Raw genomic sequence first — 144,179 nt, 5'->3', positions numbered from 1 at the left:
AATAGGTAAGATACTTATTTTTCTCTGCCTACTAATATATATGAGGTATGTCCAAAAAAAGTCCAGCCATTGTTATATAACAAGAATAGTTTGCATGACATCAATATAACCTGGCAGCCAAGGAGAGTGGCCTGGGATGCACATGTGTGAACAATAACAATTTCACTGTACTAGTCAGTGGGGGCAGTAGATGCCATTGAATGAGCATGTGTACTGTGTGGTTGTCACATTCAAAATTACTGAGCTAGTACAGCAACAAATCTGCATCCAGTTTTGTATTGTGTTTGAACATTCCTCCATGAAAACTATTCAGATCACTCAGAAGAGTGTTGCAGATGATGCAAATGAGTATAGCAGAAATAAAAGTGTGGTACAAACACTTCAAGAATGGTTAAGAATCTGTTGTAAGTGATCCACATTCTAGAAGGCCTGCAACAAACAGAACACCTGAGAATATTGAATGTGTATACTGCAATCAACAAAGATTAGAGAACTGTGTGAGGTCCCAAGGTGCCCACTTTGAAGGGGACTGAGGTGTCATTGTCCTATGGACAATGTTTCTTGTATCTTGTATCTTCTTCAATAAATGCCTCTATTTTTCATGTTACATGCCTGGATATTTTCTGGGCGGACTGTGGCATGAATCTATTTGCTTTGTTTAGGTTTTACACAATTGAATATGATATCCCTAGGTGTAGGTTTTTATTTTTTTTTATATTTATCCGGTGTAGCATTTTTTGAGATGCTTGTAACTTTGGTTTGGTGTCTGTAATTTTCTTACATTTTCCACCATTAATATATCAAATATGTTTTTTGTTTTCTCCTTTATTCTAATTATTTGTATTTTTGTGTTCTGAAAATTTTCCCCATTTTGAATACTCATTGTTTTTTTTTTTTTCATTCATTTTATCTTTGCATTTCAGTTTGGGAACTTTCCACTGACCTGCGTTCAAACTCACTGATTATATGTCCTTGGTGCCATTTATTGTTGAGCCCATCACAAACGTTCTTTATTTCTATTACAGTGCTTTTCACCTCTAGCTTTTTTAAAAAGTACTTTCCTAGAGTTTTCTACTCTTTGATATAATACAAATCTGGTTTTACATGCTGTCTATTTTTTTTGTCATCAAATCTTCCATATATTAAATATAGCTATTTTAAATATCTTTATAAATGCTTGTTCTGTATTTATTAATAAGATGATATTATGTTTTTCCTTTAATTTATTAATGTAGTATATTACAATTGATCAATTTGCATATATTTTAATCATTCTTGAGTTCCTGTGGTGAACCTCACTTGATTGTGATCTATTTTTTTAATGTATTATTATATTCAATTTGTTAGTATTTTGTTTAGGAAATTTGCATTTGTATTCATCAGAGGTACTGGTCTGTAGTTATCTTTTTTGTGTTATCCTTGCCAGATTTTGTATCAGGGTTATATTGACCTTATAAAAGATGTTAGGAAATATTGCCTCTTTTTCAGTGTTTTGGAAAAGTTTGAAAAGGATAAGTATCAAATCTTTGAATGTTTAGAATTCACTAGTGAAGCCATCTGGTCCTGGGCTTTTACTTTTTAGGAGGTTTTTGATGGTTGTTTCAATTTCCTCAGTGTTGATCAGTCTATTTAACTTTTCCAGTTCTTTATAATTCAGTGTAGAAAGGTCATATATTTCTAGGAACTTACCCATTTCTTCTAGATTATTGAATTTGGTGGCATATAGTCATTCATAGTACTCCAGTTTATCTGTGGTGTCTGTGGAAACTTCCCTGTCATCTCTGATTTTGTTTAATTGAGTCTTTTCTCTTTTTTCCTTAGTAACTCTGGCCAGGGATTTATCAATTGTATTAATATTTTCAAAGAACCAGCTCTTTGATGCATTACATTTTGGTATAGTCTTTTTAGTTTCTATTTCATTCAATTTTGATCTACTTCTTATTTTTTCCTCTCTTCAGCTGACTTAGGATGCTTTGGTGCTTTTTCTAGTTCTTTAATATGTGATGTTAGGTTGTTTATTTGATATTTTTCTTATTTCTTGAGATAGGCCTATAATGATACAAACCTCCATCTAATTACTGCTTTTGCTGCATACCAAAAATTTTGACATGTCATATTGTCATTCTCATTTGTCTTTATATATCTTTTGATCTCACTTTTTATTTCTTCTTTGACCCAATCATTTTGTAGCAGCATGTTGTTTAATCTCTACATATTTGTAGGTTTTTTTACTTCTTTTTTGTAGTTGATTTCTAATTTCAAAGCTCCCATGTGATTATTCCAACATCTGTCTCATGTCTGAGTTTGGTTCATGTCTGATGCTTGATTTGTCTCTTCAGATTGTTTCCTTACCATTAGAATACCCTGTAATATTTTTTTGAATACCTGATATGATGTATTGGGTAGTAGGAACTGAGACAACTAGCCTTTACTGTGAAGTTTCTTATTTTTCTGTCTGAGAATTGAGCTAGCTTTAATGCTTCCTGTAGTTAGAGTTTCCAGAGTCTTCCAATTGCTTGGGTTCTTTGTTTTTGTATTCTCCTTTCTATTTTCAACTTCCCAGTGTATTCCTCCTCAGACATAATGTGTGTTTGCATTTCTTTCCATTGTAATCCATTGCTTTTCCAAAGTACTGTTGTAGTATTGGTAAGATGTTAGAGAGAAGCATTCTATAACCTCCCTATTATATCTCAATAGTTTAGTTGAGCTTTGTCTCTAGACTGTGATCTTCACAAATGCTTCTCTATTGGAAGAGCTTGTTATTTTCCCTCATGGGTAATAGGATGGGATGGTGTATTTGGGTTGTTGATAGAGAGAGAATTGCCCTTCTCCAACTAGAATGAGGCTCTAGTAAAACTTTTTCACCTAGGACATAGGTCTTTGTTATGGAGAATGCTCTGGATATATTTCACATTGATTATCATTTCTTTCTCCCTACAAGAGCTAGAAGGACATCTTTCTTATTCATGAGACCATGATGGGGTCTATGGGGGTAAAATTCATGAATTTGAGCTCCTCTGAGACTACAGCCTCCAGGAGTTCTCACTCTCAAGCCAGTTCACACTTAGCCTGTAGATATTCATCAAAATTATCATTTATAGCCCTGTCTGGCATAGCTCAGTGGATTGAGTGCAGGCTGCGAACCAAAGTGTTGCGGGTTTGATTCCCAGTCAGGGTACATACCTGGGTTGCAGGCCATGACCCCCAGCAACCGCACATTGATGTTTCTCTCTCTTCCTCTATCTCCCTCCCTTCCCTCTCTAAAAATAAATAAGTAAAATAAAAATATATATACCATTTATGTTGTTCAAAAGGCCCAAAGAATGTTAATATTCAGTATATCCAGTTTTTTTTTCTTATTGTAAGTAGGGGAGTAAGGGTTTCCAAGCTTTTTGTGTGTCAGAGATAAAGCCAAACATTCACTAAAGTTCTTTTAAGAAAAATAATAAATGACATCCAATTTATATAGTATATACTGATTTAATAAGATTGCCTTCTTCATCTAACTAGATTCAATTTTTAAATTTGCTACATATTTAAGGGACCTCTGAGAGTTTGGAGTGTATTTTTTTTTATTTTCCTTTTTTTTTAATGAAACATAAGACTGAGTTTTAGATCTGTTAATTCATCCCTGGGGGAATCGACACATAACACATGTTAAAAGAACTATAATTAAAACAAATCATATGGAATCAGATGTCCAGAGCAAAAGACAGCACAAATATAATCCAATTACCAATAATTTGCAGAAATCTTGGTAAATACTTACATACCCTTAAGAATATAATGAAAGTTTGAGACGATTTTATCAAGGTCCCAAGGAATCCTCATTATTTCAGTTGCCACGAAACACCAGGATATACTCTATTTTTCTGCTTCTGATATTAATAATTAATAATCTTTGCAAGGATAAAATTAACTCCAGGCTCTGGTGGTAAAAAGACAATCATCTCATATTCTAGAACTCAAAAAAATTATAATTTTATAGAGAAGAGGCTTTGAAGGAAATATAAGCAAAACAGTGATATATTTTTGTTTTCTAAAGTTCTTTTTAGTAAACTTTTTAATGAAGTAAAGCTTACTTAAAAAATGAGATTCAGGAAAATATGAGAGGGCAGCTGAAGGCTATTGGGAGAACTGTGTGAGGTCCTAAGGTGCCTATTTTGAAGGACACTGAGGCATCACTGTCCTATGTATAATGTTTTTTGTATCTTGTGTGTTCTTCAAAATGTTTGTATTTTTTCATAAAAAAGAAAATATACAAATTTTAGCTGTACAGATTGATACATGTTCAGTGAACAAGCTTTTAAACAGCATTAATGAATTCTCACAAATTATACAGTGTGTAAATAAGACCCAGATTATGAAACAAACCATTGCCAGCACTCACAAACACCCTTTCATGATCTTCCCCACCCCAGAGCAATGTAAGTTTTTAGGATAGTAACCATAGAGCATGTTGGAAGATACCAAAGGAAAGCTCAGTTTACTTTTAGGAATAACCACTAGACAAATCACTATGTTTACTTTTCAAGAATGGAAAAGTAGAACAAAACTCTCCTAGAAAAGGCTTTCCTTAGTTAGAGTAGGCTAGAATATGCTACCATGAAAACAAACATACAAAACTCACCAAAACCTCTGTGGTGAAAAAAAAAAACACTTTTATTTCTCATACAAAGTATATTTGAAGTCTAGGTGACTCTCCAGAGAAATTACCTTTCATGTTACTATTCAGTGACTCAGACTATGCCATCTTGTTCTTCTGTCTCAACAAAGGGTTGATGTGGTTGCTCTGGTATGGGAAAAGATCAGAGCAAGCTCATACAGGTTAATTCCCTTCTTACAAACCAGGTTAGAATCAGCCAATGGCTCTACCTAATTCAGAAGAGGAACTATACTGTGTCCATGTGCCCAGTAGAAAAAGAAAGCTGGATAGGGGTAAAGAGTAGAAACCGCTTCTATACAAGGTGGTTGGGGTTCTATTGCCTATGTGCTCAATCATTCTGCTTAACAAACATACTTGTTTATAATGGGATGGGTAGAATTATATTTCCTATGCAGAACTGCTTATTTTTCTCAATTTTGATTTAGGCTGCTTTAGTCCAGTATATTATTGGGGTATTTTCTTACATTTATTTTTAATTAGAGTTGACATATAATAGTATATTAGTTTTGGGTTTACAACACAGTGATTAGTTTAGACATACCCTATGAGATGATCTAGTACCCATCTGACACCATACACAGTTATTACAACATTATAGATTATATTCCCTGTGCTGTACTTCACATTCCTGTGTCTATTTTTATAACTGGCAATTTGTACTTCTTAATCCCTTCATCTTTTTCACCTACTCCCCAGACCCACTCCCATCTGGCAACCATTCATTTATTCTCTGTATCTATGGGTTTGTTTTGTTTGTTTGTTTATTTATTGTTCTTTTAGATTTCATATATAAATGAAATCATATGGTATTTGTCTTTCACTGTCTGAGCTTTCACGTAGCATATCTTCTAGGTCCATCCATGCTGCTGCCATGACAAGATTATTAGTTCTTATTATGTGTTTACTTTCCTTTCAAAAAATGGCTCTTGAAGATTAACTGGAGATTTAGATCTAGTTTTCATCTTGACCTAAAGGAAAATTTACAAAAAGTAACTAAACTGAATTCCTTGATTTGCTTTTAATAGCTTAGATGCCAGGTGGTTGTATCCTGGTTTGGGGGGAGAAGAAAACAAACAGTGCCCACACATTTGAGGGCATTTGTGTAACTTTCCATAAAGACAAAGAATAATATCACTGCAAATCTCCCTGTGAGAAAGTCATTCCTTAGACATGGGATGCCACTGTCTGCAGGGCTTCATCGTGGGTTGGGAAAAATATCAGCTGCTTGCTAAGCTAGGCCTTCATTCAGGGACATTCCTAAAATGTTTCTAATAGTATAGATCTTAACACTCATTTGTTCCTTAACCTTGAAAAGACTGCAACTAAAAATATGAACCTATGGACCAAGATGATTGCTAAAGTAGCAGGCATAAAGAGAGTAAAATTCCAACCAAGATCAGCAGACTGGAACTTAACATTGATTCATATTCAAAGAATTAAAGGATTTTCTGACTCTTCAGCTAGGTATATACAAACACACCCCATACATAAACACATAATACACACACAATCAAAAACTTAGAAATGTATTATCTACCTACAAAATGAATAATTTTATAATTGATTTATAATAATGTCATAGAATTGTATGGTCCTATACCAGTACTCAATATATTAAGCTCTTGCTATTCTATACATAGCATCAAAACATGAAATAATGTGGAGAAACAAGTGTAGGCCTCAAATTTTCAAAGATGTTAGTTTTAAACTCAGCCTTGCATTAAGCAACTCTGATGCCTCATATATAGTATTAAACCTGTCTAGACACATGTTCTTATTTCTACATGATTTCTTCACTGCTTCTTTGCTGATCCCAAGGGATCAAAATCACTTATGAAAGTATATTTTAATATAACATACATTTCCAGGTCCCACTCTTATCACCTCAGTGTTGAAGAGACCATGGGGAGATGGGACATTTGAACAACTCAGCTTCAACTATGCTCACAGTAAAATTCTGTCATTGAAAAACCCTAAGTGAGACTAGAGGGGACAAAAACTCCTATCCAAACCTCAGCCAACCAATGCAATTGTTTGATGTAATAATTTGAAGTTATTTAAAGCCTCTGAATTTGAAGATGGCTTTTATGCAACAATACCAGGTAACAGAAAATGTAGATCTACATCATGCCCTCAGGATCTCTAAAAAAATTTCTCTAAGTGATTCCCATATTCAGCCAAACTTGGAAGTGGCAGAATTAGATGATAAGTGATATATCTCCCAGTTTCAACATTTCAGGAATTTAGGGTCATAGTCGCCCAGAAATAAATTAGTCTTAAGATGAACAAAATTGAATAAAATTCTCCACGCCACTTCCTTCCAATGACCTAACATTTAGGTAGTCTTAATAGGCACTGGCACAGAGTCAGACTTACTACATGATATGACACTGCTAAGTAATAGAAATACCACAAATACCGAACAGTTTGCAACCCTCATCTTATGTTCAAATTAGCAGCTTAGTGGTTGATTCTCAAGTGTCATGGGAAAAAATGCTTATCAGAATGCATCTCAGAAAACTTATAGAATTCCAGTTTTCACACTAATCTATGTCTGTACACTGACTTCATCATTCAAAACTAAACAAAACAAAACATCAGTGCAAAATTATTTTACCACACCCAGCACTGAATACAAGCCATTGTGGCTAGTGTGTGAATGTCATCCGAGCCAGAGGCTGTGGACTGTGAGAGACTTTCACAGCTGGCCCAGGGGTAAAGGACCAGGCCAAAGCAAGTAAGCTTATGACCGCCAAGTAAAAGCATTGGGAAGAAAAACTCTGGCCTCAAAGAAATAAGGGTTCAATTTTACTGTTTTTTGAAAGTCAATGGTAGAACTTTGGCAACAATCAGTACTATGAACAATATTACTTAAGGAAGTAAGGAACCAGCTTTTTAATATCTTTATAAACTACCTCATAAAACTTAAGCAAAGAAACGTACTTCCTTGCTTCCTTCTACCAAGAAATTTTCATGTACCAAGCCAAACCCTGATAAGAAAGGAGTTCTCTTTGTTGTAATGGCTTCCATAATAAATTTTATATCCGGCTCATTTTTACTATTTATTCCTCTGGCCAAACTGGCTTTTTGGATGAGAATTGTATCCACCTTTAACCTATGTTTATACAGCAGTTCAAGATACAGTTCTATGCAAGAGACTCTATTCCTTCCCTTTCATATATATGTTAAAATTTGAAACAAAAAATAAATTGTGTCATAAATTATTTCAATTATTTGTCGAGTCTTCATGAAAACTCTGAATAACCCACATGAACTTACCTCATGTGCTCTGAAATTGTGAGTTATGGGCCTATTTCCCACCATTTCACAAAATGTTCTGCTCTAACTTCTGTTTGTAATTAGTTATTTTGGAAAGAACTAAGCATATGTGTTACAGTTTCTTTGAATTATCAGCATATATTTAAGATAAACTGCATCTTCTGAAGAAATTGTGTCCTCAAGGGAGTTATTTGTCTTGTGCTAACAGACTTTTATTTGAGATGTGAAGTTAGTTTTAGGTTTCAGGTGTGCTGGCCTGAAATTAATGGAGCTAACAGACATAGCATAAATTTTTGAACATACAAGATCATCGCATTTGGTTCTGAGCCTTTGATTTCTTTTTTAAAAACATGTATTCCTAGGCATTAATAGCTGGAATCATATCTTTACAAGACTTTGCAGCAATTAGGATTGATGTAATAGAGCAAAAAATAAAGAAAGGTGGAAGGAAATTTTAAAATAGTTATAAAGTCTTCCTCACAGAGCATTATAGGCAAATTCTATTACAAATGTTGGTTTCTATAGGGAAAAATATGTTCAGTATAGAGACATATGTATCCCATCAAAAGAAACAAACAATTCTCAACATGTAGTTTTCACAGTAATAGCACTTTTCAATTGTTTTAAAGAAAAGGAAATAATACTGGGAAAAGTAAGTGGTTTAATCACATCATGTCATATAGACACAATAAATTAATATTAAAAAATTCAAGCAAAATTAGTTGCTGTTATTATTTGACTATATATCCAATTATCTATCAGAAAATAGTTATTCTTTCTATATTGCCCATTTATCATTCTTCTATTTACTTATTTATTTAACAGCTTTAAAATCTTATCAACTTCTCAATACCTTTAGTTCTTTTGGTTAAAGTAGTCCCTCAGAAATAATGTTATCCAATTTTGTTTACAAATGACTTTGTTCCTCACCATTAATCAAGCAGCGTATCTTTTATTTGACAGAAGTGCATTGCATGCATTATAAGGCTACATGCATGTTGGCAGGATGTAGAAAGCATTTTATGTTTTGTTTTATCTAAACGTTTTTCTCCATGTTTTTATGCTACAGTTTGTATATTTTAAAGTAATGATCTAAAGTAAATACTATCAGAGTTAAAAAAATAATTAATAGTTTTCATTATTATTTTATTTAAAAAATAAAATATCATGTGTCAATATGCCATACCTTAAGTATACTCAAGCCCTTTGCTTTTATAATTAATAAGATTTTAATATTTGAAAATTTTTCTGGCTTTTCTCTATATTTAACCATCTTGTTTATGACAAAGATAATGACACTCTTAAAAAATAAACTACATTTTGTCAAATGTAGTTTAAAAACTACATTTGACAAAAACACTTGGAATAATTTATGCTAGCTAAATAATTTGATGTCTTTAAAATTTGTAATATACTTTCACTCAGTAAAATATATGAATTTAATTCAGTTTTATAGTTAATGCTTTAAATATTCTAAATAAAATGCTTGCTGCAATAAGGCTACTCACTTCATTTACAATAACCTCAGAAAATAAAACCAATAATGTATGTTATCTAAGAAATAGCCTTGCACAGGTATTCTCCTCAGAAGAATAGGATCAGTCTTCAGATGTCGCACACTGTCTCACCATGGTGTATCAAAAAACCGAATGTGGGTTTAAGCTATGAAGAGACAAGACAGGCCTGTCATCTCACTTCTAACCTGTACACAGTAGAAAAAGATATCTTATTATTCTATTTTGTTTTAAAAATAAGACCTCGATCTAATTTGAGAGACCAGTAAAACTGTGAAAATGAATTACAACATTGATTTAGCATCAATTTGCAACCAGTACAATCACATAACTCCCACTGAAACTATTTTTTTCATCAGTTTATGTTAGCAGGTGTTGGGCATGTACAGGCTTCAATTAAATTATCCATATCGAAGTCAATGGGAGTTTATTGAAAATTGATAGGGGTTACATATATGAAAAATACATAAAATAGGGGTTAAAAATTGTTCAGGTTATATCCTTGGACAAAGAAACATGTTTCTTAAATTAAATATTTACTTCTCTTCTAAATTAAGGTTTCAATTTTATGTATGGTAAATTGTCAGATTTTAAAAAATTGACTTAAAAATACATATTTAAATGAGATGTATAAATATATCTGAATTCCTCAAATGTAAATTCCCTAAATGTATCATGTAAAATTTATTTCTCCTCTTGGTGATAAACTTTTCTTCTGATTTCCCATTAATGCAATACTGCATTTGTAATTGACTGACATTTATTTTAAAATGTTAGGAGAGACTGTTTCATGCACAGTCTATCAGTCTGCACTCAGCTATGTAACAATGGGCTTTGGGCCTGAAACACTGTCTCATGAAAACATAAAGCATTAATATAGCCTGTTCTGGACTTGCCACCTTGTGTGGGAGTATTTCTTTCTGTTTCATGTTCAGTGGGAGTTCCTTTGTGTTACTTAAGCGTAAATGTCAATGGACCTTAGGCAAGCTCCCAGCTTTCAGTGTTTGAGACTCCACAGAGGATTGGTTGGTTTCCTTCTGCTGGGGCAAGGGAGGGGTGCACATAAGCCAGTTGCCCTGCATCACTGGCCAAGGACACCTGCTAGCCATGAGGTACTTATACCCATTATTGGAAGTGGTCTTACTCTGCCTCCTCAGTGTATGAGTAAAAGCATTTTTCTATCCAGTGCATAATTGTGTTGTGTCATTTTTGGTGACCTGGCTACCAAGATACAATGGACAGAAAGAATTTGGAATTCAATTCCTGGTGGCTAGCATTGTGATAATCTTTGCTATTCTCCATATAGTTGGAATCCTCTGGCATTGGTACCCAGTGCATGGTGTTCTGTCCAATATAAAACTTTGTTGCAAAGATATTTAAAAGGCAGGAGGAAGTGAGTGCTATGAATAACCACACAGCCAGTCAATTTATACATTGTAATTTGGCTGGCTATGCCATCTATCTCAGGATCATATAGAACTGTCAATGTAAGAAGCTATGAAAACCTTATTATGATACATCATAATAGGTAGGTAGATAGATGATAGATGATACATAGAAATAATGAGAAGATTGCTGGGTATATCAAGTTTTAACCCACAAAATTTTTATGGTGTATTGTTTCATTCAAAGAGAACTTCATTTATGCTTTCCTGTACAAGGCATCATGTATTATTTTAATGTGTTTTACTTACTATACTAAACACAGAGAACAATTTTGTGTACTACAAATCAATGAAATAACAAACTTAGAGAATTAAAAAGCAGAGTCTAGATTTCAAGTCTTATTTTGTGACTTTAATTTCAATTTTTTTTACATTATACCATACCAGTTCATGAATCATTTTCAAAATTATTATACAAATGTAAATCCACTGATATATAATTTGATGAACATATCATTCCTCATCTTATTGGACTTCAATACATTCTAAATAGCTTAAATGCTTCCATTCTTTAAATCCCAACTCCCACTTGAAATGTTATAAAAAAGTTAGTAAAGGGATATAACTCATAAATCTACAAAGAATTCATAAACTTTTTATACCAATGTTTTGCTGTGATGTATGTGAGTAATTGTGACCATATGTTTTCAATTTTATCTAATAAGATAAAGCAATGAGAAATGTTGCTTGAAACAATATTTTGCTTAGACCAAGACACTCAAAATAATTTAAGTTGTTCTGTCAAATCACCCCCAAATTCATTCAGCTATGTTTTTTCCAGGTTTATTATTGTCACTTTCTTTTCCTTGTCTAAAAGCAGTAGTGAGAGTTGAGTACATTACAGCATCTGCTCCCTACACAGTGATGGTTAACTGAGGGGAAACCCTATTGTCTACAGAATAAACTTCTTCAGCATACAGAGGAACTCAAAATACCATTGCATGATATAAATATATATAAAATTAAGTGTAAATAATATAATTGTAATAAATAAACATAACATTGAAATCACTTTAAGTACAAATAGGATGATATCTAGTCTTTCAACTCTAAATACATTTCTACAAAATTAGCAAATGTTATTTTGAAGATCTTCCTCTTTCTTTATCCCTTTTTTTGCTTTTTATGAGGTGCCATATAGGTTCTATGCTTACTGAAACTTAATAGTTATGTCATTATTATAGTTAATAGTCATAATGCTCTGTGCATCACACTAGCTAATAATCATAGGTGATAGATATACATACACCCTGATCTCAGATGTATACACTCATCTTTCTGTTCTCCTCTGCCTTATGTTCTGCTCCCTCAACTTGTTCTGTTTTACTGCTCCCTTCTTCAAGTAAACCAGTTAGATAGCTCCCTCTCTTTTTTTCAGCTTTTACATAATTCTTTAACAGAATACTTAATCACATTCCTCCAAAATTTTGCTTGGAATTATGGATAGCACCAAATCTCATTTATCTTTGGACTCTGTATCCAACACAATGTACTCCACTTAATAACAACTAAAGAACTGCTTTTAGGGTTTGGGGTTGGGGTTGCGTTGAACAAGGGGGAAAAAGGCAGGATGACTGTAACTGAACAACAATAAATTTTTTTAAAAAAGAATTGCTTCTAGAATTAAACTGTTCAATTTACCACCCTGCATTCCAAAATAATCTACACTATGACTCTTGGATTCACTATAATTCCTTCAGGAGTGTTCAATGAATTTTATTCATTATAATAATGATAAATAATAGTAATTGTCATTTTGGTATCTACCATATGTTATCATATTGCAACATATAAACTATGTGCCATGTACTTTCAAATGTTGTCATATTTAACTTTTATAATCATTTTACAAGACAGTGAAGTACCAACATATTATTCAGAGATGGGAACTGATATTTGAAAGGTAGAATAGATTTCTTAAAGACACACACACAGCTAAGTAAAGGCATAAGCATTTAAATTCATATGTTTTTCTCCCTAGAGCCCAAATTTTTCAATATTTTACTAAGCTATACTTTAACAACCATATGTTAACTCTAAATTCCTTGATTGTTATTTTGGAATAGCCATTTTATTTTCTTTAGTAGTAGTAGTAGAAGACACTGGTGCTGTTCCTTTTATGTATACAAAAGAATTACACATACCAGTCCCTTTGAAGTTAAGTGTGGCTAAAAGACCATTTTGATAAAAAATATTAGTGATATGACATGCCTTATATGAATGCACAATTGTCCATCTGGCATGACATTTGACAATGACCCAGAAGTGAATTCCTGATTCCTGAGCAGGCAATGTGGGACTCTCACTATCCACAAGTCAGAATCTTTGCTTTTTAAGCCACTGAGATTTGGGGCATTCTTTCCTACCTCAGTCATTATCTATCTACCTGACAAGTTCAAACCATTGAAACAAAAATTCAATTCTACACATTTTAGCTTTTGTTAATGATGATTCCAATGGAATACTCATATATCAGCCAAGAAAATCTAGGGAATAAATGTACAATTCTTTTTTAACCACTTATTGATGTATAATTGATATACAAAGAACTGCACATATTAATGTGTACAATTTGAATAGTTTGGAAATATGCAAACACCTGTGAAACCATCCCTACAGTCAAGGTAACAAACATATCTAACACCTCCCAAAGTTCCTTGGTTCCTTTCTTTCATTTGGTTCCTTTCTTTCATTGGTTCCTTTCTTTCATTTTTGCTTTTGTGTGTATGTGTGTGGTAAACACATTTAACTTGAGATCTATCATTTTTACAAATTTGAAGTGCATGAGTCCCTGTTAACTAAAGGGAATATGTTGAATAGTAGTTTAACATATTCTGTGGAACTTATTCATCTAGCTTAATCAACTTTATACCTATTGAGTGACAAAGGAAAAAATAAATTATAAGTTCATTGTACAGCAATTATAATCTGGACAATTTTGACACTGGTATACAAGATAAATAAAACATGGCTAGAAAATTAAAAATAAAAATATATAAAACACAATGAATAAAGTCCTACTAAAAGCATCTATTTTTGACTAGATGCTTTTGTGTGTGTGTGTGTGTGTGTGTGTGTGAGAGAGAGAGAGAGAGGAAAGAGAGAGAGAGAGAGAGAGAGAGAGAGGGAGAGACTTATAGCATTAGAGCTTTGGAGGTCATTCCTGTGTTTTTTAACATTATAACAGCATAATGATATAAAGGCAGCACAGAACAATTCATTTGTTGATGAGAGATTTGTGGCTTTATTTCATGTCATACTCATATGTCATATGACAAAATATTACTTTGAATATGATTTGTTCACCAATCCCCTAGTGATTCAAATTAAATAGATTTAGAAATTGCAAAAGAAAGCCACAAAGTAATTCAGTTTATAAATTAATGACTGAAGTCTGAGAAGGTCAAGTTCATAGGAAGTAAGCTTAACTCGATGTAAAATTATACATACATCTAAATAATCATAAAAATGAAATTCTTGAATATTTCAAGGACTAAGTACTATTGTAATTGATTTAAGAAGTCATGTCTAGCCTCTATCCATGTACATTAAAAGAAAGCCAACTATCATATTACATCTGTAAATAACACCAAAACACTTGACTGAAAATCTAGTGATTTTAATGTGTTAATGCAAAATTAATGCCCAATTTTTAGTTTTCTGATTGTTTTATTTTTCTGTAAAGAAATTGTCTAGTCATATTATATGTAATAATCTCTTCACATTTGAATTGCTAGTATGTTTTATGAAAAAAATGAAATATATCCCTCCTTAGATTTATACATTTTTCAATCAATATTGTGCTTAACTATGTTTGCTTTGTCTTAAATAATTTCATTTCTATTTAGTGTATTATTTTACAATGAGTTATCTGAAGCTATCTCTAAACTAAAAATTGAAAGGAGGTATACTATTGACAAAAAACTTTAATTAAGCAGCCTTGCTTACCAGATTATTAAAACAAAGATAGAATTCAATCTTGCATAAGACCAGGTATATAAATAAAAATGACAAACTGTAATCCAGTTCATTCGCTTAAATGGCATTGACTAGTTTTTTTCTTTATTACATTTCTGTACTTACAAAGATAATTTAATGTACAAAACAAGTAACATTAATGAAGGAAAAATATTTAATTTAAGCAAGAGATATATACTTATGCTAAAGGAAATAGAAAAGAGTATAGAAGCATTTCTTAGTATGTAATGAACTTGGAATTATGTGTTTATACAATAAGCTGAGATTGTATCAAAATTTATTTTTGACTATAACAGGGATGCACACAGAATTTTTAGGCAACTTTATGGCATATTTCATTAAGTTTTGCTATGGGTGTTTGGTTGGTTGTTTATTAAAGTGACAAAAATATGATTTTTAGTAAAAAAGATGAATATGTGACTCAAGTTTATAACTGTGGTAAACTGCAAAGATTATTAGACAAAGTATACCATATTTTTGGATAAACCACTAAGAATATGGGCTCAACTGTCTTTATTTGTAAAATGGGATTTGAGGTTAGATGAGTTCCAAAGATTTCTTTCCACTCAAAATTAGTTTATGAAATGTTAAAATTATAGGACATGTATTAAAGTAACTCTTATTATGTGTTCTGGAATGATATGTTTGTTAAATACAAATAAGCATTAGTCATTCTAATCATTAATAATATTGGAAAGGCATTTTTTAAGCTTTAAAAAATATGAACTCTTTATTCTCAATCTTTGCTTACACTTGCCAGGTAAGAGAAATAGAAACTGTCAGCAGACCTAAAATTCTTTAATGTTTGACACTTCCAGTATCTGTTGGCAACATCCCCAAGATGATGTCAGCTTCTTGTACAGTACAGAGCATTTAATACTCCCCCAGGACATCTCACTTACAGAGTTGGTGCACTTTCAAATATCAAGTGCACTAATGGTTTTTCTCCAAATGATGACTGAAATCTTTAGAAGTTATTCTCTGCTCTCAACAGCAAATGATATTATAATATGGGGAAATAATTTGAAGGACACATAAAATACATATAAAATGTCTGAAAAATTTATGAAATGATGAGATGTCTTTAAAAATCCTAGAAACAGCTATAATAAATGGCATAATTAAAACTGAACTCAAAATAATATTTTAAATAAAAAATTTCCTCTAAATAAAATCATTTTTACAGTGCTTATGAAAAACTTTCTTTTAGAACATGACTATTCATCTTATTTCTTAATACCATACTTCAAAAAGGTTTTATTGTGATTAATGTAGCAACACCATTTGCTTAGCACTCATAGGTAAATAAGTTGTTGCATGTCAATTTTATTTATTAATAAATATTCTAATTACTAATCTGTTCTCTTTTTAGGTTGAAAGCCTTGATTTTTATTTTTTTATTTTTTTATTGTTCAAGTACAGTTGCCTCCATTTTCCCCCACCATTGCCACCCACCTCCCATCCCCACCTTCCACCCTCTATCCTACCCACTTTGACTTTGTCTATGTGTCCTTTATAGATGTTCCTTGATGACCTTCCCTTATTTTCCCCCATTATACACTAACTTGTCTTTTTTAATTAAAAAGCACATTTTAAATAAAAGATCACATTTTCATGCTCTCTCAAAAAGAAAATAACCTAAAAAAGCCTAACCTGAAGCTTCTTTTTTAGAGACTGCAGTGCTTTTATTATATTCAACTACTGCAATAGATTCACACACTTTTAGTAATTCTCACTTACATGTGACAAGCTAAATATTTCAACATTGACTAACACCTATAACATTATACATCATTTGTTTTGCAGCACAGAATATAACATACTTTTTATTGTTGTTCAAGTACAGTTCCCCCCACTATTCCCCCCACTCCACCCATCCTTACCTCCCACTCTCCATCCCATCCCCCTTTGCCATATAACACACATTTAAACAAGACACTGGGAATCATGGGAATGCAAGAAGCTGAAAAAAAAGTCACCATTAATTCCACTATCTACAATCATATTTCATTTCTGATATTTTTCTACATGATTTTCTATGGTTAGAGTAATATTTCAAAAATTAGGCATCCTGTATTTTCCCATGCAATATATGATAAGCACTTCACCATTAAAAGTCTAAACACCATCTTAATAAAATAATACATTCTATTATTTTAAGGCACCTATTACTGGGGAATTAGGTGATCTCTGATTTTTTCTACTCATTATAATGTGTGTTATATACCTAATACAATAAATATGAAAATATTTAAGTATCTCATGTAAAAAGTGGACTAAAAGGCAGTTTACTAACTAGTAGGTATTAAGTCTCTGTGTCATTTTCTCAGAAATTCCCTTAAACTCTCCCTGATGGCTGATGACAGCTACAGAATCTCCAGACTTCTTATCCTTACACAATTCTATTCAAGGAAATTATCGTTTCCTTTTGACCAGATACTTCCTAATATACCTCTTATTATAATACACCATTTCCCTTTGGTCATGGAAGGAATAATATTTCCAAGAGACACTACAAAATTCTCACAATTCATTGTCTGAAATTAAATCACACAAGAACATTTCATAGCAGGAAGGCAAGAGAATATGAGTGATAAATGATTAGAATTGGACTAGGTGAATTGTGCTTCATTCCTTAGGTCTGTTGCATTGATGTGAAAAGAATTGCTTTTTAACTATCAAAGTAGAAGAACCGTGGGCCAAGGAAAACCAGCTATTAAAGAGCTCACACACAAACTCTCTCAACTGGGAAAACAGCACAAAAACACCAAACGGAAAAGTGCATATGCTATAGGTGATGGAGGCCCACTTACTAAACTTGGAACACATATTGGAAAGGTGGGAGGTAGCTGAAACTTTACCTGAAAACTGAGACACTGGTGGCAGCCATTGTTGTTTCTTGTTCTGCTGGTCTGACACCAGTCCTAGCAGGTTTTATTAGGTAATGCCTCCTCTAGCTTGTTGATGCCAGCAGGCATACCATGCTAGAGAGCCCCAAACAACCCTACCTTTTTCCTGGAGTAGCTGTACAATGATCCTGCCCACCAGTGCTTGTGCCTCAGTCGCAGCCCCACCACCACAGAAAGGCACATGCAGCCCACACAAGGGGCACCCACTGAACTCCTGGCTCTAGTGGCCAGAGGAGATTGAACTGCTTGGTCCCATAGAATATCTCCTACGTAAGGCCACTTTTTCAAGACTGGGAGACATAGCTGATGTACCCAATATATAGCAACAAGTAGAGAGAATTATGGGAAATGAGCAGATAAAGGAATGTGTCCCAAACAATAGCAACAACAACAAAAAGACAAAAAATCTGAGAAAAAAAGTAAATGAAAGAAAGCTAAACAATCTACTTCATAAAGAGTTCAAAGTAATGTGGTCATAAAAGTACTCACCAAATTCAAGAGAAAAATGGATGAACACAATGAGAACTTTAATAAGATAGAACATATAAATACCAATTATAACTAGAGTACAATAACTAAAAAAAATATACTGAAAGAAATCAGAAGCAAATTAGATGATACTGAAGAACAGATCAGAGATCTGGAAGACAGAATAGTAGAAATCACCCAAGATAAATAGTAACAAACAGACAAAAAAACTTAAGTGAAAATAGTTTAAGGGACCTCTGGGACAACAACATTCATACAAGCATTTGCATTATAGAGATCTGAGGAGGAGGAGAGAAAGAGAAAGGCCAGAAAACTTTTGAAAAACAGTACTAAAACTGTTCCTAACCTAGGGAAGGAAACAGATATCCAGGTCCGGGAAGAATAGAGGGCCCGAACAAGATGAACATGAAGAGGTCCACACCCAAAAATATTATAATTAAAATGTCAAAAATTAAGAGAGAATCTGAAAAGCAGCAATGTAATTTCAATTAATTGCATGCCAGGGAACCCCATAAAACAAGGAGTTGATTTTTCAGTAGAAACTTTGAAGGCCAGAAGGAAATGGGATGATATTTCAAAGTGGTAAAAGAAAAATAAAACTTAACTCTAAGGCCCTATCAGTAAGCCTTAAGACAGTAAGGCACTGGAAACTGAAAAAATTAGTCCCCACACACTTACTTCTTTGGATTAAGATTTGAATTATATGAAAATATTTCCTTTCACTGGAAAAGACATAAGCTAAACGTGTCATATGATACAAAATGCAACCATGAGCTAAAAACCATGTCCCCAGACTACTTTGAAATACAGAGAGAAATTTGTGCCCCTAATAGACATGCATCCATTCTCTTTGAAACAAAAATACAATATGTTACTTTAATTTTTCTCATGTTATTAATATAAATAAGCATAACAAAATAACAAATCTTGAAAGATATCCCCCTTCCCAAACTGTTGTCCAGTTTTAACTAAGTATCTGTACTGACAAATTTGATTCTACATGTGCAGGAGGTGACCATTAAATTTTTCAGTTTTTGGTGTCAAAATCATAATAGCAACTGAAATTATATATCACAAACAGAATTATTCAAAATAGAAATGTAATGTAGTTTACAGTGGTTACTTTAAGTAACTCTTCAAAAGTATCCCAAAAGTATACATTTGACCTAAATCTTTATTCCTACTCCTTACATTTTTGCCATTTCCTCAGTTTCTGCAAATCACTTCAGTATCAGTATCTCCCCATGACCTCAGTGTCTACTCTTTCTGTATTTGCTATCTTTTCTAGATATTTGTTTTATAAAATCCAGTTCTTACATTGGCTTCCGCTAGAACACTCTTAATTAAACATTTTTGTTACAATTTTTATACTTTACTGAAGAAGTGGGCACTCAGAGAGAGTCACATAACAAGTGTAGTCTTCTTTTTTTTACCTCCATTCTCTCTCTCTCTACACACACACACACACACACACACACACACACACTATGTTCCTCATGTTGTCCCACAGAGAGAAATTACAATTGTTTAACTTGAGAATCTTAGGTCCTACTACATACAGTTTGTCAAGGAATTCATTCTTATAAATGCACTGACATGCTTCAAGGACACATTGGTTTATGTATAATATTGCTCATTTTGTTATGGAAATACTGTATAGAACTTTGTGAGACTGTCATATTTTTCTCTAAGGGCTCTGTAGAGAATTGCCCTCACAAAAGATTCTACTAGTGCTTTCATGCTGGATCGTGCCTCATTGGCAGTTGTGCTCATTTTTTACATGGTGCTTTATAAAGGAATGGAAGCTGTTAGTCATTAAAATGGAAGGCATTCAGCTTTCTGCCTGTCTGAAGATAAAATTGGGGTGCTCTTTCTAGGTTCTGTTGGTTCATTTTTATTCCACAAAGCAAATTGCTTTTTCAAGGCATCTCTATTAACAGAAAAAGCCTCTGCTAAGACTGGTAGTACTAAAAGCTTAATAGGAGCAAGGCTTTATGTTCTTTGCTATAAAACCACGGACTGGTTTTAAAACCACGTGGTGACTATAAAACCACGGAGCAGAGATTTACAAAATACAAAACTCATTTTCAAAGTTTGTGCAATATGTGTTTTACAATTTTTTTCTCTTTCATTCTCATACTATTCTCATCTTGTTTGTGTCAACACATCACAATTATTACATTTATTGACAGTGTAAGATTTTATTTTGGAAGCAAGACACAGTTTAGCAAATTTGTGATAAAAAATAAGATAAAAATTTTAGAATCAAAAATAAGATATATTTTATAGCCTTTGTTTAAAAGTTGAAGATGCTGTTTTAAGTCTGCTAATATTTTCTTTTTGTAAAATTGATTGTCTTAAGAGCAAGTCATCAGTAATGTTCTATGGAAATATATATATATATACATATAATGTACTAAAATGTTTATTCAAACAAGGGAAATTTATAATGCAGAACATATGATTAATATATTTATAATTAAATCAAATTTGACTTAGAAATTTGGGTGCATATTATGTAATTTGATATCATCATTATTTATGTTCACTAGCAGAACAGTAATTACAAACGTTTTGAGGTAAACACAGTAATCATGTTGAAAGCAAGGTACTTGGAAAATTTTTCAATTATTTTAATTTGTTTGCAATAATATTTACAGACAAATAATGATTTATCATTGGGGTGAGTGGGAATCAAAGTTTACTATGTTACTAATGATTACATAAATATATATCTCAACAAAAGTAATTCATAGTTTTTTATTATCTCTGCTGTGTGTCTGATTGGAGGTAATTGTGTAGAAGGAGAAATTTGGTCAGCCAATTAAATTTTTAAGCTTTGTAACCCTTGAATTTTATTTGCAATATTATTTATAGATAAGAAATCACATGCCCTTTTTGATGAATAGAAATATTTCATTTATAAGCATAAAAGTCTCATTGTTAAAATAATGTTTAAAGCTATTTTAAATATAATACTGATTTAGTAAAAATTTATAAACTTTTCTCAAAATTTCTTTGTAACATCATTTGAAAATGTTAGTGATATGTTAAATAAACAAAATAAATGTCTCAATTAAAGTTAGGATTTTCATAATAACTGGTACAAAATACACATGCTAAAAATAATTTACAGATGATTGAATCTCTAGAACTCAATGTTCTACTTACTACAGAATCAAATCTTGACATTATTCATACAACATTCAAGTTAATTAAGCAATTGGCTACTTCATGCTCATCACTTTGCCTGAAAACTTCTTGTCTTCCTTTCACACACAAACATACACAGCCAACTTACAAACTCTACACCATAATTATTAAAGCTAAATTGAAACCGTTAAAAATATCCTATGATACTTATGGAAAGAGTTCCTCATTTGCAAGCATTTGCATCCCGTGATACTTTCATTATAAAATTTATGGCCATCATCATATGTATCATTCTATACATTTTCTATAGATTAAATATAGAATTATGTAAACCAACTATACAATTATGGATTTGTTTTAACTAAAACTGGAGTTACTAGGCTTTAAGATTATATACCTGAATAAAATCCATGTTGTATCTATAGCAAAATTTTAAAAAGTATCCATAATTTTATATCAATTATGATTAATTAGAGGTAAATATTTTGGTTACATTTAGTTTTCTAATATTGATGGAATTATGACACCTGTACAAATCTATGGCATTGAATTATTACCTTCCATTTCCTGTTAATGGATGCTAAATGAACACATCACCTTTTTCCCCCTTTTTGTTTAATATAACTCATGATTTTGTCACTGACACTTTCTACTGGGAGTTTTATTATTATGTAAATGATTTGCCTATTGAAACTGTTGAATTGCTTACCTGATTTTTATTTTCTTTATTTTTTATTTTTTTATTTTATTTTTTTTAATTCCCATAAGTGAGACAAAAATACCTGAAACTGTGAAAAGACCAGAGTTGGACCCAAAGAGGGGGCATCCCAACAGCTGAAATAGCAAGACAAATTTCACTTTGCTGCTACAGAGAACCTGCAAGTTATTGCATATTCGTATTATTATGTTTTTCATTATTCTTATATCTTTTATTTTATTAGTATTTTTGTATTCCTCTTTTTTCTGTTTAGTCTTCTTTGCTTGGCTGGTTAAATTGCATTGTTTGACAGGTTTCCTTTGTTCTCTCTGTCATAGTGTATTGTTAGTTTACTGTCCTTCTCTTCACTTGTGTTCCATTAGCACACAACTGTAGGTCCTATACTTCTTATTCTGGTTATCCAGATCATATGAATTCTGTCATATGATTGTTGCTCCATTGTTACTGTAAATAATAGCCATTCCATACATTGTAAATACTACTTACCTGATTTTTATGAGAGGAACTTTCAGTATCTAAAGTCCTAGTTTTAAAATGGTCCTGTATAATTTTATTTTTATGTTTTTTATCTTTTAATAAGGAATATAAATTGATGTAAACATCACTGATGGTTTTGGTTAATATATTAAGTAATGCAGATATTAAGATCTGAGATGTAAGAATAGAGAGGCAAATGATAAATGATAAAACAATGAAAGTTCAGTAAAAAGAATGAAAGAATTTAGAAGTTATTTCCAGCAAGATTGGCTTTAGAGTTATAGTTACTCAATTTTCTCTGTAAATTGCAAAAGACCAATAAAATTATGGCTTAAACAATTCAGACACTATCACATAAATTAACAAGGAGGTTGAACTTGGGCTATTTCACAGTTAGTACAGTGACTTTTTAATTTATTTTTATTTTTTATTTTTTCCCATTACCATGTAGTCCCCTTATACAGTGTTTTAGTAATGTCATTAAGGGTCCAAGTTTTTCTTATCATTTTGTTCTGTCATCTTCGGCGTAAGAAAAATATTCACATGATAGTTGCAGTGAATCTAAGCATCAATTAACATGGGATATTCTCACAGTGAGAAAGGAAAATTCCTTTAAAAATCTGTGTCCTTATACTCTCTTTTCTATAAGGGAATGCATTTTTCTCCCCAAAACACCTAGCAAACATATTGAAGATGAATGATCAGAACACAACCATTGTCCTTCAAGAGACAAATCAATGACAATGTGGACAGTTTTGATGGTTGTCTTACATCCATTGACTGTGGGTTTCAAGAGTATCCCACAGTAAGAAGGTCATTTTTACATCAAATATATTATGCATAATTTATATTTACAGTAAAATATACATTTTATTAAATTATACTTAGCATACACTGGGAAAAAGCACTTTGACATTTTCTCTACAGTTTAAATTGAGTTTGACCTATTAAATTAATTTTATAACTCAGAATCAGATCATATACATAGCTTCATAAATAGTGATTTCTGTATGTCATAATTTACTTCTTGGAGGTAGAAGATTGATAGGTAAGGTTTCTGTGAGCTGATAGGGTTTAGAAATGGTTATTAGGCTTGTATTCAACAAAACCCACTATTAGAGTAGAAGTGTAGTGAAGTGGCTGTCTTTAGCCTCTCTCTGCTTTCCGTTTGGCAGCTCTTTCAGAATGCTGCCTCTCCTATGTCCCTGCTATTATAAGACCCCCAATGTGGGTGTTATTCAGAGTCTGCTCTACCATGAAGCTCAAATATGCTCTGAAGTTATGATTCTCTAGATCTTGACAAGGGGAAGTCACATGTATTAGCTCAGTGTAAGTAAGAAAGTAAATTTTTATTAATCCATATTGTGTGAAGAATCATTAGGCCACCACACAGAGCATTTAAAAATTAAGATGATTTCAGCCCTGGCTGGCATAGCTCAGTGGATTGAGAACAGGCTGCGAACCAAAGTGTCACAGATTCGATTCCCAGTCAGGGTACATGCCTGGGTTGCAGGCCATGACCCCCAGCAACCACACATTGATGTTTCTCTCTCTCTCTCTCTGTCTCCCTCCCTTCCCTCTCTATAAATAAATAAATAAATAAATAAAATCTTTTAAAAAAATAAGATGATTCTAGCCAAGCACATAACCATTTGGTGTCTTGCAATACAAATCACTCAAGCAAAAACAAAAATCAAGCATGTAAGGAAAATGCTTCATTACAGAAATAACTACCACTACACAAATGAGCTTTTTCTGAGAGTCTCAACTTAGGTCAGCCTTCTAGGCCAATCTTCATTTCAAAAGTGTAATTCTTTCTTTCTCTGAACATACTAGAGGTATTTTACTTGAAATTTGTGGAACATTAAAAAAAAACAGAATGAGAAATAATTACTTGGACCTACTTGTTAACTTGAAAAGCAATGTGACCTTATAAAGGTTAAGCATTGCAGGTAGCCTGGTATAAGGCATTAACATTTTAACATCAGGATCAAAGGTTTGCCCCTATATAAGCTATCTATTCAATCCCATTTCTTTTTTCTTGATGCTATATTTTGTAGGTACAGATAGGCAAATTTTGTAATCCCTGGTTTGGAGTAATGGAGAGGAAACAAAACAAAACAAACACATAAAATCAGCAAACTAAGATTCAAAGTCCAGTCTATTTTTAATTCAAGACAGAATTACTTCTGGATTTTATAAACCTTACAAAGTAGTAGGACCTTGTAACAAATTAAACAAACAAAAAAGAATTACTTCTCAGAAAATATCTGTGTATATAACCATTGCATTATAATTTTCTGAGCTATTTCACATAAAGATAATGTTTCTGATGGTTGTTGCTTAGATTTATAAGTATATGTTTTCGTATCTTTGTAAAATGTTTAAGAGGAATAATGAGTAAATTTTAAAATGTCAATTGCCATTTCATTTTAAAATTAATATTATGTAATCCTATACATATTAAGAGATTTTGTAGAAATATTTTGGTTTCTGATATGTTGTTTTCTGACATTTCTTATGTAGGTATGTTCTTGTTTGTTTAATGTTTTTTCTTTTTTATTTAACTTTGTACTTTTCTGAAAAACTGAAGTCTGAATACTTTAAGGAACAAACTTTTTGCTTCAATTTTTGTAATAAGCCAAAAATAGTGAAATGATGCAATTTTCAACATTAAAATAAGAAAGCATGCACATATTTTAAAATTACTTTTTAACAAAAATGGAGTAATACAATTATTCCTAAACCACAGAAAGATATTTTTCTATGGCATAACCTAAATTTTCTTTCTTTCTCTCTTTCTTTCTTTTTCTAAAGAGAGGGGAAAAAAGACCAGTAATGCTTGTCCAACTTGCTTATTTGAATTACAGGAATTTGCCAGTTCTAAAATTTGTGGATGGCTCAGTAATACTTCTAAATATAAAGAGAGCATAAAGAAGGACTTGAAGTAAGTTGATCATATACTTTATTTTACAAACTAGAAAACTTCTTGCAAGTAAAACAAGTATTATTAATGATGTTCTGACAACACGTGTAAATCCTGCAGTCCAGGACAAAAGGAGCCACGAAGTCACTATAACCAGACGGGGCATTGCACAAGCAATTCCCAGGTTATTTTGCCTAGAATGAAGTTTTTTTATCCATTAAGAAATAATTCTTTATTATTATTCTGGCATTATTGCCTGCTTATTATGTGCTTATCCTTACTAATTATTTTACTTTCATTGCTTTATTTTTCCTTTGTAAAATAAAACCCATGGGGTAGACCTTATTATGTTGTTTTGCTCATGAAAAAACTGAGATGAAGCTCAAACTCTTCATTGTGATGTTTTAATGTCACACTGCTTCCAGCCATATTACATGCCTCCCCAACTGAGCCACTAAAGTAGCAGAAGAAATGCCCATCAGTAAACAAATGGACATAAAAACTACTAAGTGAAATAAGGCAATCAGAGAAAAACAAATATCATATGATTTCACTAAGATGTGAAATCTAATGAACAAACTAAACCAACATGCAAAGTATTTGAGACACACTCATAGAGAGCAGGATGACAGCTAAGGGGAGGTAAGGCTAGGAGGAGGAGGACTAAGCACAAAGGAAAAAGGACTCATGGACACGAACAACAGTGTGATGACTGTGGACGGAGTGGTATAAGGGGTCTAAACGGTGCTGGGAAAAAAACTTTCAGAAACAAAAAAAAGTGTTACTAAAGCTACAAAAAAAAAAACAACTGTGGTACATTTACACAATGGAATAACGTGCAGCACAAAGAAAAAGGGAACTCCTACCTTTTGTGACAGCACTAGTAGAACTGGAGACTATTATGCTAAGAGAAATAAACCAGGCAGTGAAAGACAAATGCTGTATGGTGTCACTTATAAGAGGAATCTAATGAATGAAATAAACTAATGAGTAAAACAGAACCAGACACATAGAACATGGACTGACAGCTGACAGAGGGGAGGGAGGATGGGGGAATGGTAAGAAGGAGAAGAAATTAGTCAAAAAACATGTATAAGTGACCCCTGGTCATGGACAGTGGTGTGGGGAATGACTGTGGGAGGGAGGGTGGGCTGGATGGAAGAGTACAAATGGGGGAATTTGGGTCAACTGTAATAGAATAAATAGCAATAAAAATTAAGAGATGAAAAAACAGTTATAAATCTTGCTTCCATGGGGGCTTTATAGAGAGAACTTGCCTCACAACATCTGTAGGAACACTATATCAAACAGCAAATATGTGTTAAAGAAGAGATGATAAAGGAAATAAGGAACTTTACATGATCTGAGAAAAATTCACTCATCCATATAGGAAACAGGTTTTGAGCAACTATCAGTTATGAGACACTGCAGTAAATAAGATAGAAAAAATTAAGTTTTTAGGTTCAAAGAACCACCGATAGCATCAACAAAGACAGGTAAAAATAACTTTACCAGATGCCATTATTAAATTAGGAGATCAACTGCTTTGTGTTTCCATGGAAGGAAGATGATGGGGATGAAGGACTTTCCATGTAACGGAATAGACTGACCACAGGAAGAAATACCCACTTTGTCATCAGGAAAAAGCTAGTTGCTTTTAATGAATAAATACACTGGCACATACTTATATATTTACTTGTACAATAACACATATATATACATATACTTATTAAGGTATTCATACATACATGTGCATGTATACTCCTGCATATATGCATCCTTATCTATTGGAAATAAAGAGAAAACAGGGCAATGAGGCCTGTGTGGCTTTAATTTCATTATAAAAATCTATATGATACTATTATTTCTAAAACCTTTTTTGAATCTGAGATACAGAAATGTTTCTTGTTCCCAGTGTACTTAATCAGCAAGCTTCCATTACATAGAAATTATATATATGTTCTTCGTGTAAAAGGAAACAAAATCTCCTTGACACTTTCCTCAGTATTTCTAAGGAAATTGGTACATTTGTCATTGCACTTTAAGGGCATTGTGCAAAGAAGAACAAAGCTGCAAATTATAAGGCTAAAGCTAATATATTTGCCCTTTTGTAATAATGAAATACCCTTTCAGGAAACCTCATCTCTGGAGAACATTTTCTACAAAATGATATATTTTACAACTGAAATTCAAAAAGGGAGGTGGGAAAAGGTGAGTGAAAATATATGTGTTACTTTATTTAAAATTACATTTGGAAGCAGAGTAAGAAAGAAGAAAGAGACCTGGTTTCAGATATACTTGGTATCAAAAAAATAAACAGTGTGCATCTGTTGTTTCTTTTTTTTTCAATTTGATGTTTCTTGTTAGAGCTTTAAGCTCAATCTCACTGGAATGAAAAAGACGAAAAACTTTGTTGTTATTTCTATGGCCTGATATGTTCTGTCGACACCCCTTTGTTATAATGCTTAATGATTTTTAAGTCCCAGTACATAAGAAAAATATTCTACTTTATTTTTTTGCATTAAAAATTCCAATATACACACTTTACTCATAATGTGAAAAGCTAAATATTATGTTTCTTTATTTCTTTTCAGGTTAGTTTATTTAATTATAAAAGAATTAAGTTTTTATTCATTAACTAGCTACTTTTTTGAGATTTGGAGGAATATTTACTTGAGTACAATTTCCAAAGTGATGCTGCAATGTGTGGCATAAAAATGTTAATGTCTAAGAAATTAAAATTATGTAATTGTGATAAATATTGCAATAAATCTTGGAAGTCAAATACATAAAATGATTGGCATTCTGAACTCTTCATAACTCTTTTCTTTGATGATAGAGTTATTAAAGTAAAATTTTAATAAGAAGTATCTATCTTAAGGCACAATCTTACAAAAGACCTTATTTTCTGACTTAATAACAGTTTCCCCTGCATCTTGCATTGTCTGTTTTGGTACTTAAAATATTATAAGCTAATAAAAACCAATTTTAAGTATTTCTAAAATATGGTGAACATATTTTATATACCATATATTCACTATTTTTTACAATTATGAACTTATACTTAATATTATCATCTAATAATATTATGAATACAAAAGTTTAATAAATAATATGATATAAATGTTCTTGCATACAGATTAAAATTATAAAGATATGGCTTAATGAAGATTTCATTAATTTATTCTAATTTTTCAAATACTAACAATATTAAGGAAAGATACGTTTGCTAGTGAAATGCTTTAAAATTTCTGAAATTCACATTCCCTATTTTATTGTTTCATTAATTTGTGGCATAATTAATAGACATTTTAGACTGTATTTATGTATTTTTAATGCCACTTATGAATATTATTAAAATTATCCCAGCTGCAAACCAAAGTGCTGCAGGTTCAATTCCCAGCCAGGGTACATCCCTGGGTTTCAGGCCATAATCCACAGTGACCACACATTAATGTTTTTCTCTCTCTCTCTATCTCCCTCCCTTCCCTCTCTAAAAATAAATAAATAAAATCTTTAAAAAATTATCCCAACCATAATATAACTTATTTTAGATAACTAAAAATGATATGTATTAATTTATCATTACGGACCACAACTGTCAATTTGACTGACACTAGATAACATATTTTTTGCTTTGGATGCCTAAATACACCAATCATTACATAATAGGTATGTAAAACAACATAAATATGTAATGAAAATAAGTACTTCAATCAAGAAAATCAATCACTAGTTTTATTTTTTTATATTAGTTGGCATTAAAACTTGGGTACATGAATATATATGCATATATGTAGACATTATGCATGCAATTTTTAGCTATTTTAGAATAAATTGTGGAAGTGCATGTCACATTACCACTATAAATTCAGTGTATGTTTCCTAGGAACAAGAACATTTCATACCTAACACAAGTATGAAAACCAAATTTAATCTAAATACAGTGAATTTATAAAATTCAATTAATTATATGTCTACAGATCATAGACACTTTGCAATTTTTACAATAATGCCCTCTATAGGTAAGGTAATTATCTGTCCTGACCCACGGTCCAGTCAGGACCACACACTGCATCTACTTTTCATGGGTCTATTGCCTCTTTAAATCAGGAACAGTTTGTCAGTCATTGTTTTTCATGAATCTGACATTTTTGAAGAGTGAAAGCCAATTTTTTTAACAGTTTTCTCAATTAGCATTTATGTAATATTTCCCTATGATTGGGAATACTGCAGAAGTGATGGTGTGCCTTCCTCTGTCCCAAGCAAAGCCCTAATGCTCACATAAAAATTAGGGCAAGTCTGTGCTCATCTGGTGACTCACATGCTCCCTCAGGTTTTTGAGCATTCCCTTTTTTTAATGTTTAAGTTCTTTAGCACATTTAGAAGTTGTCAGATTATTGTAATATCTTTATATTTCTTATTTTTGTCATAATAATCTGTAGCAGACCCTCAGACTATTAAAACTTGTTTTCAATAGGTATTTAATTTCAGCCACTCAGGCTAGTTAAAGTAACTGTTTCATCATAGTGTACTACACAGATATCAGTCTCCATTTTCTTAAGTTTATGAGGACATTGGTGACTTCACTCACACTCAGCTAGGAAGATAACCAACCTCACACCACCACATTTCTGAGTGCCTACTGCCTGTCACCTTCTGGTGCCTAATGTTGTGGCAGGGTAAAAAAGGAGCAGAAGGAACAAACGTTTAAATTAGCTTTTAGAATTTAAAACGTTTTTTTAAAACATTTTTATGTCTCCCAAAGTCATAAATCATAGAAGCAGAACACCGAATTGTCACTTCTTTATCTATAATTTAGAGAATATTGGCATTGTGGCTTCCATCAGGAATCACAATATTAAAAGCCTGTCATGTTCAGGAAGCTGCACAAGAGCTTATCATATCCAAATATGTGTGACCTCAGCAAAATGAATGCCCATGTCTTCCCTCCTGACATCCCTAAGTTAGTGACTTAGACTTTGCTAATATTAACTCAGAAAAACGATGGCTTCTGCAATTATGCATGTCAGTCAAAAACCACAGAAACAGCAGAATTTTGAACTCCACCCCATTTATGCCTTCACTATCCACACAAATACATCTGCTTAGCCAAATCTAAATTTTATCTACAACCAAGTTGCAAAGGAGTCTAGAAAAATGTAAATGTTAGCCCTGGCTGGTATGGCTCAGTGGACTGAGCACCAGACTGTGAACCAAAGCATTGCAGTTCAATTCCCAAGCAGGGCACATGCCTGGGTTACTGGCCAGGCCCCTAGTGTGTGGGTGGGGGTGGCGTGGTGTGAGAGGCAACCACACATTGACATTTGTCTTCCTCTCTTTCTCCTCCCTTTGAAAGCGAATAAATAATCTTATAAAAAGTGAAAATGTAAATGTTAGCTGTTCAGCCTCCATAGTTCAAGGAGTCATACCATATAAGGAGTGCTGCTCTACCTCTTGGCATCTTCTACTGCACTGTGCTTAATGCAGACTGTGGGCTTTGCCTCCTCCTGCCAGTAACTTTTTGAATCCTCTATGTTGCTCTGACTTCTGGGTCATCTCCTTGTTGGAGTGATGATGTCACTCCAGAGTACACTTTTGGAAAGTTGCTTTTTAGCAGACAGCTCTCAGCAGGTCCCCTTCTCTGGGACAGGGCACAATGTTGTTCTAGTTTAGTAGGAGACACAGCCAACTTCCAAAGCAGACTCCCCTCTTGTTGCTCTGCAACCAGAAAGGCATTTTTAGTAGACAAGATGTATGTGGTTTCTCTTCCTATGAGATTATAGCTATCCTGTGAAGGTCTTTATGAAACTATGCTTCTGGAGGGTTGGGGCTATAGACCCAATAGACCAAACATCTTGGTTATATTCATAAATATAGCTCAAAATGTGGTTCCCAGTATGCATTGTATTATCTCTTTAAATATTCAAAATGCTTAGATGTGGACATTTTCTCCATTTACACTAAAGAAAAGAATGAGTAATCAAGATAATAAGCAATTCAACAAAGGTCATATAGCTGCCCTATTCCAAATTCTCAATCTTCTTGTTACTCTACTCTCCATTCTCTGCACAGCATTCAGAAATTATTCCAAAAATTCAATTTCCACTCAATTCCTGGATCTTAATACACAATATCTTTGAATCAGTATTATAATATTTATATTTTCATCTTATACTACTAATTTTTCTTTATATTGAAATCTATGTAAATACTAGCATCATTTTTTTCTTCAAGTTGTGTGAATTTCCTCATATTTAGGTAGTTTGTTATTTTGCTAAAGAGGGATCTAATGTATGTTGGGAGCTTGAATGGCGAAAAATATTTTTATGGGTATTTTGTAAATAGAAAAAATGAGAAAAGTCTATTTTCTACTTTTTATACATTAGAATAATCTTTGTAAATGCATTTTTACTGTAGAATATTTTCAAATATTCTATTCAATCTATGTTGTCTAGAGTTGTTATTATTGTTTTATTTTCATCACTAATCCAATGACTATACTTAGATTAGTTTCCATTTCAATTTAAAAGCATTTCTTTTCATATATTCCCTGTTCATATTAACTGTCCATTTCTCTGCATCATGTTTACAGTCCTGAGTGTTATATACAACCCTGACAAGATTAGCAATTTCAAAGAAATAAAGGAGAGATGTTATTCAGATTCAGAGATTTTCTCAGACATTACCTCTTATTTACCTGCTAGCCAGATGTACTAAGAGATTTTATAATTTACCTTAGCTCACTTTACTGGTGCCTGAAACACTGAGCACTAATAAATGATACTTTAGGACTTACTTTTCCATTTATGTGTGGTGAAATTTGGAACTAAACTTTTCGTTCCACTTTTAGGTATCTGGTGGGACTCAATGAGAAATAAGGTAAATTTTGTTTTTTCAGCTCCTAAGAACACAGGGTTGCAGCTACCTGTCTCTTGGGTGCAACCAATCTGTTGACTGAATCACTAACACATAATCCCTCTCCAGATTCCTACTAGGACTTCACTCAGCTGTAGATTCTGGCACAGCCAGCTGAAGTTTCTGTACTCCTCACATAGTCTCTGCCAGTACTTCTCAGGATCAGCCTCTGCTTCTGATATCCTCAGTATCGAATACATGTTTGCAACACGATATATTTTGTCAATAGTATAGGTCTTTTACTGTGTTTCCTAGGCAATTTTATTATTCTAGGTCTCATATTAAAAATTATCTCAATCTATATTGATATTTCTCCTTTCCGTTCTACTTATTTTTCTCCTTTGGCTTCTTAATCAAAGAATGTGGACATAATGGATTTTTATTTTCTAGTTTCCTTTCTGTGTGCTTCCCATGGCTGTCCACACCTCAGTCCTGTTCTCTTTTCCTTCTCTTCCCTTAGTGACAAAACATTTTTTATTTGTTCTCTTTTCAAGATTACTATGAAAAGGAATTCAATACATTTATTTATACAATAAAACTTCAAGAGATTTAACTCAAAGATAATAAATCTTGGGAAAAATGAAAGAGAATGTAAAACTTTAAGTATTACTCTGTGATGAATGAATCTGTGCTCCAAACCACACCAAGTGTCTTCTGTATTGTTGTAGTTTCTGGCTATCATTGAGGAGAGAAAATGATGCTTTTAGGAAATAGTCTTGTATTCCTAGGGAATAATCTGATTTTATGAAGCTCTAAATGAAGAAGAAATATCAACAATGATAACCATAGAAAAATTCTTTCATGAGTTTTTGGGCTCTGTGATGAAGTGAGAAGTCTGATTTCTTGTTTCAATATATTTTCTGACTCAATGGGATCAGTTTTATACAAGTTCAAAATTATAGATTTTAAGTGCTCTTTTGAGGACCAAGCTATTTTACTGGTCTCCAATTACTAGTTGTCCATAACTCAGACTAAATCACTTCTCTATTTTGGTGATTATACTATCCACCAGTTTTTCCTGAAAAGAACTTGTAGGTGATAAAACTAATAAATCAAGGGAAAGGACAACTGGCATTTAACAAAGACAAAATAAATGGTTCACTTTAAGGCCAATATTGCATTGCAGAATATGAAATGCCATACCCTTAGTAGTCTCAAAGGCCAGCATTTTTCAAAATCTCTCTGAAATGCTAAGGAATCTTTGATAAAAGACAATAATTTTCATAAAATATACCTTTATAGTAAGTAAGCCACAGTCCCCCATTGAACACATCTTTTTAAAAGTCTAGAATTCAAGAATACTGAAATGTCCTGCATTTAACTTACTTATATTTTAAATATGTATTCCCTTTTCTAAACATATCATTAAATATATATTTTCATTCTAAGATTGTATTACAATTCACAAATTTCAAACCAATTAATCATCTCAATTCATTTGATTGCTCTGAGTGTTCTCATTTTCATAAAGACTTCATAAAATCTGAAAGATTTCTTTAGAACTTTATATACATTAAGATAATTATCAATATCCTTACTGACATACCATGGAATCTGACCAGTCATCCTTAGTATTTTTATTTCTTTGTATTAAAAAGCTCTATACTTATTATTTGCCCCCAAATTTTTCAATTTGTAACACATTTAAAGGGAATGATCTTTTAAGAAAGATAACTTTAAAAATAAATTTAAATTTCTTATGAGTTGACTGTGCTAATGAGAAAATGGGATGATATTACTACTTAATATTTTCTGGAGTATAGTAGAAAACACAGGGCTTCAGAAATAGTTTGAACTAATTTTAAAATTTAATTATACTGTTATTGGGGAAATAGCATGTCTACAATGCAATTTAATCATCTTTTAATGGTATACTCCAAACTTGTAAAGTTTGTAAAAATAGATACCAGGAAGGGCCTTTGCTGAAGTCTATAGGGGTATAGTCAGGCTGGAACATGTACCTATGTTTTACTGACTCTTGAGACTATCACTGAGGCTATTAGAGTTCATAGCAGCTACCAGCAGGCAGTCATGGAGCCAAAGCTTGAGAGCATAAAAGACAGTATTAAAACAGATACAGCTTACCACTTTCAAGTAGCTTGTTAAGTGACACATGATAAGCACTTAAAATGTTATATTTTTGACATTGTTTTAATACCTACTATGTATCAGGGACCATCTCTTCCATTTACATATGTATCCCTCTTGTATTTCTTATAAAACTGAGTGTTGTGTGTAAATATTGTGATTTTGCTATGGGGAAATTAATACCAGTATAATAAAAAATAATGACACATCTAGTAATTTATAGAACTATTTTTTGGCCACAAAATGACTCAAAATATATGTTCTTTTCACTGTCCTGTAGCTTTCATTGTCAGCAACGCATACCACTGCAAAAAAGAGGAGATCCATTCTTCATAATTAAGGAATCAGTACACAGTGAAAACAAAACTGACACACTGATTACTCTCAAACTGATGTGCAGAGCAAAAGACAATTAACATATGTGACTGGAGGAATCCCATTTTATTGGTGTAGATAATGATTAATAATGATACATTTGAAAACTTGGTGGTTGGTTATTTCACTTAAGTAAATAAGGGAGAGAAATAGAGATAACATGAAGGAGGTAGGATTGATGGTGATAAAATTGTATTTGAAGTATGAGGAATGTTATAACACATATGAAATCTACTCTCTTTCAATGGAGCAAAATGGAAAAGTACCCTGGATTTGAAATCCAAGTCTTTGGCCAGAAATCTAACACTTTTATTTACTGTATTGATTTATTACACCACTTAACAAATGTAGTCAACTGATTTAACAAAAAAACATAGGCAATTTATTGGAGAAAAATAGTCTTTTTAATAAATGATGCTGGAATAACTGAATATCCATATTTAAAAAATAAACCTAGAAACAGATGTTACACCTTTCAAATATTAACTCAAAATATAAAACAAAACATACAATTTAATGAATAAAACTCATGCCAAAATCTAGGCACTCTGGGTTTGGTGATGAGTTTTTAATTATTTTTTAAAATTGAGGTATAATTGACATATAAAATTATATTAATTTAAAGTGTATAGTAATCCCCTCCCTTTATTCATTGTTTGCTTTCTGCAGTTTCACTTACCTGTAGTCAACCATGTTTTAAAAACATTAAATAGAAAATTCCAGAAATAATTTATGTTTTAAATTGTGTACTGTTCTGAGTAGCATAATGAAATCTGTTGCCAATCCAATCTATCCAGCCTGGGATGTGAATCATCCCTTTGTCCAGTGAGTGTATGAATGCTGTGTATATAAAACACTCATTAGTAACTTAGAGGCATCTCAGTTATCAGACTGACTGTGGCAGTCCCACAGTGCTGGTGTTTAAGTGACCCTTGTAGCAGCCTAACACTAAGTCAAAACACTTACCTCACTTTATCTCATCATATGGGCATTTATTATCTCACATAACCTCAAGAAGAAGGATGAGTAAAATACAATAATTTGTATTTTGAGAGAGTGAGAAACTTCATTCACATAAATTTTATTACGTGGTATGGTTGTAATATTTCTTTTTTTTTTTTATTTCAATCATTGTTCAAGTACAGTTTTCTCCCCCCTACTCCCGTTCCAGCCCCTCCACCCAACCCTCCCCCCTTCCCCCCATTACCCCCCACCCTTAGTTTTTGTCCATGTGTCCTCCAAATTTGTTCCTGTAATCCCTACCCATTCCCCCCTGAAATTCCCTCTTCTCTCCCCTCTGGCCACTGTCAGACTATCCCCTATTTCAGTGTCTTTGGTTATATTTTGCTAGTTTTTTGTTTTGTTTTGTTTTGTTGTTTAGATTCCTGTTAAAGGTGATATCATGTGGTATTTGTCTTTCACTGCCTGGCTTGTTTCACTTAGCATAATGCTTTCCAGCTCCATCCATGCTGTTGCAAAGGGTATGAGCTCCTTCTTTCTTTCTGCTGCATAGAATTCCATTGTGTAAATGTACCATAGTTTTTTGATCCATTCATTTACTGATGGGCATCTAGGTTGCTTCCAGCCCCTAGCTATTGTAAATTGTGCTGCTATGAACATCGGGGTGCAAAGGTTCTTTTGTATTGGTGTTTTAGTGTTCTTAGGATAGAGTCCCAGCAATGGAATTGCTGGGTCAAAAGGCAGATCCATTTTTAGTTTTCTGAGGAAGTTCCAAACTGCTTTCCATAATGGTTGTACCAGTCTGCAGTCCCACCAACAGTGCACTAGGGACCCCGTTTCTCCACATCCTCTCCAACACTTGTTGTTTGTTGCTTTGTTTATGATGGCCATTCTGACTGGTGTGAAGTGGTATCTCATTGTGGTTTTAATCTGCATCTCTCTGATGGCTAGCGATATTGAACATCGCTTCATGTGTCTTTGGATTTTCTGTATGTCCTCCTTGGAGAATTGTCTGTTCAAGTCCTTTGCCCATTTTTTAATTGGGTTACTTGTCTTCTTAGAGTGGAGTCGCATAAGTTCTTTATATATTTTGGAGATTAAACCCTTGTCTGAGGTATCATTAGCAAATATGTTTTCCCATACAGTTGGTTCTCTTTTTATTTTGATACTGTTTTCCTTAGCTGTGCAAAAGCTTTTAATTTTGATGAGGTCCCATTTGTTTATTCTTTCCTTTATGTCCCTTGCTCTAGGAGACAAGTCAGTAAAAAAGTTTCTGCGTGAAATATCTGAGATTTTCCTACCTACGTTCTCTTCTAGGACTTTAATGGTGTCACGCTTTATATTTAAGTCTTTTATCCACCTTGAATCTATTTTTATATAAGGTGTAAGTTGGTGCTCGAGTTTCATTTTTTTGCACGTAGCTGTCCAGTTCTCCCAACACCATTTGTTGAAGAGGCTATTTTTATTCCATTTTATGTTGCTGCTTCCTTTGTCAAATATTAATTGACCATAGAGGCTTGGGTTTATTTCTGGGCTCTCTGTTCTGTTCCATTGGTCCATGTGCCTGTTTTTATGCCAGTACCAGGCTGTTTTGATTACAGTGGCCTTGTAGTATAGTTTAATGTCAGGTATTGTGATTCCTCCTACTTTACTCTTCTTTCTCAAAATTGCAGCAGCTATTCGGGTTCATTTATGGTTCCATATAAATTGTTGAAGTGTTTGTTCTATGTCTGTGAAATATGCCATTGGTACTTTAATCGGTATTGCATTGAATGTGTAGATTGCTTTTGGTAGTATGGACATTTTAATGATATTAATTCTTCCAATCCATGAACACGGTATATGTTTCCATTTGTTTGTGTCTTCCTTGATTTCTCTCCTCAGTGTTATGTAGTTTTCTGAATACAGGTCTTTTACCTCTTTGGTTAGGTTTATTCCTAGGTATTTTATTTTCCTTTTTGCTATTTCAAATGGGATTTTTTTCTTGATCTCTGTTCCTGCTGTTTCATTGTTTGTGTACAGAAATGCCTTTGATTTCTGGATATTGACTTTGTATCCCGCTGTTTTACCAAATTCATTTATTAGGTCAAGCAGTTTTTTGGTGGAGTCTATAGGATTTTCTATGTACACTATCATGTCATCTGCAAACAGTGACAGTTTTGTTTCCTCCTTTCCGATTTGGATTCCTTTTATTTCTTTTTCTTGTCTGATTGCTGTGGCTAGAACCTCCAGTACTATATTGAATAGAAGTGGTGAAAGTGGACATCCTTGTCTTGTTCCTGTTCTTAGTGGAAAAGATTTTAATTTTTGCCCATTGAGTATAATGTTGGCTGTAGGTTTCTCATATATGGCCTTTATTATGTTGAGGAATGCTCCCTCTATTCCCACTTTACTGAGTGTTTTTATCATAAATGGGTGCTGTACCTTATCAAATGCTTTTTCTGCATCTATCGATATGATCATGTGGTTTTTGTCTTTGCTTTTGTTTATGTGATGTATTACATTTACTGATTTGCGTATATTGTACCATCCTTGCATACCTGGAATGAATCCAACTTGGTCATGGTGTATGATCTTCTTAATGTACTGTTGGATACGGTTTGCCAGTATCTTGTTGAGGATTTTAGCGTCAATGTTCATCAGCGATATTGGCCTGTAGTTTTCTTTCTTTGTTGTGTCTTTATCTGGTTTTGGGATTAAGATGATGTTGGCCTCATAAAAAGAGTTTGGGAGTCTTCCATCTTTTTGGATTTTTTGAAATAGTCTGTGAAGGATAGGTGTTAGTTCTTCCTTAAATGCTTTGTAGAATTCTCCCATGAAACCATCTGGTCCAGGGTTTTTGTGTGTTGGGAGTTTTTGGATTACTGCTTCGATTTCTTTTGCTGTTATTGGTTTGTTGAGGCTTTCTGCTTCCATTTTATTGAGTTTTGGAAGGTTATATTTTTCTAGAAATTTGTCCATTTCATCTAGGTTTTCAAATTTCTTGGCATACAGCTCTTTGTAGTAATTTGTTACAGTCCTTTGTATTTCTGTGGTATCTGTTGTAATCTCTCCTCTTTCATTTCTGATTGTGTTTATTTGGGTTTTCTCTCTTTTTTTCTTGATGAGTCTGCTTAAAGGCTTGTCGATTTTGTTTATCTTTTCAAAGAACCAACTCTTGGATTCATTGATCTTTAGAATTGTGCTTTTAGTCTCTGTGTCATTTAATTCTGCTCTGATCTTGGTTATTTCCTTCCTTCTGCTTGCTCTGGGCTGTCTTTGTTGTTGTTCCTCGAGTTCTTGTAGACATAGGGTTAGGTTGTTTGTTTGAAATGTTTCTAACTTTTTTAGGTGGGCCTGTATCGCTATGATCTTCCCTCTCAGGACTGCCTTGGCTGTGTCCCATAAGTTTTGGGTTGTTGTGAGTTCGTTTTCATTTGTTTCCAAAAACCGTTTGATTTCTTCCCTAATATCATTCTTGACCCATTCATTGTTTAATAGCATGCTGTTTAATCTCCATGAATTTGAGTGTTTTGGGTTTTTTTCCTTGTGGTTGGTTTCTAGTTTCAGTCCCTTGTGATCCAAGAAATTGCTTGGTATGATTTCAATTTTTTTGAAATTGTTGAGGCTTGTTTTGTGTCCTATCATGTGGTCAATCTTTGAAAATGTTCCATGTACATTTGAAAAAAATGTGTATTTAGCTTCTTTGGGGTGGAGGGTTCTGTAAATATCAGTAAAGCCCAGCTCGTCTAGGGTATTGTTCAATGCCACAATATCTTTGTTGATGTTTTGTTTGGAAGATCTGTCCATTTTTGATAGAGGGGTGTTAAAATCCCCCACAATAATTGTGTTGCTGTCCATATCTTTCTTGAAGTCCTCTAAGATTTTCTTTATGTATTTAGGTGCTCCTATGTTGGGTCCATATATATTTACTATGTTTATGTCTTCTTGGTGAATTCTTCCCTTGAGTATTATGAAATGACCTTCTGGGTCTCTCTTTAGGGATCTTCTTTGGAAGTCTATTTTGTCAGATATGAGTATTGCTACCCCGGCTTTTTTCTCCTGTCCATTTGCTTGGAAAATTTGTTTCCAGCCCTTCACTTTCAACCTGTGCAGATCTTTTATCCTGAGGTGGGTCTCTTGTAGACAGCATATGTGTGGGTCATGTTTTCTTATCCAATCAGCTATTCTATGTCTTTTGATTGGAGCGTTTAGTCCATTTACGTTTAAGGTTATTATTGATAGGTACTTATTCATTGCCTTTTATGTACGTGTGATCCTCTCTCACTCTCTCTTTTCCTTTCTTTCCTTAAAGCAGTCCCTTCAGCATCTCTTGCAGAGCTGGTTTAGTGGAGGTGTATTCTTTTAGACTTCTTTTGTCTGAGAAGCTTCTTATTTGGCCTTCTATCTTAATTGAGAGCCTTGCTGGGTAAAGTAGTCATGGTTGCAGGCCTCTGGTTCTCATTACTTGGATTATTTCTTGCCATTCTCTTCTGGCTTGGAGTGTTTCCATTGAGAAGTCAGCTGTTAGCCTTATTGGGGCCCCCTTGTATGTTACTTCCTTCTTCTCCCTTGCTGCCTTTAAGATTCTCTCTTTGTCTTGAAATTTTGCCATTTTAATTATGATGTGTCTTGAGGTGGGCCTCCTTGGGTTCCTCTTGATTGGGACTCTCTGTGTTTCCTGTATTTGTGTGACTTTTTGTCTCATCAAATTAGGGAAGTTTTCCATCATCACTTGTTCAACTAGGTTTTCTATCCCTTGTTCTTCTTCTTCTCCTTCTGGTATCCCTATTATACGGATATTATTACGTTTCATATTGTCTTGCATTTCTCTTAATCCCTCTTCATTCTTTCTGAGCCTCTTTTCCCTTTCTTGCTCTTTTTGGGTGTTTTCTTCTATTTTGTCCTCTAGCTCGCTGATCCGATCTTCTGCTTCATCGATCCTGCTTTTCATTCCTTCTACTGTGTTCTTCATTTCAGAGATTGTATTCTTCATTTCTTCTTGGCCCTTGTTGAGAGTTTCTATTTCCTTTTTTATGCTGATGTAGTTTTCATTGAGTTCATTCTAGCTTCCCTGTAGTTTCTCGTAGCTCATTGTGAGCTCATTGAGCTTCCTGACAATCACTGCTTTGAATTCAATATCTGATAGTTGAATTGCCTCTGTTTCATTTAGCATTCTTTTTGAGGCTTCCTCCTTTCCTTTCATTTGGGGAGTATTTCTTTGTCTTCCCATTGTTTGTGAGACTCTTCTTGTTCACCTCAGCTTCTTATATTGATCTGTTCTGGCTCCCTCGGTTTATGATGTGAACTTCTTTAGTAGAGTAGCAGTGAGTTTCAGTGGTACTGTTTCCTTGACCCCCCAAGCTCGCTGGTCTTGGGCTGTTGTTTAAGTTGGCTTTGTGTTTGCCTTTGGGTTCTGATTGTTGTTGAGTCTTTCTTTGGTGGTTCCTTCCCGCCAGCTGGTTAAATGTGGGTCACTCTGTCCACCACCTTCTATATTTTGTTGTGCTGGTGAGGGCAGGTTGTGTTGAGGCTGGTTCTTCTTGATGCAGGGATCTGTTCTTTGTTCTTTCGGTTCTGCCACAATCCTTGGTCCTCCGTTCTCAAAAATGCTGAAATATGTTGGTTGTTTGCCTTTCCACTCCAAAGATTGGTCAGGACTCTCTCCCCTGAGCAGAGGAAAGCCAAATCTGCTCCTTCCTACTCCAACGCCATCTTACCTATTCCTGGTTGTAATATTTCTATGTATTAGTTTTTGTTGTTAATCTCTTACTGTGTCTAATTTAAAAATTAAAAATGTTACCATAAGCCCTGGCTGGCATAGCTCAGTGGATTGAGTGTGGGCTTTGAACCAAAGCATCGCAGGTTCAATTCCCAGTCAGGGCACATGCCTGGGTTGCGGGCCAGGTCCCCAGTGGGGGCCATTTGGAAGGCAACCACACTTTGATTCTCTCTCTCTCTCCCTCCCTTCCCCTCTCTAAAAATAAATAAATAAAATCTTTTAAAAAATGTTACCATAAGAATGTATGTATAGAAAAAATCATAGAATATATAGGATTTGGTACTCTCCTTGATTTCAGGAACCCACTGGTGATCTTGGAATGTATTCTTCATGCTTAACAGAAAACTACTGTACAATATAATATGTCAACATTTGTATGTATTGCTAAATGATCACCACACTTAGTCTAATTACATTTTGTCACCATAAATAGCTTTTATTTTTTTATGATGAGCACCTTGAAGAGGAGTTTTAAGATGAATTTTTAGACACAACACTGAAACTACAATCCATGAAAGAAACAATTGGTAAGTCAGACCGTATTAAAATCATTTGTTCTGCCCAAGGCATATTTAAAGAAATCAAAAGACAAGCCACAGATCTGAATCCAAATATTTGCAAAACACATATGTAAGGTAATTTGTATTTAAAATATGCAAAGAACTCTTAAAATTCAACAATACATAAACAACCAATGTTTTATTAATGAGCAAAGGGTCCGAATAGACTTTTTCCCAAAGGAAATATACGGATAGAAAAAAAGGAAAAAGAAAGATGCTCAATGTCATTTGTCATTAGGGAATTGCAAATCGAAACAATAAGATACCACTACACACTTGCTAGAATAGTTAAAAATTCTGAAATTGCTGTATAGGATGCAGAACAGCAGGAAATGCTATTCATTGCTTTGGAGAAATGTGGAATGGTACGGGTATTTTGGAAGACAATTTGGGATTTTCTTACAAAGTTAAGCATAGTATTACTATATGATACAATAATTATATTTCTATTTATTTCCCCAACTGATTTAAAAATATATGCCCACATAAAATATTGCACATGAATGTTTAAAGAGACTTTATTAATATTCACCAAAACTAGAAACAACCAAGATGTTCTTTAGAATTTATTGGGGTAACATTTGTTAATAAAATTATATAGTTTTCAGGTACACAATTCCACAACACATCATCTGCATACTGTACTGTGTGTCCACTACAAGTCAAGTCTCCATCCATCACCATTTATCTCCCTTTTAACTCTTTTGTACCCCTTATTCCTCCTTCCCTCTGAAAATTTCCATAACATTGTCTGTGCCCATTAGTCTTTCTTCATTTTATTGCTTAATCCCTTTACTCACTCTTTTCACCCAATCCCCAACTCCCTTACTCTGACAGCTTCAGTCTGTTCTCTCTATCCGTGAATGTGTTTCCACTTTGTTAGTTATTTAATTTTGTTCATTAGATTACACATGTAAGTGAAGTCATATGGTACTTGTCTTTCTCTGAGTGGCTTATTTCACATAACAAAGTACTCTCCAGGTCCATCCATGCTATTGCAAAAGGTCATATTTTCTTCATTTTTTTTTTTCAGCTGAGTAGTATGCCATTGTGTAAATATACCACAGCTTTTTTATCCACTCACCTACTGATGGGCATTTTGGCTGCTTCCAAATCTTGGCTGCTGTAAATAACACTGCAGTGAACATAGGGGTGGATATATTCTTTTGAATTAGTGTTTTGGGTTTGTTTGGATATATTCCCAGAAGTGGAATTGCTGGGTCCTGAAAAGAAAACATAGGCAGTAAAACCTCAGACATTTCTTGTAGCAATATTTTTCCTGATATTGCTATAATATTTTTCTCCTCAGTTAAGGGAAACAAGAGAAAAAATAAACAAATGGGACTACATCAAACTAAAAAGTGTTTGCAAAGCTAAAGAAACCATCAACAAAATGAAAAAAAATAGCGCACTAAATAGGAGAACATATTTGCAAATACATCTGATAAGGGCTTAACATCCAAAATGTATAAGGAAATTACAAAACTCAACACCAAAAAGCAAACAATCCAATTAAGAAGTGGACAAAAGACTTGAATAGACACTTACCAAAAATGGACATACAGATAGGCAATAGACATATGAAAAGATGCTCAAGGTCACTAATCATCAGAGAAATGCAAATTAAAACCACAATATTACCTCACAACTGTCAAAATGGCTGCTATCAATAAATCAACAATCAATAAATGTTGGCAAAGATGTAGAAAAAAAGGAGCCCTTGTCAAAATGCAAACTGGTGCAGCCACTGTGGAAAACAGTGTGGAGTTACCTCAAAAACATTAAAAATAGAACTGCCTTATAACCTAGCAACCAAGATGTTTTTTAATAAGGAAACAATAAGCAAATTATGGTACATACTTGTACACAAGAGGTTTGTTCAAGGACTGCTGCAGATACCAAAATCTGTGATGCTCAAGTCCTTATGTAAAATGACATATTCTAAATTTTTAAAAAATTATTTACAATCTATATTATATAATTTGTCTTAGGTGGTGCATCTAAAATGTAGCAGAGTTATGTTTTGAACCCAGGCATTCTGAACCCATGATCCACTTTACTGTGAAGTAATACTATCTGTGAAGAAAGTGATATATAGAAAAGAATATAAAGAGAAATAAGTTTGAGAAACACAGGGTTAACAAAGCTGAATAAATCTTTATCAAATCACAAGATTTCTAGGTAACATCAGTAGGCTAATGTAACAGCAACTACTCAAGAAGATGATTCAACCATGGAATCACTTTTTTCTGGACCTTTGGGTCTTGCTGTGCATTCTGGGACTTATGTCCCATAAAATGTATACTTTAGGGAACAAATGGCATGCCACTTTCACACATCTTGGGAGCAAATAAAAGATTATTCAGAGCTAACCCCTGAACATGGTAGATACATTCATTTTAGTTTGTATATTTATTTGTATTGGTTTTTTTTAGACAGAAGGAGCAAGACATACTTAGAGTATCATGTGTATGTCATCAGTCTCCATTTTATTAAAAAAAAACTGAAAAGAAGAAAAACAAAAGAAAATATTACCTATTGTTCATAGTTGGTATATTTCTCTGCCTGCTTAATTGAACTAATTTTAGAATGATGATGTGTATTTTTCTATAATTAATCATAGTTTGTCATTCTATTTTCCTTGGCACCAGTTTGGCCTTTTTATTCTGGTTGTATTGCAATGATCACAGTACAAATGTGCTGTAAATTATGGAAGAAGGAAAGAAAGCCCTTATATCTGTTCCATTTCCATATTTTAAAAGCACAAAATGATTAAGCCACTTTTTTGGTTTATGAAGCATTGGACTGGACATTTATTCTGATTATTCTTCAGAACCATTCTCTCCTCTGATTCCTACTCCTCAGCCCTGGGACAATAGAAAATAGCTCATCTTAACTTCTCCTCCTCTGAAAATATGAGGAGAAATGGTCCATAAAAATGTAAAATTACTATGAATAAATGCCAAGGTATAAGATTAACACAAGAGATGCAGGTAACCTTGTCCCTGAATGATTAATAATCCAAAGTCTAAAATGACCTAACTTCCTATAATTAAAAATTTTTATGCTTAGCCCAATGAATAGTATATGGGATTTAATAAATGTAAACTTTCTAATAACTGTCAAAAAATAATAGATATTATAATCTACAAAAGACAAGAAATATAAAACTCATTCAGCATGCCATCCTGAAGTAAAAAAAAAAAACTGAAGTAGTTATTGCTGTCTAAATCTGACATGCATACAATTATAACCATGTAAGTAATTTTTGCAAGACTGTTAAAATTATATTGATAACAAATACATAATTTTCAAACATGTTTTGCATGATTCAGCTATATTCTTATTTATTTTACCTGCTTATCCAAAAAACCTATCAGTTCTCCTAGACTTTTAAAGCTGTATTATTTAGCTTAACTTGTTAAAGCATTGACAATAATGTTAAAGTGATCTATATGTAAATCAATTAATCAATTTTTAAAAATTTAATACAATATAATAAGGCTTATCATGATATTTCATATACACTAAAAAATAAATTTATTAGATAATAAAGCCAAAAACTGATAATAAGTTTAATAATAATGATGGCTTTTCCTTGGTGTCTGTTATAGCCTAAATATCATCATGGGTGCTTAGCATATATATTATTCTCACCTAATAATCATAAGTCATATGAGCTAGACATTATTATCTCAATTGCACAAATCTGAAGAAAGTTTAAGAAAATTTCAATAAACTCCTCAAAGACTCATTATTATTAAGTTGTAGTGCTAGTATTCAAACACAATTGCCTGATCTAAAGATTGCACTTTCACCCTGACTAGCGTGGCTCAGTTGGTTGAGCATTGTCCAGCAAAGCAAAAGGTCTTTGGTTCAATTCCCAGTCAGGGCACATGCCTGGGTTGCGAGTCTGGTCCCCTGCTGGACATATATGAGAGGCAACTGACTGATGTTTCTCTCACACATTGATGTCTCTTTCCCTCTCCTTCTCCCTCCTTTCCTCTCTCTCTAAAAATAAATAAATAAATAAAATCTTTAAGGACTGTCCACTTTCATTTGCTATGTTGCTAATTTTTATTTAATTTTAAATAAAATTAAGTTCTCTTTTCATTTTTAATTATTTTTAAAAAGTATAATTTGTAACTTATGAAGAACTTTATGTATGCTTTAGCTATTTTTAATTCATCAAAAACTCTATTAAATATTATTTTTACTTTTATCTTATGGGTAAAGAAACTAAAGTTACTAAAATTGCTCAAGTTCAAAAAAATTGAGTCAAGTACTTGTATCCCTGCTCTTTTCTGGCATCCATGCCTTGCCTTTCCACTCCTGTCCTTCTGAAGACTAAACTAAAAGATATGTATTTTCTACATTACTATATCAAAGCCACTTTGAAATGCATGACTATATTTGCTGTATGCTATTTGGAAATGTTGATGTGGTTTAAAAATATTTTTAACATTCTATAAACATGATATTTAGGTGTTTTACATCTCTGGGCAGCATGGATGGGTATATAGTAACTTAAACACTGTTGATTATTTTTGTTTATTTTTTTATTTAAAGAAACATGAATTTTTAATTTAATTTTGTTTTATTTTTATTTAATATATGTTATGTTTCTTACATTACCATTTAGTCCCTTTATGCCCCTTTTAGCTTTTTCTTCCTGCCATCTCCAAACTATTTTTCATTTCCTATGCAAAAGAGAACTCCTTTCTTAGAAATTATGAGTTTTAAAGCTAATGATATAAATCGTGTTGTGCGAGGTCACTGTATCCAAGTCATCTGTTTTGCATTGGTTAACATTATTTCATGCAGATGACAGGAAATGCAATTCAAACTGGCTTAAACAACAACAAAAAATTTTATTGCCTCATGTAACTGAAATGTCCAGCTGTTAAGTTCTCAGGTGCAGTTTCTGATCCAGAGCTTCAAAAGTTGTAACAGGACTTATTTTCTCTACGTGTCTTGGCTTTAAATACACTACACAGGCTTTGTTCTCATCCGCTCAACCTTTCGGGTTGAAGTCCAGCTGGGAAGAGTCTCTGCCTCTTTTTCAGTGGCCACATGAAGTGTCACGTTGTACCTCTTGGTTTTGTTTGCATATTTATCACTTAGCTATCACCATGTGCAAGAAAATGTTCTATTTCATTTGGTCAGACTGATGTCTACCACCTGCCTGTCCTAAACTTGACGTTAGGGGTGAAATTCTATGTGAAGCATCTGTCCAGAGATTTTGTCAAAAGGAAGTTAAAAAACATATTAAATAGTTACCAGATTATGTTCAAACAACACACACAGAGTTGTACACACGTGTTCACTGTAAATCACAATTAGAAAGGCATTGACAAAATCATATATGGTCATATTTATACCCTCTATTCTTACCATTTTGATCACATCAACAAGAAAAAATGTTATGCAATTAAACTTTACAAGATTTATTTCTCAAATCAAAAGCCATTTTATCATCTTTATTAGATATGTTCTTTTTTCTCCAAAGATTTTAAAGATAAAACCCAACTATGAAGTTTATGTTACATATCCATACATGTTCATTAAAGTTCATTGTATATGTTTTAGGTTATTCTTAATTGAAGTCTATTTCATATTTAAATGTTCTCACTTCTGAAGTTATTAGAGCAAAGCATTAATTAATCTCTTGTTCCATGAAATATCCAATATTAGTTTTTATAATAAAACAGTATAATATAAGGAACCTGTAGTTGAGACCATCTGAGTGAAAATCTATCTCCTTACAATAATCCAGTTATTAAGTCTACAAGATAAAGATGGGACATGGGAGGGGAATGGGAGGACATTGTGCACTAAAAGTAATGTGACAGGAAATCAAACCTGAAAGGTCAAGTCTCACTCAAATTGAAAAAAATAAGGTCAGCGACAGAAGTGAAAACTTGTGGTTGATGGATTCCCTGAGGTACAGTGGAGGGCAGCATTTCAGCTGGTCCTAACTTTGCCATTTGCTATCTGACTCTGGTAAGTTATTGAAATTTTCTAGGCTTTTGTTTTTTTATCTCTGAAATGGGCACAATTAGGACTATCTCTCCAGTAGTGATAACAAATGTATATAGTAAAATAATACTTAAGGCATTTATTATTTCACCTTAAAGGTAGAGTATTAATTTGTAAGGCAGAAGGAGAAGAAAGGATGACTATAATGAAGAAAAAGCTAAAACAAAGGCATTTGACACAGAAGTAAGTGCATTGTAAAACTGAAATTTATTTTCTTATGCATCCTTTTTCTAAATCTTAGATTTTAAAATTCAAGTAAAATCTTGACTCATTTTCAGGGGCATTCTCCCTGTTGTACTTAATTCTACCAATACTTTCTATTTCTTCCTAAATTGAAATCTCAAGTGTGCCTCCAGATAGGATTCACTCTAAGAACATCAATAAACTTCCCACCTGAAGTTGTAGAAAAACACCAAAGTTACTCACTTAAACAGTTATTTAATATTTTCATTGTTCCAGTTTTCAAATCATGTCTAAATGTGTTGGCTATATTTGGACTAGCAAACAATTAAATAAAAGCAACAACAAACCGTATCTTCTGATCACTCCAGAGCATAGAAGAGATTGTCAGCCTTTGTTTCTCAATACTTATTATAAATTACTTTATGAATTAGTAATACCTTTCTCTCACTTCCCTTAAGACAATTTTGAGCATGTTCATCTTATCAATTATTAATGGTCTTACATATCAGTAAAGATTTATTTATTGAAGGTACAGTTCTCTATGTTATTTGAAAAACCATTTGAATTCAAAATTGATGGTGGATATTTCCTGGTAGATATACAGATTAATTACTAGATCATAAAGTTTTATTAATGAACATTATGATTAATAAAGCACTGAAAAAATAATATAACAACTCATGGCCTTTATAAAATGACATCAAATTTTCTCTTTCAGAAGAAAATCTCTTTGTCTCATAACCACAAAAGTTGCAAAGGAGTCTTGTTTTTATTTCCAACTCTCTCACACTAAGGATGTGGTTATATGAATGTAGCTTTTAAAACTGCATGCACATTTAAATTGTTTTTTTATGATCCAACAATTGAGGCAATAATTGATAAATACATAAAGTAATATAAAACCACTCTAGGTTTTACATATAAGAAAATATGAAGAATGTCTGAAGTTCAGAGACAGGATGCATTCACACATTTACATAATTCCCCCATATATTCTTATACAATGTTTGATATTCCACTCACCTCAAAGCTTTTCCTCTTCATAAGTAAGGAAATGAGGCTGAAAGTCCTCTGTGTTCTTTCCTCTGTCTGCTTCAGTTAATCCAAATTCTCTGTCCTGCCCCATCAAACAATGGCTTTCTTTCTCTGTTTTCAGTTATCCTCAATGGTTTTATTTATGAGATTCCTAAATTCTTTTAACATTGATTTCTATAAATGGTACCTTTATAAATACATTGGTTTTACACATTTGGTAATTGATTCTTGCAAACTTAATCTGGTAAAATGAATGAATTAATATGTGGAATAAAAATATAACTAATGGTTTTGTCAAAAGTTCCAAAAAGCATGACCACAATGAATCATGAGATATTCAATATTGAGGTTGTTTCATAAATTACCGGTGAGAAAGTACTACCTTGCCTTACAATCTCATACAATTTTGAACTTTTATAACACTCCCTCAACTTATTTAATTTCTGTTTTTTATTGTTTGTTTGTTTTTTACTATACTATGGGATTTTCAAGAGCTAGAATTTTATCTAACTTTTTAAAAGTGGCATAGAAGTATCTGAAATATACTAGATACATACTGAATACCAGTTTGATTAATGAACATTAAAAATTTGCAGAGAAAAAGAATATGTGATGTTAACACCCCAGCTCTCTATAAGAGTCATTGCTTAGTGACAAAAGTTCTTCCTAAAACAGAGATTGTGTCATTTCATGCTCCTACTCATAAATAATGATGTATTTCTTTATTTCATCTTTCAGAAGATTATTTTAAATCTTCCTTTATACTAGCCTTCATCTTCTTCAATGTTCTTCCCCACATTTCCTTGCCTCTCTATTTCTGCCTTCATTACCTTGGCTCATAATATTTTCCTGCTACTTCTATAACTTACAGAACTTTAATTCATGATACAACTTACACCACCACCAGCTCAAAACTGAAACCTTGGACTATAAGGTAAATGAGCTTGAACTGTCTGAATTTTAAGGAAGAGACTGACAGTGACTTCAATCCAAGCATTGGTGGCTAGGAAATACTATATTTTATCCACATTAAATGAACTGCTATGCGAGTGGAGGAAGTCAATGATCATAGTCAAGGTTGAGTTTGGACATATAGTTGTGGCTACTGCATAGATCATCTGAATGAAGATCTGATACATACATACGATTAGACAAGTAATAGATAAAATTATTCAAAATTGGTCAACTTTTCATATCCGGGTCCATGGCTCTAGATTTGTGGATGTGATAACTAAGCTACTCAATTATTGCTTCATATAATTTGTTCATTTCTGTGTTCTTTATTGCTCTGTTTTTCATCTTTTTACTTCATTAATGGTAATCTCTCTTTTTTTCTTTCTAGTTTCTTTGCTCTCTCAACAACTTTTCCATACTTCATTAATGTGTATTGAGCTGTCCTTTGTTGAAATCTTATCAAATCATTTTTAGTATATAAAATATAATGACAAAATAACTTGAGTCACCAAATTATGTGTTAAGAGAATGTTTTCTAGTGTTACAGTCCTTGGCATTATTATCAGAATGGCCATTTTCCTGCTGTGTGATCATGGATGAATTGTTTAACATCTAGAGTCCCAGTTTCTTAAACAGAAAACTGAGGATAGTAACTGTTCATATCTTGTAGCTCTGTTATCAAAAGGTTAAGATGATTTTGGTACTTGGTAGGCATTTGTTGGCTCTTCGCCACAGGATATGTCAGGCATCTTCCTGGGCCAGGACCTGGCTGGCTGTGTCCACAGCAGCCTGACTCTGAAAAGATCACTTACTCTCTTTAATAACCAGCACCATCCATTCAGAATTAGAGATTAAATATGCAGATTAAGTCTGGTTTATAATTTTTGTGAAGATTAGTAAATATCAAAAGCTAATCCTTAATCCCAACATTATTATATTTGCACATTTATATAGTTTTTAATTACCATAATGTTTTAGTCCAGGTGCTGTTGTAGACTGAAGCAGCACTTGTTTTGTGTCTCACCCAACTCCATTTGTTGGAACCCTAATTCCCATTGTGATGGAACTTGGAGATTAACACTTGGGAAGTAATTAGATTGTGAGGATGGAACCCTCATGGTGGCACAGTGCCTTTGTAAGAAAAGAGAAGAATTTGCTTTCTTTTTCTCTGCCATATGAGTGCACAGCCATCTGAGAACCAGGAAGAAAGCCTTCACCAGAATCTGACCATACTGACACTGTGGTCTTCTGTTTGGAACCACCCTGCCTGGTTTTAGAAGCTATAACCCCTCATAGCTAAGGCTGATTAAGAGATCTTGGGACCATAAGCCACTAAGGAGACAAAGCTTGTCTTCCTGGCAGGAGCACTGCCTCTGCCCCCTTTTACTTCACCCTGTTTGGCCCCTGGCAGATGACTGGTTAGCCAATGACAGGTAAGATTCCTCAAGTGAGGGACAACCTAAGACAGGCATGGTCACAAAAGGGTCATCAGGGAAGGACCTGGAAGACTATAGAAAAAAGGTGTGATGGACCCTCACCCCTAGGCTTTGACATAGCCTGAGTCCTCATTCTGTCTTTAAGAAATCTCCTAATCTCTTGGTTGCCTTACTTCCCCTGCCTGACTTAAGCCTAAAACAATGCCAGAGGGTAGGCAGTTCAGCCCTGGGCAGTAATGGGCAGTTCCCTGGGATGATCAGTCCTAAGAAAGAATGCATAAAGTCCTGTGAAAGCTGCTTTGCTAAGAATGCCCTCAATTTTCTGATAAGGGTCCAAGCATGAAATGAGTTTGTTTCCCAAAGTTTTATGGCCCTTTAGCTAACTGACCCTGACTCAGAATAAGCCCTCATAGTTCTTTGAATGTTATCTATTGTTTGATCATTACTGCCTGACAATGATTGATGAGCTTTACCTGTATTCTTGTGCAAACTGAACCCAATAAAAGCCCATTGAGGAACAGGCTCAAGGCCCTTTTCCTCTGAGAGATCATGGCCTCTCCTCACTAAGCAGATCATGTCTTCGTAGGCCTATTTTCATCCTCAATGGATGGGGGGCTCTGCTCCCCCCACCACAGTCTTCAACTTCCTAGCCTCAAGAATCATGAGGAATAAATGTCTGTTGTTGTTACCTGGTCTGTGGTAATTTATTATAGCCTGTGTGGGTGAAGACAGATGCTTTAGACAGTAGCACATAAGCTGGAAAGAAAAATGAGTTCTTTATATAAAGAGTTTTTATATATTTTTTCAAACACAGTGGGGGAATACATAATAGGTTTTTAGCAAAGAGTTAATAATCAGAAAATAATAAATAATCAGAAAATCTAGGAATGTGCTTACTTCTGAGGATGATAGATTCATGAGATAAGGATGAACCAAAATGGTAGGGAAAGCATTACCTTGGAACAACTAGCACGTGTTAGGTAGTCAGGCCTCAGGAATTCATTTTATTATCCCACTTCATAATTTACATACATGTTACATACATTCTCTTTTCAAGTATCATATATAATTCTAAAAATCATAAATAATTCCTAGTTGAATATTCTCTAATTACTATGTGTATGTGAAATACATGAGGTATTTTATGTTTGATGAAAAAAGGAAATAAAAAAATTAAGAATATTTTGCTTTGAAAGACGCTGCTTGCAAACACATTTACAAAAAAAATTTAAAATTAGTGTAAATAATATCATCACTATGTGATAAAATCCATGACACCATCACACATTCCTCTTCCTTTCAGTTTACATCGGAAACTGAATTTTCTAACTGCTCTCCACAGTGTATTTATTCCTTTTGCTGGGTTTTACACAAATTTTTGTTTGCTTGCTCATTCCCAGGGACATAATTACATTTTTTTTTCATCTTAACACTTTGTTACATAATAAAGAAGTACCTGAGAAGCAAGGTAACTATAAATGTCAGGACTATATATGTATACATATTTTTTGCCACATGTTACAAATTGCTTTTGGTTTAAATGTAAAACTTGACACACACAGGCAGACAAAGAACAAAGGAACATGTTGTTGGATCCAGTTCTGGATTGGCCTCTGAGGATGGACTTCAAGGTATAAGCTTTTAGAAATTTTTGTAGCTGGAAGTTGTATGCTTTCCTTCCTGCCATTTTATCCCCTGTACTTACATATACAGGGGACTGGCTGTGGGGCCCTATTCACAGAAATTCAGTGGGGCTGTTAGGTTTAGACCATGACTCCTGAATATGTGAAATGTTACTTTTTTTTTTTTTGCAATAAAGGACTTACATCAAAAATCTATGAAATCAGAGTGTTTTAAAGGTTTAAAATGATTGAATGTAATAGGAATTCTGGACCCCATTAAACTATGACAACTTGGTCAAATTTACTTCTTCCTCCTCATCCCAGTGACTTGCTTCTGCATACAATGTCTCTGAAGAACAGAAAGACACCAAGTAAACAGATGTGAGAATGTGTGAGTTTGGCTGGAATGAAGACATATTGTAAGGAATATGGGCAAGTTGCCCAGCATTCTTCAGACACACCTGAATTCTGTTTTCTTTGCAATATGTAAAGTTCCCTTGTCCAGTTGATTCCCTTATGATTTAAACTCAATTAAGTAGAATATAAGAAATATTACAGTAGGTTGGATGGGTTTCCTTTTGTGTCTGTAAACTTCATGTGGTTAAAAACTACATCAATCAGCTTTTTCTGAGTCATTTTGTATGAACAAATAATCCCATAATGTCACTGGCTTAAAGAAAAAGGGGTTTCTGTTTGTTCACATTATGCGTCAGTTGTGTCGGCCAAGGCTCTGCTCCACATGTCTTCATCTAGAATTCAGAAAGAAGAGGCAGCCGCTATCTAAGACATGTTCTTGTCATGGCACAGAGAGAAGAATAATGGTAGGAAACTACATGGAGCCATAACATCTCTTTTTGGCAACAGCCTCACTTTTGCTTACATTCAATATCTTGGCCAACCTTGATAAGTGATGATGTCATTTAACAGGAAATTGTATCTTTCTACTTGGATGTGCACTGCAATTCATATAACAATGGATATAATTATATTCCTCTTATAGGGAGTAGTGCATCAAATAATTAGGAACAATGATATCATCTACCATAGAACTTAGCCTGACATTCACTACTACATGCTTTGTCCCTAGGACAATTTCAGCCACTTAGTAGTACTTCATTCATTCAACGGTTACTCAAACATTTATTTATTAATTTATTACTGCATGCCTGAAATATAGTAGATGCTTGGGGTTCTGTAGTAAATAAACAAGCAATAATTTCTGGAAGCATAATGCTCATATTATAATGATAAGGAGGAGAAAATAGTGTTAAATCTATGTTAGGTGCTAACAATTTCTGAGAAAAATTAGACAGATTTAAGGGATATAGATTTAAATAACGTGATCAAGAAAGCTCTCACTGAGAAGCTCATGAAAAGACCAAGCAAAACGAGAGAGAGAACAATGAGGAGATCTGGTAGAAAAGGTGTTATAGGGAGAGAGAACAGAGTGAAAAGCCTCAGAATGCAAATGTGCCAAGTGAGTTTGAGGAATAGCAAGAAGACTGGTGTAGCTAGAGATGATCAGCTAGAGGAGCTGTGATAAGAGAGAGATCAAAAAGAGTTTGTAAGGGAACAACCAGTGGGGTCCTCCACTCTCTGCCAACAGGTCAAAACTCTGGAGACAGTTCAGTGTAAAGGAAAAGACCTTTTTAAAAAGTACATACAGTGTGAAATAATGGCAGTTTTCTGCCTCAAAGCCCATTTTTTCTGAGACACCCAAAGAAAAGCACCCTGCCACCCTCTGCTAGCTCAGTTTAAGGCTTCACCAGGAACTTCTTCTCCTACTCAAAGGCACCATCCCTTTAGAACCACAGGTGGCTTAGCTGGTTTCCAGTCACTGTCCTGCTTCAGACATCCTTTGGAGTCTGTGTGTCCAGGCATCCTACCTGCTGTGCCCTGTCCTCTTCCTCAGCTGCTGCCCTCTGGTGCACTCATGTGCCTGTCTGGGCAGGACACACGCAGCACAGCAGCACAGCGCCAGTTGCCAACACCGCGGTTTCCTGTGCTGGTGACGGCGAGGGGGCAGGGAACAGGGCTCTTCACCTGGCCTCTTGGCACACAAGACCAGCAATCCACTAGTTGGTTAAGTCCCATTCCTATCTCCTGCCGCTGTTCCTAGGGCCTGCAGGCCCGAACCACCTCCTTCCCTTCCTACTGGCGTAGTGCCCGCTGCACTTCAGGCACACCCTGGAGGGCTCGAGCAGGGGCGCGGGGCACCCGACATGTTCCCGCACCACATGAGCCTCAAGGCACAGCAGCCCAGGAACTCCAGCCCCCAGCGGCCAGGAAAGAAGGGAGAACAAAGAGCATAGCTTTCTGCAGGCTTCTCTTTTAAAGGCTGCACCCAGATCCCCCAGTGCACCAGAAGTGGCTGCATCATCACCCTGGGTGTCTGGAGAATGTACTGGTTAGGCAACTGCAATGCGGCTGCCACTAATGAGTCATCCTTGGTGCTACCCCACGCCTCCCCCATTTCTGGGGACAGTGGGTCCCCTCCTTGCAGTATCAGTGTACCAACATTTGTAGGGAATGTGGACCATTTCACATATTCAGCTTTTTTGTGAGTAGGAAATCATTGGGCAGCTTTGAAGAATGATGTGACCTAATTTTCATTTTAACGGATGGTTTTGGCTGCAATGTTAAGAATAGAGGGACATGGGGTTAGTGGAAGAAAGACTAGTTATGAGCCTGTAGCAAACTAGGTGATGCATGACGATGATTTACACGATGAAGAAGCAGTGATGGTGGTAAGAAATGGTTTAGTTCTATATATATATTTTAAAGGTAAAATCTGTAGGATTTTCTTCTGGATGAGATATGGTGTGTGAAACAGAGAGGTCCCAAAGAAAAGCCTAAGGTTTTGCCTTAGTAAATAAGAAATTAACCAAGTGTATTAACTGCAGCAAGGCATCTGATTTGTTTTTACCATCATTTATCCACATATTTCGAATACAAGGATAGTCCTTTAAATATTCTTATGCTGAATCAAGGTTTGACCATGTAACTTGCTTTAGCCAATGTAACACTAATATGTAAAATTTGAAAAGTGCTTAGGTATTGGAGCTTGCCCTCTTGCTTGCCTAGAACCCCAAGCCTCAATGCAAATAAACCCAAACAAGAGTCCAGATGATGAGAAACAAGCAACCCAATCACCCTGTTGTCTCTGATAATACCCAGTCAATTCCTCAAAGCAGACCCCATCTAGCTTCATTGGTAGCTAATAGATGCATGAGCGAGCCCATCCAACAGCAATAGAATAATTACCCAGCTGATTCTAGCTCAAACTGCCAACCCACATAAAATGTTAGCTAAATAATTGATTTCTCTCTTTAGTTACTGCATTGGGAGGAAAGGAGTTTGTCACACAGCAAAAGCTATTTGATACAATTGAGTTACTGTTAATTTTGATGGATATAATTTTGTAAATGTTACATCTAAAAATGAAGACTAGAAGCTTATTTTTGGACATGTTAAAAGTGAGTTGTCTATTATGTATCAAGTGAAAGAAATGAATCAGGGAAATAATAGTATAATAGGCAGGCAGCCTTAATGGCTCCATTAAGATTAGTGACTGTTTGTTTTTCTCCACCTGTGTGAATACAGAAGCTCAGCAGGCAGAGAGCTGAATTTACTCTATCTATTAGATATCTAACAGGGGTGTCCAACCCACAGCCACAGGCCATATGCAGCCCAGGATGACTATGACTACAGCCCAACATAAAATCTTGAATTTACTTAAAACATTTTTTTGTTCGTCAGTTTTTGTTAGTGTTTGTGTATTTAATATGTGGTCCAACACAATTCTTGTTCTTCCTGTGTGGCCCAGAGACACCAAAAGGTTGAACACCCTTGTTAGATGTTAATCTATTGAATGTCGGCAAGTCAAAGTAAATGAAAATTAATCAAAGCAAATTTTCAAAATTCAAGGTCTTTCAGTGTATCCCCTACATTTTGCATTTCTTAGTCAAGTATTGCTTATGACCTACAAACCCATACTTGGTTCTGTGAGGTATACAAAATAAATAAAATTCCCATCTATTTGAAAAAAGGAGATTAATATACATGAACCAGTGAAATGAATTAAATAAAAACTGCATGATTCAAGCTATAAGATTTAAAGAAAAAAAGAGAAGATAGTAAAAACTATAAATTAAAGCAGCTGGAGAAAATTTCTAGCAAATGATAAGTAAGCATTTTTGTTGGTAGAGAAGGAAAGTAGAAAAGAACACCCATGGAGGAGTAGAAGAAATAGAATAGAATTAATGACAAGCTGGAACAAGAGCTGGATGACGCATGTAAAGTTGATTATTGGACTTTAGTAACTCTCACCAATCACAGACCCTCAAAACACAGTGGTGTGCTGGTAAATATTTGACAACTGGCTTTTCAAAGTTGGGGTGACTTGGTATCTCTAACACTTGCTGTTTTCCATGGTACAAATCCTTCCATGATTGCCAGTTTCAAGCTACCAGTACGGCACAACAAACTCGCAAAACTCCTGAAATTAAGCAATGTCTTAATGGCCAGTAAATGCCAGGTGCAGCACATCACTGATAGATATTCTTACAACCAACACAGTAATGTCTTTGCCACTTTGGAAATACTGCATCCTAGGGTATTGATCCCTCTAGGTCACCTGGAAAATGATTAGTTTTTACTCAATTCTGGGACATTTCTAAAAAGCTAAAATGACTAAGGTACTCAATTCAATGCAATTGACCTTTTCCTTACTGTTCTGAGGAAGAACTCATAACACGCAGATCTGTCCCCTGTAGTGCAGCAGCTCCTCAGGCTCTCCTTGTAGATGGGTTGTTGATCTCTCTCCAGTGAAAGACCTAGTTTGGCCCCTGGTTCCACACAGAGGACTTCAGGTTGACCCCAGTATTCCATTCCTAACCTGTAGAATTCAGTGTCCTGCGAGGGAGCTCGCACAGAGGGCAAGAAACAGACTTTGGAGTCAGATTGGAGTTTTTCTGTGAGTTTCCCCATTTATCATCTCTGTAATTTTATTAAAGTAAATTCACCACTTCCTCTACTCACAATACAGCTGACACCAGATGTGTGGGTTTTTCCACACCAAGCAGTTTTCCAGTTCTCAACAGACACTGACTGGGTGTCCTGCAATTTAACTCCATTCTGACACTGACTGCCCAGAGTCAGCATGAAGCCTGTAGGTTAAAGGCTCAGTCCCACCTGAGGTAGTGTGTTCCCAGGTAACCCACAACTTCTCCATCCAACTTGGCAAAAATCAGAGATCCTGACGAATCCCTCCTCATGTTTGGTAATTTGTAGAACATCTCAAAGAACCCAGTGAAACAGTTGACTTGCTATTATTTTAAAAAATATATTAATGAACAGACCTATGAAGATGCTTACTAATATAATAATGTATGTCAACTGTAATGGAAAAACAATGGTTCAAATATGGGAAAAATAAATAAATAAAATCCATCTCAATATCTCATATAAAAAAAATAAGGGTCCTGATGCAGGTGCTTCTGTCCTCAGGGAATCAGGTCGTGTCATCCAGTAAGGACATGGATTTGTTCATCAATCCAGAAGCTCTGTGAACCAATTTAATCATTTCTATGAAGGTTTTATTACAACGGTAGGCAAAATTAGGTTTGCAGCTGTTTGGGAAAAGATATGCAGGTTTTGATTACTACCATAGTTTTATTAACTCAAAAGAATGTCACAATGGTATAGTGCACTTAAGTACAATCTTGAAAGTGCTCCAATGGCAGTCTTCATTATTTACACGTTCTTGTAGTCTACTTGGCTATGCTCAGGCACACTTTGGCACAGAGTTCTTTACCTGCTTTTGCCAGCCTTTGTATATGCATGATTGACTAAATCATTGGCCATTTGTTAATGCAACTTCTGGCTCCTCTTTCTCCCAGGAGGTCAGGTGGTAGCCTCAAAAAATTCCAATCCTCTAATCATATTGTTGGTTCCACTGGCAGCCAGTCCTCCTCTTTAGGGGCTTTCCAAAAGTCATCTAATTTACATAAACTTAGGTATGGCTGAAAGGGCTTCTTAGAAATAGGAAAAGATGCTTGTTTTGACTTTGTTACAAACATATTTGTAACAAAAGATTCTCCTGTTGTGCTATCACTTAGGAAATGATAAGAGTTCGGAAACTTTGGTCAGGAATTGGTGATTAATATCAAAATATATATTTCTTTTTTTAAAGATTATATTTATTTATTTTTAAACAGAGGGCAAGAGGGGAGAAAAAAGGGAGAGAAACATCAATGTGTGGTTGCCTCTTGCATGTCCCTTGCTGAGGATCTGGCCAGCAAACCAGGCATGTGCCCTCACTGGGAATAGAACTGGTGACCCTTTGGTTCACAGGCCAGTGCTCAATCCATCGAGCCACAACATCCATGTCCTATATTTTGTATTTTTTCACAATATCACATGTTGGACATTATTTAATCTGAGTTTTTTCCGTAAAACAGGGCAATGATAATGCTAACCATGCAAGGTAACTTATGCTATGATTATCAGTTGATAATTAGTTGTTAGTGTTTACTTAAATGTTAATATGATGAGTGGTATCTCATAATTCTTTTTCTGTGTAACCTCAGATGAGTTAACTAATGTCTTAAAATTTAATTTACATTTAAATCTTTAATGAGGCATTTGATATAAGTGGTCCCTCAAGCCTCTTCCATTTTATGATTTCATGTGGCTATAACCCACCTCTCTGGGGTCATGTTTTGTCCTAGTATATTATCTGTTCCTTGCATAAAACCAGCCTTTATATACAGAAGACTTAATATATAAAATTTTGTTTGAAGTTAGTGGATTCCCAAAACTTTCTGCTATCTTCCCTACTATAACTTAATAAATAAGCCCTGCAAAGCTGAAGTGATTAATGTGAGAACCACTTATTTGATAAGATTACATAAAATAAAACTTCACATTCTCTGTTGTACAAGCCATATTTCCAGTGCTCAATAGATGTTTCTCAGTGTATAAATTTTCATCATTACAGAAAGTTTTATTTGACAGTGCTGCTGTAAAATTATTCATGAGATAAAACAGCTCCTTTAAGCATAACACATAAAGACAGAAGTCTGATCTGGGTGCATGCAGAATGGGACTTTTGACCAAAATCACAGTTTTTAATCATTTATTTCTTCTCCACTCAATATCTATGTTCTCAGTTTACAATGTGAGAACATTCTATCTTCCTTTCTTTACTGTCCCTAGTCTCACATATCCATAACAATGAAAGACTCATCATTGTTTAAAAGAACTTGTGACATAAATGACTGTTAGTGTTCCATGCATTTATTATTCGCAGAAGTAAAAACTCTGAGTCACATTTGTCACTTGTATTTTAGTGGGATAGCCAGAAATGTAAAAGAAACCAAATGGATGGGTAATTCCTTATTTGTATTCTGTGTGCCATGCAACTTCACATTCTTGGATTTACCAAATATTCTGGTAGTAACTTTGATCATACCTCTACTGTCTTCTATAATCATGATGGATAGTTTGCAACTTAAGATCACACAAATCACAAAAAATCCTGAGTTATGATTGTAACATACCATGAATATTAACCTAAATAAATGAAATGTTCATAAATGTTAATGAAATACATTTAAATACTTTGCCACTTTAATAAAATCAGAGCTTTTTCATTTCTGTTTTCCAATCTTAAATATCTAATATATATTATATAATACAACAGATTAAGGATGTAGCCATATTGTTCTTACTAATGAATATGTATATTTTTGATATATAATCCTTTTATTGGCAATAAAAATATCAAAGATATTTTTCTTGATGCTCCCTCAAAATTTCTGCCTGCCTAATGAATTAAATTACTCATTGAAAAAATGCATGAAAATACCCTCTGATTTAAAATAATATATACTAGAATCAGAAGCAGATACACACTTCAATTGATGGGATTTATTTTATTCTGCAATAGAACAATGTAGGTAGAAACAGAAAATAAAAAGTCTTTCTGTTGCACAAAGAGTAGTATTAAGCCAAGATTTTTCAATGGCTACTTATTATAAAAATCAGTAATATTATTTTGTTGTTCTTGCTTAACTCAGAGTATTACTGTTCACGATAATGAGTGTTTGGCTCACATTCCTCCTGATGTCCCAGCATAGACCACTTCACATAGTATCCTTTAGATGAGGAATAGCATGTCAGAGTGGTTCAGAAGGCCCATTAATAGGAGGCAGGGCACCTAGGCTTGGCTATTAGCTCCGACAGTCTATGTTATTTTGGGTAGGTAATATAACCTCTCTGTGCCACCATTTTCTTATTTGTAGGATGGAAATAATAATAATCCTACCTCAGACAGAGTAAGTAAATTATAAATTAATTTATAATTAAAATATTTACAACTCTCTAGAGCAATTAACCATTTAGAGATGCTTGTGAAAAAAGCATAAAATATTATCATATAAATATATAAACATACCTATTTTTAGTAGCTGGAGAGCAATGGAAACCCTGGTTTGTTTTTTGATAAGTTGAAAATGAAATAATGCCTTATGTTATTTCTTTTATTTTTTAATGTTCAATGATCTCTGAATATTTTATTGGCCTCCTGTCCCACCAAGGAGTGCCCCACTTCTGCTGCCCTTAACACCTCAAAGCTTTGGTGTTGTTGATCTCAGACACCATTCTGTTGTCCATAATCCTGTGGGTCATGGTCTTTTGGATGGTTTATAAGCAGTAGCTCTTGTCCAGGGCATCAAGAAGATTGAAGTCCTCCCCTTCTTCCAGTAGGCAGTGTAGGTGGTAATCTCAGCCTCCAGTTTGACCTTGATGTTCAGCAGGGCCTCATACTCCTGGGCCTGGCGCTGCCCCTCTGCCCTGGTCTGGGCCAGCTCTGACTCCAGATGCAGCAGGATCCCACTGAGCTTTTCTATCTGCATGGTACAGTGCGTCTCCACCTCCCTCAGGCTATTCTCCAAACTTGTCTTCAGATTTCTAATGGAGTTTCCACCAGTCTCTAAGGACTGGACCATTCATCTCAGCTCTAAGTATGATCTCAGCAGCTTCTATCTCAGCAGTCTGTGAGGTGACCACTGTGGTGCTCTCCTCAGTCTGATAGGATGAGTACTTAAATAGCTCCTCTCAGTTTTTCCAAGCCAGCTCTCCATACTGGGTCCAGATGTCCACCATAATCTTGCTGAGGTCCTGAGATTTGGGGACATCCAACTCCACGGTCAACCCAGAGTTGGCAATCTGGTTTTGTAGACCATTTACTTCCTCTTTGTGGTTGTTTTTCATGAAGAATAGCTCCTCCTTGAGAGTCTTTATCTCTGTCTATAGGGTCCTCAGTTGCCCTGCATACTGGTGAAGTGGGACACTGAGATCTGGGAACCTGAGGCCCTGGCACATGTATAGATGCTGGCCACGCTGCTGGCCTCCTTAACCTGGTAGCAAGGCAACTGCATGGAGCCCAGGGTCAGGTAGCTTGTAGAGAATCTGGAGCAGGTGCTGAAGCTCATATTGCTCACGGAGAAAGGGGAGAAGTTGAGACTCAGATTGAAGCTGCAGTCTAATTTCTCATTTTAATTTTATTTATGTTTATATTTCCTTTATATAGTAAATAGTGAATAAGCTGAATAATTTCAATGTACTCTAGAGAAGTGTTTACCTTCACAATTAAAAAATATAAAACTTCTGTTTTCTGACATTTTCTAAGAAGTAACTGAATTGCATTTATATTAGTCAGATAAAAATATTTTTATAAATTTATTTTTGTTCCTTATACTAATATCCGGTGAACTTTAAAAGTGACATTATTGACCTTTCTTCAGTTAGGACCTCATTTTTAGTTAGTTATTTATTATAAAACCATAATGATATTGGGAAGAAATATTGTACAGTAAACAATCTAAAAGCTAATTGTCTGGTAACTTTATTTTTTTTAGTTACAGAATCTATTTAATAATACTTTTATGGGAGTTTTTAGTTTTAAATTTTATCAGTCACTCAAGGTTTGGATAGAGAAATAGAATTCATACTGCATATTCCAACAGAAAAATTAATATAGTGATTTAGAGGTCTGCAAAAGCAAAACAGAATGTTGAGGTAACATTCTGTGGAGGGGGTGCTGCCTGTCTGATGCTAGTAACTCAGGAGCCCAGAAGGGTACTGTAGAGCTGGGGCAAAAAGTAGGTAGCATTTTTAAGGAAGTAGCATTATCCAGCTTATGTGGGTGCCTTTTCAAGGGCATGATGAGGGTGTCCTACTGAGAGTGTCTAAGAAACCTGGAGCCAGCTATTTTTGCCCAGTTGAAGTGTCATTGCTTGGACTATGCTGATAGGAACAGCAACAAACAGGAAAGAGAAATCCCTCTCTTTTTCCTGCTTATAAAATCTATCTCCCTAGAGAACCCCTACTGACAGAAGAACTGGTAAAAGAGAAATGTATTTTTGAGAGTCCCAGGCACAGAACAGAGGGGTGAACAAAGACTTTATATCTGAAATAAGCTTAGAAATGTGACTATCATAAGTTAAAATGTTCCCAATGCTAATGGCTCCAATCTATCTCATGGATCTCCCTTCCCTCTCTCTCTCTCTCTCTCTCTCTCTCCTACTCTTATCTCCCCCTGAAATAGGGTGAACAATTCTTCCCAGTTTCTTCAGAACTTTCTTGAATTTTGTACTGAAAGCCCTGCATCTTAAGAAACCCCTAGTCTGGGGACAACTAGGATGGTTGGTCACTTTTCCCCAGAAATTAATATTTAACCTTCTAATTTCTATATAAAAAGATGAGTGGAAATTGACAGATTGGAAGGAGGAAGGATAACATGTTTTGTTGTAAGCAGAACTATAGTTTTGTAAGTTAGATGTATCCCATTCCCTGCTTGTTATTTTTTTATTATGATTATTCAGAGGACTGTAAAGAAAACTGATGGTGGAGGAGGAGAAGAGGAAAAGTTTACCTCTGCTCTCAAATGAGTGTAATGGTGCAAACTATCACTGCCTGACTGATTTATCACCCACCAAAAAGCCATGCACTGACGTGTCACTGTGTGGTAACACTCAGAGAGTTTTCTGGACCTGCATGTCACAAATTCTGAACCACATTAATATTGGCGTCATTACTACAAGCAAAGGGTATACTAGTTACCACATCAGGACTGGCTAGTCCCTGTCACTGTATTGAAAGACATTTGATGGGACTTACAAGTTCAGCTAGAGTATGTCAACTTAAGCTATCAGTGTTTTCCATGGGAAGAGGTCAGATGCAGCATCCTGGCCTGAGTCGTGATGAGTATTATATGGTGCTGAAGCTGTTAAGTTCCTGAGCTGTCATTTGTCCTCCCATGTGAACATTTTTATGACATTTTAAGCAAATTTCAATCAAAAAACAAAACAGCACATTTTTATTTCATAGTCAAATTATTTTTTGTCTTTGATCTTCAGAATATTTTAAATTAAGTCTAAGCCTCTTAAAGGTCTGATTTCTAACCACCTCTGCTTCAATCCCAACTACTTTGCTCTTCATCCCCCGCCATCTGGTATTACAAGACTTAATTTAAATGTTACATCAATTGCAATGAAGGCTAAACTAAGGAACTATAACCAAGAGACTCAAGTAGGGGTATTTCTTCTCCTGTAACAGTCCAGCTAGTTTAGGTTAGTTGGGCAGCTGTGCTCCCTGATGACCTTCAGGGTCCCAGGTCCCTGACTCCATTTGTTTTGCCTTTCATTAGACATAAAGCTCTTCTTAATCATCCAAACCAAAATGCAAATCATATGCATTCCATTCTGCAGGAAGAGAACTAGATCAAATTCAAGGCAGCAGTTTATCTTGCTCAAGTGAGAAAGCTGCACAAATGACCCTTGCCAATCTGGCCATTTGCAGTTAAAAAGGAGACTAGCACCTGTATGGAACAGGAAGAAGGGACCCCATATCCTCAGGATGCAAAAGAACAGATTTGGGAATATAATCAATAGTCTGTCAAAGAAGCCACTCATTTTATGAAATCTTCAAATTCGTCTAAAAATCAAAATCAACTACTTTATTTTCTATGCCTTAAATATAAAAATGCCATTGTACTTATCACAGCATGTGTATTTCAATGTCTACTTCCAATAAGAGATGCAAAATCTTTAAAATGAAAGTAAAGGTTTCTTTATTGATGTGGTTCCAAAACATTGCACATGGTAGATGGTCACTTCATATCACTGATGGATTAGAATAGACACATTGCTGTGACAGCTAATTAGGTACAGAGATTATAACAGCTTGCATTTTATAGATTAAAAATCCTGAGACTTTAATGAAATCAAATGACACTTCCAAAAGCTTGTTCACGATGAAACTAGGATTAGAGGAACCTTTTTGACTTCTGCTTCAATTTTATTAAAGTAAGCTCACTAATACTGTGGGTATGCTCTGGTATGGAAATCATTAATTTAAAAACTAACCACTAGCCATTTGAATGACATCATGTTTACTGTGTGGGTTTTTTAAATGTCAACATGCGAAGACATTCTTCTGCATCCTCATGCAGCTTGACAATGTGCATTACTTAATCCTTTCCTTAATTTAGCATAATTTTACAATGTCCAGTTTGTTTCTTTCCCAGTGCATATTGCTATCCTTAAATATCATGCTGGTTCTGCACAGTCTTAAAATTGAGATTGTTGCTATACCTTCATATGAAAAGAGCTACAAAAATAAAGACTATCTGGCCTTTAATTAATAAATAAGTTCTAGAAGTAGACACACCTTGGTGATATCTTGGCCCTACTATTTCATAGTTCCACTGGTTTTTGAAAGTCACCCTTCTGTTGTAAGCATCAACTGCAGCATTCTTAAAATAAGGGTAATTCCCAAAGACTGGTTTTATGGGATATAGTAACTGATTTAACACTCTTTCAGGAATAGATTTAACAAATAATGAGTAATAGCTTTTATTGCTGACTAAGATTGTAGATCGAAGTGCCTTAAAATACCCAACTTTAACTAAGATAGTGAAATAGTTTTGTTTAAATCAGTAAATAATTTTGAAACAACAAAAATAATTCCTCTAAATTCCAGACATTAACATTCATATTAAGTATATATATTTTTATGTTTTACTAATATACAAAGACAAATTACATAGTTTTTTAATTAGTCTAGATTATTCCTTCAGTAGAGCAAAGCAGTAAGTGTCCAGCATACTTCAGTGGAAAAAATTTGCTGAAAAACAAATATATATGAGATGACTATTTTTATTTTTTAAATTTTCATGTTGATTTGAAAGATAGGGAGAGAGAGTGAGAGTGAGAGCGAGAGCTAGAGTGAGAGAGGGAAAGCATCAATTTGTTTTCAATCTATGTATGCATTCAGTGGTTGCTTCTTACACGTGCCCTGACTGGAGCTGGAACACACATCCCTGGCGGGTGAACCTTGGTGTATCGGGATGATGCTGTATTTGAGCTACCAAGCCAGGCCTAAGAGAAGGCTATTTTTAGAGGGGGGGAAATTAACATTTTCATAAACAAAAGTTAAAGAATAAGAGGAATTAAAATGATAGTAATAAAAAAGAATACGTTTTTATCTCTGAAAGTAAAGCATTTTCTTTCTTCTACTACTTTCATTACCAAAATAACGTCAATGTTAAAGCACCAAACTTCTTACCAAAATAATGGCTGGGCAGAGATTTTGAGTTAGACAGAGGACAAGTTTCTCTAGTGAGCTTTGAAATTTACTGATTGAGTTTTGTTGTTGTTGTTGTAATAATGTTATTTCTGCAATCAGTTGAGCTCAATGAAAAGGATGCATCCATTTGCACCACTACAGAATTATAGGAGTTAACACTGATTAACTCTGTCATCAGTTTGCCATTTAGGGTTTACAGGAAGGATCTCCAATTGATGAATTGTGGTTATTTTATTGAAATATATAAGAACCTAGTTTATTGTTACAAATTTAATATGACACTGAAAAGGTTAAATCTAAAGTTAAAGAGTAGACATGAAATAGACATGAAAACCTCATAATTATTGGTTCCTAAAACTCTAATTGCATTTTATTCCATTTTATTCATTTTTAAAATATCTCTGTGATTCTATTTTTATCTTTTTATATATGGTTAAAGTAAGGTGAATTTAATTCATTTTCATGTTATTTGCACTTGAAAAAAATCTAAAATGATAGACATATCAGGTCTAGGTTTCCCCCAACTAAAAAATTCTTATTAAAGCATACTTAAACTTGTTAAATCTGTCTAAAATGGAAAAATATTTTAGCAAAAGTAAATTAATAATTAATCATTTTTGTTTTTACTGAAACCTTTTATTTCATTCAAACAAGGGGGACTGTGGTCATAGAAAGCTGTGTTTTTGAAGATATGTGTTTCTTCTCATATTAACAATTTATTATACTCTTTTCTAATGAGTTATTGCTAAATTGTTCAAGTGCAGATCTTTAAGACATTAAGGAAAGTAAACTAACAATATGATTCAACCCTTAGAGTTCAGAACCTAAAAGACCTACATGAAAAGTCTACAGTTAATCTGTTCACATTTGAACCCCTCAATTTAAGGTGGATATCAAAAATATTTTAAAGTTTTTAATCAGTTAGCTAAGGCCACGATAATCATGCATAACAAATGGCTACACAGCTCCTGTGGGGTGCTACAATAAGGGTATATTGCTCACCAATCAGCAGTGATGGTCTACCAGGGGTGTCCAACCTTTTGGTATCTCTGGACCACACTGGAAGAACAAGAGTTGTCTTGGGCTACACATTAAATACACAAACACTAATGAAAAACGATGAGCAGAAATAAATGTTTTAAGTAAATTTACGATTTTTGTGTTGGGTCACATTCAGAGCGATCCTGGGCCCCACAAGGCCTAGCCGTGAGTTGGTCACCCCTGGCTTTAGGTGGTGCTCTTGACTTCAGATGCACCCACTCATGCTTTCCCATGATGGATAGCTGTTGAAATCTGGTGGTGACTGGGGTGAGTCAGCTCAGCTCCGCACATCTCTCATTCTGCGTCAGGCCAGCCTGGTGATGTTCTCATGGTGGCAACATTAGAGACAAAAGAGAGTCAACAAACACACCCACAGCCTTTGAGGTAGGAGGTAGAAATCAACTATGTATCATCCATCAAGGTCCACAGCATTATTTTAGAAAAACATTACAAGGTCAAGTCAATTTCAAACTGTGGGAGAAGCTCTGCCTTTATAGTTACAAAGACTACAAAGTCACATGAAAAAATGTGTAGATACAGAAAACTATAAAAGATTATGACCATTTTTAGGATCTATAATTTTAAAAATATTTTATAATACATTTATATTCATTAACCAACTGAATAATTTATATGCATGCTTTATACTATATCAGTTAATGGATGTATTTATCTTCTTTGCATTCCTTAGCTATGAAGCTACTGTACAATGCTATTTCCCAACAGAAAAAAAAAATCATTTTGTTTTGATTGCTTTGTCCACATTTTACCAGTACTGGCACAAGGACCTGAACATCAATAAATTAAACTTTACCTACTGGATTTTGTATAGTTTTTATTATTTCAAAAAATTTACAAATGTTGTTTGGTAAAATCATAAGGATCCTTCTTTTTTGATAGCCACTCATCCAATGGGAAGTAAAGTCATAGGACTAACTGGGTGTTAATAGGCATTTGCCTCCATGTCAATTCAAAAATATGAAACCAAATGTGAGTGTAAGTAGATATTAAAATCTACTTCCCTTCAGGGCAGTTCTATAGAACATAACTATCATAATTATTTATCCTTTAAAAATGTGTAGGAAATAAAATTTCCCTCAATCTCAAAGCTAGAAAAAAGTATAGTTCTACCTTAGAGGCAAGAAAATTAAGTTATGATATTAATATGTCAATTGATTAATATTAGTATCTCAAAGTGGCTTAATAAAGGTCTATGTTTTCAGAACAAAGCCTGCATTGATTCACATATCTTGAGTTGTACAGTTTCTGCCCTAAACCTATTTCTTGAATATCCTTAAAGCCATGGCTTCTTCTCAAATGCATTATTTACTAAATAATGATAATTTCAGAAGTAATCATTTTCATTTAATAGAGGTAATTTTAGACTTTGTCTATAAAATACCAATCATTCAAATGAAAGGTTGAAAGGAAATTTGTTTTATATTTGGTATTTATATTACTGTTTTAATACTGAATTTTGAAAATAATGATCAGTTGGTTTCTTGATGCTCCACAGGGCAGAAAATTTGCCTTGTTCAGTGGTGGATTGCCAGAGCCTGGACCAGAGTCTGTAAAAGTGTATGGACTCAACAAATATTTTTTGAATAAAATATCTGTTGACTGAGTTAATGGTGTTATTATGTAATAGGTAACATTTTTCCTTGATAACTTGGGAGTAATCAGCAAAATATTTTCCACAATCCACATAACTGGAAAATAATAGATATATGCTCTAAGGGCTTTCAGATCCTTCATAAATTTTTTCAGTGACATAAGTAATCCTAAAATGAAAATCAGAGCTAAAAACATTCCATATTGTTTTTAACTTTTGTTCATTTTGCAGATTTCTCTTTAGGTTCATGAATGTTTGAATTCTTCAGTGTCAAATCATAATGATTCCTTTGAATGACTTTGACAGCCAAACACAACATATTGTTAGATTAAAAAATCTAAGACTACATTTAACTTTAATCAGTTTATATACTCAGGAATTTTAAAATTTGGGGGAACTCTATGATTATTAAATTTACCAGTGAAGACCCATAAGCAGCATAACTTAGAAGAGTAATAAATTTTTCACTCTTTTCAATTTTGCTATTTATGATTTGCTATTTTAACAAGTTCAACAGGAAATCTTTTGTTGTAGTTGTTATGCTATTATAAAAAACTAGAGCTGGTTCAATATGTAAGGAAACTTGAACACCAGATTTCCTTTTTTTTTTTTAAGTTGTGTTCTGCTAAATAAAGATTATTCTCAGTGTATTTTTATTAAAGGTAAATTCACTGCATTTTGTCTTTTTCTGTTCACCATGTAATAATTTGTTCTAAGAACTATAATAAGAATGATAAATTTTACTATTTTCATAGGCAAAATTAATTTGGAAAATCATTTTGATCTCTGAGAAAGGAGGTAGAGGAAAGATTAGGAGAGGGACTGATCAGTAGACTCAAATTACTGTAAATTTTCTAGCTTTAAGTTTGAGCAGATAATTCATGAATAACAGTGATAGTACTATACTAATAGTATTATGCTTAAGTTATGTAATTATTACATATATCTTATGCAAGTAAATATTAACAAATGAAGTCATTTTTAAGAACAAAACATAGTCAAAACTACTTATAAATGCTAATTTGTGGAATGATTTTCATCTCTAAAAGTATCTTGCTGAAAACATATTAGAAGAAACATTTTTCAGATTTACATACTGAGGAGAAATGAAATCTCAATTTTTGCATGTGAAATTTCTACATATTCTCTAATCATGGAATGAACATTGTTTCCTGACAATTTGGAAGAAATCAGTGGAAGATTTTCTACAAACTTTATAACTAGTAAATGATGAAGATATGCTGTTTACTTATTTTAATTGAAAAAAAAAATGCCCTGGCTGGTGTAGCTCAGTGGCTTGAGTGTGGGCCTGAGAACCAAAGGGTTGCAGGTTCGATTCCCCATCAGGGCACATGCCTGGGTTGTGGGCCACATCCCCAGTGAGGGGCAACTACACATTGATGTTTCTCTCCCTCTCTTTCTCCCTCTTTTCACTTCTAAAAATAAATAAATAAAATATTTAAAAAAAAAGGAAAAAATGCCCATTTGTTTTGTTTATGGATAAATTTAAAGGAAAATTAAAATTAAGAAGACTGAACTTATTTAAGAAACATTCACTTATTATTTATGAAAGTCTTTGTCTCTAAATGTGGAGTTAACAAGTGTATGTATATACATTTTTCATTGGGTAAGTACAGCATACCAAAAGGAAAACAAAAAGTGATTAGTTGTGTTCACTTTAGGCAATCAAATAAGCTCAACAATTTACATATGTTACCAAAAAATGTGAACTGCAATCTATAGTATATAATTTAATGATATAAATAAGATACAATAATTATGTAAACATAAAATACAGAGTTAATATTGAAACAAAAATAACATTGAATTGATAAAAATATAATTGGGTGAAATAATAATAGGGAAAAATTAGTTTTCAGATATGTAGAAAATTCAACTTTCTAATGCAAAAAAACATACAATGTATTTTAAAAATAAAGTTAATTTTTATAAATTGTAGTAAATCATATACTAAAATGCATTGCATTGTGTTAGACATAACATTGCAAAATATAAACAGTGCATGGGTTCTCAAAAATTGTTCTGTATTATCATTCATGTTTTCCTTTTTCTTATTTTAAAAAATAAACTGGACTTTATCCACACCACCCCATCTCTTACTCATCTTAGACAGATATTTACTTATACAAGTGAGAAAAAATCAACTAATATTATTTTTTAAAAACATTTACTGACTCATGTGATAAGCAAGACTAATATTTGACTTTAGATATCTTTGGATCCAGGTAACAATGCCAGAAGAGCATCAGGCCTCTTCATCCCCTGATTCCACTTTACCCTGTTTGGGGAAATACTGGCTATCTCTACCTACTGAGTGAGGATGATGACTAGTGGCAGATGGCTAGTCCAGACTCATATTCTTTTAGCTTCGTGAATTTGATAAAAAGGGAAGGCCTTTTTTCTGATAGTTCTGGAGAAGTTCCCAGATCCAATCCCCATGGGCCTTTTGACACAGTGCATGTATATCCCTGAAAATGGTCTCAAAAGGAGAATCAAGTACAATAACCAAATTGAGATAAATGAATTCTGGGCACAAAGCAACAAATAGAGGAAAAAATGCCTACATCGTCTTTACCCCTAATACTCAAACACACACTTTCCCACATGTACAATTTTAAAAACAGTTCTGCTCTAATACAATGCACTCACCCTTTTTCTAATTCTATCAACTCAAGTCATTCTTTTTTCATACCAAGAGAAGTTATTCTTCCATAATACAGATCTGAATATATCACTATATCAAAAACTACTTTATTATTACATACAGAAAACAAAAAGTTTTCATTCAAAAACATTCACTCAAGGGCCCACTAAGTGTCAAATAACTGTGCTCACATAGAGGTTACCATAGTGGATAAATTGGACAAGGTCTCTGTCCTATGGAGAGACACAATTTACCATGTCATTGAAGCAAAAATGTAATAATTTGCACACACACAAAAAAGCAGAGGAGACGAGAGTGTTCTGCTTGCTTAGGGCCAGGGAATATAAAAGGCCAAAAAAAGAAAGGGTAAAATACTGGGAGCAGCTTCCCAGAGGAAGGGACATCTAAATTGAACCTAGCTTGATGACAAGAAATTATACTGGTGTCTGTGGGAGAAAGTCTTCTAAGTAAAGGAAAAAGCAGTTCTAAACACCCAGAACTAAGAGTAAAAATGGTCACTTGAGGAATTGGAAGATGTTCAATACAGCAGGATCATGGTGTAAAATATAAAGTGACACATAAGGGATGATGTTAGGAATCAAAGAAGATGGGATATAAAAGGACATTCAAATGCTCTATAATGACTTTTTTGTGAGTCTTGCTGATATTGATTCCCTATTACACCTCCTAAAATTCTATCTCCCCTCCAGTATCATAAACATGAGAAAATCTTATACACTGGAAATATTCTGAAGAGTTCAATTTTCTTATTTATAAAACTAAAATAATGAGAGTGTCTATCCCACAGGGTTCAAGTAGATTAACTGGGTTAACACAGAGAATCTTCTTAGAGAACCACCTGATTCCTATTTGATCAGCTATCACTGGTATTATTATACTAGAAATCTGTCTTAAATTTCTTCCTTTCTTTACTTTTGACCAAGTTGGTTTGTTTGATAGGAATTCTTTTCTCCCTTTAGGGACTTTAGATAAGTCCATCTAAACATTATTACCCTAAAAATACTTCTCATATCTTGCAATCTCCCTACCTTATTTTTGAAATGTGACACTTCACGAGTATACATTATCTTGAGTTAAAATTATGTGCATGTATGTCTTTCTATTTATGTATATTATGACCTCCTGCAGGTTTTTCTTTTTTTATCTGTATCCTCCATGGCATCTAGCCTAGTGCTGTGCTGATATGACTGTGCAAGTCTTTTTTTTTTTAATTTAAATTAAATCCAGAGGTAAAATAAATAGGAAATGAAAGTCATCACACACATGCACACACACACAACACTGAAAATAAGTGTTAAAAAACCTCACCTATTTACCTCTGGTTATAAGTATCTAGAGTTCATAGAACACATAAAAAGAAATATGTAAAAATATTTCAACTAAAGGCAACCTGTGTTAAATGTTATATAAAATAGAGTCCAACAATGAGGACTGGAAGATTTGAGAAGTGTTCTTACATTGTGATAGATTGGGATGAAATTTATATTTGTATGGTGTATAATCAAATGATTAACTGTTGAAACCAATAGTGTAAACTAGATGTAAAGAGGTAACCTTAAGAATGATTAAAGAATCAAGTGCTTTTAAGTACTTTTGGAAATGCACTTATAATCAGACAGATACATAGAGACAAGTGGTCCTCAGGATCTTACTTTTTTATGCTATTTCAATTAGCTGCTATCAAATCAGGATAAACAGGATTTTAGTTCAAGGAGGTATGTAAAATTGAAAAAAATAGCAATTGTCATTTCTCTAGATGTAAGTAAGTCATCGTGTTATTAATTCAGATTGCCTTACTCCTTAAATTTTTAATTCACATTTATGTACTGGTGTTCCAGTACTCATCTAAACCTTAGATGAATCATTTCATTTCATTCTCAAAATGACACTTCCAATATTATTATCTTACAGGTGAGGAAGTGAGAGCACAGGGAAGTTGAACAGCCAGCTGAAGCTCCTACCACTGGTAAAAAAAAGAAGAGCCAAGATTCCACCCAGACATCTTGGATCCAGAATATGAACTCTGAAACACCATGGTACACTCCTTCTGATGTTTAAAATATACCTAACATAGAAAATAGGGAATAAAACCTAGGAGAAAAAAAGACAAATCCTCAAATTAACAAATTCAATTTAACTAGAATATGCCACTGCTGCCCCCTGTATGTCAGATCTGCCATTTGATTTGATCTGACTAATTGAGTATTGTTTTGATATCCACTTTTCATGTTATAAACTTTTTTGTCATACCTTTAGATATATTGATTTTTTTAAGATTCTATTTATTTATTTTTAGAGAGGGAAGGGAGGGAGAAAGAGAGAGAGAGAGAAACACCAATGTGCGGTTGCTGGGGGCTGTGGCCTGCAACCCAGGTATGTGCCCTGACTGGGAATCAAACCTGTGATGCTTTGGTTCACAGCCCGTGTTCAATCCACTGAGCTATGTCAGCCAGGCTGGTTTTTAAAATATTACCTCCTAGCACAGACTGTTATTGACTTTAAGTACAAATAAATCATAAAATCAATACTTTTATGTATTTGTATTCCCACCATCCTTTTTTGTTGTCTTTCTACTTACATTTAAATTGTTTTTTAAGTTCTGCTCCTTTTGCACTTTCATATGCACACTGCAAAGCCAGACACTAAAACCAGTAGTTCCTAAACTGAGATGGAGTTGAGAATGCCTTCTAACCTAGAACATACAAAGTTTGTATTGCCATTTTTATTATTAGTTGATTCCCATGACTAGAAGGAAAAGGGAATGAACTAATGTGTCACATGTGTTTCTACTGATCTATGTTAAAAGATAAACTGAGGTACACTAAAAACTTTAAGAGTTTATTTGAGCAAAAATTGTATTTAAATTGGGCAGCATCCAGGTTAGCAGATAGAAAGGAACTCTGAGGAGCTGTACAAAAAGAGTCTTTTATAGGCAGGGGGGAACAGAAATAAGTAAGTTCTACTAGGCAAAAAAATGGTTTGGTTATTGTTAAGTTGCTTTTCTTTTCAGGGGATGGCAGAGTGCACGTATCAGGTAGATGACCTAACTAGTGCTGATCAGGACTTTCCTAATTGACTGGCTTAAGATTCCATTACTGGGAGAGCCAAAACTATAATTAAGTCTTAATTTGGTGATGTGGGACTTAGCATAAGCAAATCCATTTTGGACTTGTTGTCTTATTTTTAACATTCTGAAAAAGCTACTTAAGAGCGAATATCAAAGTGCTGAGAAGTACAATGGATAAAGAAGAAAGAGACTTAAAGAAAGAGATAAAAATGTTTATTTAAAACATGTGATTGGCTGTTTGAAAAATCCTTGTGTTTAAGCACATTTCTAAAACTGTAACATAAAAACCTGTATATACTGGCTCTGAATATTATCCAGCAAGCCAATAGATGGCAAGTTTTTTCAGCCCTAAAAATGGTAAACTGTTGAACATTTAATTCCATTATACTATATTGGTGTGATCATATCAAGATGGCTAGAAAAGTTACTATTATGGGTCAGTGGAAAAATCTATTAAAAATCTGTTTGGCAATTGCAACATTAGAAATGAGAAGATTAGTTATAAGAAGGGATTTGAGAGGTTCATATAAAATATTCAGGGACATTGGTGCTCAGAGACACATGCTTTATTAGGAAAATATGATGCAACTGTCACTTTAAAAGATACTATTGCAATCACATTTTTCCAAAGATAATATGTACAGTGATGTATTAATCCTATTATTGCCCTTTTGTTTCTTTGAAAGGTTTTAAAAATTATGATATTCTCTCAAAAGTTGTCTAAGGTAAAATATTAAGTACATTTTCTTAGGATATTTTAGTGCCCCCTAGTGTGCAAAAATTGACAATAAATTTCATTTTCTAAATTATATAATTGTTTTAAAAAATACAACCTTTTAAAAATGGCAACTTTAGACAAGTATGAAGAGGGTACAAAAATATTCAGCTTGGAAAGCAAATTAGAATCAGATGTCAGTTCAACCTAAATATAAAATCCAACAAAATTCAACATTTTCTCCTACTTTTTTTTAACCCAGGTTAAACAGCTCCTCCACCCCTTCTCCTTGACTGTTAGACAGGACATCTCATTTGCATAAATTCATCTTCAGATTTCAGATATTTAGCAAGTTAGATTGATAGTTGCCCTTTCTAATACTGTAAGTTCCATGCTTTCTCCTAGGTGTGTATGCGAATCAGTGTATGCATATTGGGTGCCTGTCTGAATCTACTAGCCTCCAACATACTGAAACATTTGATTTGTAATCAGGATAGTTTGTTATTGCCAAGCAAAAGGAACCGAACCTAAAGCCTCCTGCTACTCCCATTGACAGAGTTTTTTCAAATAAGAATGGGATATTAAGGATATAAGCAGCTATTCAAAAGAGAAAATGCAGAGTCTGTGAAAGATCAACAGAGGGGATCTGAGCCAAAAGAAAGTTTAAACTAAGTTTGGAAAATCATTTTGGTGGAGGTCTTTTGAAATTTAACTTTAAATTTAATAATAAATTCATCAAAAGAATTGAAGATAACTTTTATTTGTTGTAATCAATAGCCAACATTGGCCAATAGATTATTTATGCATTGAAAAGAATGATGGAGGATATCGCATAGCATTATTTTAATTTTCTATGGTGAACCCATGACTCTTAAATTATAATGCATTCAAATTGAGATCATAGCCCAGTCCATACTATTAGACAATCTGTGAATGCCTCTCTGAACTGACTTGCATCACCTTTTTTATCATGTTTTTACTGAAAAGTAAATGACAGCAAAATTGAGTGATTACAAATAGCTTTGTGGTTTTTAATATCCAAAAAGGAACATTAAAGATCAAGAATCAGTGTTGGATACCAAAAGTCAGATAATAATATTTTATCTGGCAATGCTACATTTTTAATGTGATCCAAATTTTATAAACAATAATCTCTGTAAAAAAATCACAGAGAATTATTTTGTCTTTGTGTTTTGGCAAGCCTTCTGTTTGTTTTGTAGTGCAGTCTGAGGATGAAATCATAAAGTTTGGGGGATTGTAGCCTCAGAGGAAAACTAGGCATTTCATACATTTTAAAATGTAGATGAAATTTGAATTGACATTTTTAATATTTTAAGATAAAATATTAATAAACATGTAATTCAGTTAAATTTTTAATTATCCTCCATCAACATAAATAACACTGTACTTTTTAGTATACATTTTATAATAAATTAGCCAGAACAGGGTGAGTTTCCATAATTGGTGCAAAAATCCATACAGATCCTTGCAGGTTACGAACTGACTTAAAAATCCTAGTATTTCAATCAACAGTGTGAACAAGTGTGGATTGACAACTATCCCCACTGTTATAATTACTAGCAGTGAAGGTAGTATCAGTAATTCACTTTTATGACTTCCCTGGGGTATGTTCTATTTTCTCTTGTATTTGTTTACACATACCATTTCCCCTGCTCCCAGATAACTGGCCATATGAGAAATATGGACAGTCTTGAATGCAACAATCTTTTTTATACCCTCGGCTAAAGAGTGGGAAATTCATGTTAGTGGAGTTTCTACTGTGCACTAGGATCCCCTAATGTGCTTTTGTGGTCTTAATCTATTTATTTTTTCACAGTAATCATTTGAGGTAGACAACATTATGTTTATTTTAAAGATGAGAAACAAAAGTTCAGAAAAAATTAACAATATATGTCATGTATTGCTCTCTTTCTAGTTGCTAGATACTGTTCTAAAATCTTTCTGAAAATAATTGTTTTTAAACCTGATGACAACACTAAGATGGAGGTTTTCTGTCACCAGCGTTACAAAAGAAACAACAAAGCCTTAAAGGAATGAATAGCTTAACTATGTTTACACAGCTTTTATCTCAGAGCAGTCTGATTCTAAACTGTGTCCTAATAGTATTAACAAGAACAACTGGAGGTGTCAGCGTCACTGCCCTCACCTTCATCCCCAGGAAAAGCACAGCATTTCTTGTCTTTGTTTATCTAATGGCAGATCGAAGGCAGATACCAAACTGACAGCCCAGGTTTGTGGAAGCCAGACTTTAGACAGAAATTCTTTGTATAACTCTGAACATTCAGACTGTGGCTTCCAGACTTGGCAAGGACCCATGTGCCCAAATTTGGCGAAAGTTATAATTTCAGCTATTTTTAAAGGAACAACAGATTAATGAGGAAATGTCCAATGAATGTCTTAAAGAAAATGAGACTAAAATAAACAGAAGACTAAAGATGAACAGTGAGGAGAAAGGAGGGCAGGCTGTAGAAATCTGGCTTTCTAGAGGAATGAGCGAACTTTACCCCTTGCTGTGCAGGTCACTTTCGAACTTCTGCTTCCCATCCATGCTCAGATATTTTCCCTTTATGGAAACACCAGTGTTCTCTCCTGCCTCTAACAATCCAGTTAGTGTGCACCTTTACACGGGATCCATTTCCTCCCACTTTACTTTGCTAATTTCTACTTATTTTTCAGGCTTTAATTTATAATCATTTCCGCCTGGAAGCCACCTCTCATTCTAAGTTTATATTAGGTCCCACATCTTAAATTTCCTAAAATACCTGAACTACTCCTCTCATAACTGTAATTACTTAATTATGTATCTTGTCTAATAAGATCCTTTATAAAAGGTTACCTCTTGACCACACTGGAAACTCCATGAAGACAGAGTGTATATATGTCTGGTTTGTCAGCGTTTCACTGCATTTGGCGCATTGTTGAATAGACGAATGAATGTTAATTTGCTCTCAATTTCACACTAAATCATATTTACAATTTTAGTAGAAATAGAAATTCTTATGAACTTTGTAGGATACTGGAGAAAGATGAGCTAGAGGCCTTTTTTCTTTAAATGTTCAGAGCCTATTACAGAAATCAAATGAATATCTATAAAATATCATAGAATGAAAGTGAATTTGAAACATTTTTTTTGTCTAGACTGTATATAAGTGCTATATTGATCCAAGCCACTTTTCAAAAGCAAACAACATAAAACAGTTCTGTGTGTCTTTATTGGTTTTCTAATATTTTAAAAATCAAAACAAATTTTCTTACTGTGTATTTTCTTCCAGTGGTCAAAAATATATTGCAGCCCTTAACTCATTTAAACACATAATAACCATTTAGAACAAACTAAAAGGTTGACATTGAGAATATGAAGGGTACATAGTTATTAAATATTTTGTTCTAAACTAATGTTTTGATAAAATTTGAATCTTTCCAAAGATGTTCTAAGTTATACACAATGTAATAACTCAGATTTTTTTAATCCATTCATTCTCCACAATAAGTAAGTAAACTGCAGTTAAGACATACACAATTTTAATTAACTGGTTTTGTAGTAGCTACATATTCAAACAATTTATCAAGAAAAAGATATTAAAGAATATATTTCCTTCACTTTGGAGCTTTCAAAATACTTTAACATCAATGATAGTTAAAAAAAAAGAAAAAGAATCTGTGCCTATATTAGTCTGCTGTAGAGAAATAATCCAACCTAATTTATTCTTCATGAAAACAATTTTGCAAAATTTATTAAATATCTACTTATATGCATAAATCATCAGCCATGAAATAGAATAAAACTTACTGTATTATTTTACATTTTAAACTTGTTTATATTTTGTTCTTTCTGATTTTTCTAGTTATTTAAGTAAATTCAGCTGGGCTTCCCTCCATCATCTGATGAATTCTATTTCTGAGACTCTGAGCCAAAATTAATCCTCATTTTGACTGACAGTGAATGATGTAAGCATCAGACCTTTATAATAGGAAGCACTAACATTCAATAGACTAGCTAGATAGATAGAGTCATCAAGTGATAAAAACATTGTAAAAATTTAAACAGATGAGGGTTTACTCTTTTCATGTAATAAGTGTTCTATGTATAACCAGTCCAGTTAGTGTACAGCTGTTTAAGAAAGTTTTTTTAAGTTTGTTTGTTTGAACTACAAGAGACAAAAAGTGCTCCTTGTATCTCTCTGCTCACAGTCTTTATTGTCTGGCGTTTGTCCTGAAGATTGTGATCTGGCTGCATCTCAGAGACATCCTTCCTATATTCCTCAAGAACAGGGAAACTGAATGAGCAAAAGTGAAAGATCTTCTCCCAATCTGGCTTTTCCTTTCTCTCTTTTTTTTTTAAGATTTTATTTATTTATTTTCAGAGAGGGAAGGGAGGGAGAAAGAGAGAGAGAGAGAAACATCAATGTGAGGTTGCTGGGGGTCATGGCCTGCAACCCAGGCATGTACACTGACTGGGAATTGAACCTGCAACACTTTGGTTCGCAGCCCGTGCTCAATCCACTGAGCTACGCCAGCCAGGGCTTCCTTTCTCTTTAAGAAGGCTTGTCCTTCCATGCATGATGTTTCATTTATATATTATTATTTTTTATGTATATGATGTCCCACTACAAAAAAAAGCTCAGTTTAAGGTATTTTGTTTCCATTTTTAACACTTGCTGTCTTTTCATCTCTATGGTAGAATCAGTCAATGAAGAAAGAAGTCGAACATCAAGGTCTCACTGGCCAAACTGCATTGTCACAAGTTACTTTGTTCTCTCACTCTCACTCTTGCTCTCTCTCTTCTTTACACTGGTCTTTGGGTGCTGAGGCTCTGAGGATTGAGGTAACTGCTATCATAAAGCTCTACAACATTCCTCTTTTATTCTTTCTAGGTATTTCTCATTAGCACCTTACCTCACTGTTCTCCCAGTCAATCATTCTAGCCTGTTTAATATGTGCACCTTTCTGTTTGTACGAGTTTCTATAAAATGTTTATTTTTGTTTTTATATGTAAAAACAATTTATGGCTATGATATTGTGTTACCTATCTATTGTGTTATAATCCCTCATTATACTCTTATATAAAGCACTATATTTTAAGTGTAAATTGAACAAAACAATATTTTTCATGTAAATATAAAATTCTTAATAAATCTGAAAATACATCATTGAATTTTAGTTTTTTATTCAAAATGTATTTATGGAATCCCTACTATGTATCAGGAACTATTCTAGCTACTATAAATACAACTTTGACAACAATATATATATGTTTTTTAAAAAGTTCTCGAGCTTATGTTCTAGTAAAAGGTGTTAAAAAAGTACATTATTAAATTCTATAATATGTTAGTAATACACAACACACAATGGAAATCAAATTAAAGCCAAAATTACAGATAGGAAGGCGCAGACAGGGATAGGATAAAGGTTGCAGCAGCAGGGTGCAATTTTAGACCAGGTAAAGGCAGTCAGGGAAGATGGCATGAGAAGGCACCACATGAGTAAAGGCCTGAAATGTAGGTACAAATTGTGTTGATATCTGGGGCAGCAGGATTCCAGGCAGAAGGACTGCTAAGAATACAAGCATTCAGAAAGAAGTGTGTCCAGTCCATTCAAAGAACAGCAAGGCTGTTTTGTTTGACATGCCTATTGGAAATCCAAGTGGACATATTCACTGGATATGAATCACATGGTAACCACAAACAAAATATATGGCACACATATACATAGAGTAGAGAGAAAAGACAGATATAAAATGAAATATAATATATAGGCATCCAATATTGCTGCAACAAATGAAGGAAAGAGGGAAAACAGGAAGTGGAGATGTGAGGGAAGAGAATAAATCATGTAAGGACTGGCAGGACACCCTGAGCCCTTTGACTTTCACGTTGAAGATATCTGAGTTGAGGATTAAAAATGATTAGACTTATTTAACAAGATAATTTTGGTGCCAGTTTAAGAACAGGTCAAAAGTGGGCAACCTCAGAAACAAGGATATTTGGAAAGCTATTAAAGTAATGCAGATAAGACATGGTAGCAACTTGAAAGAAGATGGAGCAGAGAAGTGGTAAAATTTTATTAAATTCTAGACATATTTTGAAGAGTAAAGTTAGACAGAATTTATTAGTGAGTCACATATGGATTATGAGGGTAAAGAGGTGACAAAATGATTCCAAGTGTTTTTGGTATAAACTAAAAGAATAGAATCAATATTTGTAAGAATGGGAAATTCTGTGAGAAAGTATGAAGGTGAATAATATCTGGAGGTCATTTTGGACTTCTTAGATTTGATACGCCTATTAGGAATCCAAGTGGACATGTTCACAGGACAGGTGTATAAAAAGGACACGTTACTCTTAACTGTGTAATGTGTGGTTACATCAGAGTCCAGATCCAGATCCTGGACTCTGCCCATGTCTTTTCATCAATTACTGGGTAGTAAAGTCCAAAAGTGGACACTTCAAGACAAAGCTGGAGCAATTGGTTTTGCCATGAATCCTCACAGGCATGTCATAAGATCATGATTAATGTATATGAGTCATCTTTGCTACACTGAGGATAGATTACTTATGACCCTATCCCTAAGGTAGATCATGAAGATGGGGAACCAGGCTACATGATATAGAATAAATTTAACTTACCCCACCATGTAGCAAAGCCTAAAGATAAGCCAGATAGCATTAAAAATTATGGTAGTGATTACAAAATCTGTTCAAACTTAAGTGACCACCAGCTAAAACAGGCTGCTATAGAGATAGTTTATATCGAGTTACCATATGAAGTTACTGTATGAATCACATGGTAACCACAAACTAAAATATACAATAGATATTCAAAGAATAAACAGAAAGGACACATATAAAATGAAATACTACTTAGCAATAAAAAAGTAAAGTTTGACTATTTGCGATAACGTGAATGGATTGAGAGGATATTTTGCTACATGAAATAAGTTGGACAAAGACAAACACCATATGATGCCACTTATAAGTGGAATCTAAAAAAACAAATAAAATAGAAATAGACATAGATACCAGGAACAAACTGATGATTGCCAGATAGGAGGGATTTGGGGGTGGGGTGAATAAAGTGAAGGAATTAAGAAGTACAAGTTGGCAGTTACAAAACAGTTATGGAGACATGAAATGTAGTCAATGTTGTAATAACTGCATGTAGTGTCATGTCACGTGAGTGTGATATTTATTAAAGGTCTGCTTTGTAAGTTATATAAATGTCTAACCACTAAGCTGCATACCTAAAACTAATACAATATGGGATGTTAACTGTAATTTTTTTAAAATTTTAATTTAAAAAACTTTATTGGAACATTATATAACTTACACCATTTCTGCTTCAGAGGTAGTTTTTGTCCATTTGCTCAGTATAGCTCTTTCTTCATCTGCACAAATAATTATAGACTTGATAAACTATCACTAGAAAAGCATGGTTTGGACCATTTGTCCTTTGAGATACACACACACACACACACATGTATATACATATGTGTGTATATACATACATATATATGTATATACATATATACATATATATATAAAGGTATAGGTATATATACTATATATAGGTAAATATATATATATATGTATAGTGTGTGTGTGTATATATATATATATTCTCTGAGTCTTTATTCCTTGCTATCCTGCTACTTATTGAATTGTGATCTTTCTATTTGAAAATTCAGTGCTTAAATAAAGGAGGACATTTTATGAATTAATACATCACTATTGTTAGTCTTCTTCATTACAAAAAAAAAAAAACAACAAGGTAAACGCCCTGGCTGGCGTAGCTCAGTGGATTGAGCTCAGGCTGCGAACCAACATATCGCAGGTTCAATTCCCAGTCAGGGTACATGCCTGGGTTGCAGGCCATGACCCCCAGCAACTGCACATTGATGTTTCTCTCTGTCTCTCTGTCTCTCTGTCTCTCTCTCTTTCTCTCTCCCTTCCCTTTCTAAAAACTAAATAAATAAAATCTTAAAAAAAAACAAGGTAAGTCCCCTTCCTAGGGAAAGGATTGACAGGGATGGCTTCACAGAAAATGACTATGGGTAAAACCTCCTGTCTGCCTTTCTTAACCAAAAAGAAAAAAGGAAACTCTTCAATTCTCTATAGGTTTTGAAACAATTCAAAGAAAGGCTCTCATGTGTTAAGTGTTAAGACACCAAGATGGGCAATTTATCTGATTACAAAAAGGCAGCTTCTCTTCTAATGAAGTGAGATGGGCAACTTTTGGAAAATATTTTTAATGCTTAGGTGTTGTGGGGTATTTCCAACAGTTTAATAATAATAATGATAATAATAATAATAATACTCCCTAAAAGTCACGCAATCACATAGTCTCCCTTTCTTCAGAAGAGCTATTTTTATGCCTCAGCTACTTCGTCCCAACTGAAGAGCAAAGAATAACAGAATGATATTATTGATGATTGTATGCTGGGCAAAAATTCCATTCACCATAAGTTAAGTGACTTATTACCTCCCATCCATTTCTCCATCTATTCATAAAAATAAGTACAAATTGTTTCACAACTCACATTCAGGTCAGCTCACAAAATGTTGAAACTGCACACCAAAGCTTTGCTTACCAAGGGTGCCTAAACGGCATTTCTGTTAAATACAACCACAATAAGACATGACTAGGATGAGAGGTGGACATTGCTCAGAGCTGGGGATGCAAAGGACAATATGAGAGAGCCTCAACTATAAGAAAAACATTTGTAACATTTTAAATACAATGCAGACATATTGTTTTTAAAATATTACCTGCACCAAAGCTGAAATAGAGAAAAATTTTAACTTTCTTTTTGGGTGTGTATGGTCACTGAACATCTACGCCCAAGGCATCCCTGCCTCCTGCCATCCTTTCTTCCTTGCTCACTGTCAGCCATCTGGCAGATGGAGCCTGTGACTCCCGAAACTCTCCTTCACATTATGGTCCTCATCTGAAATATTGTTTCTTCTCTACTTGATTTGGTGTTTCTGCCAAATGTTACATACATTTGGAAAAAGTTACCTGTTTCCAATAAAAAAGTCAATGGCACTGTTGAAGGTACCCAAAGGTACCCAAATAGCACTTTAATAATAATGTTCATTATATTGCACATTGTATTGTAATATCTGTTTACTGGTCTTTTTTGTTCTAGAAATTGTTACCTGTTTATATATGCTCTTTTCTTCTAGACCTTTGCTTTTGTTTAACAGAATATAAATTGTGGACATTCTGGTAACTTCTACTTATGTGTGTTGGGGGGAAAACGGACATGCCTTTGATTTATGTAGTGTACAGGCTGATCTGTAAGAGGGCTGACACTGTAACTCTGGCAATTTAACTAATGTAGAGAAGGCCTACTGTTTTATTTGTTGAAGGCATCCAATACTCCAGAAACTACAGTGAAATGGAAAAGACATGTATGGAATTATTCATCACTTAGTGCTTCAACAAAATAATATGGTTCTGAGTAATGAAAGATCCTGGGAAGAAAGAAAAAAAATCTGTTCAAATAGCTGCCTGCTTGCATCAGTAGGTAAAGCCAAGATGAGAATGGCCTTCAGAACTTTAAATAACATACTTTATTTTACTCTGCTGGAATGCTCTCAATATATAATCTAAAGACTTTCTTAATGGTCCCCAGGAGCAAGAATATAACTAAAAAGTTTAAGACATTTTCTGTGCACTTTATCTAAGAGCTGGGCTACTAAACCTGAACTTGGTTTAACTAAACAAATGGTATAACAGACACTCTTCTTATGTCCTAATGGCTTCTTCTTTTTTTTCCCATCAACTGCACATTTCCTCAAAATTTAGTACAATTTTTATGCACTCTTTTGGAAAGGGTTTACACTATGATGGCTTAAATTAAACCACAGGAGACATGACTGAGGAAATTACTTACTGGAAATATGCACATAATACAATTTTTCAACTGGGCTTTAATATAAATTGAGTCAGAAATAGAGTTTGTATATTTAAAAATCAAATAACAACTTATGCTAAGAATTAGGCAGTCTGAATAGAGTTCTTAGTATTTAAAAAAATGGGAACAATTAACAAAGTCTTAAGGGAGTGAAACTGCTGCAAATTTGGATTTTTTTAACTTATCAACTAAGAGATAAACACAACTACCTATGCTCAAAAGTATAAAAATCTAAATAACTTGGGCCCAGTTTATTGATTGTCTAATTAATGATTATCTACTCTTCCTAATTTTTATTAATGAAAAAGCACCTTTTTGTCCAGAGTTAATACCCTATAGATTCTTACATTATTGTTTGGGGTTCCATTCAGTTTTTTATTTATTGATTTTAGAGAGGGGGAAGGGGAGAAGGAAAGAGAAAAACATCAATCTCTTATTCCACTCATTAATGAATTCATTGATTACTTCTTGTATGTACCCTGACCAGAGATTGAACCCACAACCTTGGTGTATTGAGATGCCACTTTAACCAACGGGGCTACCCAGCAGAGCCTCCATTTATTTATTTTTCTTTATTTATTTTAATCATCACCCCCTCCACTGCAAACTACTTATTCTGATGGTTAAACATGGTAGAGATTAAATACTTATGTTCATTAAATTTTTTTTTTATATTTTTGGAGACAGTAGCCATAACTTGAACTTTTTTTAAAGTAAATGTTTGTCTCCTTTTCCAAGTTAAGCCTGCTGTTTGTAGGAAGCCTGAAATGGGAAAGTTGCTGGTCCCTCCAGATTGCAAAGTGGAAAAAGAGAGGAAGACAATTTTCCTGGTGATTTGGCACCACTTATCTCAACCGAGGGGAGGTGTTTGAAACAGACTTGCTCTGGACTTCATCCATGTTCTTGTAGATGCTTTTTCAGAGATCAGGAACCACATTAAAAACATTTCAGTGAATTCACATTGAAAGATAGCGCAGATTTCTTTGGTGGGCTCTGTATAACTCTTCCTCAGCTCTTGGGATCTGCATTGTGCATCCTTTCATTGGGATCACATTCTCTATGGGCAACCCCTCTAGAAGGATTTGAATTAGCTTCTGGATGGCTTTCATTCCTGTGGAATATACTTGATGTCCACACACAAAGAAAAGAATACCATTGTATTTACTATCAGTAGATAAAAAGCTCCTAATTTTTTTTCCTGCTGCGTCAGATCAATATCCACTTTATTCTCCCCTTTATTCTCCTCTCCCCTTTATTCTTTTTCTTTCCAATCCTACACTAGTCTGCTCTGCCTCAAACAACATATGGGCTTTATATAACATTTCTCATCTGGCTCGAACCGCAGAGAAAGCAACACTTCTTTATGTGATGTAGAGCTCCTTTTCTCCAAAGAAATTCTCACTCCTGTGTAGGTTCTTGTGTAGACATAACTTTTCAACTCCTTTTGATAAATACCAAGGAGGATGATTGCTAGATCATATGGTAAGATTACATTTAGTTTAGTAAAAAATCACAAAACTGCCTTTTAAAGTGGCTGTACCATTTTTTATTCCCACCATCAACAGATCAGAGCTCATGTTGCTTCCACACCCTCACTGGAATCTGGTGTTGTCAGCATTTTGGATTTTGGTTATTGTAACATGGTGTATTACTATCACATATGTTTTAATTTGCATTTCCATAATGACCTATTCTGCAGAACATGTTTTCATGTGTTTATTTGCCATCCATATATCTTTTTTGGTAAGATATCTATGAAGGTCTTTGGCACATTATTTAATACAGTTGTTTGTTTTCTTATGGTTGAGTTTTAAGTGAGCTTTATGTATTTTGGGAAATAGTCCTTACCAGATGTATCATTTGCAAATATTTTTTCCCAGTATGTGACTTGTTTTCTAATGTATTTTTTTGAAATTTTGATACTTATTATAGGAAAATACTATGAAAAGTAAAGATGAAATGGGAAAACAAAGTGTATAAGAGTGTTTGTCTAGAAGGGCACAGCCTTGTACATATATATCTACATGGAGGGAGAAAGAGAAATAGAGATTGAGAGAGAGAGGAAGGAAGGAAGGAAGGAAGGAAGGAAGGAAGGAAGGAAGGAAGGAAGGATGGGTGAGGGAGGCAGAGGGGGCAGAGAGAGAGAGAGAAAAGCCATTTATACAATGGAATACTACACAGCAGAAAGAAAGAAAGGAGCTCCTACCCTTCGTGGCAGCATGGAGGGAACTAGAGAGTGTTATGCTAGGTGAAATAAGCCAGGCAGTGAAAGACAAATACCATATGATCTCACCATAAGTGGAACCTAATCAACAAAACAAACAAGTGAGCAAAATAGAGCCAGATACATGAAATAAAGAACAAACTGACAGTAGCTAGAGGGAAGGGAGGAGGGGGATAATTGGGGAAAGAAGAAGGGTAGTCAAGGAACATGCACAAAGGACACATGGACAAAGACAGTGGGGGGATTGAATATGGGAGATGGGGTGTGGGTAGGGAAGGGGAGAGTAATGGGGGAAACTGGGGACAAATGTAATTGAACAGCAATAAAAAAAAAATTTAAACAAAGAGAGAGGGAAGCCAGCACCTAACCTCTGATGAACTGTCAGGCAATTGAGGCACAAGTACTCACACTATGTCCAGCAGAGCATAGTTGGAGTAAACACAACATACAGGACTATAAGGAAATAATTCCTTTGCATAATTCTCTTCATTTTTTTAAAAAAGGAGAGACTACAGAGATGATTTAAGACACTATGTTGTAATGGGAAATTCCTAATCTAGGAAACGATCTTGCAGAAATGAAAAACCTATGGAGCTGGATGGCAGATATTATTTTAATCTTATGCTGAGTTAACTCAGTCTTGTTAGACCAGCTTCAGATAAACTACCTAAAGGGAATGTAGTAATTTCTAAGGCCATCTTGATTTTGAGCTTAATTTTAGTTATTATAATTACTACAAGTCAAAACAGTTTGATAGAAATCTTGATATACCTAGGAGTTATGCTAATATATTAAAAGATAAAATATTAAGCTTATTTATAATACTAAAGTTTACAAAGCTAAAGGCACAGTAGAATATTAGAACTCTATTCCCCTGATGGGCCTCTTCATATAAAATTAAACTCATCTAAGGAGTAAAGAAGATGCTTAGGTTAAATCAGCCCAAGCTGCATTCCTTGACATGGCCAAAAGATGTGTGTGTGAGGGAAGGTGCACAGGATTGGTAAGGCAAATAACACTACACTTAATGAATACTACTTTTGTATAAGATGCAATAGAGAAAAATGCAAATAAATCTAACACCCTAAGAAAAATCATTCTAAATTTTTTTACTAGGAAATTTGAAGATTCTTTTTAAATATGTACAATGTTTAATAAGCAAGCTTATTTTAGATAATTTAAATTTTCAACATGTTAAGAATTTTGATTACATATTTAACAACAATCACATAAATTATACCTGACAATAGCAAAATTTTAAAGGGCAAAATAGGGTTTTTTAAAGGATTTAATATGGAGTATGTTTATAATTAGTCCAGAATATATTTAATTTAGCTTTAGATGAGGATTATTTATACTTCTTTAACATCGATGACCAAAAAAAATTAATTTGCTCATTGGCTATATTGGACTCAAAGGTGATTTGAAATCCAATGTTCATACCTCATCAAATATTATGGAATTAGGAGTTACTCTGGGCACTCAGGATACCGCACCAAGCAAAGTCAAGAAAAGCCCCTGCCCTCATGAAGCTTACAGTTTGTGGGGGGAAGAGACAGATGATAAAATTAAACATATAGAATACTTACAAAAGATAACTGATAAAGAGAAAAATCAAGCTGAAAAAAAGACATGAAGTACATAACGGGTGACTTTACAATTGTAGATAGGGAAGCCATGGAATATTTCAATATACATAAAAATGACTTTTTTACATTTATTTTTTATTGTTTATGCTATTACAATTGTTTCACCCTTTGCTCTTTCTCACATTCAATCCACGCACTGTTGTTCATGTCCATTGGTAATCCATATATGTGCTTTTTCCAATCCCTTTACCTTCTTTCAACCAGTCCCATCCTCCACCCTCCCTTCTGATAGCTGTCAGTCTGTTACTTGTTCCTGTGCCTCTGATTCTATTTTGCTTGTTAGTTTATTTTGTTTCTTAGATTCTAGTCATAAGTGACATCATATGGTATTTGTCTTTCATTGTCTGGCTTATTTCACTTAGCATAATAGTCTTCAGTTCTAACCACCCTGTTGCAAAAGGTAAGAATTCCTTCTTTATCTTTGCTGTGTAGTATTCCATTATGTAAATGTACCACTTTTTTTTATCTACTCACATACTGATAGTCACTAGGGTGTTTTCAAATCTCAGTATTGTAAATAACACTGCTATAAACATAGGGGTACATATACCCTTTTGAGTTAGTGTTTAGGGATTTCTTGGATATATTCCCAGAAGTGAAATCGCTGTCAAAAGGAAATTCAATGTTTAATTTTTTGAGGAAATTCCATACTATTTTCCAGAGTAGTTTCACTAGCCTACATTCCCACCAACAGTGCAGTAGGTTCTCTTTTCTCCACATTCTCACCAGCACTTGTCGTTTCTTGATTTATTAACAATGGCCATTTCAGCAGGTATGAAGTAGTATCTCACTGTGGTTTTGATCTACATCTCTCTGATGGCTAGTGATGTGGAGCATGTTTTTCATGTGTCTGTGGATCATCTATATGTCCCCCTTGGAGAAATGTCTATTCAGGTCTTCTGCCAAAGTTTTAATTGGATTATTTGTCTTCCTGATGTTGAGTCACTCAGTGAGTTCTTTATATATCTTGGAGATTAAACCCTTGTCTGACGTATCATTGGTAAATGTGTTCTCTGATACAGTGGGCCCCTTTTAATTTTTCTGAGGGCTTCCTTAGCTGTGCAGACAAGCTTTAATTTGATGTAGTCCCATTTGTATTTTTTCTTTTATTTCTCTTGCCCTATGAGACACATTGACAAAAATATTGCTACACAAGATATCTGACATTTTATTGCCCATGTTTTCTCTATATTTTTATGGTATTGTGATTTATATTTATCTTTTTTTTTCAATATTTAGTTCATTCTAGTGTAAGAATGGTGTAAGCTGATGGTCTAGTTTTATTTTTTTGCAAGCACTAGTCCAGTTCTCCCAACACTGTTTATACTCCTTTGTTAAATATCAATTGATTATAAAGGTGTGGATTTATTTCTGGACTCTCTGTACTGTTCCATTTAATCTATGTGTCTGTTCTATGTCAGTACAAGACTGTTTTGATTACAGTGTCCTTATAGTATAGTTTTACAGTGGGTATTATGATCCCTCCAACTTTGTTCTTCTTTCTCAAGATTTCTGAGGTTATTCAGGGCATTTTTTTGGTTCTGTTACAGAACCAGCCATGGTGTTATGAAACAGCTATGGGTTCAATCACCCACCACCAAGAAGCATGACTCCCAAAGCAAGAGTTTAGTGGAAAAGGAAAAAGGTTATTCATTCAAAGGTTATACCATTAAATGTCTGCCATTAAGTCCCACTTCCTTTATAAACATCCAAAAACAAATAGTCCTGCCTCCCTCTGCCAAACCAAGTCAGTTTCAGAGTATGCTACTCAGAGGTACCATCTTTCTGAAAAGCAGAAGTCTACGGCTTAACATTCCTGGTCACAATTCATCTCCAAGCCCCTCTTATGTCTCTGTGTGATTGGCCAGCCTGGTCTCCACTGCATGGCTGGCTCTGCCACTATCTTCTGCAGGCAGACTTCTAAGAAGCCCTCCTGACCTCATGGCATACCTCCCACTCCAATTTTAAATGCCCAGCTCAAAACTTCCTGTGTGATCTAGGATCCAACTCTTCCTATGATACATCAGTGTCCAGCATTTTGGTGTCTTTGACTCTCCTTTGGCTGCCATTTTAGCTAAGGCAAGAGTTCCCAGTAACACACAGGCATCCTGGGAGGGCATCTGCACCACCATCACTTATACAGGTGCTGTATGAGCTTCCCCCTCGCTATGTCATGAGTCACTGCACATTCTCACAGTCAGGTGCACAATTCTGCAGCTTCTGAGATCTTCCTTTCAGGAAGGCATGGGCCGTTAACCTGCCTTTGTTAATGTGACATGTCTTAAATGCTGCACTTTCTGCTCTCTGGGCACCCTTCTTGCCACCTCTGTGCTCCCCTGCAGGATTTGAGGGTGACAGTGGGGCTCCTCTGCCCTCCAGGGACCCATGCCCTATACCCCATTACAGTTCCAAATAAATTTTTGGAATATTAGTTCTAGATCTGTGAAATATGCCTTTGGTATTTTAATAGGAACTGCATTAAATCTGTAGATTGCTTTGGGTAGTGTGGGCATACTAAAAAGAAATCAACCTTTGCCACTCAGGAATGCTTTATTGCTCCTGTGCTATGGATTGTGGGAGAATGTATGTGCATGCACACAAACACACACTCCCGTGCATTTATATAAGTTAAAACAGTGTATATATATATATATATATATACAGTATCTATGTGCATATAGGTATATACACACTATATATAATATAGATATATACTATAAATATATAGTAGATATATACATACTATATAGTACATATACTATATATAACTGTGTATATATACATATGTAAATATATATACATACACATATATACACACACACATATATGTATATACACACAGTAATGAATAATTATAGACACTATGTAACTATCATGCAGGTTGAGAAACGGAACATTGCCCCTACCCAAGAAATTCTTCTTTTTTCTACCAGGTAGGCCTGTAGCATGCCACATCTTCCTTCTTTTTTCCACACATGATTATTATTCAGACTTTTGTAATAATCATTTCACTTTTTTTTAAAGATTGTATTTATTTATTTTTTAGAGAGGGAAGGGAGGGAGAAAGAGAGAGAGAGAGAAACATCAGTGTGCAGTTGCTGGGGGTCATGGCCTGCAACCCAGGCATGTACCCTGACTGGGAATCGAACTTGCAATACTTTGGTTCAAAGCCCACGCTCAATCCACTGAGCTATGCCAGCCAGGGCTTCATTTCACTTTTTAATATTTATCATCTATGTATATCTTTAAGTATTATAATTACTAGTTTTGCCTGTTTTAACTATGTAAACTTATACTGTATATATTTTCATAACATAGATATATAGTTTAAGTTTGCTTGTAATCTATTCATATTGGTATATGTAGCTATAGTTTCTTTTCATAGATATATAACATTTCATTGCAAGACTATTTCATTTATTTAGGCATTTTTTTTGCCATAGGGTTTATAAACAGCAGAAATATTAAAAATCTTTCAGCTAAAGATCCCCTAAAGAAGAACTTCATGTCAAATACATAGTCTGTGGAGTTCCACAATATGTTCGCAGCATTAGTACAATGAAGTGTTCAACATCTCTTTACTTTAGAACTTCTCAAAGGCTCACATATTCTCAAGATATTTTGAATCAGCAAGAGGAATACACTGTGCAGTATTTTCACCAGACACGGTTAACTAAAGAAAACTTTGAAGAACATCTCTCAGGATATATCTTTTTTTTTTTTTTTTTTTTTTTAAGATTTTATTTCTTTTTAGAGAGGGAAGGGAGGAGGGAGAGAGAGAGAGAGAAACATCAATGTGCGGTTGCTGGGGGTTATGGCCTGCAACCCAGGAATGTACCCTGGCTGGGAATCGAACCTGGGACACTTTGGTTCCCAGCCCGCGCTCAATTCACTGAGCTACGCCAGCCAGGGCTTAGGATATATCTTTTGGCAAGTGGTACTCAGAAGTTGCTACCTGTGTCAAATGTTCCTTTTCTTCCCATCTCTCTTTTGTTTCTGTCAGCCTATAGTTTTACCCCATGCACACGCGTGCCCAAAAGGACTGTCATTTTCCCTTCCTTCCTCCCTCCCTCCCTTCCTTCCTTCCTTCCTTCCTTCCTTCCTTCCTTCCTTCCTTCCTTCCTTCCTTCCTTCCTTCCTTCCTTTCTTCCTTCCTTCCTCTCTCTCTTTTATTCTCTTTCTTTATTGACATGGGTTGGTTTTCTCTAGAGACCTGTGTGCACTCTTGACTCCCCTCATATTTTTTTACATTTTTTGAGAAAGCAATTAGTTTGAAGCCTCCCTTAATTATATCCTCTGGCAATTTCATCTGGCCAAATGGAAATAATTGTATTTTCATTGACTCCTGGACTCACATCTGAGATTGAAATTACAATAGTGAAAATTCTGTCAGGAATCTAGATTGCATAATCAAGACTTTTCAAGACCTATTGTAAAATTAATTATCTTTCTCTATCAAAGGCTATTATAATTTTAATGAATCAGTGAAAATTACATTTCATGTCAACTCTATGTTTCTCCTATGGTGACTATCTTATTTTATGCATTAAATTGTGAATTCTGTGCAATGCATTTTACAGATAGTCCCTGGTTGAATCCCAGTAAACTTAAAGTTGGGTTAGAGTAAGTTAGATTTAGGTAACTCAATTCAAGTTTTTTTCCCCTTCCTCTGGCTATATCATAAGTTCAAGTTCATCTTTAAACCACTTGAAGGACTGGAGATGTAAAGGCATATGGATATAGCTCTATCTGTATGTTCTTAGCTTTAGGCGTAGACCTTAATTTCAGATATTCCAGAATCTTTTTGCATCTATATGTAGATATATGTTGATGCTCTCCCACTTGCATCTGTTCTTCTGAGCAAGAGCCTCACTCTTTCTCCATTCTGTTTGCAGCTGCTGCATTTAAAGAGTCAACAGCTCTTCCTCTGATAAAGTGGCTCCCTCTCACTAAGCTCCCCTGACAGACATTAGGATACACATCTCTCCCGCACTTAGAGCAGTATAGACTGTCTACTCTGATAACTGTAATCAAAAATCACATTTTATTTTGCTAACTAACAAAAACTTTAGCTAGCTTTTTGGATGAGTTTTTGAGCTTGAGGCACAAACACATAAATGCTTTCCTGAAAGCTTATACATTAAAATCACTGCTTTGAGTCCAAGATGGATTTCTCAACCTTTCCCCAACATGCCTTATAAATCAGCTTAGGAGAGGGCAAATACAGGAGAATTTGTAGAAAGGTATGTCGTGAGGACTGTTAAAAGGCCCAATTTACTTGTATTTTCCATCAAAATGCTGTGTAAACACATCTTCTGTACAAAAATATTTCCTAAGCCAATACTTTATGCAGTGGAATCCAACTATATTCAAATATGATATCAGGATGTAAACCAAGATATCTTATTTTTATGATGGGCAACTCTAGAAAATTTCCCTTTAATCTGATAATCATTTGTGAAAAAGTAACCATAATAAGATGTTTCATGTCAGGAAAGATTAGATAAGCCTCACTAATTTGAATTTGAATAACGAGTATGAAATTATTGTGAAAGTACTGAAGAAGGCAAGAAAGAATGCATCTGCAATATGCCTATCACCACATAATAGTGACATCAGCTGTGATGGCAGTGACAGTGGTTGTGATGGCACTTAAAGTCAGATATCTGAAAAGAAAGAGAAAATAAATTATTGCCTAGTTTGAAAATGTAAGTGGGGGAAAGATGTAGAACTAACTGGTTTAATCACCTTCCAGTAAGCTGATTTTCAAAAACAATAGTACATTTGTTTGAATGCAGGTTTCAGTCTACATGGATAGAAATCATTCTAATCTAATTTTGGGATTTCCTGGAATTTGCCATATTGTGAATTGATCTTCATCAGTGGAAATCATAGTCATCTATAATGCATACTACACACGGACGTAAACATCAGTAAAGAAGGCCTAAGTAAGGGGCATCAGATTTATTTATAAACTTTGTTCTGGAGTATATACAAGATACTAAATATCAAAAGTAAAACCTTGACCAGAAAGACCAAAATATTATTTAATTATGGTAAAGGAGTGGCAATAAGATTTGGGGGAGAGTACGAGGAAAATAGTAATATGATCAGAAGTTTTAAATAAATTGAAGTGCAGAAGAGCAAACAAGTCTAGGATATAGTTAGGTATGCTGTTTTTGCAACTTGCTCTTATTCCAACTATACAGAACTACAATTTATATAATATAAAATACACCCATGACAAATGTACAATTTAATCAGATTTAACAACCACACTCACCAATGCATTGACTATCACAGTCAAGATAAAAACAGTTACTTTCACTCCAAAAAGTTTTCTTGTGGCTCCCTGTGAACTAAGCACACTACTATTCCCAAGAAATCACTGATAAGCTGTGTCATTAGATGTTAATTTTGCCTTTTCTAGAACTTCATATAAACAAAGTCACAATAAATATCCTTTGTGTCTGACTGCTTTTGCTCAGCCTAATATTTTTCAGATTCAATCTGATATTGCATGAACCAATCATTTGTTTCTTTTTATTTCTGAGTATTCCCATGTGTGGATGTACTATTAATTGTTTATGCATTCCCTGGTGATAGACAGTTGTATTGTTTCCAGTTGGCTAATACAAATAAAGCAGCTATTAATGTCAATGTCATGAAGAGTTCATTAATATCATGAAGGGTTTAATTATAAGATACACATTTATATTTTCCTTAAGTAAAGGAAATAGAATTACACTTACCCAGTCTACCTGATAGTAGACCTGAGTCTACTATCATGTTCAATTGCTCTATTCATTTATTCTCATGTTACATCACACTTTCTTGATTACTGTAGCTTTGAGTAAATCTTAATACCAGATAATGTAAGTGCCCCAAATTTGTTCTTTTTTAAAATTATTATGGCTATTCGAATCCTCTGCATATTCTTACAAATTTGCAAATCGGTCTATCAATTCCCCACTCCCTAAAAAAGGCCTGATGGGATTTTGATTGGGCATGCCTTGGATCTATAGATCAGTTTGGGGAGGGTTGACATTTCTACAATGCTGAGTCTTTTAGGACATAAAACATAAATATAACTCTTCATCTATTTAGTTCTTTACCTTTTGCAATATTCTGTAAACATCTTTGTTAAATTTATTCCTAAGGACTTTGTGTTTTTTGAATATTATTGCAAATAATTCATTCTAATTTTGCTTTCCTGTTTTTGACTGCTAGTGTGAAGATATACAACTAAGTTTTATATTTTGTCTATGTATCTCATTATTTTATTAATGCTGGTAGCTATTTGGAAGATTCCTTAGGATTTCTACATATATCATCACCTTATTTATCTTTTATTTTTTTTCATGTTGTACCCAGTAGATTTCCAAAGAAAATGTTAAGTAGAAGTAATGAGACTGAAATTCATTCTTTTTTCCTAATCTTCACTGGACATTTTTAAGTCTGATAATAATTACGGGTTTATCATATGTCTTTTAAGAGTCTGAGAAGATTCTCTTTTATTCTTATTTTACTAAGAGTTTCCATCACAGTCTGTGTTGAATTTTATAAATTTCATTATGTGCATCTATTGTTTTCTGCTTTATGTTAGTAATTTAAAAATCTTATTGACTGATGTTTAAATTTTAAAACAACTTTTCATTTCTGGGATAAAGTACACCTGCTTATAATATTTTATTTCTAGTTAGAACTGGGTTCTACTTTCTAACATATTTAAGAAATTTTTGCTTTCACATGCCTGAAAGGTATTGGTATATAGATTTTTTTAATGTAATGACTTTGTCAAGTAATACTAGCCTTACAAAATGAATTGAGAAATGTTCCTAACATCTTTTAGTTTATGAAAAAATTGAGTAATATTAAGTGTTTGAGAGAATCTACCAACAAAGGCATCTGTGACTGAAATTTCTTCTTAGGGAAATGAACTTTCAATTAAAGTTTTCATTTTTTAAGCCTATGAATTTTCTTTTTATTTTTGTCAAGTTTGATAGTGTATCTTTCGTGGAATTTATCTACTTAATCTACATTGTGTAACTTTACATTGTATAAGTTGTGTAAGTTCTAAATTTATAGTGTTCTAATTAGCTACACTCAAGTCTTTGCAATTTACAATCCAGGCATTCACAGGACTTTTTTTTTTAAAAAAATGCCTGGATTTTTTGGAGAAACCTCCGTATCATTGATAGAAAGGATTTTTCTGCAAAGACATAGTCTGCAGAGATGCAACTCTGTTTCTGGTGTAAATGACCTTTAACATCACCTTTTACAAAAGCATTGAATACCCAAGAACTGTAGCTTCCCAAGTTGCTCCACTTTATACAGAGGTGGGCAAAAGTAGGTTAATAATAATAAATAGTCCAATAATTAATAAATACTAGCACAAGAATAAACCCTGTGTTTCACGTACTCACAACTGCAAACCTCCTTTTGCCTGCCCCTGTATTTTTTTAAATCCAATGCATTTGTTTTTTTTTTATTTTTTAAATTATTTTATTGTTGTTCAATTATAGTTGTCTGCATAAACTAATATAGTATTATATGTCAATTATACCTCAATCTTTTAAAGGTACCAACTTCCAGTTATATAGATAAGTTCTGGAGACCTAGTGCACAGCACGGTGACTACAGTTAACAATACTATATTATATATTTGAAAGTTTCCAAAAGAGTAAATCTTAAAATTTCCTATCGCAAGAAAAAATTGTAGCTATATGAGGTGATGGGTGTTAACTAAACTTATTGTGGTAATCACTGCAGTGTATATAAATATCAAAAAATTATGTTGTACATCTTAAAACTATGTAATATTACATGTTAATTATATCTCAATAAAGCTTGAAAATTTTAAAAAATGACTGAATTTGTACTCTGCTATTTTAGAGCACCAAAAGCATGTCTTTTCCTCTCTGCACAAGATGGTCTTAGGAACTTTCAGAATAGTTTCAATAAATAGAGTCAACAATCTCCTTGCAGAAAATTTATGTCTAATGAATACAATTATTTTATACACATTTCACTAATAATATAATTCTTATTACAAAGAAACATTTAGAATATAACATTTTTATTTAAGTATATAAAGAAATATCATTTGGATACCTGAGTGGTGTGTCAGTGGTTTGAGTGCCAACCTGTGAACCTTTGACCAAAGTGTCGCAGGTTCGATTCCCAGTCAAGGCACATGCCTTGGGTTGCAGGCCAGGTCCCAGTGTGGGGCCCACAAGAGGCAACCACACATTGATGTTTCTCTCTCTCTCTTTCTCCCTCCTATCCCCTCTCTCTAAAAGTAAATAAATAAAATCTTTTTTAAAAAGAAAAATATTATTTGGAAGATCCTAAAGAAGATTATTATTGTATAGTATCCATACCTAAAATGACTCCAAGTTTCACTGCTTTGAGTGTAAATTATAAGCATCAATTTTTTCAAAGCACCAGAAAATAATTAATTAAAATTTTGCAAACAGGAGCTTCTCTTTAATGTACTACAAAAATGATCCATTATTTTAATGGCAAATATTTGTCCTTTGGAAACTAGCTATCATAGTATTTGTTTCAGACACAAAAAGCAAAAATAGAAAAAGAAAATAGTATTTAAGCTAGTTTTACTACTAAATGGACCATGTGAAGTATTGTAGTATTTTATTTCTGCCGTGGGTTTGTAAACATAACTTTTCTAAAGGCAAGCAAGTGTATTAAATAGGAGGCTAGTGAATTATGACAGTGCTGTTGTGAAAAATATTTGCACCAAGGTATGTCTTCTGAGTTCCAAAACATGCATGGATTTGGAGAGACTGATTAACAGGAAAAAACTATGTGTCAGACGCATTCCAGTAAATTTTCTGAAAATATTTTTCTGCTATGTGTAAAGCACTTCATCAGCATTATCCTTTTAGTCCTTACACCCAGACTATGATGTAATTGCCATCATTATCCCCACAGTAAAGATGAACAAATTGGATTCAGTGGACTTAAACACCTTGTCTAAGATCATGCAGCCACCAAGAGACTGAGTCGGGATCTCAAGTAGACAGACTGACCTCCTGTGTTTGACCACTACCCACTGCCCAGGACCAGGATGCAATTAAGGTAAGCCAAGTTCCTTTATAAATGTTGACATCAAAAATAGTTTAGAAAATATTATATATAACAGGTTTTTAGTATTAAATTTGATCTCATGTCTACTAAAAATTAAAAATACATACTTTAAAATTATATGATATAATAAATATCTTACACAGCTATTCATTTTTCCAGTTATCTTTTACTTATTGACTAGTAGCTTTATTTAACCGTGGTCAGAGAACGTGTCAGAATTCTACAAAATTTGGTGAGATGTGCTTACAATGTCAATAAATGCAATATACACAACATTCTGTGATGATGCTCTGTGGAATGCTTTCTGGAAAGAATCTGTACTGTCATTGCTGGCTGCAGATTTTCATGGTAAAGAATGTCAAATAGGTCAAATTTGTTAATTGGGATGTCAGACCCTCTGAATCCTGACTGATGGTTTTCTGTTTTTTCTATCGGTGTTGAAAGCATTCTACTGTGATTGTTGATTCATTTATTTATTTTTCTTCTAGCCATGTTTTTTTTTAAATAGAGTTTGAAGCTATGTAGTTGAATGTACTTAGACTTAGACTTGTGATATGTTCCTGGAAGACTATTTTATCATTATGAAAGGTCCATACCTCTTTTCTCTTAAGAAAAAAATATCTAAACCCAAAGCCCACTGTGCTGATGTTTGTATAGTTACACCACTCTTCACTGACCAGACTGGTGTTGATCTTTCTTCATCCTTTCACTTTAGCATTCATATCTTTGGACTTACAGTGTGTCTCTAGTAAACAGCATATATTTGGGTTTTACATTTTGTCCCATCTTACAATCTTACAACTTAGTTTTAAGTAAGCTGTTTAGTTAACTTAGAGTGATTGCTGAAACATATGAGCTATAATGTTCATCATTTTCTTATTCATATTCTATTTGGCCTATATAATATTACTTTTTCTTTTTTTTTCTTGATTTCTTTTGAAGGCAATATTTTTTCTTGATGCGGACTCCGGTCCACTGTGTCCGAGGTGTTATGGCTGAGATAAGACAAATTCACACGGACTACCAAGTCCTGTGGAGGAAAAGGGACAGCACAGCCACTTTGTCAAGAGGAGAGCACCTTGACCCTTGCCTTGACAAGCTTTTATTGGCTTTAATTTTCATAGGAATACAGGGAGTATATGGAAAGTGCATCAATCATTGTCAGTCAGTAATGATCAAACAAATAACATTCAAAGAACTCTGAGGGCCTATTTTGAGTCAGGGTCAAATAGCTAAAGGACCATAAAACTTTGGGTAAACAAACTCATTTCATGCTTGGACATTTATCATTTAAATTGAGGGTATTTGCAAAGCAGGTTTCACAGGATTTTATTCATTCTTTCTTGGGCCTGATCACCCCAGGGAACCCACACTTTCCAGCACAGGGCTGTACCCACCTCCAGTATGATTTCAGGCTTAGGTCAAGCAGGGGAAGTAAGGCAGCCAAGATATTAGGCAACTTCTTGAAGACAGAATGAGGACTCAAGCTATGTCACAGCCAAGAAGTGAGGGTCCATCACCCCCTTTCTCCATAACCCCCCAAGTGCTTCCCTGAGGGTCCCTCAGACCATCCCTCCCTCGAGGAATCTTACCTATCGTTGGCTAATCAGTCATGCACTGAGGGCCAGGCTGGGTGAAGTAAAGGGGGCAGAGGCAGTGCTCCTGCCAGGGGGATAAGCTTTGTCTCCTTGGTGGCTTAAGGTTCCAAGGTCTCTCACTCAGCCTTAGCCATGAGAGGTTACAGCTGCTGAAACCAGGCTGGGTGGTTCCCAACATTTTCTTATCCTGTTTTCCCTTTATTAACTTTAGTTATGTAAAGACTAGGACTCCTAGATTTATTAAAATTTAGTGAAAATTTTGCCTCTTTCTTCAATAATGCTTTAAGATTAGAACTCTTTAATTATATTTATACTGTGTCCATCTTTGTGCTTACTGTTTTGTGCATTTTGATTATACATATATTTTAAATACACAAGATGATATCATTTTGTAGAGGTAATATTTATTTACATATATCTACATATTTGCTCTTTCTGCTCTCTCTCTTTTCTTTTTGTATTTGTGTTTCTCTGTAAAGAATTTCATTTTATAGTATTTTTTAATTGAAGTTCTGCTGACCCATTAAATTTTTAGTTTCTGTTTGCTGAAAATGTCTTTAGTTTTTTCCTGATTTTGGAAAGCAATTTTCACTTTGCAAAGAAAACTCAGTGTTGGCAGGTTTTTTCTTTCTGTATTATAAAATAGTATTTCATTATCTTATCAATTCAATTATTACTGTTGAAAAGTAAGCAGTAGCTCTTACCATTGTGCCCTTGAAGATAGTGTGCCTTTTTTTTCCCTACACCTACTTTGTTTGTAATGGCTATCATTAACTTATCATGGAGGCCATATTATGTACTACACTGTATTATTGTTTTTATTGTTATTCAGTTATAGTTGTCCCATCTTTTTCCTCATTGTTTTTCCCAACCCACTCCCCAATAGTCAATTCCCACCAGATTGTCTGTACCCATGAGTCCTCTATTCATGTACCTTGACTTGCCCTTTCCCCTTCTTTCTCCCATTACTCCCTGCCCCCTTCCCTTCTGATCACTGTCTGTTTGTTCTTTATTTCCATGTCTCTGGCTCCATTTTGCTCATTTGTTTGTTTTGTTGATTAGGTTCCATTTACAGGTGAGATCATATGGTATTTGTCTTTCACTACAAAGGGTAGAAGTTCCTTCTTTATTTTTGCTGCATAGTGTTCCATTATGTAAATGTATCACAGTTTTTTGATCCACTCATTTACTGTTGGGTACTTAGGCTGTTTCCAGAACTTGGCTATTGTAAATAATGTTGCTATGAACATTGGGGTGCATAGGTTCTTTTGAATTGGTGTTTCACGATTCTTAGGGTATAATCCCAAAAGAGGGATCAATGGATCAAAAGGCAGTTCCATCTTTAGTTTTTTGAAGAATTTCCATACTATTTCCCACAGGGGCTGCACCAGTCTGCATTCCCTTAGTGTACTAAGGTTCCCTTTTCTCCACAGCCTCGTCAGCACTTGTTGTTTGCTGGTTTGTTTATGATGGCCATTCTGACTGGTGTGAAATGGTATCTCATTTTGGTTTTATTTTGCATCTCTCTGGTAGGTAGTGATATTGAGCATTTTTTCATTTGTCTATGTGCCTTCTAGATGTTTTCCTTGGAGAAGTGCCTATTCAAGTCCTTAGCCCATTTCTTAATTTTTTTTCTTCCTGGAGTGGAGTCGTGTGAATTCTTTATATATTTTGGAGATCAAGCCCTTGTCAGAAGTATCATTAGCAAATATGTTTTCCCATATATTTGCTAATGACACTTTAGTTCCCTTTTCATTTTGTTGATGTTTTCTTTAGCCATGAAGAAGCTTTTAAATTTAATGGGTAGATCTTCCAGACAATTAGCAATCAGCACATGGTGGTGCTGAACTACACATCAGATCCAATGGACCTAACTAATATATATATATATATATATATATATATATATATATAAACTTTCACCCCCCAAAAGCAAGATATACATTTTTTTCAAATGCATATGTACCATACTTTAAATTGGACCTTTTACTTTTGTTGCTGTGTATGGAAATATCTAGAATATATGTAATACTCGATAATATTTAATTCATGTTTTTGATTAATATAGTATTATAGTTCTTAAAATTTAAGTTGTAAGTATTGTATCATAGTATTATAATTTTTGAAATTTGAATTATTAAAATTAAAATTTATATTGAAACAATTTATTTTAGCATAAATATATGATAGGTTATATTAGAACTATTTCTCAACTGTGTATAATATATAACTTGCTCCCAACTTAGCTAAATGTTACATAAGCTGATACAATAAAAAATTACCCTTATAGGATATTAATTAGTATTCATGTTGTTTTAATTTTACTTTCAAATACATATCTATATGTTTTTGTAATATATTCTTAAGAAATTGTTTCAGAAAGAGTAATTAGAAGTGTATGTTCCCAAGCCATTTTTACTCAGTAGCAGGACAAATTATCTTTTTACAAGCTATATGGTACAGTGTTTTCTTCTGTTTTGTTCTCTTCTTTACGCTAATAGTTTATATTGAGATGCTAAGATAACACTGTCCATTTATGAATCCAGTGTTTGTTGTTACAAAGAGCTATCTGTTATAAACTCCATGCATCCATCATTGTGCCTTGCATGTAATAGGACAAATAAATGTAGGATTAGATGAATTGATGAATGCCTTTGAATCTAAGTTTTCTGACTTACTGACTTTTCCCAATTATTTCCAAATGCATTATGTTTATTTTGCAGGAGTATAGTTTCACACTTATTAACAGCCATTTCCTCCACTATACATTTCCCCAAATATAATGAAGTTATGAGGTGCAGCTTGTATGAGGCACTGATTGACATATGGTTCTGTCTCCAGGCTTGTCAGAGAACGCAGGAGATGGTGGAGGCAGTGAGCACCCTACTGAGAACAAAGGTACTAAATTCTCCAAGGTCAAGTTTTTAAAAATCTTGCTCCTTGTTCTAATATGCCTTTCTGCCTCTGGTTATGAGAGAGGGTAAAATGTTACATAGATCTACCACAAGAAATAAAAAAATTACAAAAAAGCAAAGTGAGTTGATATTCTATAGTACTTAACAGCTGAAGATTTGTCAGCAGGCATAGACTTGAAGAGGCAGAAGAAATGAGTGAGGCTGTGTGTCCTCCTTCCTCTTACCCCCTAGGAAATGAGTAACAGCTGGCAGTTATTATAATCAAACATAAATACGAATTATGAAATCAGACTGAGATGGCATTAAGGGAGTTCTCCAACTGATAAGCAGAAAGGGAAAAAACAGAACAAAGGCAATACTAGTTACTGAAATATTAAACCTTTTCATATTTATAGTTGGTGTTCATGAGAAATTAATTTTTATATGTTTGATTGTTCTTATTAAACTTTCTTTTTTAAAAAGATTTTATTTATTTGTTTTTAAAGGGGAATGGAGAGAGAAAGATAGGAAGAGAAACATCAGTGCGTGGTTGCCTCTTGTATGCCCCCCACTGGGGACTTGACCTGCAACCCAGGCATGTGCCCTGACCAGGAATCAAACCAGTGACCCCTTGCTTCACAGGCCAGCACTCAATCCTCTAAGCCACACAAGCCAGGGCTGGTTGTTCTTATTAGACTTTCTGATTTGCGTGTGTGTGTTTTTTAATTACACTGAGCAACTGATGAATTCCATCACTTGAACACTTTCTTTTTTCTTTTTCAGTCCATTTATCACAGTGAATCAGTAATTCTCAAAGGACAAATTTTTTAGCTATACTATGACAGATTTTGACATGGGAAAAAATGTATTGACCTCATAGAAATCAGTAAAAGTGCTAATGTGTTTTCTTTCATATAAAGAGATATTGATACTAGTAAAACAGTTCAAATATTAAGTGTTGAGCTACAAGGTTTAAAAAATGTTTTAATTTTTAAAACAATAATTAAATCTGATTTTGTTATTCTCTAGTTCAGTCTATTTTTGAACAAAAATGTCAAAATATTTCTGTAGTTACATTTTTACTTAATGGAACAAATTTTTATAGCATGATTTCTCTATACTTTGCACTAAATCCACCAGCCTTTTATTTTGCTTATGCCCTCAAACGTACCAAATGTAAATTTTTTTAAGTCCTTGTCCAAGATTTGGACTGAAAGAAATCTTTAAGCACATTTTCAGCTAAGATACTTTGTGCCTCGAAGGAAAAATGTCAACACACAAAGGATGGTACTTTGGAACCAAGAAGTCTAACCTTTTGTTATCCCTACCGCCTATCGCCCAAAGCAGTTTCTAACAGATTAGGAGTAATTGATAATGAACCCAGAGGGATTTGTGTGATAGAACTCTGTTGAAGAAAATGTATTAACACATCAATTTATGAGTATAGGCAGTGTATTTGAGATGTTTGTTTATACCTTACAAGCATATTAACGAGTTAATTTAGTATCATTTTTGAGTGAAATAAGCAGTTTGACCACATTCAAGATCAATTATATTCACAAACTAGATTTCCATCTCTGTGTATTGGCAGCATGTCAGCATTGAAACAAGACAACTGGAACATTATTGAAGTCTTTTCTACATGGAAGCATTTCACAAAAGCAAGAGGAGGCTGTTCTAGCCAACAGAATTAAGTTAAATATTAAATTGTCACTCTTAAGTGTACTTCTGACCTAGAGTTTCAGAGTTGGCAAAATTAAGAATAACACTTGATAAAAAGACTAAAGTTCAATTTTAAGTATTTTTAATGATATGTAAACAAAGGCAACAAGTAAAGGAAAGAGATAATAATTACAGAACATTATAATTTACTGAGGTCAAATATTTAGTTTCCCAAGGACAGTGTTTTCTTTACACACCCTACAGAAGCTAATACACCTTACTCTCTGGATAATAGAAATTATTGTCTATGTGTACTTTCTTGCACCTTACTGACAAATATATAGTAAAATGACCTAAGGCCCAATCTGAAGCATTGCTATACCATTGGCAGAAGACAATGCTATTAATGGTACAGAATTTTCTTAATACTGAAACAGAAGCAAAGCAATTTTTTAGAATACAACCAGCGAAATTATAAGCAAAAGAAATAAAATTAAAAAGCTGTATATGACATGAACGTGTCTTTTCTAATGTTCAAATAGAATAGGCACAGATATTTCTGGGCCCATCCTTCATCGAGTGTTCTCTGAATAGCAACATGGATATGATTTGTCTATACACACACAGACCCACTTCTAGTTTTGCCTCTTAAGGTAGAGAAACATAGTGAGAGTGACAATATAATAACATAATTAAAGGAGAGCTATTTGGGAGCTAGAAGAAATAAGACCAGAGGAATTAAGGATGAAACTTCTTTTTACATTGTTTTTCTGTTGTTCAAGCACAGTTGTCTCCATTTTCTCCCCAACACTCCCCTCCACCGCAGCCATCCCCACCTCCCACCCTTGATCCCAGCCCGTCTTAGTGTCATCCATGTGTCCTTCATACATGTTCCTGAAAACCCCTCCTCCTTTCCCCCTTTATCCCCTCCCACCTCCCCTCTGTCTACTGTCGGTTTTTTCTCAATTTCACTGTCTCTGTTTATATTTTGCCTTCTTGTTTGTTTTGCTCATTAGGTTCTACTTATAGGTGAAATCATAAGGTATTTGTCTTTCACTGCCTGGTTTATTTTGCTTAGCATAATGCTCTCCAGATTCATCCATGCTGTTGCAAAGGGTAGGAGCTCCTTTCTTTCTGCTGCATAGAATTCCACTGTGTAAATGTACTATACTTTTTTGATCCATTCATTTACTGATGGGCACTGAGGTTGCTTCCAGCACTTGACCATTGTAAATTGTGCTGCTATGAACATTGGGGTGCATAGGTTCTTTTGCGTTGGTGTTTCAGGGTTCTTAGGGTATAATCCCAGCAGTGGAATTGTTGGGTCAAAAGGCAGTTCCATGTTTAGTTTTCTGAGGAAATTCCATACTGTTTTTTACCTTGGCTGTACCAGTCTGCATTCCCATCAACAGTGCACTACAGTTCCATTTTCTCCATATCGTCTCCAACACTGGTTGTTTGTTGATTTGTTTATGATGGCCATTCTGACTGGTGTGAAGTGGTATCTCATTATGGGTTCAGTTTGCATCTCTCTGATGATTAGTGATACTGAACATCTTTTCATATGTCTCTGGGCCCTTTGTATGTTTTCCTTGGAGAAATGTCTGTTCAAGTCGTTTGCCCATTTTTTATTTGGTTTGTTTGTCTTCCTGGAGTGGAGTCATGTGAGTTCTTTTTATATATTTTGGAGATCAAACCTGTGTCTGAGGTGCCATTGACAGATATGTTTTTCCATATAGTTGGTTCTCTTTTCATTTTAATGTTGCTTTCATTAAGTGTGCCAAGGAGGTAAAAGACCTGTACTCAGAAAACTATGCAACACTGAAGAAAGAAATCAAGGAAGACACAAACAAATAGAAGCAGGTACCATGTTCATGAATTGGAAGAATTAACATCATCAAAATATCCATACTACCCAAAGCAATTTACAGATTCAACGCAAACCTATTTAAGTACCAATGGCATATTTCACAGATATAGAACAAATATTTCAAAAATTTATATGGAACCATAAATGACACCAAGTAGCCAAAGCAATTTTGAGAAAGAAGAACAAAGTAGGAGGGATCACAATACCTGATATCAAACTGTACTATAAGGCCACTGGAATTGAAACAGGCTGGTACTGGTATAAGAACAGACACATAGACCAACAGAAGAGAATAGAGATCCCAGTATTAAACCCAAGTCTCTATGGTCAATTATTATTTGACAAAGGAGGCAGCAGCATAAAATGGAATAAAAATAGCCTCTTCAACAAATAGTATTGGGAGATCTGCAGAGTTACATGCAAATAAATGAAATTTGATCATCAATTCACACCATACACAAATATAAATTCAAGGTGGATAAAACACTTAAACATAAGTCATGACACAATAAAAGTCCTAGAGGAGAACATAGGCAGGAAAATGTCAGATATTCCATGTAGCAATATTTTCACCAATATGTCTGCTAGAGCAAGGGATATAAAGGAAAGAATAAACAAATGGAATCTCATCAAAATAAAAAGCTCTGCACAACCAAAGGATGAAACTTTTAACAGAATATATTTGTTCTTTTCTTTCATGGTTTTCCTCAGTGTGACCAGTACCTTCACTGTCTCTTCCTCACCCCCATTGTTGTGACCAACTAAAAAGTATGTAAATTACATGTCATCTGTTTCATTGTCAATTCACTACTAACTATTGCTGATAGATAAGTTTTACAGAAATAGCTAATGTTTTCAAGATATACTAATTATGAAAAATAACATACTTCAGGAAGAACAACTCATGCAGCCACAAATAATTATCTAGTATTTTCAAAACCACAGATTTTACACAAAACAATTCCCAAATTAATTTTATATTGCATATGAAATATTTGATGTGAATGCAAACTAGAGAGAATGTTGGAATAGTGATGAAACATAATTCAATAAACAATGCACATAATGGAGCAGCATGTAATACAGAAGATGTGCACATTGAGATAAACCACCCTACACATCATCAAATAAGTGAAAGTTCTCTTCTTGACAACCTTTATTTTATTTTCCATAGAAGGTATGTGTGAATCATAAATGATTAGATTTACTTTGGCAATTTACAATGATGTTTTGAAGGTCAGAGCTCCTTCTCTGCCTGAACATTCACTTTATCCAAATAAAATGAAGCCTAACAAGTCATCCCTTCCTTTCCCAGCAAATGAACAGACATCTAAACCCCTCATCAAATTGCTTATGCTCTACAAATGTGTAACAAGCACTTCCCTCCACCACACCCCCATCAGTCATTTCTCATAAACCTCTGGTAAGAATTTGAATTTCTAATTTGCTTAAGGAAATGTCTTGAGCATCTAATTACACTTAAGTCTTATTAGGAGACAGTCTTTCTACACTCACTTGTACTGTTGCCTGACCCAGACATCATTTAGATTCCAAGTAAATTGCAGTCAGCATTCGGCCTCAGCTGGTTTCCTGACAGCGATGATGACTCTTATTTCACCTTGGAGTCTACTCTGCAGAGCAGTCCTTATTTGAATTAAGAAATCTAGCAAAATAAAGACTAGTGCAAGAATATTAAAAAGAGCACAAACAATGTGTAGAGAATAGATTTCCATAAGAAAGCTAAGGGCACGACACAGCTGACACCTATTAAGAGACGGTGGCTTTATACAAACAGGATGACTTAGAGAGCCAAGGCAGATGTTTTATAACTCTTGATTCTGAAGTGCATAATTAATAATTATATTCACTTTGACCCAGCCACTTCTCATTATAAAATTAATTTATTTTAACTTAAGTTCTGTTTTCATTTCTCATGCTAAAAGACATAGCTGAAGTAGGGATATGCTCTTTTTTTTTTTCAGTAAAATACAGTTAGGAAAAATACATTCGTTTTCTAAAATGTGTTTAGAATTGTTAAAACTTTATTAGGAAAAAAATTTTTGGTCATTTCAATAGATAATCTTAACAAAAGACCTCAAAAAAGCATAAATCTGGTTACATCAGAAAACACTTCAAATAATATACCTAGAATACGTTAGTGAATTATGATAACCAAAATACACATTTTGTTAAAGGTTTTCCTTATCCAGAAATAAAGGTAAATGCAAACATTTTAAAATGTGTTTCTGAACTAACTCTTTAGCATAGGAGAATGGGAACTTTAGAAGTTATTGCCACAAATATGTCACAGATTGCCTAAGTGCATATTGGCTATTTTCATAATGCTGTGCTAAAAGTTTCACATTAACAACAAGAGCAAAAATAAACATTAACACATTGCATAGTTACAATATTTCAGGCATGGTGTTCAACACTTTGCATGCATTCTATAACTGAATCTCACAATAACTGAACAGGGTTGCTACTAAAGACCCTCATTTTATAAATGAGAAAAGTCATCCTTGCTCACAGAAATAGTAGACATCTGAATTTCTGTGTAAGATGCTATTAAAACTTTTTCTAAGACATTGTATAATATCTAATTTCTAACTATTTCTGAGATCAATAAAATATCCAGTTACTGCATATTATGACATACAGCTTGGGGTTTTCACATTAATAAAAATATGTTTTCTTTACAGAATTCAAAATTTTTGGCAGTTTAAAATAACTATGGTTGTATAATTTACACCTCAAAGATTTTCATACTTTCCAGTGGAGCTCTTTTTGTATTCCATGATGATTACTAAGGTTTCTCATGACCCACAAAAACTGTTATTTTAACTCGCTACAGTCTTAGAGTTTTCTATGAGCCTCAGTGCACATGTTCTATAGAGTTTGACACAGTGGGAAAATAGAATGTCTTAAATAATTTTTGATGAGTTTGGAATATGCTAATGTGAAAGTCAGATTATTTCTTACTTATACATATTTTTTTGGTTTCAGTACTTCAGTGTAATTTTTTAAATTTATAACTTTGAAGAAAAACTGCCAAAACCTTATCAACTAGTTCAGCTACTAGGAATGGCACTAATTGTACACTGTAATAAATTTGTCTAAAATAAAATTTGTCTTACATTCTAAACTTCAAAATTTTTATTGAGAATAATTTCTGATTGATGTATGGTATCTACTTTTTAAAATATAAATATACAGATTTGAAGAGAGATACTATCACTGTGAGGTAGAAGTGAAGGGATTTTGGTATAACCCCACCTAATTTAACCCAGATTGAGGTGTCATTTTAGTAATTTACATAATAAATTTTTGTTGTAAATTAAACTTGTAACTCTAGTCTTAAAATTTTCTTTAAAAAGCACTGAAAAACTCGCTTACTCTATCAAAAATGGCTGAAGTCACTTGCCTCATAGAATTAAAGTTTCTGAAGCATTGCTTATGGAAAAGCCCACATAAAATACATCACTAGGTAATTAAATTGAATTACTTTGGCTTCACTTTTTGCTAACAGAGCAAAATTTCTTAGCCCTGCCATATCCTAATATGTATTAAAGGAAAAAAACCCTTCATAACTATTCTTTATATTGTGAAATCAAAGATGAGTTGTTTTTAAAATCAAATCCATTTGATATGCCTTATAGTTTTTATAGTGGTTCCCCAAAGGTCAGTTTTGGTAATAATTTTCTTAAGGAATGTGCTCAAGTACTAACTTTTTTGCTCTTATTTGTTTCAAATGAATCTTTACCTTTTTTCATGCTCTGTTTCATCCAGCTATAAATTCTCATGCAGGGTAATATACCAACAAATCAGTTTAAAAAGGTTGGCCCAATTTTCTGATGAGTCTTCAGGGTAAATTCTCTGTTCCTAATGAAAGGCTATGTAACTGAAAAATTACTGCCTAACAATTTTAATGAAACCACATAGTTCATACAAAAAAGAAAAAAATTAAATAAATTTCAAGTAGAGAATTCTTTTAATTGGCTTCAGAAAATATCTCACTAATATTTTAGCTAAAGAAAAAGCAATTATAAAATTTTCTCAAAAATGTGCAAAACTATGCAACATCACATTCTTAATTCTAAAAAGACATTTTGTTAAAACCAAAGAAACACCATCTCCCCCTCTTTTTTAATATAATACTATTTAGTGTGGAAGAAAAAAGCAAATGTAAACATTGGAACTTGAACAACAAATCTAATACTTACAGCTAAGCCTACATGTAATTACACATTTATCTGGTGCTTAAAATTAAGCTATATTGTGCTCCCATTAGACATAGTCTCACAAAAATTTACTTAAGACAAAGTCACTGAGCAAACCACAAAAAGTCAAACATCTCTATCCCTCTTATTAAATTAGTGACTACTATTTCTTTACCTTCTATATCTTCATCCTTATGCTCCCTATAGCTGATAAGATTTATTGATATGACAAATCACAAAATTGTCCCCACTTCCTGATGACACCCAATTGAAATCCTCCTACACTCCTTTAGACCTCTTGCCAAATTACTCATCTAATACCCCAATTGTACAAATGCTTTCTGACACCCTCTTATTGAGACATACCAGGGCTCCCATGGTGAGTATTTTTCTTGATCCAACCAATACTAAATCCAACTTGCAATCCAGCTACAAGTGTGCTCCTTATGACTTTGGTCAAAGGAACCAAAGCAGACAACTAGATCTTCAAATTAATTTTTAAATATCTCAGTAGAATGAGCATAAAGTGCAGCTAAAATCTTCAAAATCTCAAATCAGGGATTGCTTTTCATCTAGCATAATTAAGCTCTACTCTAATATATACCCTTTTTTTTTTCTTAGAGAATAAGGTGATTCATTGCCTTGCATTACTTCTTGTTTGAAGGCCTTTATTAGAACTTCTCAGTTTTCGCTACCATAGGCTCAAAAAAACCAATTACTTAAGCTTTTGTTTAATAATCACTAACTAATAGTTTTACCATTTTAATGGATCTTCTTTGACAATTTTAAGTTACCTCAGAGGTATTGCAAGACTGTCTAATCTAACCAAAAACATAAAAGAGAAACATGAGTCATAATTTAGTTTGTTTTTAATATAATTTATGCATATAGTGTTTATATTAATATAATAGTTTTAAGAATAAAAGATCATCTTCTGTCCTTTTTTTTACTTATTTAAAAATCCTTACCTGAGGACATTTTTTCATTGCTTTTAGAGACAGGAAGGGAGAGAGAGAGAGACATTAAGGTGAGAGAGAAACATCTATTGGTTTCCTCTTTTATGCACCCCTACTGAGGATTGAACTCACAACCTAGGTATGTGTCCTGACCAGGAACTGAACCTGCAACATTTTGTATGTAAGAGATGATGCTCCAACAAAGCCATACCAGCCAGGGCTATCTTTTGTTTTAAAATATATTATTTTATGAAGTATAGGTCTAGTTGCTTGATTACAGAGAAATCAAGTCTTTTTCATTTTTATATATATTTATAAAAATGAATTCTCAATCCCTGTCTCTGGCACCTACATCTGCTTACAGACTGTCTCCTTACCAAATTTTGTTATTATATGCTAGCTGACAGTCTTAAGTGATATTCAAACTGTTTGTTTAAGACTCCTTGGCAATAGGAGGTTATTAGTTATTGTATAAAATGGCCTTGGAGATTCCATCCCCCCCTAAAGCCCCCAATCTAGTTTTTAAGAGCAGATATAAATGTATATATTTTGTTATTGTCTCCTTGGCATATTTTTCAGTTTCTTCACAACATTAAAAAGTCAAAATAATATAACATAAAACAAAGCCTCCTGCTAAGGAGACTTCAAGAAATCTAAAAACTTTGTATGCTTTGGCTTACAATCTCCACTTCTGATAATCTACTATAGAAAAGCAATATAAAATTACAACATCATATTCTCTGCAAAAATTAGAGATTAAAATAGTAAATGATTAGGGGCCCTGGCTGGCATAGCTCAGTGGATTGAGCGTGGGCTGCAAACCAAAGTGTTGCAGGTTTGATTCCCAGTCAGGGTACATGCCTGGGTTTCAGGCCATGACCCCCAGCAACCGCACATTGATGTTTCTCTATCTCTCTCTCTCTCTCTCTCTCTCTCTCTCTTTCTCCCTCCCTTCCCTCTCTAAAAATACATAAATAAAATCTTTAAAAAAGTAGTAAATGATTAGTACTAGATAAGCATTATGCTTTTACATAACTCATACAACTCTTAGGCATTAAGAGTTATGTTGGGAACCACCCTCCCTGGTTTCAGAAGCTGGTTTTGTAACTGCCCCCCATGACTAAGGCTGAGTGAGCAATCTTCAGACCAGAAGCCATTAAGAAGACAAAACTTACCTCCCTGGTAGGAGTGCCACTACTGCTCCTTTTTCTTCACCCTGCCTGGCCCCCAGTGCTTGGTCAGTTAGCCAATGATGGGTAAGATTCCCCAAGGGGGGAACAACCTAAGACAGGCACAATCACGTGGAGGCCCTCAAGGAATGACTTGGGTGCTATGGAGAAAGGGGGTGATAGATCCCTCAGCTTTGACGTAGCCTGAGTCCGCATTCTGTCTTCGAGAATTCTCCTAATTTCTTGGCTGCCTTACACCCCCTGCCTGGCTTAAGCTTGAAACAATGACAGAGGTGGTGCAGCCCTGTGCTGGAGAGGGCGGGTTCCCCAGGCAATCAGGCCTAAGAGAGTATCTGTAAAATCCTATGAAACCTGCTTAGTTTAGATATGCTCTCAATTAAATGATAAGGGTCCAGTAAAGAAGTTTGTTCCTACGGGCTAGGAACCAAAGTGTCCCAGGTTCGATTCCCAGCCAGGGTACATTCCTGGGTTGCAGGCCATAACCCCCAGCAACCGCATATTGATGTGTCTCTCTCTCTCTCTCTATCTCCCTCCCTTCCCTCCCTAAAAATAAATAAATAAATAAAATCTTTAAAAAAAAAAAGAAGTTTGTTCCTCAAAGTTATATGGCTCTTTAGCTATTTGACTCAAAATAGGCCCTCAGAGTTCTTTGTATGTTATCTATTCTTTGATTCTTACTGCCTGACAATGATTAATGAGGTTTACCTGTATTCCTGTGCAAAACAAACCTAATAAAAGCCCATTGAGGAAAAGGCTCTCAGCCCTTCTCCTCTGAGAGATCATCCACCTTTCCTCCCCAAGCAGATCATGTCTTGGTAGACTTATTCTCATCAGTGGTGGTGGGGGCGGGGGGGGGGGGGGGGCGGGCCCTGCGGGTGGAGTCTCCCCACAGAGTTAAGAACAAGATTTTCTACAATCATAAATATGTAAAACAAAGAAAAATAGGCATAGAAAAATAAGAAATAGGTCAGAAACATATTTACAAGGTTATATTGTTTGTTCTAAATAATCAATAGCATCATAATATTTTTCTTTACACATTTCTCTATATTTTATAAAATATCAATATTCACTGAATTTTATTTTTATGGGAATATATTTTAGACTAAAGTTTTTATTTTAATTTTAATATATGCCACTTTAAGTTGATTTGTGCATTTAAAATGTAAAATAATTTGACAATCTAAATTAATTAGTATATTTTTGAAAAATTAGACAAAAGATACATATAGACATATGACCTAGAAACATTTTTAAATGGAGTCTCAACTATGATTAATTCACAATTAAAGAATAGTTTATGGTTCAAGATGAACTCAAGTAAAACAGGTATATACAAGTAGAAGCTACAATGTCTGCCTTTGTTATTATTTCTGTAGTTTTTTCTATAATATATGTTAAAATTATTGTAAATTGTTCTTATTTTTATAAAGTATTGCTACTAGAACTGTAAAGTTTATATTACATGTGGATCTTGCATGAAGTAACAAAAACTGATTTTGGATTACTAAAGAAAAAAATAGTTTATTCAAAGAAGTTTGTATATATGATAGAATTGATAGGGAATTTGCAGATAAGTTTTGGAAAATGGCCAGAAATTGTTTGGGCTAAAAAGCAGGAAATACTGTCTGGAATGCATGACAGCCTTATGAGAATACTGCTGCTACTACTGCCGCCTGTATTGTGATGTCAGCCTGCAGCTGTGTGTTCCTGACCATTAGCGGAAAGAAAGAACTGGCCTCTTCAGCCACCTAGGGTAGCTAAACAGGAGACTTAAACCTTCATGCATTTCCCTTCAAACAACACAAAAGTAAAAGATGTTCTCTACAAAGGTGTATTACATTACACTTTTGTATTACTATCTTCACAGTCACTCAACATAAAAACCAAAAGTTCAGCCTTAAATATGTACTCTTTCATCTCACTCATTCACTGTATTCCCATGTCTTATCAAGTTTAAATGTTTTTAACATCAATGTCCTGTTGAGTTCTGAATATCTCTGCCTTAATATGTGCCCTCAGTAATACTTACCAGAACTGTTGAAATAATATCCGCATTTCCTTTCATGAGAGATGTTAAGAATATACATCAGGCCTGAACTGTTTTTCAAGTAATTATATTTCTTTGACATATAAAGGAAAAAGCAAAGGAAGTAGAAGAAAAATTGACAAAAGCCAATGATTTATCAAGTCAGCTTCAGAAATTGACAGATTAGGGTGAAAACAATAAATAGGAGGAAAACATCTGAATCAATGAGCTTGACTTAGTAAATATTGTTTAAGTTTTCTATTGCTTTTGTAACAAGTTATCATAAAGTTAGTAGCTTAAACAATACAAATTTATTATCTGATAGTCTGTAGATCTGAAGTGGGGCACAGTCCTCAATGAGCTAAAAATCAAGGTGCTAAAGAGGCTACGTTCAATTCTGGAGGCTCTAGGGAAGAATCTGCTTTGCTTTGTCTAGCTTCTCCGAGGCTGCTCATATTCCTCAACTCTGTCTTCCTTGTGATGTCTTCCAAACCAGCAAAAAAAAATCACATCTGCTACGAGCTTTTCAATTGTCCCATCTCTCTTCCTGACCACAGCTGGGAGAGTTTTTCTGTGTTTAAGGAGTCATATGTTTAGATTAGGAACTCCCAGATAGATTAGAATAATCTTCCCATTTTGTGGACCTTAACTTTAATTATATCTGCAAATTCCTTTTTATCATGTTAAGTTAACATATTCACAGATTCTAGAGATGAGGGCATGGACATCTTTTGAGGACCTTATTTTGCCTGTACAGATATAGTTAGATTTTGAATCTCCAAGAACAAGAAGAGACATTGCTTTCAAACCCATGTGGAATGTACACACACACACACACACACACACACACACAATGGGCATAAAGGTAACACCGACAAATACCAAAATGTAGATATAATGCAGATCATTCTGTCTGAGTACAACAGAATAAAATTAGATATAATAAAAAATAGCTAATATATTTATAGATCTGGAAATTCATAAGCCCTGTGATATTCGGATGGATTGGAAAGTATGTTGTAAGGGATATTACAACCTAATCATAAGTACATAACATTGAGAACACAGTGCATCAAAAGCTTGGCAGAACTAAAGTGATACTCGAAGGAACAAACATTCCTTATCCTTATTTATAATCAAATACAAAGACTAAAAATAAATGAGATAATTTATCTTCTAAAAAAAACCTAGAGAAAGGACAACAAAATAAAAAAAAATAACAATACAATTTGAAGAAAAAAAACAAATAGATTAATTGGTAAAAACAATTATTGATTCATGGGAAGATTTAGGTAGATGATGCTTCCTTGTTTATGATGCACAGAGAGAGAGGGAGACCCAATCCCACTTCCTGTTTCCTCTCTGACCTAATTTCTCACTAACTCTCCCTCTCTAATTTAATTCTCCTGTGCACCAACAACAATACTCTTTGTTGTTCTTGGAAAATTCCATCCATGTTCTGCTTCAGAACTTTATACCTGCTTATCCTTCACCTGAAAACTTTTTCACCAGACACCCACATGAAGAATCAATGTAGCTGTTTATTTATTTTCATTATAATCTCTGCTGATGGCACAATTTAACGTTGAAACCATTTCTCCTTCCTATCCCTATTTTTAAATATGTTTTCCTCTGTAATTTTCTGCCATCATTGGAGATACTATGTTGTTTAATATTCACTGCCCTCTGCTAGTCTATAAATCCTAATAAAGCTCAATATTTTACTTAGTTTCTTCATTTTACTCCAATAACTGAAAAGTGAATATATAATACATAATAAGTACCAATGAATAGTTGTTTAAAAATACAAAAATGAACAGGAAAAAACAATTTAAAAAAGAGCTATAGATATATGAAAGATAAAAATTATAAAAAAGTTTACAACTTTATAGGAATATGAGTTTAAATCGAGATGAAATTTTATTATTCTTCATGAAAATATAAGAATGATATTTTAAACATTTAGTACCTACAGAATAACACCACAAGAAAAACAACTGACCTTAATATTTTATTTTTATTTTTATTATAGGTGACATAAAATGTATTAGTTTCAGGTATATGACATCATAATTCAATATTTGTCTACCTTATGAAGTAATTGCCATAAGTCTACTAACAGTGTAACACTGTACAGTTGTTATGATAGTGTTGACTATATTCACCATTGCATTCCTGTGACTTATTTTATAACCGAAAGCTTGTAATTCTTAATCTTCTTCCCCCTTTTTCATCCCCTGTACCCTTCTCTCTGACAACCATCATTTTGCTCTGTGTACAAGTTTGTGTCTGTTTTGTTTTGTTTGTTCATTTCTTTTTTGATTCCTCAAATGAGAAAAATATATGGTTTTCTTTTCTGATTTATTTTACTTAACATAATACTCTCTAGATCATCAGTGTTGTTGCATATGGAAAGATTTTGTTCTTTTCATGGCTGCATAATATTTCTATATGTAATCTTATATATAACATGTATATAATCTTTATCTATTTATCTATCAATTAACACATTGGTTGCCTCCATATTCTAGTACTATGCTGCACTGAACATAGGGGTGCACATATCTCTTTGAATTATTGTTTTTGTTTTCTTCAGAAGTAGAATTTTTAGATCATAATATAGTTCTATTTTTAATTTTTTTGAGCAAATTGCCATACTGTTTTCCATAGTGGTCACACCAATCTACAACCCCATTAACAATGCACAGGGGTTCCCTTCTCTCCACATCCTCATCCACACTTGTTATTTGTTGCAATTTTGGTAATAGTTAATATGACAGGTGTGAGGCAATATCTCACTGTGTTTTGATTTGGCTTTTCTGGTGATTAATCATGTTGATTGTCTTTTCATGCACCCATTGGCCATCTGTATGTCTTCTTTGATAAAATGTCTATTCAGGTTCTTTGTCCATTTTTTTAATCTTTTATTTTTTTATTGTTGTTCAAGTACAATTGTCTTGATTTTCCCCCAGCAAGCTCCCCCACACCACCTTTCCCTGCCTTCCACCCTCAAATCAAACTCCCCTTGGCTTTGTCCATAGGTTCTTGCCTATTTTTTTAATTGGATTTTTGGTTATTTGTTTTGATGTTGGGTTATGAGTTCTTTATATATATTGAATTTCAATCCCTTATTGAAGACACCATTTGTAAATTTCTTCTCCCAACAAGATGTTGGGAATTAACATTGCCATTTCATCTTATTGATGGTTTTCTTCACTGTGCCAAAATCTTCTTGTTTAATATAGTCTTATGTTTATGTATGCTTTTGTTGCCTTTGCCTGAGGAGACATACCTAAAAAAATATTGCTAAGACTAATGCCAAAGAGTTTACTGCCTACATTTTCTTCTAGGGGTTTTATGGTTTCGAGTCTTAAATTTAAGGCTTTACCATTTTGAGATTATTTTTGTATATGGTTAAGAAGGTAGTCTAGTTTCATTTTTTGTGTATATATCTCCAGTTTTCCCAACACCATTAACTGAAGAAACTGTCTTTTCTGTATCGTACATTCTTGTTTCTTTGTCATAGATTCATTCACTATATCAGCATGGGTTTATTCCTAGGATCTTTATTTTGTTCCATTTCTAGCCTCTTTATTCTGTTTTTGTGCCAGTACCATTATCATTTTGATTGCTACAGCTTTATAGTATATTTTGAAATCAGAGAGCATAATAACTCCAGTGATAATCTTCTTTGGTCAGGATTACTTGGCTGATCTTAATTTATTTTTTATTGTGTTTTTTTTTTCCATTACCATTTATTCCCCTTACACTCCCTCCCCTCACAATCACTACATTGTTGTCCATGTCCATGAGTACTTTTTCCTTCTTGCTAAATCCTTCCACCCCTACCCTTTTTCCCTTAACTGTTATCCCACTCTTTATCAATAAGTCTATTTTGCTTGTTAGTTCAGTTTGTTCATTAGATTCCATATATGAATCAAAACATATGGCATTTGTCTTTCTCTGACTGACTTATTTCACTTAACATAATGTTCTCTAGATTCATCCATACAGTCACAAAGGGTAAAACTTTCTTCTTTTTTATGTCCCATTGTGTGAATGTCCCACAGTTGTTTTATCCACTAATCTTCTGATGGACACTTGGGCTGCTTCCATATCTTGGTAAATAACTCTGCAACAAATATAAGGGTGTTTTTGTTCTTTTGGATAACTGTTTTGAGCTCCTTTGGATATATTCCCAGAAGTGGGATCTCTCAGTCAAAAGGCAGATCCATTTTTAATTTTTTGAGGTATCTGGATACTGCTTTCCACATTGTTTGCAGAAGTCTACATTCCCACCAACAGCACAATAGGGTTCCCCTTTCTCCACACACTCGCCAGCACTTATTTGTTGATTTTTGATGATAGCCATTCTGACAGATGTGAGATGATATCTTATTGTGGTTTTAATTTCCATTTCTCTGCTGATTAGTAACATTGAGCATCTTTTCATATGTCTATTGACCATCTCTTTGTCTTCTCATAAACTGGCACTTTTGAAATGAAGTTATATCTTTAATTGCATAATGTTTCTTTTTCAAAGTGCATTGTTTGAGAGTTTTGAAGGTGACTTGAGTAATAGGGACTGAAAAGGCAGGAGTGAGGGCAAATGTTAAGAGTTGATACATAGCTAAATGCAGATATCTGGACTTTCCTGCAATATAAATGGTACACAGATTTAAGTTACTTTTACAAGATTAAGATGATTTAACCTTATAAAGCATCTAATTTGAATATATGATGATTCAACCACTAATAGTCATATGTAGAAATAAAATAGTTTTATTATGTGGTGATTTTTATGGTCTTTTTCTTGTATATGAACTGTTTTCTCTATATTCATTATATTTATTACTGTTTTTAGTAGTCATTTTTCTATTCGCCAGCTCTCCCATTTTTTTATAATAGCATCCAGATTTTCCTTTGGGGAACCGGTTTTCTTCCAGTTTTATTTATCTTCATGATTTTGATGGTATTAAAGCCCACCTAACTCCAAGGATAGGTCCCAATGGCATCATCCAATCAACATAATCTTATCCCTTTGCTGAAAGGTTGGTTTAGGAATGAATAGTAGCCTCAATAAAAAAAAGAGCTAACATTCCCTGGCCAAATTTAGGAGTTGATATCATGATAATGAGAGTTGAATCTTTCCTTTCTCCTTAATATTAACCAAAAAAACTTGTAGGTCTGGTTGTTAGTGGCAGCCATTCTCTACACAAACTAGGGAAGCCTGAAGCCTAAGCAACCCGGCATTGCAGAAAAAGTCACAGAAAAGAGAAGCTGGATTCCTACTTGGGTAATGTCTGCCACCAGACTTACCACTTGGCTTTTCAGTGACACAAATCTATTGCTCTTTCTCACTTTTAAAGCACAATTGAATTAGTTTATATTTCATAAAGACAAAGTGTGGGGTGTGTGTGTAAGAGAAAGAAAGATATAAAATGTGGACTTTGAAAAAATCAGGGGTTTTTTGTTTTAAATTGAGAGAGATTGTTACATATATCAATTCTTTCTCTTCTCTAGCATAGCCTGAACTCTTATTCTTCACATCAAATTAAAATACTCATTAGTTTTGCTTCCTTAACCAGTGGTTTTATTTCCTGAACCATAAAATACATTTAGGTATGAATATGTAGACACTTATTCAGTGCATTATTACAGATTAAGATAATTGGCTCTGTAATTGTAATGTTTCTCTTTAGAAAAATGGAATCAGAGCACTAATACTGCAATTTGTACATTGATCCCTTTATATCATTCTGTCAAACTTCTGGCCTTCAAAGGTTTCCTGAGTCTATTCTAATACAGCATAATTCAGTCATTTTGCTCTCTGCACCATTTGCAAGAATGTTCTCATTAATTGCTTTCTATTTCAACCACCATGCCTTAATTTAAAACCATGTCCTTTTCTTCAACACTTTTGCCATGGTGTTTTAAACTCTTTCTCAGGGAAAAAATAACAATCCCAGATCTTTGTTGAAGACATGATGAACTATTTCCATGAAGGCTCATTTACAAAAAACAACAAAGTTCTCTTATTAGAAACAAGGGAACAATCAATTCAGATGAAAAAAAAAAAAAAGAAGTGACCTAGGCCTACTCAACCGCAAGTGAACCTTCTCTATGGTTTAAAATTTGGTTAGCTTATTTCTGTTTGTTTTCTTTTTCATTTTTATGCCTCTATGCATTTGCAGCTGGACTGACTCTGGAAGGAACAATTTTTACCAGAGAGCTTTTTCTCATATTTCCAATCTGATTTCAACCTCTATGAGAAAGGTTAGGATAATCAAAAGAATGTTGAGTTTCTTATCTGGACTTCATCTTCAAACCCTGAAAGGCTTGACCATCACTAGTTTGTAATTTCCAGTATTCCCTTCTGGGCTAGAATATTTGTTATGATTTCAGTATCTCTGATCTTTCTCTCTGTCTCTGTCTTATTCTCTTTCTTCCTCTGTCTTTCAAAGATAAAATCTTTCCCGTTTTCCTCTCACATTGATTTGTTTATTTTCAGCTCTTTCATCTTTGAAAGGTTAACTTTGGAACCATGGCTACAGAAACATTGGAAAGTCAACCAGGAAAATATATTAGATAAAGATGTTAGTTAATTTTACGAGTTCTCTCTTTTTAGAAAAATATCAGTCCAACATTTAGCTATTTGCGTAGATATTACAATTAAGGCAGTATTAAATGCATATTTGTCACTATCAGGTATTTGTAGTCATTCACTTTATTGTGCCATGGATATAATTAAGAAGTTTTAAACTGACTAATTTTGTATATATTTTATTTCAAATGAAATAACTAAAAACATTATTTTTATAACATGGTATTTTATTACAGCAAGAAATTAGAGCCATTATTGGCTTCATTTCAATTTTTTTTGTTTTTTGGACAGAGAAATAGAGAAGAAAACTAGGGACATTTAGATACTATGAATGTAATTTACCATTTTACCAGAGAGTCTAAGATTTGGAGAAAAGGACTATATGGATATCAGACATGAATTGAGAACAAGCAAAGAGGATACTAGAAAAATAAGAGAAACTTCTGGTTATTCTCCATGATACTTTGATTCACTACACCCTTGTTTTCTCATGAAATAGTGATATTCAAAACTGTATTGAATGAGTTATAGATAGATCACTTATTATAAGAGATATTAAAATTAACAACAAAGCATGGGAAAACCCTTATGTCAGCTTTTTATTTAGCTAATTTTAATACTATACCTAAAGCATATTTAAAAGGCATGCTATAGGGGAGGCTTAGTTTATGAAATAAGAATTAGCCAACAAAGAAATTCGGAACTCTAGCTCTTACTGGCCTTCTGTGTTTTGGCAAATAAATTAATTCCTAACCCTTAACTTTCTGATCAGTTTTATGGAAAAATAGTATTTATTACATACAATTATTGTAAGAATTTACCCTAAAATATGTAGAATACTACTGAAGACAGTGCCTAAAAACAGACTAATATTTAACCATTAATGGGAGTAGTGTTAAAATTATTTGTTCATTTCCCTTTCCTTAAACTGAATATTAAGCTATTGCCCTGAAATTATTGATTTATAAGGTATTTATTTAATAATAACCTAAAATTATATTTATAAATTGTAATTGCCTTGCTAGAAGGAAACATTTTAGAATCTTATATTTAAGTAAGTACATTATTTTACCTACATATGCATGTTTTTTAAAGATTTTATTTATTTATTTTTAGAGAGGGGAAGAGAGGGAGATAGAGATGGAGCGAAACATCAGTGTGTGGTTGCCTCTCACATGCTCCCTACTAGGTACCTGGCCTGCAACTCAGGCATGTGTCCTGACTGGGAATGGAACCAGCAACCCTTTGGTTCTCAGGCCTATACTCAATCCGTTGAGGCACACCAGCCAGGACTACATATGCATATTTTTAAAGAGACAAAGAATAAAGTAAAAAATAAGAAAACAATGTGGCACTGGTAAATTAGACTATGGAGTCAGACACACTTGAGTCTACATTAAAACATATTTGCTTTTAGTTGATGACTCTATGCAACTTCCAACTTTTTATAGCTCCAGCTTCCTCAACTGCAAAATAAAGATAATGATGCCTAACTAATTGAGCAGCTTTGAAAGTTAAACAAAATGATGTTTAGCAGAGCTCCTGGAAGAAATTAACCATCAAAAGGGCTAATAATAATAATTAGTATGACCACCATTATTAATAAGATGGTGCTTTCTCAGTATTTTTAAGTCAAAAGATTGTCCCAGTAAAAAAACTAGCCTATTGGAAGTGAGGTGAAGCTTTCAAAAACCTGTAGATTTTCACAGGCGAAAGGATGCTGAGCTGACATTTTGCTACCATCATACTGGAAAACTTACATTCACATTTTTCATATATAATAAATAATGGATGAGCTAATTTTAAACATATGAACTATTTTTATGCTATATAACTCACCCCTCCTCACAATTCCAAAAGGAAGTTTTTAACTCCCTTAAGGTTATTGTCAATATGAAACTTATTTTAACCTGTAAAGCTCCTCTGTCTCCTGTTCCTTCCCCAGCTGCATTTAACCAGTTTTAACTGGTGTCAACTCTTCATGACCTCTAGTGAGGCAAATGGCTGGAGTTTCTGGCAGGTTCATTTGCACAGTAATGAGTTCTGTCTACCATTCTGCTAGGGACTGACGGGGAGAAGGAGATTACTTTCCACCACTCTCTATTAAATATGATTGACATGCCTGTATGATATCTGTCTTTCTTAAGAGCCCTCTCCATCCTCCCCTAAAAACAGTTCATGAGCACAAAGAAGTATATTTAAATGATGTTTGAAGCACCACTATCCTATTTTCACATATTTTTGTTTCACTTGTTATTGTATAAAATGACAGTTTTATTTAAAAGGAAAGATGATATACTGTGCATGACAAGAGAAGAAAACTTTTCACTAATAAAATAAATTAACTTAAAAAATACTTTATTAAGTCTCCTACAGCAAAGGAATTGCAGAGAAAAAGTAGAAATGTTTTCTTATTAGAAGTTTTCTTTAGCATGTTTAATTGTGTCATTGCATTTGATATTTCAAACATTGGCATTTATTATAGCTTCTTATTCTATACCTATTTATAATCTCTTATCTTTTCATTCAGCTCCCTATTTCATTCATATTCCCTATTTAATATTACTTTTGCCTTATGGTGCAATTGCTATAAACATCTCCTTTAGAAACATCTCTTAATACCTCAATGACACATAAAATTGCAACAACTCACAGAATAACTCTAATTGTATACCTTGATAAGAATGTATTTACCAGAAAATATTAAGAAACCTCAACATTAAACTATATTTTAATTCTTGTAAAAATACCTTTTAATCATACTTTTCCTATGACATTTTAGGCAACCAAATCATGTACATTTTATTTTAAGGTCCTATCACAAGAGTCCATTTTTAAACAAGATGGAAGGCTAATTCTATTTAATTGCAAGAAACTATGTGTCAGTCATAATGATATTCTTTTTTCCAATAATAAAATATGGCAAGCATATCTATTTTTAGATATTGAAATTCATTCTTGCTTATGTTTTATGATCTATGTTTCATGTCAAACTTCACAGTTTAATGTTTAAATGTGTCCAATCATAACATTATTAATGTTAAGTTCTGATGAACTAATAGCTTATAGTTGCCCACTAACTTTCAACTACATGAATCAGATCCCTGAATAATTAGCTTTCTCCATAGCACAACCAGGATATATCCATTTAGTTGTCATGAAGCTCTGTCTGTTGGTTTAAGTTTTGGGTGTAGCTCCAATTAGGATGACTTGAAGCATGAATTCCACTTTGTTATAACCTGGAAGTTCTCAATGTACTGGTATAAATTAACCACTTGACTAGAGCAATGTAGCCATGAAGGTGAGAATAGAGCAGAAATGTATTTACATTCACTCTACACTTATTTTCATCAAATCAGTGAGAAGGGGCAGGCAGCTGTAGAAGAAACAAGAATTGCTTCTATTTGGAGTTGCTAAACAGTTGTCTCACATCAACTGTTTATAATATATTACTGTACAGATTTGCTGCTGCAGAACAGCAAGGACTAAAGAAAGTAGATATCAGCTGTCAGTTCTAGCAAAAGAGTTGTTCTGTATATTCTATATATTAAAAACATAAAATCCTGCTTCTACACTGATGATTGCTTTATTAAAGTACAGAGAAAGAGCTGTTGGGGACCCTTCTGGTATTAGTATTATAATTTAATTTAACTCAGGGCACAGCAGGAAATTGATTAATGTTACAAAATACACATGTGATTTAATAGCATGAAAAGCAATTACTTCACCAATTACAGAAAGCCCAAAACAGTTGTGATTGACAGAGCACAAGAAATACATTGGAATTAAACAAGGTAATGTTGGGAAAAAAGACAGGAAGACATAATCTCTTGATTTTATTTATAGAGATACACATATTCTTTGTTTAATAACTTATAAAATTAAATAATAAAATCAAGATTCATAAGTATTTATGATATGTGATTTTATATTTGTGATGTTTTGGTGATCAGAGACCATATCCAAGTTGGAATGTATATTATCAATATTATCTAAAAATTATTCTAATGAAAAACATTCAACATACAATATAATGGAATTTAAAATGACCTGTTTAAGAAAAGCTGAAAATTTCCTTAAATATTAGAAATAAGGAAAAGACAATTAACTTTTAATTCTCTTTTTAAATTGTATTATTTAATTTGATAAATGAAAAGATAACAACTTTATTTGATAGCTCAAGAGACCATACATGAAGCCAATTTCCTCACTTCATTTTTTTACAAAGTACACTTTTTGGGGCCATGTGCCAATCACTAAGCATGACATATAGTTACACAAGGTACTCAGCAAATGCATGTTTAAAGAGTGATTATTGAATATGAACACTGTCTCAAATACAGTATTAATCACTTGACTTTGAATATTTCTGATCTGCATGGCCATTTATGTGAAATATAGAAATTCAGATCAGGGTAAATAATTTCAGATATTTTGTTTCCCAATACCAGACCATTTCTTTTGAGATGCAGATGTAAACATCATTTCAAATAATAAATGTTGTGCAATCTATACTGAAACTTTCAGAAACTTTGAGTCATATAACTCTCCTTATTATAAGTCCATGCTCAGAAAAAAAAAATGAACTTATTTCTCTACAAGTCTACTTATATGGAAAAGCTCTTTATATATATTGACCTCTGGGATTTTTTCCCCCATAGAATAATGATTTCTTACTATGCATTAGGTTCTATGAAATAAATATATTATTATATTACATTTTGAGTCAGGCAGGATGAAGATTTGAACCAAAGAAGCTGGGTTCACAGCTAGCCCTCCAGCCACTTTGCTATACTATTTTTAGCATGTGCCCTTCAATACTGTGGTTAGTTTGCCTTCCAAAAATCCACAAATATTTTTATAGATGCTACTCTTTTAAAGGAGCCCCCTTTCAATATGCACAGGTAATATATCTTTTAAAAATTCCTTTCCTTAAGGATAATGTACTTAGTCATTGAACTAATTGATATAAATTAGTTATTTTAATAATCACTAATTTCTAAGAAAAAGAGCCGAACAGATTTTTAAAAAGATCTTAATGACACTGCTTGATATAATCTATATATTTCCAGAGGAAAAACTAAATGTTAATGTCCATGACACATTATTACAAAAATAATGTCTATAGCTTTTAAAAAATCACAAATTACAAAAATTCAACATAATGAGCATCCAAGGTGTACACATCAAATAATTTTTAAAAGTTTTACTGGCAGAGGAAATTTTGAATTTTAACCAAAGCTTATAAATTTAATGTCAGATAGCTTTAGGAATTTTTCAACTTTGAATGAATTAGAACAATACTGACAATGTTTGAAACAGTTTTTGAACTTTGACTTTCCAATGATCATGTTTAAGTGTTGCTGTAAGAATTTGTCATAACTCTCTAATACAGCCATTCAACAAAATCAACCCAAGTAAATAATTAAAACATAATACTCATTCAAAAACAAAATATAATATATATGGACAACTGATGTTAAAAAGTTCCCTTCCAATTATGAATAGGTTAAACTGGTAATCAATTCTTAAAATATGCTTTTTTAATATAGTCTTGGTCATAGATTAACTATATCCACTTTTCCTTTAGAAATAAAATAAATATGAAATCAGCATTTATATTTATGGTTAATGTAAAATTTACCTAGCTTATCCTGAAGCGATTTGTAACAAATTGCCTGTACCTATTTCACTTGGTCTCCCTTAATGAAAAATGTATTTTTCCTTTTCTGATTTCTAGAAATAGCTTGACTATTTAAGATCACTTTGGTCTTTTACTCATTCAAATCTTGCTGCTTTGGAGGATATAAAAGATATATATTTATGAATCATTCAGCATGTCAATCACATGTGGATTTTACAATACTACAAGCATACGCTGATGGTATCCTGCTTTCTGATTTTCTGATTGACAACATAAGTTTAAAGGTGACAAGGCTTATTTCCTGCAGTTTAAAATTGATAACATATTCACTGATATATAATATTGCTTCCCTGATGACACTGGCAATGAAAATTGATGTGTGAGCTCTTTGAACTTCAGAAAAACTTTAGCAGATTGTGAGCTTATGCAAATAGTGAGACAAATTAACTTTGCAAATATTGAGAATGCAAATATTGAGAACAGGAAAAAAAAGAAATTTGAAAGTGAGCCAATCATCTGAGGAAGTTATAGAAAATATTCAACTACTTTTCATTTTCTGAATTGTAAATATGAATATTATTCTTTTTCATAAGGTAAAGTCTTATATGTTTTAGTAACTTGCATTCAGAAAAATCCAATTATGTGATGCAAAATTAAATAAATTGTATTGGAATTTCTTGAAAGAAATGTATCACAACTTGTATTTTGTATGGCAAGTTAGGAAGTAAAATGTTGAAATAAAACAATGAAAACTACTAAGAATATGTCATCACTGCTGAAGCTCATATTGCCATATGTTTTGTAATTAATTTTTTATTGTTGTTCAATTATAGTTGTCCCAATTTCCCTCCCATTGCTCTCACCCATTCCACTCCCTCAGTCAGCCCTCACCCTGTTGTCCACATCCATGATTCCTTTATACTTGTTCCTTGACTAGACCCTTCCCCTTAGAAGCTTAAAGAAGAGAAAGGAATTTAAGTTGATTTATATCTAAAAGCAATTAATATGGCTTTGATTTACATTGCAAAAATTATCAATGTAAACTAATGACAATGAGTTTTTTTCTCTAATTTGTTAGTTAAGATTCCAAAAAAGATAGAAGTTTCTATTTTTTACTCTAGCTAATGAGTTGTTTAGTCCTCAAACAGACCATGCTTTCTCAGGTGTTCTTACTCTTCAGGTGACACCTGAAACTGCAAAGTACTTCCACCAAAAATTTCTGCCTACAATTTGACTCTCAGCTTAGGTATGACTTCCTTCAGAAGAGATCCTCAGACATGTGTTAGATGAACTCTTCCTATGTTTACAGATCCTTCATTTTCTCTAAGGTCTTATTATATACACTATCTTTCCCTGTATTTATTCTTCATAAAACATCCATGAGAACAAGAACAACACCTACTAGCACAATGGTCAATATCACGTATGTCAGCAATAAATGATTATTGTATGAAACAAATGATATAAATAGGATATTCTTAGACATAGGATATGGGCTTATCTTTTTTCATATGCAATTATCATCTCTCTATGGGTAAGAAGTGTCTTATTAATCTTTTTATTTCCAATGCCTACTACAAAGCCAAGAATATAATACACATTCAATAAATATGTTATTAAATAAATGGATATTCAAAAAGATTTTGGAAAGACATAGCTGAATGAAGAAGTAATTCTCACATTTACAAAACACCAAAATTGGTTTTCTAATCAAAAAACTACTTAGCAGAGTTATTATTATTTTTTTTTTTACTGAAACAAGCCCTGTTACCACAGGCCAATAAGAGGTGGCTAATGTGAGACTTCTTTTCGGCTTCTCACCCCAGATATAACAAAGGGTGCACCCCTTCTTTCCCCTGCAAATAGGCAAAGTGGATCTTGCTTTAAAAAAACTAAGGTGCTGTGTATTTTTAAGATGAAAAAAGGCATATGCTTAGAGTACAGCATCTAAAAATAAAAATATCATGTCGATGGCTTTACACATGGACATAAACATGGTTGACATTTACTGTCTGCCATGTATAGAGCTGAGTTTCGTGTTTTGGGTTGTGGCAAGGCTAGTGTTTCACGCTGATAAAAACATATACTGAAGAATCAGAAAAACAGGGTTTTCTGAATCCTTTGTTAAGCTAAAAATAAAAAGCCAAGCTTAGAGGCAACAAGTGTTTATTTGGGATCAAAAAGAATTGCAATTGGGGAAGCACAGATTCAGGCAGAAAACCAAACAGGGTGTAATTATGGGGTGAAGGCAAAGGGCTTTAAAGAGCAAAGGAAAGGAAATAATTTCACTGATAAAAGGAATTTCTATTGATGCTAATAGCTGCGTTGATCTTTAGCTATCCATGGCTGATTTTTTATTCTGTCTTCAGAGGGAGAGTTCATAATCATCAGCTTTTCTGATCAGGGTATCTGCTTTGTTAGCTTTACACAGCTGTTTACAGAACAATGTTGTTTGGGCCGGCCCGCAGGTTATTTAGTCAGCTTTGAAAAGTCCAGAGTATCAAGGGATGAGATGTGCAAGGCAGTTTCTCCGAACGGCAGCTCTGCTTCCATTTTAAAATGGCTCTACTTATGTCATTTTTCATAGCTGGTCTGTAACAAACTTGGGGGCACATTCAGAAAATTACTTAAGAAAAATCTTTATTTCTGAAGGTGTCTCCCTGTCTGTACTAGAAAGAAGAGGACGATTAAACCTTTAGAAATGTATCAAGGGAAATGAATATGTATAAAACCCATACTCTTCCTTACTGCACTTTCCCTGGTAACCATCCATACCTGTCTTTCTCTCACTCCCAGCATCTTTTTTCTTTAGCTGGAGATAGTATTTAAGGTCCTGGCTCAGGCAACTTCTGAGAAGTTACTCAGTCTCCCTGGACATCTCTCATGCATACGTGTTTTTCTCCTATTAATTTGTTTTAGGGGTTGTCAGCTAAGAACCTAGAAAGGTAGAGGGAAAACTATTTTTCCTTTTCAACCTAAGTTAACAGTAAACAGTGCATTATAATGAAATATTAAGCATTTGTGTGACTAATTTGAAATACATGTATTCTAAAATAATAGCAAATTAATACAGATTAATAATGATCTTAACCTTCATAGAGATGGAAATTCTAGCATTACATAAGGCCCTTGTAGGAGGAAAATCAGCACAATGTTTTTCTATTGTTTCACTGATGGTTTGGAGGAACATTTTGGACTGGTTCCAAGTTTGTAAACCTGATTTTAGGCATCATGCAACACCCCTCGCTGTCTCCCATAACACATAAATAATAAAGTCCAAGTTCTATAGCTAGAGTTTACAAATGGCTGACAGTCTTGTGCCCTTTCCTTTTGTTAAAACAATTTTGATTATTGTAACCTTTTTCCTTTTCATTGTTGTTGAGTCTACAGGAACATCCCAAACTATTTTTTTTGTTTGTTTCAAAAAAAGGTTAGAAAAGCCTTGACCAGTGTGAGTAGCTAGGAATTCAGAGGATTTGGAAGGAGGCTATGCACACTCTGACACAGCTCAGCCAGGTAGTAAAAGAGTTGTAAGATTTACAAGGATCTTAGTACAAAAGACAGCAGACAGAGCTTGGCTATGCTCAGCAAGCTGGAAGCATACTCACAAGGAAAGTTTTTTGCTTCTCTTTTCTCTGCCAGAGGAAGCAGTCCAAATTTGATAACCAGTTGCCCTGGGCATTGTTAGAGCATGAGACCTAACATCATTGTTGCTCTTACACTATTGTCTTTTTTCCCTGAGTTCAGTCTTTCTTTGGGGGCTTCTGTAAGTGTTTAGAATTAAAAACTAAATGACGTTTGAAACACTGATTATAAGAGTCTTTAGTGCAGCTGTATTAGTTCTAGTTCATAAACCAAGTTTAAACTAGAAAGGTTATGCCAGCCATATCTCATCAACACTGTTTAAAGATGGAAATAAATAAAATCCATCTGTATTTCCAGCTTATGAAATGTTTTGTATTTTTAATAAGCCTGGTTATTCCATAACATATGAAAACAGTAATGGCACTTATGGATGAGACCAAAAGTGCCTGGATAGATAGCGCATGAGCACATGGCAAGAGGAGAGAAGACATGGTCACCTAGAGGAAAAGCAGATAGCTGTGAGCAGAAAAAGCAAATAGCCACTGCATTTTTTCCCTGAGAAAATTTTGGAACTTGTAGAAAAAAGAGTATACATGCATGCATTTGCATGTGTATGCATATTTATGTGTTTATACATGTTCCTGCAAATATGTGAGTATATATAATTGATGTTACTCTCATTTTTCTTCAAAGTAATTGAAAGTGTCATGGGATGAAAGACATAGAGAAGAACATTGAACCAATGTTTTAAAAACCTAAAATACTTAAATCCGAAAAAAATCAGTGGAACTCCACAAAGACAGATTTAGGAATATAATAGCTTGTTTTCACAGGCATAACTCACCTATACTTTTCCATTTATTAATTGACTTATTATTTCATTCAATACTAGGTGTTTGTCTTAACTGTGTACCCAAAATTGGAAAGACCACTGACAATATAATAAGGGTTTTGGTAAGGAGCATAAAGGGGAAGTCTCAGTATGGTGCCTTAACACATAGGGCAGGCAGGTATAGCCAGCAATATTATATATATATATATATATATATATATATATATATACACACAAAGAAATGTTCCCCAAGCTAACATGGCTCCAGGCATAAAGTTGGTTTCCCAGAGCAGCCTCAACCTTCAAGGGAAGGGTGTAATTTGCAAAAGCAAGATAGAAAGCAAGATTAGGTGGTTTCAACCAGATAATTAACAATTACTTTTTCGTTATATTATTCATTGTTTGAAAAGAATTCATTCATTGGTTTCTAAGTTTTTGTAATTATTACTTTAGATTGAACAAATAAGATTAATAAAATGAAACTTCTGCTTTAAAAAACTTAACTTTGCAATATGCAAAAACTTTTTTTATGAAGCTGTTTTGTAATGTATCTAGAATACAGTAAGCATCATATAAGGTATTTCACAAACAAGCCACAGGATAAGAAATATTTGCAATGATAGCCTTTTGGTATAAAAAGACTGGGAAAGTGGGTAAAAAAAACACTGGTTCATTTTTTGGTTTGTTCTCCTCCAGGGAACTAATAAAAATATCTCCTCCCTCTCTTCAAGTAGTTGAACCAGACCATAGGTAAATCCAAAAGCCATATTTTGCCATGCAGACAAAAAAGCAATAAAATAGTGGTTGACAACTAGATAGAATAAAGCAAATATACAGAGTAAAGTAAAAGGAAGGTAATCCAAGTGTGGGGATGTGGTACAAAATAGAGAGTGAGAAGGAGGAAGGTGATGGGTGAGGGAGGCGGGGTTGGGGGAGGTGGCGGGGTTGAGAGAGCGAGAGAAATGGAAAAAAGAACTCCCTCAGTTTCCCCAGGACTCTGTTTGCTTCTATCTCATTTGTTTCTGACATGCATCTTAGACCGTGAATTCCAGAGATACCATAGCATCTTTCCAATAAATGTCTTTTTTTTCCTTTACTCTAACCAAACAATAGGGAAAAAAACAGCTACAAAGAAAACTTCAAGATTAGAACCAGACTAGGAGAAGGACTGGATAAAGTGGAATCTGTTTTGAACCAGAAACCAAAGCAAATTTACAGTCATAAGTAAATTATTTTCCCTGGATCTATTTTCTTTCCTTTTATAAGCCTCTGCTCCAAAGCCCAGAGCCTTGTATCACATAAAAATATGGACCATGTATTTGTAATCAGAATTCACTACTTAAATGTTCTATTCAGTTTTTTTCAGAGGGCCGTAAGAAACATAACTCTCTTGAGCTAGTTCATATGAAACTGGCAGGAATCACAAAAGGAAATAGTGCACAGCTAGGTCTTCTTAATCTAGAATAAGTAATCAGGAAGGTGTTAGTTTTTGAAGAAGCTACTCTCTTTGTATTTCTTTACTTCTGAGGTTCCTTCAATCACTTGTCTGTGAATCACTAAATTTCTCTTTGAAAACTGTCATAGTCAGCTTCATTAAAATTTCTGTATGCAGTACAACCTGACCTTGAGTATGACCTGAGCAGGCCATTGTGCTAACTCTGATCCATAGTCTATGTAAGCCTCCTTACTGTAAATTTGCTGACTGATTGTCATGTTATTTAGAGATAAAGATAAAGAAAGAGAATCTGTTTAGTTAGTGGTAGCTGATAATTGGTAGATTTGATTCAATCATTTCCAGGAGGTCATAGGATTAAAAAAGAATGTATCTCATACAATTGATAAAGAGTTGTTAATAAAAATATACAAAGAACAATTGAAATTCAACAATAAAACATAACAACTTAAGTCCTGGCTGGTGTGGCTCAGTGGATTGAGTGCTGGCCTGTGAACCAAAGGGCCACAGGTCTGATTCCCAGTCAGGGCAGATGCCTGGGTTGTAGGCCAGGTCCCCATAGCCGCGTGTGAGAGATAACCACACATTGATGTTTCTCTCCCTCTCCTTCTCCCTTCCTTCTCATCTCTGTAAGAATAAATAAATAAAATCTTTTAAAAAATAACAACTTGAATAAATGGAATTCACATTTATTATCTTTAATCAGGGCAAGACACTTTGATTTGAACGAATTAATTAAATTAATAATTGACAAAAATAAAATGTTCTAACAAATTTCCCCTGTTTCAGATCTATTTATATATATACATATATATGTAAACTATCTTAAGACAAAGTATCAATTATGTACTTCTGGAATTGCAAGTAAAGAAGACAATTTGTTAAAATGATTCTTACCACCCTTTACTGAATACAAACAACTACTCAGTTAAGTCTTTCCGCTCCTCCTGGTTAGAGGAGAACCTTTAAATCTCATTTCACAAAGCATTTCTTCCACTCTCTAAAAGGCTCTCTTGACTCACAAGTTTGAAATCTTTTCTTTAACTACTGTAAACATAATTTTCAGCATTATTCCAATATCTTTTATGATACAATGCCTTTTACATGGAGTTATATGTTTTATATTATTATATTTTCTACTACCATATGTATTCCATAATGTCAAAGATTATTTTATATTTTCTATATTCTTCAAATGCATGCCAACTAAACTCATTCAAAGTAATATTATAGATTTTAAACAGCCAAAAGTAATAAATAAATTCCAAGGGCTGTTTTCTAAATCTAATCAATTCTGTCTCTGCCCAACTGCTGCACCCAGATTTTTCTTGCCAAATAGTCAATTTAAAAAAATAATAAGATCAAAACAAAACAAACAAAAAACCCAACTCTGTCACTGACATACTTTCTCTTTACCAGGTTGCTGAGAAGGTCTTAAAGTTCCTCCCTATGTTAATAAATGTAAAATTAGGTCCCCTAGTTGATCAACTAACTATATAAGCTTATATTGTCCCCAGATAATGGACATCTCCATTGCTTTAGTGTCCTATGGGAATCTTGCCGTGACAAGAAGCCTATGTTTTACAGTTAACTTCCCAGGTACACCACGGTCCACAAATGCACCCTCTTCAAATGTCCTGCTACCACTCCCTAGTGCTTCTATTCGCTTCTGCTTCTCCCCTACAAAACTTTTGCTCCATACCCTCACTCTTTGGTGATGAAAGCCTGGATCTCTCATAATTCCCCTTAAAGAACCATTAGAAACCCGATGTTGGTATCTTTTTCATACTGTTTGAAAGTAGGTTAAAAATTTCTAAAATCCAATTTTTGTCTTACTAAGTCTCCTTGTTAGATTAATATGGAATATGCAGCTAGACACTAGCAAACGTTTTTAATAGGTGGTTTGATTTGTTAATATGTTAGCATGTAGAAATGTAAATGGAAAGAGATGGCCTTGGAACTTAGAAATTTCACTAAGCCTGTTAAGCTAAAACTACTATCTTACTGACTTACAGCATTAATAGTATGCCTTGCACACTATTGAATGTAAGCAAAGTTATAAGAAATCTAATAAATTATCTAACTTCCCTTCTTGTTAAATTCCAAATTGGCCAAATTCCATATGAATAACATTTGCTCTAGATGAAAGGAAGTACTGTTCATTATTTATAATAAGTGTCTGACATCATGGATCAAATAATTAAATCATAAAATTGGCAATGCCGACCTGATGTTCAGGAATAATACAGAGCATAAAAACGGATTTTTAAAAATAAAAGCCTTTTCCTGAGTTACTTGCATGGAAAATTCTTACTAAAATAAATTATAAAAAATAACTATTTTTAAAGCTAAAGAATGTTTGCTGGAAATTATAAAAAACAATATTTAGAGCACTCACACATCAGCTCGAAATACAATGAGAAAATATTCATGAAAAATTGAAATCACATATGCTTGCAGCATCAATAAACTAGAAATATCATCATTATAAAATGCCATGTTAGGATAAACAAAATATCTGAAAGATTTTATCTTCTGTAAATACAGTAACTAAAGGGAACAGTGTAGGGGAAAAAAGACATTCTTAAACATTTGTAGCTACTGCCACAGATGAGTTATGTTCATTTGAAAAGTCTTCTAAAATGGGTAAACCAAACATTACATTTTATGCTTGAAAATTTACAGAGTTTCATTAACCTGATTAAAGTCTGTCAAGATCAATTTCAAACACTATGCAGAAAGTTATGTAAAATAATGTACTTGGCAAAAGATGTGATGATGAGTGTCCCAACTTTTACAAAGGCATTAGCACGTGAAGCCTTAGCATAAATCAAAAATCAGGTGTTTTTTAAAATGAGTAATGTAGCATTTTTAAAGAAAATTAAAACAGTTTAGATTTTTAAGTTTATAGTTCCTGGAAATTATCATTAGGTCTCCTCTCCACAGTTCCTGCCTGATCCCATCTCATATTTTAAAGAGTTGTACATTTTTTTTTAAATTCCCATTTTATTATTTTCATTCAACCTGAATGTTCTATATAAAACATTTCCTTGTCCATGCCACATATTGGTTTCTAAAATTTGTGTCAACTTATTCCTGGGAAGAAATAATTTTAAATAAAACACCTATTTTACGTTACTTTTATTTTAGACTCAATATGTCTAAATGTTAGCACGCTCACAGTATGTTGATTTTATTTTAATCTGTATGCTTGATATAATATGTAAATTGTGGTAGATGGGCTTCCAAGATGGTGCCAAAGAGCCCAGCCTCCCAGTGTCCATGTCCCTGTGGAATCTCTTCCTCTTCCTCTGACTAGTTTGTTCTAACCAAGAGAATATGGGAACACTGAGAGGGAGCTACTTCCATGATTAGGCTACAAGATGTTATGACTCTTGTCTTGCTAACAGATTCTATTTCTTCTTGGCTTGGATGAAGCAATATACCATGCAGAAAGGCCTCTGCAACAAGGAACTCAGGGAAAACTTTAGCCAATATCCAGTAAGGAACAGAGGGCCTCAGTCCAATACGCCACAAGGAACAGAATCCTGTCTACAACCATTGAGTGAGCTTGGTAGCAGAGCCTACTGCACTGAAGCCTTCAGATCAAACTCTAGCCCAGGCTTGTTTCCAGGCTCATAAGAGATTATGAATCAGAGCACCCAACAAGCCATGCCCAGAATTGTGACTAGCAAGAATTATGAAAATATATATATATGCATAGTTTTAGATCACTGAATTTGTGGTAATTTATTAGGCCATACGAGATGATGAACACATAGAATAATATAACCATAGAAAGAAATTAAAAAAAAGCAAAATTTAAAATGTCATAAATGAAGCCCTGGCTGGTATAGCTCAGTGGATTGAGCTCAGGCTGGGAACCAAAGTGTCCCAGGTTCGATTCCCAGCCAGGGTACATTCCTGTGTTGCAGGCCAGGACCCCCAGCAACTGCACATTGATCTCTCTCTCTCTCTCTCTCTCTCTCTCTCTCTCTCTCTCTCTCCCTCCCTCCCTTCCCTCTCTAAAAATAAATAAATAAAATCTTTAAAATAAAAATAAAATGTCATAAATGTCATTGTCAATATAGAGAGTTTCTTGGTCTCTAAATGTGTATTTTTATCTTCTGAGATAGCTCTGTATTAGTTTGGGTGTGTGGACTTAGCACTAAAAATAAGGAAAACACCCTCTGCTTATGTATTTACATCATGGTTCTTTTACCCCTGGCCCCTAACCTACTTAACAATAACCCAGTTGATTCACACTCAAGGACTTTCTCATGTCCATCCACTTCTCTTTTCTCCCTCTGCTTTCACCATGACCTGGCATCTGAAACATTACTCTATGTGCTCTCTGTTCATTTTATAAGCCCTCTTTCTCTCTATGATCCATTTATTCAGATAATCCAGAATGAATTTTAAAAATTTATGTGTGATCATGTTTTCAACATTTCATGGCTTTTGTAAAATGAAGTTCCAAATTTTTAATGAAACGCACTTGTGTAAATATGTGGCACCTGCTGAACTCTCCAGGTTTCAAATGATGAATTGCGTTCAACACTTTATATAGACTGGCATTTTATTTTTGCTTCTCTAAATGGGCCATACTTTGTTCTTCTACATGTTTCTCCCTCTGTGTAAAGTACTCTTTGCTTCTATACTCACCCCCATTCTAAATCTCCTTTAATTAACCTGTTCTTTTAGAACACTAAAGTTTCAGCTTACAATCACTTGTCGAAGGGAAGTTTTTCCCAACCTCCAGTTTTGGTTAGATTTTCATGTTGCATATTTCAATTTTACTTCATAATTCTTCATAGTGTTTAATTAAAATTACTAGCTTAATATTTTTATTCCCTAGTAGATTATGGATTTTAAGGAAAGCAAGAAGTGCCTCTTATTTGTTTTGTAATTTCAGCATTTAGCAAAATGTGTAGGCTGCCACAGATGTATCTTCATCAGTGCTTCTCAATAGAAAAGAAGAGGTAATTTTTCCCAGCCATGGGACACTAGGCAGTGCTTGGAGACATTTTTTGTTGCCACAGCTGGGCAAAGAGCAGGGAAAAGGAAAGTTGCTACAAATGTCTAGTGGAAAAAGATGAAGCATGTTGTTATGCATCCTGCAATTCCCTGGACATTGCCCTCGAGAAAGAACTTTCCAGTCCAAATCTCAATAGTACTAACATTGAGAAATCTACTCAATTTATTAATATTATTATTTGTTGAAAGTGTAAGTCAATTAACTAGTCAACAAACTAATTTTATTATAAAAATGCAAGATTCAAGAATATTAATAAACAAATTTTTGTTTCTATTAGTATATTATTTGCCTTTACAATTCCTTTAACAAAGATCAGTTCATTTATTCACTCAACTATTAAGTAGTTATTGACTGTTAGGTATTGTGCTTGGGTAGTAGAGATTCTTCAGTAAACCAGGACTCAGTATTCAAGGATCATATATATCTGAGGAAGAGAAAGATAATAAACTAATAAACAATTAGATTCTAGTGATAATTGTTAGAAAATAAACAGAATGATATGACAGAAACTGGCACAGGAGATAAAAGTTGGCAGCACTTTAACAAGAATATACAGAGAACCAGTCATGCAAAGACCTTGGGTTGGGGGAGAGTATTCCAGGTGTGGAAAAAATGGATGCAAACTCCACTAGACAGGAAAGACATTGGTATATTCAGGAAACTTAAAGGATTCCAGCAGAGTTAAAACATACACATTTGAAATTATTTCAAAGGGGAATTTATTAAATGGTTTCCAGTAGAAAAATAACATGATTTGACTAATATTTTGTAAATGTCATGCCAGTTGGTATGTGGAGAATGCATGGGGAGGGGAAGAGATATGTTAGGAAGAAAAATAAGGCATTGTGTGCTGCAGGCCAAGAAAAATAATGGTGATGTGGAGATGCAAAGAAGTGGATGACTATGAAGTACATTTTGGAGATAATTTGTATGATTTGTTGGGAAATTGGATTTTGATGATGAGAGAGACATAAGGACACTATTTTCTAATTTTTGCTTGAGTAATTGAATTGAATTTGCAAGGACTGAAGAAAAAAAAGTATGACAGGGAAAACCAAGCAGTTTGTCTTAGATATGATTTATTTTAGATACGCTTGGGCAATTTACTAAGAGATGTTACAGACCAGGGTCAGTTCACTGTTGGCCCATGGACTGAATATGGTCCACTGCTTGTTTTTGTAAGTAAAGTTGTATTAGAACACAGACACTCCTATTCATTTACATATTCTGTTTGTCTTCTTCTAAGTAAATTAGAACAATTACATGAGGAAGCATATGTTCTGCAAAACCTAAACTATTTTCTGCCTGGATATTTACGGAAGATGTTTGCTGACTCTGTTATAGATTGTTTTTTCTGTGACTTATCCCAAGAATCAAATATAGTGCCTGGCTTTTTTATAGGTGCTTAATAAATACGTGTAGCAGGAATAGATAAATGTCAAGTGGACATTTAGGAGTATAGACGTAAAGGTCAGAGATCAGGTCTTAGACTGGAATATACATTTAAGAGCATTAGCATGTTCATTATTGAATTAAATAAAAATTTCCTAAAACATCATGTTAATGAAAAGGGAAAAAAGAAAGGAGGGAATGGATGTAAGAGAAGAAACAATAAGGGGAAGACAGGGAAGGGGACTAGAATGGAATCTCAGAAGCCTGTTAAAATGTAAAAATGTAACAAAATACACTTATAAAGATAAGCAGCCTGTAAAGAAAGAGGATGAAAACGTGTCTATATTACTTTATGCTGAAACCATGAATTGAGGAAAGAAGAGGAAGATGATCTGTGTTAATTTGGAACATGGTTCTTCTAAGTAAAGTGGTAAGGATGAGAGCCAGACTATATTCTGAAAAGAGAAGTAAGTAATTTGTTCCAGTGCAGACAATACCTCCACTTTTTGCTAAGACACAAGCAGAGCAACTGAATGGCTTTGGGTGGGGGTGGGGTGGTGATGTAAGGACAAGGGAAGACTGGGTTTTAGATGATTAGCCTTTAAGCTGGCAGAAGGTTTTAGTGACAGCAGTTACAGAAAGGGGAAAATGATAATGTAACTGAGGGAGGAAATAACTGAAGAACTCCTTAAGCAACTGAGACAGAAAAGATCCACAGAACAAATGGAACGTTTATATCTTTATAACAGAGGTTAAGATGGACCAAATGGAAGCAAATTTAAAAAACTGAATATTTTTTATTGGAATATACTTTAAATTGCAAATAACAGAAAATACATTTCAGTGTGTTTAAGATGCAAACTCTATTTGGGTCAGTAAACCCACAACACAGTGTACAGATGATGTGTTGAAGAATTGCAACTAAAACCTGTATAATTTTGTTAAACAGTGTCACCCCAATAAATTCAATAAAAAGAAAAAAGAATGAAATTTAATATCTCATATTAGCTGAAAGTCCAGAAGAAAATCTACTTGTTAGAGTCTTTGAGTCAGTTAATCCCATGATACAATTATACCTGGGTGTTTGGTCTCGGTCTGTTTCGGTTTGTTCATTCGTTCTCTGTATTATACTGTGGCATTGTACTAATGACAGCACCTCATCTCTTATACTGTAATCTGAAAGCTTCTCTTTCCCCATGTCATCAAAAAGAAACATTTTCTATTTTACTGTCTTTAATTGATTATATTTTTATCATTAGCTCATCTTTGCTTAAGAAGAGTATAAACTAATTGGTTTGACCCAGTTCTGTTCTTCCCCTTAATTGGGTTGGGGTTGATTCCACCCTACCATATTACTAATATATTCCTAAGCATTAAGATGATGTTTAGAAACTCCAGTGGTAATCTGGAGTTCAGTAACCAAGAGAAAGGTAAATAAGTGTCCATGAGTAAATACAATATAGAGTGAATTTGTGTATATATAAATGATGTGAACTCTAAATTATACAATAAAACATTAATAAGTCTCACCTCATTTATGCATTCTTAATTATGTAAATTTCTCAATTTTTAAACACTATACAGAATTTGAGCAATTTTAAATATCACAGAGCAAGTGAACTGCTCTGTGAACTGAAAGCTTTGTGTACTATGTTGTCACGCTAAGGAATCACTTTCAGAAAAGAACTAAAGATTCTACCTGCTGTTATGTGCATCAGTACTATTTTTACAACTTTATTTTTATTATTTATACTATTACACATGTCCCCATTTTTCTCTTCACCTTCCTCCACCCAGCCCTCGCCCTCCTCTTCCCTCAGGCCACACTGTTGTCCATGTCCATGGGTCAGGCCCAGATGTGCTTTGGCTAATTCCTTGAATTTCTTTCATCCAGTAACTCCTCTCCACTTCCCCAACAGCTGTCAGTCTGTTCCACGTACCCATGCCTCTGTTTCTATTTTGTCCATCAGTTTATTTTGTTAATCAGATTCCACATATAAGTTAAATCCTTTGGTATTTTTCTTTCACTGACTCGCTTATTTCACTTAGCATAATGTTCTCCAGGTCCACCCATACTGTTAAAAATGTAAGAGTTCCTTCTTTTTTACTACCACATAGTATTCCATTGTGTAAATGTACCACAGCTTTTTTATTGACTCATCCACTGATGGGCGCTTTGGCACTTTCCAGAGGTTGCCTATAGTAAATAGCACTGCTGTGACCATAGGGGTGCATATGTTCTTTCGAACAGGTGTTTCAGGGTTCTTAGTTCAATACACTCCAAGAAGTGTGATAGCTGGGTCAAAAGGCAGTTCCATTTTTAATGTTTTGAGATAATTCCATATTATTTTCCATAGTGGCTGCTTCTGTAAGTTATTATTTGTTCTTACACTATTATTTCTATATCATTATGTAATATAATGTATTGTCTTATAATAATATCATCTAAGTGCTGATTAATTTATGAGCTTACTGCTTAAAGTGTGCTTAATATCCAACTTTAATCAGGAGTCAGTTGCCATAGAAGCTAACAAAGAGGACAATGTCATTACACACCAAATATTAGTTTACTTCAGGGATCACACACTACAGAATGTAAAAGATAAGGCTGCACAGACAAAATCACTATCCAAGGGAAACTATATCAATGCGTTTAGAGTTATTTGCTCCTAGAACGAGTACGTGAGCACACATGCACATGGTCATTCTTTGCCTTCAAATGGAAAATTTTACCTTAAATTATGTAGGCTTTGTGTACAAAATGTGGGTAAAATCTGACTACATTGTTTATTCAATAAAGATCATTTTAAAAGTTCCCTTTTAAAAGAATGTTTCTAAAAGAAGAATGAAATAAGGCCATGAAATATAAATTTAAAAAAAAGAATTATAAGGTAGTTTCTCTCAGAGAGAAGTAATTTAATTCTATCATAGATATAAATCACAGGCCACATGCACACATTTGCAAGAAGTCGCATCTCTTTGTTTTCTACAACTGAATACAATTTCTGAGTAAAATACCCCAATCTGGTCTCC

This window comes from Phyllostomus discolor, chromosome 2, assembly GCF_004126475.2.
Source record: "Phyllostomus discolor isolate MPI-MPIP mPhyDis1 chromosome 2, mPhyDis1.pri.v3, whole genome shotgun sequence".
Taxonomy (NCBI): domain Eukaryota; kingdom Metazoa; phylum Chordata; class Mammalia; order Chiroptera; family Phyllostomidae; genus Phyllostomus; species Phyllostomus discolor.
The sequence above is the reverse complement of the archived record's forward strand: the minus strand, read 5'-3'. Positions refer to the sequence as shown.